General features: G+C 46.9%; 3 protein-coding genes across 16 annotated transcripts; 1 reads left to right on the top strand and 2 right to left on the bottom strand.

The window, feature by feature from the left end:
• Positions 1-1,584: 1,584 nt before the first annotated feature.
• THOC5 (THO complex subunit 5) lies at positions 1,585-33,804 on the bottom strand. Of its 8 annotated transcripts, none has more exons than XM_067700320.1 (23): positions 33,727-33,802; positions 32,922-32,996; positions 31,571-31,702; positions 28,831-28,974; positions 27,604-27,717; positions 27,358-27,455; positions 25,340-25,486; positions 23,605-23,719; positions 20,049-20,181; positions 19,293-19,325; positions 17,931-18,008; positions 17,224-17,264; positions 16,896-16,995; positions 16,109-16,245; positions 15,163-15,275; positions 11,435-11,536; positions 10,766-10,862; positions 10,136-10,250; positions 7,991-8,094; positions 7,759-7,846; positions 5,483-5,598; positions 4,620-4,810; positions 1,585-1,820 (listed from the first exon to the last, which is right to left on the bottom strand). In XM_067700320.1, exons 3-23 carry the CDS (start codon positions 31,664-31,666, stop codon positions 1,757-1,759), a joined length of 2,226 nt encoding a protein of 741 aa, XP_067556421.1. In that variant the 5' UTR covers positions 31,667-31,702; positions 32,922-32,996; positions 33,727-33,802; the 3' UTR covers positions 1,585-1,756. The 8 variants fall into 8 exon arrangements, with proteins under 8 accessions (XP_067556421.1, XP_067556423.1, XP_067556424.1 ...); XM_067700322.1 differs by having other exon boundaries at positions 33,711-33,787; XM_067700323.1 differs by having other exon boundaries at positions 32,922-33,034; positions 33,711-33,764.
• Positions 33,805-35,430: 1,626 nt separating this feature from the next.
• Positions 35,431-51,462, bottom strand: NIPSNAP1 (nipsnap homolog 1). Of its 4 annotated transcripts, XM_067700329.1 has the most exons (11): positions 51,326-51,462; positions 43,658-43,785; positions 43,413-43,458; positions 43,068-43,162; positions 39,865-39,935; positions 39,579-39,719; positions 39,244-39,275; positions 38,798-38,892; positions 37,407-37,490; positions 36,654-36,824; positions 35,431-35,766 (listed from the first exon to the last, which is right to left on the bottom strand). In XM_067700329.1, exons 1-10 carry the CDS (start codon positions 51,421-51,423, stop codon positions 36,685-36,687), a joined length of 930 nt encoding a protein of 309 aa, XP_067556430.1. In that variant the 5' UTR covers positions 51,424-51,462; the 3' UTR covers positions 35,431-35,766; positions 36,654-36,684. The 4 variants fall into 4 exon arrangements, with proteins under 4 accessions (XP_067556430.1, XP_067556431.1, XP_067556432.1 ...); XM_067700330.1 differs by lacking the exon at positions 36,654-36,824; XM_067700331.1 differs by lacking the exons at positions 38,798-38,892; positions 39,244-39,275.
• A 10,159-nt stretch (positions 51,463-61,621) lies between these two features.
• Positions 61,622-141,698, top strand: NF2 (NF2, moesin-ezrin-radixin like (MERLIN) tumor suppressor). 4 transcript variants are annotated; one of them, XM_067700311.1, is made up of 17 exons: positions 61,623-62,197; positions 87,380-87,505; positions 89,449-89,571; positions 91,539-91,622; positions 100,823-100,891; positions 101,735-101,817; positions 108,317-108,392; positions 110,781-110,915; positions 117,506-117,580; positions 119,115-119,228; positions 121,799-121,921; positions 122,584-122,801; positions 123,999-124,104; positions 124,578-124,705; positions 126,887-127,052; positions 128,448-128,492; positions 138,876-141,698. In XM_067700311.1, exons 1-16 carry the CDS (start codon positions 62,084-62,086, stop codon positions 128,481-128,483), a joined length of 1,776 nt encoding a protein of 591 aa, XP_067556412.1. In that variant the 5' UTR covers positions 61,623-62,083; the 3' UTR covers positions 128,484-128,492; positions 138,876-141,698. The 4 variants fall into 4 exon arrangements, with proteins under 4 accessions (XP_067556414.1, XP_067556412.1, XP_067556413.1 ...); XM_067700312.1 differs by having other exon boundaries at positions 128,448-128,507; XM_067700313.1 differs by lacking the exon at positions 138,876-141,698 and having other exon boundaries at positions 61,622-62,197; positions 126,887-127,059; positions 128,448-128,575.
• Positions 141,699-141,932: the final 234 nt, after the last annotated feature.

Below are 141,932 nucleotides of genomic sequence, written 5' to 3'. Positions count from 1 at the left end.
GCTTATCAGAGAATCAGCCCTCCTGCATTACCTGAGGAGTCACCAAGAAAAATGAGGAAAGTACAGCGACTTCCAAAAAGAGACTAGGGCAACATGCACCTGGGGAGCTCATTAAAAATATACCTCCCTGGCTCATCTTAGTTATCTGAGTCCAAATATTACAGTGGGGATGTGTGTTTCCAACCTACTCCCAGGGTAGGTGACTCTCACACACAATGAAGTTCAAGGACCTGAGGGCTGGAGAGTATCTAGGTCTAGAATTCAAAGGAATGATCCAGACTGAGGGGAAGGAAAGGCACAGGTGGTGGTGGTTATTTAACAACCCCCAGAGGTGCCATTCTTTCCTCACTGGTCTCAGGCTTCCACCTATAAAGTGCAGGGTCCTGGCAGGACTAGGAGTCTCTTAGTTCATTGTCAGATGTTTATAACAGCCACCAATCAGGAGAATTTGGCCATCAGAGACAGTGGAAAGAGTGAGGGGAAGGGGGAAAAAGAGCTTTTGCTTTTTGTGCTATGCGACTTTGGCTTCCCCGGCCACCTGCTAACAGCAGGGACTTAGCATAACAAATACCAAGATAATGAGGACCTGCCAAAGCAAGGTGAATTGTTCTCACTCTGCTTTTCTTGGCCACCTAGGGAAAGCCTATCCACACATGCTCTTTCACATTGTGCCTTGGCTCCCACCTGCCCATGCAGACTGCAAAGCCACCCCTTCTTCCCTAAGGAGACACAAAGGCCACATGGTCAGGTGACACTTTAATAGGCTAGAAATAGAAAACCTGTCTTTGGAGACTATCAAGAGCCACATGCTTTACATGTACCTGTCCAGTTTTCCCAGCACCACTTATTGAAGAGGCTGTCCTTTCTCCACTGTACATTCTTGCCCCTTTATCAAAGATAAGGTGACCATATGTGTGTGGGTTTATCTCTGGGCTTTCTATCCTGTTCCATTGATCTTTGTTTTTGTGCCAGTACCATACTGTCTTGATTACTGTAGCTTTGTAGTATAGTCTGAAGTCAGGAAGCCTGATTCCTCCAGCTCCGTTTTTCGTTCTCAAGATTGCTTTGGCTATTTGGGGTCTTTTGTGTTTCCATACAAATTGTGAAATTTTTTGTTCTAGTTCTCTGAAAAATGCCAGTGGTAGTTTGATAGGGATTGCATTGAATCTGTAGATTGCTTTGGGTAGTAGAGTCATTTTCACAATGTTGGTTCTTCCAATCCAAGAACATGGTATATCTCTCCATCTATTTGTATCACCTTTAATTTCTTTCATTAGTGTCTTATAATTTTCTGCATACAGGTCTTTTGTCTCCTTAGGTAGGTTTATTCCTAGATATTTTATTCTTTTTGTTGCAATGGTAAATGGGAGTGTTTTCTTGATTTCACTTTCAGATTTTTCATCATTAGTGTATAGGAATGCAGGAGATTTCTGTGCATTAATTTTGTATCCTACCAAACGTAAGATAGATAACTAGTGGGAAGCAGCCGCATAATAGCACAGGGAGATCCGCTCGGTGCTTTGTGACCGCCTGGAGGGGTGGGAGGGAGGGAGACGCAAGAGGGAAGAGATATGGGAACATATGTATATTTATAACTGATTCACTTTATTATAAAGCAGAACCTAACACCATTGTAAAGCAATTATACTCCAATAAAGATGTAAAAAAAAAAAAAAAAAGAGCCACATGTGCGCCAGAGCAGAAAGCAGAGGCGCAGCAGTTGGGTCTGGGGGGAAACAACAGGCTGAGTGGGAGGTCAGCGATGGCTGAAGAATCCTTGAGGATGGTTATATTTAAATGGCTTCATCCTGCTGGGGCCCCTAGAGAAACAGGAGAAGGGAGAATAGTGTTAATACTATACCCTTTGGGCTGATAAAATAAATTACAATTCATCCACACTAATAGGGACTACTATTAGCTGTTAAGGAAAAAAAAAAAGGAATGTTGTAAGAAAAGCAGACTGCAGAACAATATGAAAGGTGTGATGCACTTTTGAAAAAATGTCTTTATGTGCCTGCAAAGGCATGAACACAAACCTGGAAGGGCCCTCACTGACGATGTGCACTTTGGGGGACAGGGCCTGGGCATCTTCACTTTTTAGTGTTTTTACCAAACTGCTCACTGTTGTTTGTTATATTTAACAACAAACATGTTTTATTTCTATGATTAAAGAAAAACCATAAAATCCTCCTTTGCAGGGAGATTCCCATGCAGGTAGGAGTCTGGGTGTGAAAAGAATCTGTACAAAGTTCCTGCCAAGAGCCACGTGCTTTATACTCATTACTTCTCAGACGCTATTTCTATCATTTTATAGATTTTAAAGATGAAGAAACAGGCTTAGGGACGTAAACTGTCTGCCCAACATTATATGGTCAGAAAGCAGCACAGCACAAATTCAAAACCAGGTCTGATGCCAAAGCCTGCTGGCCACAGGCAGGCTGACAATCACAGCCAAAGCCTGGACCCTGAGAAGCTTAGGTGCTTCAGCTCCAATCCTGAGCCCCCCAAGCAAAACTTCACACAGGGTTCTTTTCCATACAACTCCACAGTGAATGGCATCCAGCTAAAGGGCCTCTCGTTTCTGCCTATGACTGACATTCAATGGTAACCAGGAGGTGACACCTTGGATCTTGGTCTGAGGGAGGGTGAGAGGCAGTGTGTGGTATGTGTGTGTGTAGGGGTGTGCAATCACTTACTTAAGGGAGGGCTTACTCTGCCTGCACTGTGCTTGGCACTTTGCATGCTCTGCCTGGTTTAATTTCATCCTCCCAACAACACCTGAAGTGGATGCCATTTTAGGGATGAGGAATCTGAATCTCAGAGGGGTTAAGTACAGACCCCAATCACATAGGCTGGAGCTGCAATTTGAACCTAGGCCTTTCTGGCCCCAAAGGCTTTGCTCTTTTTTTTTCGACCGTGCCGCACTGCATGTGGGATCTTAGTTCCCTGACCAGGGATCGAACCCGAGCCCCCTGCGTTGGAAGCACGGACTCTTAACCACTGGACCACCAGGGCAAGTCCCCCAAAGCCTCTGCTCCTAGCCATGACGTCATGTACCTCCCCAACATCAGAAGGGTGCAGTCATCCAGGTAAGTCTAGGCATACAGCTGATGGAGACCCCATAGCCTGAAGGTACCCAGCCACAGGCAGAGCCAGACCTTGCGTTTCCTGCGGCCCAGGCCAGCCCTTTGCAGCCCAGCCCCTTGGCCTGATCCCAGTGGTCAGCTGAATTCCAGGCCAAGAACCTCACATCCCACATCTCATCAGTCATGGAATTAACTGGATCTGAGTAGCCAAAGGAGCACCTTCCCAGAATGTCCTGCCAGAGGAGCTCAGCCTGGGAGACATACCAACCACTTCAGAAAATGGGTCCTTCGGGAACCATTAGATAACAGAATATAAACACTGGCTGTGTGAGAACTCCCACCCTGGAAATGTGCTACAGCAGGCTGGGAGCGGGGGTAAGAGCTGAGTTCTCACGCAGACACACCAAGGAAAGCAAGTCCTAGAAGGCACCAACATCTAGCCGCCAGCTCTGCCTGTCAGCAGCCACTCCGGGGCTGCAGCTGGTTATTATCAGCTAGCATGACAAACCAGGCCAGGTGGAGGTGCCAGACGGAGGTGGGAGGATGCTGGGACAGCTTCCAGGAGCTGAAGCTGGCTGTGTGAGAAGAAGGTAAGGGGCAGGTAAGGCACCTTTTAGACTGACAGAGAACAAAGGGATGTCCTGATTAGATACAGATGCTAGCCCTTCGCAGACATCATTCCTCCCCAACCCCTTGCCCAAAAGGGAAGGGATGCCTGAGCAGTGTGGACTCTATAGAGTTCTGAAACTGGCTCTAAGAACGCTAGTTAAGGAATGAAAGGGAAAGAAAGGACCCAACATCAAGGAGAAAGGAAAAGCAGCTAGCAGTGCCGTGCATGTAGACACGCTAAATACCAAGCTGTCAGGGCCTGCTGGCATTTTCTGAGCCTCCGCCTGTGCCAGGATCCATTCTGGAAGCTTTACATGAACTCTCTCTACTTCATCATGAGTTAGAAAGTAACACCTTTGGGAAAGGTTCAGAGCTGAGCTGAAGTGACTCTTCCAAAGTCACACAGCTGGTGAGCAGGAAAGCAGAGATCTGCACTTGTGTTTGTGTTACTTCAAAGCTAGTTCCTTCTGTGACGCCTGACTGCCTATAGCTGCGATCCCCCGAGATGTTTGAGTACCTTAGGAAGTATAGCAGACTCTGGGGACTGGTGGAATGCATAGAGTTTAAAAAGTTCATTTGGACCATGAAAAGCAAACCTACTGTTTTCCACAGAAAGTAGAGAAAGGAAAGTTCAGTCAAATCCTCTTGCTCACTTGGCGTGTGACCCACCTCTGGGGGGTGTGCATGATGAACAACTGGACCAGGCTGGTAGGATGGGGGCCACAGGGAAAGTTTTAGGAATAAGGGAGCAAGCTCTCCCCAGGAAATCTGGAAGCAGGATTTTAATTTCCACAGTGAATGGAGACTAGTGCACCGGGAAACGTGCGTGCCTTCCATGCCAGGCTCACCTCTGCCCCAGGTCCCTGTGAGAGGCAGGGCTGGAGGTCCCTGGACCCGGCACCCCCACCCCTCCCCTCACCTCACCTGAAAAGCCGCAGACACATTTTCTCCTGGGGAAATTCCTTGGGCCCCTCCACGCTGTCGTCGTGGCTCTCCGTCTCCAGGTAGACATCCAGCAGCACGCACAGGCGCTGCAGCTGGTTCGTCAAGAGCTGGTGGCCGGGCCAGGGGCCACACAGCTCCTTGTAGCACACATTGACTTCACTCTCCATGGCCTATGGGTGGGAAAACCAGAAACTAAGCACCACTTTCAGGCCAGCTGGGTCTGATGGTTTCACAAGAACTGCACCCAGGCCTCCACAGGAGCTGGGCCTCTGCAGATCAAGCCGGACCGACTTGTCCCGAGGCTCCCTCTCCTCAAGACAATGGGGTCTTCCTGATCCTGACTCGGAACTTTCCCTGCCTTGCACATCCATAGACAGAGACGAAGATGTGTAGAAGATGAATCTCAAGATGAGATCCAAATCAGGTGTTAGGGTTAAAAACGTGCTCCATGACTACTGAATCAAATCCACAGGTATAACAATAATTAACAGGTGCAATGATCTCGGACATCATCTCATTCCAGCACTTTCTGTGCATCTGAGTTTATTCTCATTTCCACAGAAGCCCAAACAACAACCTTTCACAGCAGGTATTTATATTACCCCTATTTCATAAATAGGGTGAACCTGTGGACCCCAAGCTAGATAAGGGGTTGGGTTGGGTCTGAGCTCTTTCTGCTACTATGTCATGCACCCTCCAGCAAACTCTACAAATCCCGGCAGACCCCTCTGCCCCGGGAATTGTGCCAGTGCCCAAGCCCTCAGCTGCGGCAGGTTCGGCCACTGCCCACCTCCCCAAGAAGGTTCTCCCTGCTCCTCCCACCACCCCCAGCAGGTCCTTACCCGAATATTGTCGTCGTTGTTGTTGGTTTTCTCCCCTTTCCAGTTCAGACAGAGCTGGAAAATGGGTGGGATGGAGGAGTAGCCGGGGTTCAGCACCACGGCAGCCTGGAGCTTAGCTGGGAAGGGATGGGAAAGGAGGAAAACTCAGTTCTGAGACCTGGCTTGTTAGCCGAGGCACGCTCCCCGCTGGACCCCTGAGGGGACACGAGCCACGACACGCCTCTGTGTCTCACATTAATCCAAGTGCTCAAAGCACATTCTGGTACTGACTTTTACTTTTGTTCTAGAATCTCCCAAGTGGAACTGCCAGGTTGCAGAAAGTGAGGTCCTGTGACTCTGGTCCCTCCAAGGACACAGAGCTGTGTGGACTCCCCAGAGTCTGGTCCACAATGAGTTTGCCCAAGAGTTCTATTTACTCCTTTGGCAGAAGTTTGTTTTCATTGGCATTTATTTGCCAGCAAGTTAAGGATTTTCCCATGTGAAGGTTTCCTGTTTTTCCTTTTCAACAATATTGGGTATTAACTGTTACATTAGTCAAATATATTTTTTCTATTCTGTTCTTTATCTTTATCTATTTTGTTATGTGCAGCTTTTTCATAGCTAACATTTAATGACTACCTACTGTTTTCCAAGCATTGTGCTAAGCCCTTTGCACACATTTTATTTCATCCTAATAACGATTCTGAGGTAGGTACCATTATTATCATCCCATTTTACATATAAAAAAACTGAGGCTCTGACAGAAACTTCCTTAAGATCATCAAGCAGCTGCAAAGCAGCAATGCTGAGTTTAATCAGAACTACCTGATGCCAAAGCTGTGTTCATAATCATTAAATGAAATATTTGCATTTTTTAACTTTTTCATTTTTTCTCTGGTGATAGCCTTTGCCTTTTTCAATAGGATGACATTTATCCTCTCCATCAATGGGCTAGGCATTTAGCCACTCCTTTTCATTATTTGTGGAGAAAAAAAGGAACTCTCTGACCCACCAGTAATTCAAATAAATAAGAGAACAAGAGAGTGTAGGTTAAAACAATTCTTCCCTGACAGTCACAACAACATTTATTAAAAAGTGACACTTTCCTGTTGTTTCTGCGGTAACAGTTTGCACATATTTCGGGGTTTATCTCTATTCACTAATTTTTGGTTTTTAACCCATACCATGTAACTGTTGTCCACTTATTCATTTAAATTTCACTCTTAATTTTTCAAATTCTATAATGCATCTAATGAAAATTTAAATGATCACATTCATTCCATGTACGAATCTAGAATACTTATCATCTTTCCAAGCTTTCTTCCGCTCAACCAGGAAGCAGAAATGATGTCCTCCAATGACCTCCCACCCTTGGGGCTTTGTAAATTTACTGGATGCATATTTTGTGCCCTTTCAAAATAGCACTCTGTTGTTTAGGGATGAGGTTAAAGTATTTTTTAAAAGGGGAGAGGATGGAAAGCAAATGCAAAATTCCAAATAGCAGTCACCTATCGTCAGGGTGAGAATGAAGTGGGATCAAGGAGCCTCAACTGTATCTGAAATTATTTAATTTCCTCAGAATATTTCTAAAAACATGCAAAGAAAAAAAAAGGAGAAGGGAAGAAATAGAGACAATTGAACATCAAAGAGTGCAAGCTTTCCTGACATGTCTCGTACTGTCTTGGAACTACAGACAACTTCCTCCGCCCGGTGGCCTCAGCACTGAGCCCCTGGGGTGGGATCCTGCAGGCTGTGCCAGACCTGCCAAGGCTGGGGCCGGATGACAGCACCACAGGCAGCATCAGGGTGGCTCCAGCAGGAAACCCTGGCCGATCAGATGCCAGGACAGCTGTGAGGTATCACAGCTCTCGATGCCTCCCAAGTGAGTGCAGGGACTGCAGAGGGAGGAGGGTCCTGCACTTCACATCCTGAGAGTGACAGCCCTTCCCTGAAGAGGGGGACGAGCAAGCATCTGATTCTAAAATGTAATGAAACAAAGGGGCTAAGAGCTCAGGCTCAGAGGTCAGACTGGGTTTGTAACTAAGCCCTACTTTCCTCATCTACAAAGCAGGAATATCACCAGCCCCAGGACTGTCCTAAGGATTAGCTGATAAACCACGGACATGACTGTTGCAGAACAAGTCCTGGCTGAATGCTGCCTCTCACAACTATGACTGTTTGCTAAGTCCCCACTACAGGATTCCAGGATCTTTCGCTTCCTTCGGGCAACTCCCAGGAGTGTTTTATTCTCAGCGGCTCCCCTTGCCTAGAGCAACTGTGATCAGCAGAGCAATTACCTGTGCCCCTTTCCACGAGTGCCATATAGTAGAGATTGGTGTCCCCAGCCAGTCCCGCCTCCATGATGTCTTTGGTAAAATGCAGTTCCTAGAAGTCACCAAGGACAAGGGGTGAACTGCTGGCTCCTCTAGTCAAATCACCTGCTCTTCTGGTGGAGGAGCAGGAGCTGAAAGGTGACGTGGGCCTGCAGTCCCCAGGACAGCAACAGTGGCCTGTCACCCCTCCACCTACCGTATAATCCTCATGGGGAATCGTCACCCACTTCACCAGGCGAGAGACAACCTTTGCAGGGAAGAGGTACTGGCAGTCACTGGTAACTGGCACAATGCCGTGTTCTAAAAGAGAGCAGGACAGGTGGTGTCACAGGTAGAAATCAGCTGGGTAACTAGCTGTGTAACTAGCATCTTCTGTAGGGCTCAGATGGCCCTGCCAACTGTCCAGGTACACTCGGTACTCAGGTGCCCAGGTCAACATGTGCCAGAAACGAAGGCACACCAACCTGACCTTTACCCAGTGCTTGTGCTTGAGGCCGGACCCAGCACCAGCATTCACAGCACTTTATCCTTAATGCAAATGATGGCCTGCCAAACAAAAAAACCCCCTGCAGCCAGAAACAGAGATGTACGGTGTCTCTGCAGCAGTGACTGTTAATTAGACCAAATAGCCAAGAGGGCTGTTCTCAGAGCTGACCTTGATGGAGAAAGGACTGAAGTGTTCTGTGTTGGTTCCTCTAAGGGAAAAGAGCAGGAGGACTGCTCCAGGGTGAATTCCTACTGGCGTTTCAATAAGCAAACGTGCCAACATGGTAAACGCTGTCCAGGATGACAATCACCCAACCCTGGGACAAAACAAACTAAGCAATGCTGATGGGGAGCAAGTAATGCTGCCCTGGAGAAAATAGGGTCCACGTGAGGCCTCCAGACGGGTCCTGGGAACTCAAAGCCTTTCCTGACAGTGGCTCTTTTAGATCAGAAAGATCTTAACCCTCACTCCTTACAAGTCCCTTGTACATGGTAGGCTCTTAGAAGTATTTACAGAATGAACAAATGAAAAGCCCCACATGGCCATCATCTTGGTCAAGGGCTCATCAGAATAACCTGGGACCTTATGGAAAACACAGGGGCTCAGCCCCACCCTGGAGGATGTCAGCTCAGGTGTCAGGGGAGGGATGAGGCGTGGATCCCTGGACAGCTGTATTCAAGTAAGCTGAGCGTAAGCTCCACAAAAGCAGGGCTCTGTCTTGTGCTCATGGCTCTTCTCCCAGCACTATTCTGGCTGCCTGGAATGAATTAGGTTCCTATTAAAACGCACATCAGGACTTCCCTGGTGGCACGGTGTTTAAGAATCCGCCTGCTGGGGCTTCCCTGGTGGTGCAGTGGTTGAGAATCCGCCTACCAGTGCAGGGGACATGGGTTCGAGCCCTGGTCTGGGAAGATCTCACATGCCGCGGAGCAACTAAGCCTGTGCACCACAACTACTGAGCCTGTGATCTAGAGCCCGCGAGCCACAACTACTGAGCTCGTGTGCCACAACTACTGAAGCCCGCATGCCTAGAGCCTGTGCTCCACAAGAGAAGGCACCGCAATGAGAAGCCTGCACACCGCAACAAAAGAGTAGCCCCTGCTCGCTGCAACGAGAGAAAGCCCGCGCGTGGCAACAAAGACCCAATGCAGCAAAAAATAACAAATAAATAAATAAAATAAAATAAATTTATATATATAAAAAAAAGAATCTGCCTGCCAATGCAGAGGACACGGGTTCGATCCCTAGTCTAGGAAGATCCCACATGCTGCAGAGGAACGAAGCCCGTGTGCCACAACTATTGAGCCTGTGCTCTAGAGTCCGCGAGCCACAACTACTGAAGCCTGTGAGCCACAACTACTGAAGCCTGCGTGCCTAGAGCCCGTGCTCTGCAACAAGAGAAGCCACTGCAATGAGAAGTCCGTGCACCCCAACGAAGAGTAGCTTCCGCTTGCCACAACTAGAGAAAGCCTGCACATAGCAACGAAGACCCAACACAGACCAAAATAAATAAATAATTAAAAATATATTTTTTTAAAATAAATAAAACGCACATCAAAGTCTGACGTGCACTGACCTAGCATGATGCTCCTGACCAATCTGCTAACCTGGGCCCCCAAAAGGCTTTGGGCTGAGACAGCCCTGGTGGCCCTGAGGAGAGCTCAGACCTCTGCTTGGCAGCCTACAGCTCTCCCCAGTGGCCCAGCTAACACCTCTGCTCAACAAGAGCCAGAAAGCCAGCCCGTTTTGATTTGTCATCAGGATTCAAGAAATCTGAGTGCAGGGCTCCGTTGTCTTTGTCCCTGTGTTGTCTGAGTGGCTCTCAGGTCACAGCCCTAACTAGCACCAGCTTACCCAGGGAGGCAAACTGCTTGTGGAGGGCCAAGCGGGACTGCACCCTGGTCTTCAGCAGTTTCATGGTGGTCTCCATGTGGCTGGCGCTCAGAGAGTGGTCAGTGATCACAGTGTGCTGTGGAGGACAGCGAGTGGCACACATGTTAGTAGCTCCCCATCCCTTCCTCCAGGCACCCCTCTCTCCTAGGACTTGCCTGCCCGTGGCAACCTGGACTACCCACGTCCTGAGATGCCTTCTGGGGACAGCAGGGTTTCCCTACTGTGACAGGCCAGAGGCTCAGTCCCAACAGGAACGATACAAGGTGCTGAGATCTTAAGAGGTCCCCTAGGGTTCATTTCTGGCACCTTCGTAAATAAGACCAAGGGGTAGCAGCGCCTGGAGCTGCACTGCACGCAGGGCAAGGATCCAAGTTACTTTGACCTAGAGGGCTAACAGGCTCATGGCAAAGGCAAAAGGTACCTAAACACTTGTAGGCCTTGGAAATTTTAGTATCCTGAGTGGAGGGAAGATAGATCATAGCCCAGAGGGATAGCATTCTGCTAGTTCAAAGTCCCAAAGCCCTTCTGGAGTCTGTATGGGACAAGAGGAATAGAGGTCCTCAGCCGAGGGGACCGGATCAGTAGACACACCTGGGGCTGCTCTTTGGGGAAGTGGAGGCCACCCATCTTCTGCACCCACAAATAGGGATGCCCTAAGTCAAGTACGTAGTCCCTCAAAGTCAGGATGCTGCAGATAAGAACACAGAATGAAATGATTCTATAAGTCATTTCTGCAGTGGTCCCCAGATATATCCCTCCTCCCACCTTCTCATCCCCCCAAAACAGAACGGTCCCACAGGCTCAGCTGCACCCACGGCCAGGCTGCCAGCAAAGCCTCTTAACTTCATCAGTTCCCTACTGTGAATTTCATCTCTCCTAGTCACTTTTCTCTTTTTCCCTTGGCAGCCTTCAACTCATTAGCAAATATCAATAAAAAGGCAGTACACTTGATCTCTTCATCAGTCCACCAATTTATAAAATATTTTTTAAACTTTAATCCTCAGAGAATTAAAATGTTAAATACATCTATTACCACGTTCCCAGAGTTTTGATCCTTCCACCCTTCCCCACCCTCCATGGCCTCATAAGCAGGAAAAGGCATGTGTTCCCTTCTCTGGACAGAGCACTCCCTCTTGCCCAGCCGCCTCCCCTGTCCCCTGGGAGGCCTCTGGCCCTAACAGGTCTCCAGCTTTGGGTTTGAGCCACAGGAGAAACTCAGAAGCAGAGAGGCTGGGAGAGGAGGAAATGCTGCTGACTCACCCAACTTTATCAAACTGATACTGATTGGCTGGATTTGGAGTTTTCTTTCCATGATCCCCAGGATACAAACAGCTCAGTACTGAGTCAGGAGACAGCAAGTCACTGGAAGAGGAAAAAGACTGCAGTGAGAACGCCGGCCAACCCATTGCTTCCACGCAGACGTGGGCATTTGGCGGTGGTAACGCCCCCTCTCACTGATGATCAAAGCCAGACCCTTTACATGCCTGAGGTCATCAGATAGTCATAACCCTATGAGGTAGGGAGTATCATCATTTCCATTCTACAGAGGAGAAGATCAAGGCTTTAAAAGATATGGCTTGTCCAAGATCACACTGCTATTAAGTGCTGGAGCCAGGATTTACTCTATTCCATCAAAGACAGTAATACTCTTAACCACCAATTTTTTAAGAAACCTATCCCTTCAAGAGTTACATGGTGACCAGAGCCTTTTCCTCAGGGGAGCAAAGCCCTGTGACACAATAGGAATAATCAGAATTTTCATAGGAGCAAAACAGATCCCTTCTACCCCAGAGAGATCCAGTGTGAAGCTTTGATATTGTGCTTATCTCACTTTTTACCAAATCTCATGCTATCACAGAAATAGGTCCCCTTTAAAATTCCCAGAAAAAGATATATCACATAGACTGGAGACAAGGTGACCTAGTGCTGTAAGCAGAGAGACACGGTGATGCCACAGCCACCTACTCACAATGGTTAAACATGTAATTAAACGTGACAATCAGAGAAGAGATGGGGAGAGAATGGAGTAATTTGATCACAAAGGTCAACGAGGTCCATTCTTTCCCTTCACCAAAGGGAGTTCCCCTTCGCCTTCCAGGGACAGCGTCAGGAGTGACTCAGGCGGAAACTGCTGCTCTGAGCCAGCAGGCCTCCAGGAACTTAGCACCGGGAGGGTGGCAGCTTCTGGCTCTGCCCTGCTCTCTCTCCTGACAGTGTCTCCCTGCACCTCCACAACCCCCAAGGGTCTCTGTCCCCTTCGCTGCTTCACACAGAGAACCGGCTAGAAAATGAATAATTGTCAGTCTTTTAGCCAATGTTTAGTGACTGTTACTAATATACAGAATCAGCCAAAATGAAACAGAACAGCTAAAAATGCACAAGATTAGGATTTTAAATTGATGAAACCTGATGGAAGAATCAAATCTTCTCGAGAAAATTTCCATCTGCAATATGTGGCTCAGGACAACTGAATTTGGTAAAAATAATGGCCATTAAAGAGAAGGCTATATACTCATAAAAATATGACTATTCAAAACACTATTCAATTACTCAAGTCTTTGTTATAAAGTTTTAAAAAAAGAGATTTTTAAAATCTTCGTAAAGTGGAAATGGAAAATAATTTAAAATAATTCAATGCCTTAATGAAAAACTGATTAATGAATTAAAGTGGCCTAATGGAGATCATTCTGGAAAACAATTTCTTGATGAAAATTCAGCAAGGTTCATATAATTCTGAATAAAATGTTTATAATAAAAACATGAATTTCCTAATGAATTAAGAGATCCTGGCATCAGTCGTCAATGTTGCTAACATCTCAAAAATAGAGACAGCCTGTGCCTCCTGATAAAATCATGCAACATCTCTGACACAGTGCTGCACACCCACCTCCCCCGCTAAAAATGGAATCTGATCAGGTCTCTAACTCTACCTACAATTTACAGGAAATACAGGGGGAGGGAGTAACACGTTCAATTGTACCGCAGGGATGCAATCATCAAAATGCAGCCTGGGGGAAACCTACAGAGCAAACAACCTACTTTCCTCAACAAATAAAAGATGGCAGGACATTCAGATGGGAAGACACCTGAAAGAAGCTTCATCCAACTGCAACACATGGATCTTAAAAAGATCCAGATTCAAAACCCAAACTGTAAGAACAAAACTAACAAAGAACACTTATAGGGAAATCTGAACTCTGACTAGATAATTGATATTAAGGAATTAGTGTCATACTGTGATTAAACTGAAATTTTTAAAAAGTATCCCTGTTTTAGTTGATAAATAAATAAAACCACACACCATGGTGTCTCCATGGGGCAAAAGCAGCCTTGAGCAAAGGCCTCTAGGCTGCGAGTCTGAAGTCTAGGCCCAGCACTTCCATAATTGGACATATGCCCCTGAACTCAGTTTCTCCATCTGTAAAATAGGGGGATGAGCTAGACAACACCTGAAGGCCCTTAAAGAGCTAATCCTGGCTTCAGGGTGGTGTTTCCTTTTGGGTTTCCTCCCCTTTGGGGACCAGGGCAATGACAGTAGTGTAGTACCATGGTACACAGGCCCAGCTGGCTTTGAATCATCACTCTCCATGCACTACCTGTGACCCTGGGGCAGCCTCTTAACTCTGCAGAGCCTCAGTTTCTTCACCTTGTAGAGTTACTGTGAGAATTAAATCTGATGATGACAAACAGCTGTCATTTACCAAGCATTTCACCTATGCTAAGCATTTTACCTGACTCACACAGGCACCCTGGGAGGGGATCTAATTAATGACCGGAGTGAGGAAACAGACTCAGAGGTCAGGTAATCTGGCTAAAGGTGCACACACAGCTGTGAGGGGAGACCCGGCACTCGCAGAGCTCGTAGCCAGTGTGCAGTCCTGCCCCTATCACGGTATGTGCAGTGCTCCGCAGGGGAGTGGGCTTCAGTGCACACTGGGGCCAGCCTGCAGCCCCGTGACTTAGCAGACAGGACATCTGAGAAGTGAGCAGGCAGAACGATCACGACAAAGAGCTCCACTGTGGCCAGGGCCATCATGGGGCCCTCGAGCTGCTCACTGGACCAGCACTGCAACTGGGTTCTCTGAAGAAGCCAGCCCTAGGCTCCCTCTGCTGGGGTGAGGTGGGAACAAGGTCAACTCCATCCAGAGTGCTCGGGGTGGTCCAGCAACACTCTCAAGCACAGGGACCAAGGATGCAGCCTGAAGGGGGTGTGGACTCTAAGTGCAGGGTTGAAAACCCAGGGGAAACGCCACCATCAGGCAGGCCTGGGAAGAGTTCCATCCCACCAGACCCACGTCTCCCTCACTGATCTTTCTACACCTGACGTGAGGACTCACTGGAAGCAGGTGGGGCAGGGTCGGGAGGTGTGCCAGGCCAGGTGAGCCTATTTCACCCCCAGGCCCTCTCGGTCCTCCTCCCTTCTTCCCACGCTGGCTGTGGAACAAGCAGCCACGGTCAGGGCCTTTCTGGGGATGCTCCACCTGTGGCTGCCACTACGTGCCTCTGCTCACCCTCCTCAAAACCCCCACAGGGACCCGCCAGTCTTCCTCCCACTACCCAGGTAAGGACAACCTGGGATTGAGCTGAGCTGCAAAGTGAAATCCCAGCACCTTGGGACAGAAAGAGACAAGAAAAAGAGAGGCCTAAATTTGTCAACCTGGTAAGGTCTGCCAAATCTCACTTTCACATTCACACTCTTTCCACTGGTGTAAAAGGTGGTGCCCTGCCCACTCAATTTACAACAGGCTGTAGTCACTTCTAGCATCTGCTGTGTAGTGAGAGGACTTCACCAATTCAAGTCAGTGAGTGCTTTCCAAATACCTGTGATGTACCAGGACTTCGGGGCTGTGTGGACGTGACAACAGAAGCCAGTGTGGCCATGAACTCCACTCAGAGCCAGATGAGGGAGGATCCGAGAGGAGCCCAGCACCAAGGCTGCCACCACACCCCCCTCCCACGCCCCACCCCCCGCAGCACCTGTCCAATACCCTGCACTGATGGGGGTGATCAGTTCTGTGGCAGTTGTCACTTTGGCTTTTACCGTCATGATGTTGAGGTTCATGAGGTAGTAGAAAGTCAGGTGCAGTACACTGTCATCTGGAGGGGAGGAGGAAAAGAAGACATCATTTATGAGTTAAACACTAGAAGAGCGTCAACAGTATTATAGAAAGCAAAGTCAACAAGACTTTTAAGATCTTTCACTATAAAAACAACTTGATGGCAACTTAACATTGAGTAAAAAAAGTCTCTACAAATTCTTTGCTACTACTCTCTCCAAGAGGTGGAGCTTCATTTCCCTCCCTTGAGTGTGGACTGGACTTAGAGACTCTGCTTCTAACTAACACAACATGGAAAGGAAGCGATCAAGGGATCACCAAGTGATATGGGTTAACATCACTATTAACGAGACGAATTGATACCTCCGACCCCTGATAAGACGTGACGGTGAACACTGCCATCTGTGGTATTCCTTCCCCAAAACCCACAACCTCAGTCTAATCAGGAGAAAACAACAGACAAGCCCAAATTGACAGCCTTTCTACATAATACATAAACCTCATCTCCCAAAGTGTCAAGGTCATGAAAGACAAGCAAAGACTGGAGGAGACTAATAGGCATGACGACTAAATGCAATGTGAGATCCTAGATTGGATCCTGGAAGAGAAAAAGGACACTGGTGGAAAAACCAGGGGAATGTGAATAAGTTTGGTAGTTAATAGTACTGTACCAATGAAATTGACACTGATTTTGATTACTGTGGTTAAGAAAGATGTTGATATTGGGGTGAAGAGCAGGTGTGAAATCTTTGTATCATCACTGAAACTCTTCTGAGTCTAAAATTATCTCAAAAATTTTTTTATAAAAAGGCAAAGAGAAGACAAGTGTGTAGAGTGTTTCCATTTATGTAAAAAATAAAAGGCGGGGCTTCCCTGGTGGCGCAGTGGTTGAGAGTCCGCCTGCCGATGCAGGGGACACCAGTTCGTGCCCCGGTCCGGGAAGATCCCACATGCCGTGGAGCGGCTGGGCCCGTGAGCCATGGCCGCTGAGCCTGCGCGTCCGGAGCCTGTGCTCTGCAACGGGAGATGCCACAACAGTGAGAGGCCCGCGTACCACCAAAAAAAATAAATAAATAAAAGGCGAAGGGGTTAAGTATAAACTTGTGTAAAAGCTTCTAAATGCATAGTTTATTTCTTGAAAATACATAGGAAACTGTCACAATGGTTGCCCTTGAAGGTAATGACCAGGACCAGGGTCTGGAAGTCTGGGGTGAGAAGGAAACTTACATCTGACTGCTAACTCTTATCCTGCTGGGATGCTTTACCATGTGCTCCTTTACCCATATGAAGCCAGTTTCAAAACCCACTGTCTCTGCAAAATACGAAGTTCTACTTATATTTATTAAATTAAGCAGGTTGGTCATATTACTCAAAGCCTGCATACTCTTGGCAACTTGTTCTGTGTATCTAACCTGTCAAGTTCAGAAAGAGGTGTAGTTCCATCAAGCATCCCTAATGTGTCTGATGTTTTTGCTATGTTTTCAAAGTTATGGCTTAGGAGGGGGGAAAAAATCAAACTCCATGAAGAACAACAAAGGAAAACAGAAATATGAAACCAGAATCTTTTCCTGGGTAAGGAGGCATCAGCTTGCTGGACCCCGCAGAGCGGCAGCTGGCTGCACTCCTAGGCGCTACAAGATCCCCCAGACCAAGGGGAGCCAGACCTTTGCACCTCAGGTCCAGCATGACGGACAGCGGGTGCCTCTTCAGCATCTCCTTGCGCTTGTCGTCCAGCTGAACTCCCAGTGTGGGTCGCCGGCGTTTCTGGACAAAGGAAAGGGTCGAGCCGGTAAGCACTGCTCACGGGAATCTCCCCCGTCCCCTTCTCCCTGCTGGCCAGGGCCTCACCACTGGGACCCGTGCTTCAGCTCTCCAGCTGCCAGGATCCCAGCTCCCTTTCTTTCAAACCTCTTTCTTCTGCTTCTAGGGAGGATGGCACCCGCCAACTAGTGGGCCCCTAGGGCAGCCGCTCGGCACTCCCCACACTCTCACCGTGGTCTGCTCCTCCTCAGCATCCGAGTCACTCTCGTCATCTGCAGCGACAGAGAGAAGGCAGCTCGAGGTGAGGGCTCCCAATTCTCCTGAGAGCACCTCAACCCAGGGCGCATAATAGGGCCCAGGCTTTTGTAAATGGGTTCCTTTAGAATAAATATTTGCTGCTTCTTATTCAGTATAGAAAACAGAGTGATGCAAGGAAAAGAAAAATGACTTATAATCCCATCACCCTGTTTTTTTTTCAGTGATTTTTAATGTCATCCTATGGACCACAAGCTCCTCCATTGGTGGTGGTGGTGGCAGTAATAACAGTAGTATAAACAACAATAACAGAAGCTCATATAATTTGAGGGGTTACTGTGTGCTGAGGATGATGCTAAGGGTTCTGCATGCATGACCTCATTTAATCCACATAATAATTCTACATGAGGTATTACTATCTTGTTTTGACAGGAGAGTAAACTGAGGCTCCGAAACGTTAAAGAACTTCCCTAGGATCAGTGAGCTGGTGAGAGGCAGGCTGAAATCCAAAGGCAGTGCTTTTCCCTGTCTACCCCGAGCACTAAGACATTAAAGCTAAGCTCCCTGCCACACAGAACCAGTACGGCTAATTACCAAAGGACCAGCACTGGCCCTGGGTGGTGACCTGGCATTCCTGGAACCAGCTACAGTAGACGTGGGGGAGGATCCTGACCACCACTTACCTTGGGAGTCCTCGGGAGGCTTGAACAGAGCCTTGGCCTCATCCACGCTGCCTTCAATCGCCACAGACAACGTCTTATCTAGGAGCAAGAAACAGCTTTCTGTGAAAGTTGCTGAGAGATGGAGCTAAGCTACACGACCAGGCCCGCCCTGGGGCTGCACTTCCTCTGCTTCTGTCACAGCTTCTTACTGACCGGGGCTGGAGGGCAAAAGTCCTTTCTCCAGATGAAGAGGAGCAAGGTGGGAAACCTAAGTTTCCCATCATTTTTTCCCATCATTTACTGAAAACAAGGAACCCAAAATGCAGATTCCTGGCCAAGCATCACCTGAGACTAGGGGTGAATGCTTCTCTTTTCAGGCTTACAACAAGGCACAGAAATCCAAATCGATGGCCTAAAGCCACACGGCACAATTCTACCAACTGTCTTAATGGTTCTCATCCAGAACCTGTAACTGTCCACATTCTGGAAACGACAGCTCTCCCCTCAGTTCTTATTCTCTGTTCTGCACTACACATAGCACCTGGCACCTGCCTGATACCACAACATTTAACTGGGAGGCAGCAGGACAGTGGGTAGGAACCTGGAACCTGCAGTCCAGTCCCGGCCTGAGTCTCTGCTCAACCAACTCCCAAACTTACAACCTGGAAAGTTATGTCACTGCTCTGAGCCTCAGTTTCTGCACCTATGAAACAGGGACTTGACAAATGGTGGCTGCCCAGTTGGGTTAGGAGGACTGAATTTTAATTATAAAATTACTTTTAAAAATTAATTTTCAATCCTCACAGCAATCCTATAGGAGCAATACTATTACTCTAGCCATTTACAGATGAGAAAATTAAGGCTCAAGGAAGTTAGATACAACAGCCAAGAGGTAAATAAGTTAGGATTCAAGACCAAGTCTATTCAACTTGAGCTTGGTATCTCAAACACAAAGCTAAGTGGCCTGCTCCCTGCACCAGGCCTGACACCTCAATGAGCAATGCCTGGGCCTGCCTCTGTGCAACTCCGTGGGTCTAGCGCTGAGAGATCAGATAGGCCATCACCCTTCCTTCTCCATTCAAAAGGGTATACAGAGACGCGGATAGTCACAGGAGCCTGAAAGGGTTTGTTCAAGTGCACAAAGAGGGATGACAAACTTCCCCCAAGTGGCGGGCCCTTGGGATATTCCTCAGTGGCTGACCACTGCTTATCTCTGACAACCCTCATGAACCATCACACCTCATCCCAAACAAGCTGGCTGCCCCCATTAACACTGGCAAATGCTAGACTGTTCTTTTGACTAGTTTATTCCTGGAATTTTACAGTAAAATGGGAATGGAAACAGGCTGGGTTTTAAACACAAAAGAAAAGAAAATTACTCACCCTGTCTAGGGGGCTGGGAGGATTTCATATGAGCTGATGATGAAAACAGGAGGGAGAAGAAAGGGGAGGGAGAGGATCAAAAGGACCAGGAAGACACAAGAAGAGAGACAGTAATGTGTTGATGCCCATGGCTGGGAGGAGAGGCATGCACTGGCGCAATGTGTGTCTGTCTGATGCAGTGGGGTGGGCGTAGGGAAGAAAACTTTAGGTGCTGGGTGAAAGCTTGCAGTAGGGCAAAAGGCAGGATCTCTAAAAGCTTCTCAAAATCCTAGTGGAGTCATGGGCTGCCTTCAAGCTTAATGAGGACACCTCCTCTCCTTCCGTAATTCACTGTTATGACATGCAGCCTGTTCCAGGGCTTGGTGAAAGCCTGAGACAGCTGGCTGGGACCTGTGTTCACCAAACCCTCTCTGTGAAGAGAGCAGGAGGCACTGATCCACCTGCCAAGTGTGCCTTGATGGGGTGAGTGCTTGGGAGGCCAGACAGGCTGCCTGGGCACTGAACACAACAGCCGACCACTCAGGCTCATCAAAGATTCAAAGCCATCCATTCTGAAATGCCCATCAGGTTAGTCCAGCCTCAGGCCAGCTGGTCAAAACAGCCATGCCGGGCAGTGCAGAGGGGAGGCAGCATCTATCACCTGACGGCTTCTGAGTAGGGCCAGGGAGCTTTCCTCAGCAGGAGGTGCTTCCAAATGACTCAATTGGCCACAGCTGCTGCTCCCACAGCCCCTCCCTGCCCAGCCCCCATACTCACCACAGGCTTGCCCATACGCAGTGGCCTGGACAAAGAGGACATAGAGGGGAGGTGGTAGGTGTCGGGCTGTCTCATACTGCTTGTGAGCTTGGTCGAAGGGCATAAACAGATACTCCTGCACCGGTAGGGAAGCCTGCGAGCAAGGAAGGAGGGATTTTGTTTTTCTTTTACAGGCACACACAGGAACATGTGGCTTCTTAGTTACTTAGTATACAGTTTTTTATTTATGAAAGTGATAGCAGCAATAAACAGTAAGAAAATGAACTTTAAAAAAAGATACCATTTCGTCTAGCATCAAGAAAACAACAAATATCTAAATGTCAAAAGTGTGTCAACCTCTACACAAACACCTGAGAAATGAAAGATCTAAATGAATGCAGATATATGCCATGTTAATGGCCTCCAAGGCTTAATACCACCCAGATGTCAATTCTCCCCAAAGTATCTATGGATTCAATGCAATCCAATCTAAATCCCAGCAGATGAAAATAGACTAGCTGATTCTAAAACTTATATGTAAATAAAAGAGGCCAAGAATAACAGAGATAATCCTGAAAAATTAAATTGGAGGACTTACATTATTGAGCATCAAGACTTCTGATACAGCTAGAGTAATCAGTGTGATATTGGTGCAGAGACAACTAGATCACGCACACACAAACCCAAACATATACAGATATCTGATTTATGACAAAAAAGGCACTGCAGAACAGTGGGGGAAAGAATGGTCTTTTCAATAAATGAATCAGCTGAATACCTATGTGGGGAAAGAATCTGACCTTCACCTCACACTATATACAAAATTCACTTCCAGGAAGACTATAGATTTCAATGTGGAAGGTTAAACAATAGGGCTCTATAAGAAAATACGAGAATATTTCCATGACCTTGGGACAGAGAAAGGAAAAGACTGATAACTGGATCATGTTAAAATTAAGAACATCTGCTCATTAAAGGATACTATTATGAAAGTGAAAAAGAAAGATATCTGCAGAAGACTCATCTCCAGAAAATATAAAGAATTCCGGGCAACCCAACAGAAAAATGAGCAAAAGACTTTAACAGGCCCTTCACAAATGAGGTACTCCAAAAGCCAGTTAGTATATAAAATGTGCTGTGCTCAACGTCACTGGTCCCCAGGGAAATGGAAATTTAAACCATAAAAGATACCCTCCAGAATGGCTATAATCAAGAAAAATGACAACATCAAGAGTTGACAAGGATGTGGAAAATTAGAACTTTCACATGGTGATGGTGGGAATTTCAAAAATCAGTACAATCACTTTAGAAAATTGTTTCACTGAATACCAAAACTAAATATACGCATAGCATACTATGATCCAACAATTTCATTCCTGGGTATATATTCAAAAGAAATGTGTACACATGTACACCAAAGGACACGTGTAAGAAGGCTCCTAGTGGCATTATTCGCAACAGCCCCAAACTGGAAACACCCCAAATCAAACACTAAACATCAATGAGAATAAATGAACTCCTGGTACTCACAACAACCTAGATAAATCTCACAAACTGTTGAATCAAAGAAGCCAGACACAGGGCTTCCCTGGTGGTGCAGTGGTTGAGAGTCAGCCTGCCGATGCAGGGGACACCGGTTTGTGCCCTGGTCTGGGAAGATCCCACATGCCGCGGAGCGGCTGGGCCCGTGAGCCATGGCCGCTGAGCCTGCGCGTCCGGAGCCTGTGCTCCGCAATGGGAGTGGCCACAACAGTGAGACCGCGTACCGCCAAAAAAAAGAAAAAAAAAAAAAAGAAGCCAGACACAAAAGAATATGTATTATATCATTCCATCTATTTAAGTTAAAAAACAGGCCAGGACTTCCCTGGTGGCACAGTGGTTAAGAATCCGCCTGCCAATGCAGGGGACATGGGTTCGAGCGCTGGTCTGGGAAGATCCCACATGCCGCGGAGAAACTAAGCCCATAGGCCACAACTACTGAGCCTGCACTCTAGAGCCCGTGAGCCACAACTACTGAGCCCGCATGCCACAACTACTGAAGCCCGTGTGCCTAGAGCCCGTGCTCCGCAACGAGCCACCACAATGAGAAGCCCGCACACCACAACAGAGTAGCCCCTGCTTGCTGCAACTAGAGAAAGCCCGCGCGCAGCAACGAAGACCCGTAGCAGTCAAAAAAACAAAACAAACAAACCAACAAAAACAGGCCAAGCTAACCTGTGATGTTAGAAGTCAAGATTAAAGGTTATGGGGTGGGGGGACAGTGACTGGGAGGGGAATAAAGTATCTTCTGGAAAATTGCTAATGTTCTTGATTTGGGTGATTACACAGATGTGTTCACAAATGTGTACACAGGGAATATCCACTGAACTGTGAGTATGCTTACGAGTTGTATGCTTTTCTTTATATAAAATTATTTTTTTTAAGTAGTATATGTACATTTTTTTTTAAAGTTGTATTCTAGTTTATAAGGCAAAAATTCCCAGTTCCCAACCACCAAAGGTAACTGTTAATGGTTTGGTGTGAAAACATACTTTTCTAAGCACATACATGACTTACACATATATACAGCCATTCGAATACTTTGTAAATGAAGGTATACAAATGGGATTATACATGTTCTACAACGTGCAGTTTTTGATTTCATAATTTAATAGATCTTTCTGTCCAGTTATTCTGTCAGTAACAGGATGCTCCATACTTCCATTATAGGTGTAAGACTGAACCACACAAGAATTTATTTAACCTGTACCCTATTTAGGAGCATTCAGTGTTTCCAGTTAACAGGAAAAATTGAAGTACAACCAAAATTTTTAGTTTCTGATTTTTGTCCCATATGAAGTGTTACTGAGCATATTTGTTAACTCTAATTCTATGCCTAGAGTTGAAGAGAAGAAATGTAGATCTTGCCAAATCCTACAAAAGTGAATTTTCAATTTCACTAGGGTCCTTTTACAAAGTTCCTCCATATTAGCCATTTACCCTGCTTTATAAAACTATATTTAGATCAAACTTGGCTTCACAAAGCAAACAAAAATCAGGTCACCCATATAGAAAGAAATTACATTTTACAGGTAAAGTGGGGACTTTTCCTCCTAAGGTACCTAACGGTTTTCAAATATGAGTAAAGTTCTTTTCAGAGCAAGTAGATTTGCTGAGCAGCTGGCCCCTGTGGTGCAGTCAGGGGGATCTAATAGACATCTGTGGAAGCATGCTTAGATACCTGGGGACTGTGGGCTGGCGGAGATCACGCAAGGTGTAAACTAAACTTACAGTTTGTGAAAGCGTTTTACCCGGAATAGGCGCTGGTGAAAAGAATACGCCGAGGTACGTGTGTGTATACGTTCCAGAGCGAATCCTGCTAGCAATTCCTCCACACAGGACACAACCTTATCACACCTGCTGTGGGCATGCAGACGGGACCATCCTTGCACTGTGCTCTAACACTGATTAGGGTAACAGACCCGACAAAACCCACAGGGTGATGTGGCTGCTGGTGGCCTCAGGTCAGCAATGTGCCACTGAGTGGTGAAGGCAAAGCAAAAGCCGAGGAGGTGGCAGGGTGTGGGGAGACCCTCACCTGCATGATGCTGTTGAGACGAGGCTGGAGGCTACTCAGGTACTCCTTCTTTACTTCAATCTCCTTAAGGATCTTCTCCTTGTTGGACAGGCACTCTCGGTACTTCTCCGCCAGCCTGTTGGGGGAAGACAGAGCACTGTCGCCTGATGCTCTCCAGGGACACCCCAACACACCTGTTCACTATCAGACTCTACCTAATGACAGCAGTCACGATTATCTGCTAATGTTTACCTAGCACTTACTATGTGCCAGGCACTTTGGAAAATGGTGTACAAGCATTATGGCATTTAATCCTTATAAAAACCCTGGAAGATAGGGACTTTTTTTTATCCCCGAAGGAGGAAACAAAGGCTCAGGGAGGTAGATAACTTGCCCAAGGTCATCCAGTAAGAGCAAGCACAGAGCTGGGCTCTGAACCCATGCCTGTCTGCTCCAAAGGCTGTGCCCATGACCACTGGTATCACCTACTGCTCCGTTTCTTGCCTCAGAGGCTAGACCCAGAACTTTCACAAATATATGGACTCAGCAGCTATAGGACACAAATGAGGCCCATGGACCTGAGTGGGGCAGAGTGGGGATAGATTCCAGACCAGAGCCACAGGAATGGAACACTTATGGCTTAGCCAAGGGCAAGTGATGTACTGGACAGGGGTGTGACAGGCCAGCCCCATCTGCTAAAAAACTGACACCAAGTCCCTAAGATCCAGACTCAGTACTTATTAAATTCATTATGTAGACCAAAGGCACAAAATATACTCAACAACAGAAAAAGGTAAGGAATTTAAAAACAGCAGCTTCTCTGACAGAAAACAGAACAAATGTGCCAACCAAAAGCCCTGGAACTCGTGTACAAACATGAAAGGGAAAAAGGTCACCATGATGGAAGGGATGCAACCATATAAAGTTCAGGATGGGGCTTCCCTGGTGGCGCAGTCGTTGGGAGTCCGCCTGCTGATGTTGGGGACATGGGTTCGTGCCCCGGTCTGGGAGGATCCCACGTGCCGTGGAGCGGCTGGGCCCGTGAGCCGTGGCCGCTGGGCCTGCCCGTCCGGAGCCTGTGCTCCGCAGCGGGAGAGGCCACAGCAGTGAGAGGCCCGCATACCGCAAAAAAAAAAAAAAAAAGTTCAGGATGAAAAAAATATACATACCATATTCTAAGGAAGATCTAGATTAAATTATACAGTATAGACATTCTACTTACGGTTAATAAATAAAAGCTCTTTATTAGTACAAAAAGTTTTATATGTAAAGGGGTGCCTCAAAGCATTATTTATAATACCAAAACAATGCAAACAACTTAAAGTCCAATTCAATATGGGAACAATTATGTGATTTACAATTTACCCTGGAATGTTGTACAACCTTCTAAAATAATGTTTGCACAGCTTTGCAATACCACACAAATATGCTTACAGGTGGGGGAAAAGGCAAAAAAAAAATCAGATTAATAATACAAAAGGTATTTAGGTCTTAGGCACTAAAATTTTAAAGAAAAGGTTACTCTTTCGCATAACGGCGTTAAGCAATTCCGACCCCACTTATGATGCAGTTCAGTTGGTCAAGTGTGAACTGCTAAGTGTGAATTAATCACAAAACGGGATTTGGTCTTAGAGACTATTCTGCTGGTTCCACAGTGCTTTGCTATCTGATCCTGGGTCAGGACAAAGCACTGTCCCTCATGGATAAAGGTCCGTGTCTGCACAGGTGAACAAGGGCAGGAAGGAGGAAACGCTACCTTTTCCGCTGCTCCAGCTCCCAGTCCAGACGTGCAAGGGTTTGCTGGTGAGGGTCTCCCATGGTGACTTCCACCTTGCTGATATCTGGAGGAGCCTCCTTATAAAACTCCTCTAAGCTGACCAGATCGATTTCTTCGTGCTTTGACCTGCAGTCAAAAACTCAATGTCAGGGCTTCCCTGGTGGCGCAGTGGTTGAGAGTCCGCCTGCCGATGCAGGGGACATGGTTTGTGCCCTGGTCCGGGAAGATCCCGCATGCCGCGGAGTGGCTACGCCCGTGAGCCATGGCCGCTGAGCCTGTACGTCCGGAGCCTGTGCTCCACGACGGGAGAGGCCACAACAGTAAGAGGCCCGTGTAGCGCAGAAAAAAAACCCCAAAAAACTCAATGTCAAGCTGCGGCCCTCAGAAACCCAAACTGTGGCTTAAACAGGCCCAGAGTTCCACCCCGTGTACGTCAACTCAGCCCTGGTCTACAGCTACCCAGGAACCTAGAATCCAGTCTTCTCAGCAAATGCTCATTAGCAGGTGTTTCAATGTGAAGAGAGGTAGTTGGTGACATGCCACAGGATCCTTATCCATGTTGCCCAACCTTTATATCCATGATTTAGCTGAAAACCTAAAAATACACTTATGAAATTTATAGACCTCTCCAAGCTGTGCAAGAGAGCTAAGAGCTTAAAGAATCAAATAAAAACACCATGGTCTAGGTCTAGACTGTCAGGTTGAAACCAAGAAATGCCATTTAACAGGAATAAACATAAGAGTCTACACTTAAGTTCAAATTATTAACTGCCTAAATATAGCATGGGGAAGATCCAACATAATATGACCAGATGTGACAAGATCTAGAGGCTCTAACTGTTGATGTACAGTGACACACAATAACTGAGATGGGGATTTTTATCTCCATTTTTCAAATGATAGAGGCTTCCATCAGTAAGCAGCTTGCCCAAGGTCACACAGCTAGGGAGAGGGAGAGCTGGGATTTGAACCCAGACTGTCTGATTCCAGGGCCCCTGATCCTTCCACATGGCCACCTGCCTCGCTACAGGGTTTGCTGGCTTTCATCTGAACAACGGTTACAGGTGGAGCATCCTATCTTTCTTCTTTTTAAATAGTACTATTTTTGAAACTTCTTGTAAGTCTTAAACTGAGAGTTTATTTCCTCCATGAACCCTTCTCCCAGGTTCCCCCAATGATAATATCTTATCTAAGCATAATACATTGTCAAAACTAGGAAACTGACAATTGTACAATACTATTAACTCAGGTACCTGATGTGGATTTCACTTCTATTAGTATTTAAATATTATTATGTGGATGGACTCGTGAAGCAGATAAAGAAACCTCTCAAAAATCAGCATACACCAGACCCAATGCCTAACGTGGTCCCCCTCATCCCAAGTTTATTACAAATAAAACCTGACTCCTTACAGTTTACACAAATAGATCTGACAAGGCAAGAACACGTTCCCTTCTCTTATTTTGTCTATTCCGTCCTCTTTCACATCTCTCAGCTTGGATTTGCCAAGGGGCATCACAGTTTAAGGACACTGACAAACTGTAGTTTTTTCACCTAAAGGCAGCTAGGCAGCAAGAAGTTCAGGTTCCAAATAATGAAATCCAGTTGCAAAAATGAATTGCTGGAACTTTAGAGAGGAAAGCTGGGCCAAAAGGTTAAAAAGATGTAATTGGAAGTGAGCTGCTCCCATACAACGTGCTCAGGAATCAAACAGGTAACGCAAAGGCTCTGCCTGCTGGGGAGAGACAACTGTTTTTCACCAGGTTCAGAGCACAAAACTCAAAAGGGTCAGACAGGCTTCTGAGGTTCTTTGTGCAGCCTGGAACTACTGCTTCCAATTCTCCCACTCAAAGTGATCTATTCAGCCTTCCCCCAGATCCTGTAGTCTCCAAGGGCATCTGACTTCTTTTTTAAAAAAATGGCTCATACTGAGCTATGTAGGAAAAAGCAGTTACCAACAGACCATCTTGCCAAAGCCCTGTGCTCCAACACTCACTTAAACTCCAGACATTTGGTGATCTCCTTCTGCAGGTGCATCACCTCATACAACAGGTTCTGGAGCTGCAGGTGATAGGCGTCCACTTTCTGCTTGGCCTGAAAGGAGGACAAGGTCAGAGGTGAGTGGGGCAAGTCGGGGTGGGGTGGGGCAAAGCAGAGCAGCAGCAAACTCAGAAAAGGGGTAAAGGAGATTAAAGATGGGATGAGAAGGAGGAAGAGGAGGGTTAAATCTCTCAGCTCCTACCTCATGAGTCTGATCTCTTCCTTTCTTCAACCTGATGTGGGCTAATCGGTTAAGCTTTTTTAGAGTCATGAAATGCACACAGCTCTGGATCTTCCGATCTTCGATCTCAATTGCCTACAGGCCAAAAAAACTGGTAAAGACCTTGACAACTGGAGCTGGCTCAGCTTCCTTCAGCCCCTCATTGCTCATCCTCATCCAGAGTCAAAAACAGACACTAGGGCTTCCCTGGTGGCGCAGTGGTTGAGAGTCCGCCTGTCGATGCAGGGGACATGGGTTCGTGCCCTGGTCTGGGAGGATTCCACATGCCACGGAGCGGCTGGGCCCGTGAGCCATGGCCACTGAGCCTGCACGTCCGGAGCAACGGGAGGGGCCACAACAGTGAGAGGCCCGCATACCGGGGGGAAAAAAAAAAACAGACACTGGAAGGAGCTCAGAACCATAAGAAGTGTCGGGGGAAATGGAAGAATGACTGTATAAGGGAATGCTTAAGGTTCCCAGGCATAAAAAACTAATTTCTACTTGGACCAAAGTAACAGGAATCAAAGATGGAGCAAAGGCAGCCAATGCAAACAACAGCTGTCTCTACACAATGTACACAGAGATCCTAACAACGACAACATCATGCCATACAACTTGACCTCTGTAAACAACATTACAGAATAATTTAAATGAAAATAGCAGAATTACAACTGTAAAACTTGACTACAGTAAAATAGATAGAATGTAATAATCTTAACAATATTGGCCAGTATAAGAACAAATAAGTGAGATTCCTGGAAAAATATGGATTGTTTTATTTTGAACTTACCCATTTAGTTTTCAGTCACACTGTTTTGCTTCTCTGCTCTGAAACCTTTTTTTTCATTTAATATTAATACTTTAATTTTTGGTCTCTGATTTATTTGTACATATCTAGCCTTATAATAGCAATGGTGATTGACATGTACCATAATTTCTCCACGCCCAGCACTTAATAAATATCATTTGGATGAATTATCAAATTACAGTTATGGAAAACATTAATTATCCTGTACTTTCATGACTGTAATTGATGACTGGGTGGTGATGTTACAATAAATTAATAGGCAGGTCTCTGGAGCCCTCAGGCTCTAACCCCATGATGATGGCAGGACATAAGACCAATATAAAGAAGGGCTCTGATAGGTGCGAAACAGGTCCATCCATGCAGACCCACCAGGTCCGTGTCCTCCCAGCCCCACTCCTTACCACATCCTTGCCTCCCCTGCTCTTCAGGTCCTGGATCTCCGCCATGAGCCTCTGCAACTCCTGGCACGTGTACTTGTACAGCTCATAGTCTCTGCCAGGGTCCCGCAGGTCCACCTCAGCCTCCTCGCTGTAGTATTTACCTTCCTGTGGAGGCAAGGATATAGGCCTTGGGTGGAGAGTAAAAGTCTCTCTGTTGGAACAGGGACACTTGGCTGAGATGAGTAACAGTGAAGCCCCAAATCAGGTCTCTAAAGGATCTGATCTGCAAATCAAATGTTTTTCTTTTTTTCAACATGGAAAAGAATTCCTCTTTTCCTCTTTCTGATTATAAAATGCATGCTTGGTGTCAGAGATTCAGAACATAGAGAGGAGTATCAAAAACAAAACGAAAACTTGCCTATAATCTCACCTCCCAGCCTGAAGTAACTCCATTGTTAGTACTGTGGATAAATACATTAAAAAAATAAATAAGGGCTTCCCTGGTGGCGCAGTGGTTAAGAGTCAGCCTGCCGATGCAGGGGACACGGGTTCGTGCCCCGGTCTGGGAGGATCCCACGTGCCGCGGAGCGGCTGGGCCCGTGAGCCATTGCCGCTGAGCCTGCGCATCCAGAGCCTGTGCTCCGCAACGGGAGAGGCCACAACAGTGAGAGGCCACAACAGTGAGAGGCCCACATACCGCAAAAAAATAAATAAAATAAAAAATATAAATAAATAAATAAAATAAAATGGGATATTGTTCATGCTATTTAGTGCAATTTCCCATCACAATAAATATAAATCTCCATCAAAATGGCTACATATAGATGAACCAGAATTCATTTAACCAAATTTCTACTGATGGGTGTTTAGACGGTCAAATCAAGCTTTAGCAGAAACTAAAATATCCTAATTGGTCTCCCAGACTTTGGCATAAACAAACACATCTCTTTAAGAGAGAGTCAGTTACAATTAAAAATATTGCATTGCATATTTGAAAGTTGCTAAAAGAGTGGATCTTAAAAGTTCTCATCACAAGAAAAAAATTTTTGTAACAACTATGTAACACGTTGGATGTTAACTAGACTTATTTCGGTGATCTTTTCACAAAATAAACAAATATCAACCATTATGTTGTACACCTGAAATTAATATAATGTTATATACCAATTATACCTCAATTTAATTTTTTTAAAAAAGAGTCAGAATCAATACCTCCCAAAGGATAAGGTTCTTCGTTAATTTTAATTTCCTAAATCTGAGGAAAGCATCATCTTCCATTTAAGTTGAAGCTGGTATGTTTCTCTATTCTAGTTAAAAAACAAACAAAAACCACAACCAACCAAAAAATCAAGTTAAGTCATACAATCTATGGACTGGGAGAAAATATTTGCAAGCGATGCGACCAACAAGGGCTTAATTTCCAAAATACACAAACAGCTCATACAACTCAATAACAAGAAACCAAACAACCCAATCAAAAAGTGGGCAGAAGAGTAAACAGACATTTCTCCAACGAAGACATACAGATGGCCAAGAAGCACATGAAAAGATGCTCCACATCACTAATTATTAGAGAAATGCAAATCAAAACTACAGTGAGGTACCACCTCATGCCAGTCAGAATGGCCATCATTAAAGTCTACAAATAAATGCTGGAGAGGGAGTAAAGAAAAGGGAACCTTCCTACACTGTTGGTGGGAACGTAAACTGGTGCACACTATGTAAAACAGTATGGAGGTTCCTCAAAAAACTAAAAATAGAGTTGCCATATGATCCAGCAATCCCATTCCTGGGCACATCCAAACAAAACTCTAATTAGAAATGATACATGCACCTCAACATTCATAGCAGCACTGTTCACAATAGCCAAGACATAGAAGCAACCTAACTGTCCATCGACAGATGAATGGATAAAGAAGATGTGGTGTATATACAGACAATGGAATACTACTCAGCCATAAGAAAGAATGAAATAATAGCATTTGCAGCAACATGGATGGACCTGGAGATTAGGTACAAAGTGAAGTCAGTCATAAAGAGAAAGACAAATATCATATGATACCACTTACATGTGGAATCTAAAATATGACACAAATGAACTTACTTACAAAACAGGTTCACAGACACAGAGAACAGATTTGTGGTTGCCAAGGGGAAGGATGGATTGGGAGTTTGGGATTAGCAGATGCAAACTATTATACATAGAATGGATAAACAACAAGGTTCTACTGCATTGCACAAGGAACTATATTCAAGATTCTGTAATAAACCATAATGGAGAAGAAAAAAATTGTTAAGTCATAAATTAGCTTGACAGATTCAAGGACAGAGAAACAGCAAAAGAAGAACCTGCTGACTACAACAGCACTCAGGCCTCAGAAGACGTTCTTTAGCTACATGGTTCTGGTACTGTCTCGGTAGCAGACCAGGGATGTCACATCTCCAAAGCCTTAGTGGCCGCTGCGGATGGACTGCCTTCTTCTGACCATCAGGAAAGCTGGAGACACACACCATACTAGAATGCATTCTCTGTTCAGGCACTAATCGTGTCTAGTACAGGCTTGTTGGTTCTTGGGATGCTGCAGCTAAATCTGATATGGATTCTCAGGTCTTGAAGAGCCAAGGGAATTCCAGGCACCTGGTCAAACAGAGGCCACCTGGGAGGTTACGCCTATGATCCTCGGCTGCTGCAAACCCACAGCCAGGTGCTTGGCCACGAGCTGCAATTTCTCAGCAGCACAGCAGCCCTGGCTGATCTCACCTGTTCAATGTCAGAACGATTACGCTTCCCTTCAGCTGGAGCTCCATCACTTCGGATCACTTTGGGCTTTCGTTTTTTGCTCGATTCCGATGACATGGTTGTTTGGTGAAGTCAGGAGGAAACAGCAGAGACCTGTTAAGAGGAGAAAGCTTCTGAGCTTTTCCAGAGTTGGAACTGGAGATTTTCCTAGAGTCAGAATACTGAAGTCTAACTAGCAGTTGTGCCCGCTTACACTCTTGGTAACTCAAGAAAAGTCATCAACCCTCCAAAGCCTCAATTTAATCCTCTGTAAAAAGCAGAATCATCCCTCAGACTGTTCAAAATGAACTCATCTTCCCCAACTCCACCTCCTTTAAAGGCACCACCACAACCCCACTGACCAAACTCCTCAGCCAGGCACATAAGCCCATTCTCAACACAACTGATTGATCATTGTGTGCTGGACCTTGATCTAAGCACTTCAAAGGTATGTTCTCATTTGGTTCTTATAACAAGGATCCTCTCAGATATGAACAAGCACCATTTTACAGGTGAGAACACTGAGGGTCAGGAAGGTGAATGACTTGCCCAAGGTCACACACCTAGTGTGCTAAAGCTAGGGTCCAACCCATGCCACAGCAGTGCTCCTGACAACTACGTTACTGTATCTTGTAGTGCTGCCACCATGTCATCTGGCGATGCCATCAACTCCCTGGTTGACGCGAAAATTTAAAAGAACAGAATAGGGACTTCCCTGGTGGCGCAGTGGTTAAGAATCCGCCTGCCAGTGCAGGGGACACGGGTTTGAGCCCTGGTCCAGGAAGATCCCACATGCCGCGCAGCAACTAAGCCCATGCACCACAGCTACTGAGCCTGAGCTCTAGAGCCCGCGAGCCACAACTACTGAGCCCACGTGCCACAACTACTGAAGCCTACACGCCTAGAGCCTACTCCACAACAAGAGAAGCCACGAAGAGTAGCCCCTGCTCACCGCAACTAGAGAAAGCCCGCGCACAGCAACGAAGACCCAACGCAGCCAAGAAAATAATAAAAATAAAATAAAATAGAAAATAAAAAATTTAAAAGAACAGAACATACATTCATGGGCCTCTAGCGTCACAAAGTATCCTCTCTCTGCTACCTCTACTGACTGTCACCAGCAGCCTCTGAGGTGGGCAGCACTAACCCCCCTACCCCAGTGAATCTGTCACCAACACTTATTGAGGGAGCCAATGCCTCAACAGAGTTGTGTCAGAGAAACCCTGGGCTGGAGTCTCCAGTCCTCTATTTCATGGCTGAGTCCTGCAACAAGTCACTTCACTTTTCTCTGCATCTACTTCCTTCCATATCAAATGAAAATAGCCATCCCTACCTCAGAGGTGGCTGTGGACATTAACGCAGGAGGCGCTCCACTGGGGCAGGTGATGAAGATGATCTGAGAGCAGGGCTTTAGATGGTACACAAGTGGTTAATAATGTTAAACACCTACGGAGAAAGTTAATCCCTTTCAATTCTTTTTAGAAACTTCTGATTGCTTCAAGAAGAACGTGTCATTTCCCTAGTTAGTCTTTAACACCTATGAATGACAACGTCCTTTTGTTAACAAAAGGATTCTATCTCAGACCCTTAGACAATGAAATCTAGCCACAATTATTAACGATAACCTTTACATATTAAATACATTAATTTTTATCACTACCTTCTGCATAGGACAAGTGAGAAAAGTTTTCTATTTATGGTAAAGATTTAAATTTTTCTTTTAAAGTAAATTTAAATTTTAAAAGTGACTCAATTAAAAGCCTTTAGTAAACAATCGTACAAGATAAGTTGATTTTTCACAGAGGGACCCGAAAAGCGTTAAGTGTGCGAAATCCTGACTTTGGCAAGACAGTAGACAGTGCCTGGCACACACAAGCGCATAATAAATGTGAGCTGATATCACCACCACCGTGGTGGTCGTTATCTAGAAGCTGCCCCATAAGGCCTGACGATGCTGCAGCCACCATTTTCCACAGGAGGAAACTGAGAGTGCGGCGCCGAGCGGCCGGGGTCCCCGGAGAATAAGGACGGAGAACCGGGTCAGACCCCAGCCCGGGGACGCCCTCGGGAGGTCCGCACACCAGTCCCAGCGCGCCCAGCCCCACCCCGGTCCTCTCCTCACCACACTGCACCCCGACCTGTCGCGGCCAGCGAGCCACTTCCCACAGCTCCCGCACCACAGAGAAGCGGAAGGAAGGAGTGGCCGACCGGAAGTGAGGCGTGGAGGCCGGAAGCGGAGCGCGAAGGGTCCCGACGCAGCCACCAAGCGGTGCGGGCGGCTGCTGGGCTGCAAGGGGTCTAGGAGCTGGTGGCACCTGGGTTGTCTGGGCGGGTCCCAGCCGGCCAACAGCCTCACGCTGCCCTCTGAAACCAGGAAACCGAAGTTGCAAGGGCAAAGACTATGTGCCTCGTTCATTCTTTCCCCAGCGCCTAAAGCTATGCCCAGCAACTAGTAGGTGCTCGGCCAAGTATTTGTTGAATGAATTTGTCGAGAGCCCAAGATAACCCAAGAATGTAGTAGTGCCATGATTTGGACACTTGTGAATTTGCTTCCATAACCTGGATTCTTAACCACTGTCATACTCACCCGAACATCCCACACTAGCAAGAGCAGCAAGTCAAGGTGGGCATTAATCCCATCTAACCCCGCCTCTTTCCCCCCACAAGTTCATCCCCATTTTAGGCCCGATTTGCCCTAGGACAGAGTCACAAATCTAACGCAGCATTTGACAGCTTCAAGTATTTTCTACCCCTGGTATGAATTGTACTGATGAGGTTCAGTAAATCCTACTCATCTGAAGATAGAAACACTGATGTCCTGAATCCCTGGTTATGCAGTGTATTTCCTTCTGCCGTAGAAGGAGGCCCTCCCCAAAAGTAGCTCAGGGAACGCAATAACCTCCAGTGGGGTAGATCAGCCAGGTGGACCGGCGAAGCTGGCCCTGCCTGGGGCACTTGCCAAATTTCCTTGCAGATGAAGAAAAGACACCATGGTTATAGTAAATATTTAACTGGTTCCATCAGTGACTCCACCACAAGTTTTCCTGAAACGGAGGCAGAATCAAGATACTCAGAAGTTCATGAGGTGTGGGGGTCACTGAGGAGGTCCCCAAAGTCACTGACCCCACTAAACACACCTGATGGCCCAGTGGAATGAGGGTTGGGCTGAGAGAATGTGAAGAGGGAGAAAAGGAATACGGGGTGAGGGAAATACGGGACCTAGTCCGTAGTTCTGCCTGCAGGAAGGCAATAGGGAGGGCAGAAGACACTCCCTGCACAGAAGGGCTGGAACAACTTGTTCAAGTTCTCAACCTCATTATGTGGGAAGAAAGAGATGCACCTCTCTCCAACTGTCTTGTATTAGGAACCCCTCCCCAAGTGGTCTTCTGTCATCTCTGTTCTATCTTCCCAATTCTGTATTCCAAATTCTTCAGTTCAAACCCAAGTTCTGAGTTCTAAGTTCTACCTTCTGGGTTCCTGTTCCATTCTGCTTCCCTCCCCCAGGTCCTTCCCAGCTCCCATCCCTTTTCCCAGCCTTTCTGGGTGGAATATGTGGATGTCCTGCTGACTTAGCTAACTTGAGGGTTTTCCCTTTTGCTTCTTGAGGAAGTTCTAGGCTTTTCTCCAGCAGAAGGGACTTGGCTCAGACTGTCCACCAAGTGGGTGGGCCAGTAGAGACCAGGGAATTCCTGAGAGCCTGGCCTGGTCTGACCTCCTCCCTTCCCACCCCACCTCTAACCAATGGACACACTACCTTTTGTACAACTTAAGCAAAGCTGAGGATTTCCATGGTGATGATTATGGACTGGTGGCCTTGAGATGAGGAATCTTAGGGGAAAATGTGAAAAGACACAGAAGGTTGCTGTTCTTCATTCAGAGAAATTAACAACTGCTTCCAGCAAGGGGAACGGGTGTGCGGGGAAGGTGGGAAGGGTCTGGACAGGGCTGCGAGTCCTCAGAACCCCATCATCCTTCAGCTCCCCCTTCTCTGAGCTGAGCACTACTCCCAGAGTCCACAGAGTCTGAGAGAAAACCAAGACATCAGGGCTGGGATCTCCTCTGTCCATGGCTACCCTGAGGGAGAGGTGGGAGGAGGTGGAGGCAGCGGCAGCATCACTGGAGAGGTGAGATCTTCAAAGGGATCATGATCCGAGACTCCATGTGTCGAACCAGGGGGACTGCAGAGAGAGAGGCAGAGGTCACGAGGGGGCTGAGGTGAGCCAACCGCCCAAAACTAGCCCCTGAAGGAGGAGGAGGCCTGGGATGCTGAGACAGGGAAACCCCACTGCTCTCCTGGAATGGCCCATGGAGAGCACCACATCTCCCAAACTGTGGGATATGAGGGGACTTAGGCTGTGATGAAAGGCAGCTTTTAAACTTTTTCATAATTGGGACTTCCCTGGTGGTGCAGTAGTTAAGAATCCGCCTGCCAATGCAGGCGACACGGGTTCGAGCCCTGGTCCGGGAAGATCCCACATGCCGTGGAGCAACTAAGCCCATGCGCCACTACTACTGAGCCTGCGTGCTGCAACTACTGAAGCCCACATGCCTAGAGCCTGTCCTCCACAACAAGAGAAGCCACCACAATAAGAAGCCCGCGCACCACAACAAAGAGTAGCCCGCGCTCGCCGCAACTAGAGAAAGCCTGCACGCAGCAACGAAGACCCAACACAGCCATAAATAAATAAATAAATAAATAAATTTATTTATTAAATTTTTTTCATAATTATGTATTTACTTCCTATGTATGTGAAAAAACAACCAGCATAGCTTAAAAGTGATTTCACAGATATTATCGCTTAGGACAAAGCTAGGTGAAGAACAAAGCAGGGGGATTTAAAGGAAGAGATCAAGAAAATAATTGTAGCAGAAGAAAATTGGCAGGACAAAAGCTGTGAGGGTGTCCTCAAGGGGCTAAAGTTTGAAAAACACTGATTTAGTTCAACTGACTCATTTTACAGGTGGGGACACTGCAGCTCAGAGTGGGTCACCCCAAGGTCACCCAGAAGGTCAGACTCTTTCCTCCTGCTCAGTGCAGTTAAACTTTACCATGCTTACAAATTACCTACAGTTCTCGTTCAAGTGCAGATCTTGATTCAGTGCGGGGAGGTAGGGGGTTGAGATTGGGCATTTCTAACAAGCTTCCAGGGGATGCTGACACTGTCATTTGGGACCACACTTGGAAGAGCGAGACTCCCGCTAACTCCTTCAGGAGATGCATTCTCCCACACACCAGCTGTTAAGTGTGGAAGCTCAGCTGTAAGTTCCTTAAGGGCAGGGCATTCTCTGCCTCCCAACTCCCGCCCACCACAGTCCCTGGTACACAGTGAGTGCTCACCCAGCACCTACTGACTCCAGGTGGTTCCCAGGGGTCCCTGCAAAGTGGCAAATGCTGTAGGCAAAAAACTTGCTCGAAAAAATTGACTGTGCGCCTCCTCTGCGCCAGAGTCTAGGCCAAGCACTTTTCATAAATTAGCTTCTCCAGCCCTCTGAGGGAGGCTTTCTCACCATTGCCACCTTACAGATTGAAAACAGCATCAGTGAGGTGAAGAACCAGGCCCAAGGTCACACTGTGTGCTCAACTACAACACTTCTCTGAGGCAGGGACCACCTGGCTGTGTTATTGTCCCTTAGGGCACTCACCCAGGACAGCCTGCATCCCGGGGAGCATGCCACCAGGACAGGAACCTACTAACTCATTGTCCTGAAAGTGAGTTCTCCATCACGAGAGGTAATCAAACAAGGTCAGATCTACTTGCAGAGGGGATTCCATCCTCAGATAGGGCTCTTGGCAGATGACCTCAGAGGAGGTGCTCACCTGTGTAGTAGACATTTTCGTCCCAGCCCCTCTTCCTCCAGGCAGCATTTCTGGTCTCCTCCCGAGACTGCAGGTCTTTATAGGCTGTGGGGGGAAGGCATAGGCTCATTCCTGAGGCACAGAGGATCTGAGCCTGTACCCAGCACAAGGCCCTCCTTCTGGTGCCCCAAACCCTGCCCTGCTGTCTCTTCCTCCCCGGATGCCTCCAACTGTTAGCAAACACTGTCTGCTTTGACAATCTCATCCAATCAGTACATTTCTTGTGTATTTCCAGCCCAGAACTCTCCCTTGAGCTCTAGACTCGATTATCCAGTGTTCACTTGACATTTCCACTCAGATGTGTCAGTGTCTCAAAGGTAACACTTCTAAGGACCAAAAGTACACTCCTGACTCTCCAACCTGCTCCTCCAAGGGTCTCAGTAAGCAATACAGAGCTGCTCAAACAGGAGTCTTGGTGTCCTGGGGTCCTCTCTCCCTCCCCCACCCCAGACAGACAATTCATCCACCAGTCCGATTGGTTCCACCTCCAGACCAAAGAATCTGTGGACTTCTCAGCATCCTCATTGTCACCACCTTAGGCCAGGCCACCATCCTCTCCCCCCTGAGCTACTATAACCATCTCCTGATGCCCCACATCCTCTCTCGCTCCCCTACAAAGTGCTCCCAACAAAGCACATGGCAGCCAGAGGAACCATTAGAACACAAATCAGGTCATTTCATGCTGCTTGAAACGCTGCAGCAGTCGCCCGCTGAAGTTAGAATAAATCCCAGGAATTCCCTGATGGTCCAGTGGTTAGGACTCTACACTTCCAGTGCAGGGGGATCAGGTTCGATCTCTGGTTGGGGAACTAAGATCCCTCAAGCCTCGCGGTGCAGCCAAAAAAAAAAAAAGGAGAAAAAGAAAAAGAATAAATCCCAACTCATCTCATCCCCATGGCCTGCAAGACCTAGTCTAACCTGGTCGATCCACATCTTCCCACTCTCTTCCCCACTCCCTCCACACAGGCCTCCTTTGCACTCCTCAAAACCCTGAAGGCCTTTCCCCGCCGCAGGGCCTTTGCACATGTTGTTCCCTCTACTTGGAATACCCTTCCCTGGCAATTCACAGCTGACTCCTCATCCTTTAGCTGAGCTTACATTTCACCTCCTTAGAGAGGCGTTCTAGTCTATCAAGCCAATGAAACTTCCCATATTTTTCTTCATTATTTCTCCCTCTCTCTTTATGATTTGTAATAATCTGAAATTATCTTTTTTGTTACTTTATGTCTGAGGTGGTATCTCCCTCTGCTGGAATGTAAGCTCCACAAGGGCCCTAATGTATTCGCATTGTTGACATGGACTGAGAGTAGAGAAAGGGGGCCACAGAGGGTCCTGGAGGGTCCCCAGCCTACCCCAGAGATGGTGCACAACGTATAGCTCTCCTATCTGCGAGAAGAAGCCGCCCACTGCCTCCTGGTTCTCCTGCCGGTACTTGATGGCCCGAGCCCTGGGGATGGCAGAAAAGTGTGGGGCAGAGGCCAGGGCCGGTGCAAAGGGCCCTCCGGGGTGTTCCCAGGCTGGTTTCTCAGTTACACATCAAGGGAGGAACCTGAGGTAGGGCCCTTGGCTCTCAGAAATGATCAGGGACCAGGGTGACGGAGGTGCAGCCGCTGGCTGGGTGTTCTACCACAGTGGTCTAGAGAATCCTCACCCCCCTGGTTGGATCATCACCATCTCCTGGAGATGGCATGGAGGATGACGGGTTCCCTGCTACAGGGCCCTGGGAAAGGTGGTCCACCAGGGGCCTTGATGGGGCAGGTGGGCAGGGTACCCCCAACTCCCCAGAACCACCACTCACCAGTTGTTCCCCCATTCGATCATGGTTCCCGGCTGAAAGAGAACCAGAGCAGAGGAGGCGAATGAGCCCCCTTCTGGTACTTCAAGCATCACTGTTGGGTGGGGATGGGAAACTGTCACGTTTCTGCAGCTCCTGGGGCCGCTTCACCTTATTCATGGGGCCCTGACTCACGCCTGGGTGTGCACGTGTGCACACATGCACACACACCTCTGTTCTGGGGCCAGAAGCCCCAATCTAGGTGCTGGGGCACCAGGCCCGCCCACCTCAGGGTACCAGGAAAGCAGCGCTGCTGCAGGAGGGGTGGGAGACAGGCGGGGAGCTGGCGGGGGAAGCACCTTGAGCTTGTACGTCCTCAGCTCGTAGATGTTGGGGCCGTCTCTAGGCTGTGGCTCGTTCCAGAAGCTGAACTCGAGGAGCAGCTGGTTCCTCCTGGACAGCAGCATCTGGCTCCGCTCCTTTCGGAACTCTAGGTACTCCTGCGGGCATGGTGGTTTGGGCACGGCAGCCAGGAAGTGCCCCGGCCCCATCGGTGTGTCCCACAGGGTGACGGAGGCAGCCCCCAGCACAGGGCTGAGCCAGAACCAGCATCTGGAGAGGTTTGCCGAGTGTATGCCAACATACCTTGTTGTTTTTGAGCTTGTTCATGCAGTCCATGAGGGCTGGGTAGCCACCTGAGAATCGCCACAGGTGCACTGTTGGGAGGCAGGGAGGACGGTACAGGTCAGGGGGCTGCGGGGACCCTGCCCTGCTTACCCCGAGGCTGGTTAGGTGTGTATGTAAAAGGGGAGGCTCCAGTCTGGTTCCCTATAGCACCAGGACTCTCTGAGTTCCCTCTGCCTTGGTGCGGGCAGCTCTAGGCAGGCGGAAGAGCCAGACACAAGACCCGGAGACCTAGGTTTGAGGTGCAGCTTTGCCAGGTGGCCTTTGACCCCTCTAGGACTCAATGTCCTCATCTTGAAAATGAGAATAACGCTCCCACCCAAACTTCTTTAAGTAGCAACAAGAGGATCAGACATGAACTTGTACCCTAGGAGCTGCGCATGTGTAAAGCAGACCACCAGGCCTGTGGGGGACAGGCTGGGCCAGAGGAAGGGGTAGGTCTGATGGGCAGAGATGGATGACTCCAAAACACTGAATTAAAGGAAAAAAGCTAAGGAACAGAACAGCATGTGAGGTACGGTACCACGTGTGTTTAGAGGGGGAAGAACATATCCAGAGATGCTGGTCTATGTACCACCTCTTGATGGAGAGCCATCGAGATTGTGACAGGAGATGCCCTTGGGGCAAAGAACTGAGGCCTGGGGTTCACAGGCAGGAGGGAGGCTTACTTTTCGTTGCAAACTCTTTGTACCGTTTGCATATTTTATCACCGTCTCTGTACTGGGTTAAATAGTGTCCTCCACCTCCACCCCCAAATTCATGCCAACCCAGAACCTCAGAATGTGACTTTATTTGAAATAGGGTCTTTCTAGTGGTAGTCAAGCTAAGATGAGGTCATATTGGGTTGGCCCTAACTTCAATGACTGATGTCCTTATAAGAAGAGGGAGACTTGGACACAGAGGGCAACACCACGTGAAGACAGACACCCAGGGAGAACACCACGTGACTAAGGAGGCAGAGATTGGAGCAATGCATCTGTGAGCCAAGGAGTGCCAAGGATTTCCGGCCACCACTAGAAGCTGGAAAAGGCAAGAAAAGATTCTCCCCTAGAGCCTTTGGAGGGAGCATGCCCCTACCGACACCTTGATTTCAGACTTCTGGACTCCAGAACTTGAGAGAATAGATTTCTGTTGTTTTAAGCCCACCAGTAGTTGGTACTTTTTACAGCAGCCCCAGGAAAACCCTGATACACCTTCCAGTAATAAAGAAACCTAGTCTGTGTGCAAGAGAAGGAACAGTCTTGTCATGCTTGGGAGCATGGCTGGGGCCAAGGGAGCAAGGTCCCTAAAAGGTCAATCGGGCAGGCTAAGGCTGAGAGCATTTGGCTGGCCAGTGGCTTGGCATTTCAGACTCTTGTTACTTATCCCCAGCTGGTCGCTCACCTGCCTTTTGACTCCATCTCTGCCTTGATTTTCCCATCTGCAAAATGGTCTGACCCTATGGTTTAAAGGCCTCTTTCCCAAGGGAAACAGCAAAAGTACTGTATGGATGGCAGTCTATTAAGACCAGGAATGCTAACCTGTGGAAGAGGCATTAGCCTAATTCTAGGGGCCAAGAGGTAAAAGTTACAAAGAGGGCATCCAAGGCCCATGAGAAGAAAGAATTTTCTAACAATGATAGTGGACGATGGATTGGAGGTTTTTTACAAAAAACCCGAATCTACAAATTCATTAAAATGTAGATTCCTGAGCCCTACTCCCAGGGGGTGGCTCAGTGGATCTGCTCCCCAGATGATTCTACATAGGGGACAACCCCTCAAGATACACAAAATACAGGGCATGCTTTAAAATTCACGCTCCCATTCCTCAAAGTTCATTTCTCAATTAACAGATACTTAGAAGAATCCAAGAAGTACTGCTGGAACTGATTAGGTTGTACCTAAAATGGGGAAACTGTAGGGGCTGGAACGGAAGACAGCTTTTCTCCTACCCCACTATTAATGTGTCAGTGACTGTTACTGAAACAGAATATATGATTAAGAGAATCTACCTAACTGCAGATCACAGATTTAAAAAACAAACAAACAAAACACATACAATTATCAGGGTAGTTGAAGGATGAGATAAGTTGGCTTGTGTGGTAGTGAGCTCCCCATAGCTGTGAGTGTTCAAGGGAAGCATAGAGGACCCTCTATCAAGGCTGCACCAGAGGAGCTCCCTGTGCTGTACGCAGTCTAATCAGCACTGTCCAAAAGGACTTCCTACTATGATGGAAAAGTTCTACAGCTGTGCCATCCAAGACGGTAGCCACGAGCCACATATTTCTATCAATGGGCACTTGAAATGTGGCTAGTGTGACTGAGGAACTGAATTTTTCATTTTATTTAACTTTACTCAATTTAAATTTAAGTAGCTACATGTGGTTAGTGGTTACTTTCCTGGACAGTGCAGATCTAAATGCCAAGGCCCCTGTAAGTGGCTGGGATGCTGTGAGTGAACCAAATGCATGTGTGGGTCCTCACAGCTGGTGCCAACTGAGGTGGGCATGTTGGGGTGGGATGGGGCATGCTTGGGGTACCGCTGGGAAGCTGTAAGGAACCAGCTCAGACAAGAGTCCCTTTTATTCCACAAATATGTACGGCATACCAGGGGTTCAGTGGTGAAGAAAGGCAGGGCCCCCGCCCGCTTGGAACTCACCACCTCCACGGGGAGACAGACAGAACAGGGCACATGATCAGGGCTGTGAAGAGGCAAGTCCTGGGGGCTGGGGAGCCAGGAGAGGTGCCTCACCCAGCTGGGGTGGAGGGAATCAGGGGAGGCTTCCAGGAGGAGGTGATGTCTACACCAAAATAAAAGGTGAGTAGAGGAGTGAGCCAAGTAGAGGAGGCAAAGGAGAAAGAATGCTTCAGGCTGACGAAACAGCATGAACAAGAGCGTGGAACTAGAGGGAAAAACTATCCATCTGAAGAACAGAAAAGAGTCCTGGGTGGGATCGTGCAGCGAGCAGCAGGACGTGGCGAGACAAGGCTTGACACTGGGCAGGGAAGGGCTCGAGAGCCTCGTGGGGCACCCCAAGGGCAGAGGGAGCCGCCACAGATGTTTGGGCAGGAGAGTGAGCTGACGGGAGCTGCACTTAGAAAGACCCCTCTGGGTGCCGCTGCAGAGGGAGTGGAGGGCAGCCACCTGGGCTGGGCAGCAGTGGCGCTGGGGGGTGGGCAGCTCACCTGCCTGGTCCTGTTCCCCGTACCATGTGTTCCAGTTGCCCACGAGTGAGCAGGGGTAATCCTCATCCAGGTGCAGCTTGGGCAGCACAGCCTCCCTGTGGGAGGGGCACAGAGAAGGGGGAGGGCTCACACCAGCCACCAGAGCCCCTGAGATGAGGCTTCCAACTCAGGCCCGCAAAGTTGGGCCTCAGTCTCCCCATCTCTAAGATGCAGAGGCTGCACGAGAGGATGTGTGGCTCTGAAATCTATACCCCCCTGGATTTCTGCATGGAGAACAGGGCTTGCATAGAGGTCCCCACCCAAGCAGGGACTGGGACACGAGGGTTAGGGTTAGGGTCAGCTCACGTCAGGCTGTTGTAGGCATCCAGATACTCGGGCTTCACATTGTGAACTGCAACAGAGGATAGAGAGCAGGAGGTGAAGCGAGGGGGAGCGGGGTGTCTGTGGGGAGCTGTGCTGGGGGTAGCCCCACAGGGTGTGGGCTTCCAGGACAGCTCGGGATGTCCCAGACCCTCTCAAGTCCCAGCCAGAGCCTTGCAGGCCCCCAGAGGCCCTGGGAGGGCGGGCTGGCCAACTCAGCAGCCACTCACACTGGATCTTGTAGAGGTTGCTGGTCTCCTTCTTGGACAGCAGGGTGGAGTGGGCGTCCTTCCGGGGATCCACCTTGTGTACGAACAGAGAACGGAACCAGCTGCCTTCATTGTCCTTGGAATAGAAGCTGCGGGACAGAGTTCAGGGGGGACCTGCTTACATCTGCTCGGACGCCTTGCTCCCCAATGCTAGTGACACACATTTCTGGGAATGAAGCCACGGAATCCCATGGCAGCTCCAGAAGATGTCATATCATTGGAGCCAGCTGAGCACAGCTGGTCCTTTCTACAGAGATCCTGGCTCCCCAGTTCGCTTCTTGAAGCTCTGTGGAGGCTCAGGAGGCCAGGAGAGGCAGCCCCACCTCCCGCCTCTCTCTCCAGCCTCCCTGCCTCCAATTCACCCCTTTCCAAGAGGTCGTCCACTTGGACCACACAACTGCATCCCTTGCCAAGAGGATCAACCCCGCACCCATCTTGCCTGATGTCCAAAGCCCATGACAGCCCAACCTACCTTGGCAGCCTCCCATCCTGTCCATCCCCAACCTGCGTATCCCGCTCTCCAGCTATGTTTCTCCCTGAACCAACCAGGCTCTTTCACTCTGTGCTTTCTTTGCAATTTCTGTCCCCTCTGACAAGAGGGCTGCACTCACCGTCCTCCCTGGTGCTCACACTACACCTGGCCTGTGCCCAATCCCAGCCCCACAAATGGAGAGCCCAAGACAAGCACACTTTGTCCTTGAGGAGGTCACAGTCTGCTGGGAGAAGTGGACCTTGGAACACAGTTACAGCCAGAGGTCTCTGGGAGAGCCCAGATGTGTTAGCCTGAACTTGGCCTCTGGAAGTCTGGGCTGGCTCTCCAGAGGAGGTGATCTGGCCAGTCTCCAAATCTCCAGGGCTGATTTGGCAGATAAAGGCAGGTAGAGGGGGTCAAAGGCATCACAAGGCAAGATTCATTCACTCATCCAGCCAACACTTAACTGACAAATATCTGCCCTGTGCACATTGCTGTGTTGCTGTGAGAATGAATGAATGAATGACGTGCCTTGTTCAGAGCAGGGGGACCAACCACCAGGTCCTGCCAGATCATAACTGCACTCCCCACACAAGGTCCCAGCAGGGGTGGGGATTACTTTTAGGCTGCCAAATGTGGTAAATCATCTTACTTAACAGCAGTGGTGCAGCTTGTAGCCAGGCCTGAAACACTAGCCTCCCGCTGGATGATTTCTAGCCAAGGAGCCTGGCAGTGGGGGCCCCATCAGCAAGTCCTCTCCTTTTTCAAGCCTCTTCTGTGGCTAGGATAAACGTTTTGTAAATCAAAGTATTGCTTTTTTCCAAAATATGGAGCAAGTACTGGGACTGATAAAATTTAAAAAGCATCTTAAAGTGGTGAAATATTTGTATAAGCATAGAGAAAGATAAGTAACAATCTGTCCCAGACTGCTTTTTGTTGCTTGGTTGGTTGGTTGGTTGGTTTTTGGCCACGCCAAGCAGCCTGCGGGATCCTAGTTCCCCGACCAGGGAATGATCCCGGGCCACAGCAGTGAAAGTGCCGAGTCCCAACCACTGAACTGCCCAGGAAATCCCAGTCCCAAACTGTTAATACTGCTTACCTGGGAGAGGGAAGAGGAAGATGGTTAAACTTTTCGTTATTCATTATAATTTTTTGTAAAGGTAAAAAAAAACTGTTTAAAGTATTTCCAAATTCATAGGCTTTCTATCATTTTGTGTGTATTTGCTTCATTAACAAAAAACAGACAGTTATCGTCAGATGGTCGATGTAGACTGTGAAAAATTTGGGACCAGAATAAGGGAGCCTCACTATGGCTAACGTTGGCTGAGGATATCCTCTGTGCCAGGGACCTGTGATCAGCTTAACGTGATCCCGCTGAATCTATGTAAGGATATCATAATGTTGATATTATTAATGCCCCCATTTTCAAGATGAGAAAGTAGAAGGTCGGAGGTGGGAGGGTTAAGACACTTGTCCCCAGGTCACATAGCAAATCAGGGACAGAGAGCTCAGGAAAGAACCCAGATCTCTTTCCTCTATAGTCAGCCCCACCTCAGATCTGGCACCAACCTGGGGAACTAGCATCAGGTAGATACTGTGAAGAACCAGGTGTTTTTAACAAAGCCACGGCAGAGGGACCTGACCTTTGGTCTGAATGTAGAGAGGCTGCTTCCGCTGGAAGGGGTGGTGACAGGGAGGGCAGCCACTCCTACTATTTGTCAACCAAGACCTTTGCTCCAGGACTGGGCTTTGAGTAATTTATTAACATCAGCACTGACCAAGATAAACAGCCAAGTGGCCAGCCCTGAAGAGACAGCCTGGGACCCCGGGGGCTGGGGAGTGAGCGGGTCCAGGAGCTCTGATGGGCTCCCATCTCCTCCCACCACTGTCTAATCTTTCCTGCCTCTGGGTCTCCGTTTCCCCACGTGTCAAAAGAGCAGGGTAGAGCAGCCTATCTCTAAGGATCTTTTCTACAAGTCCCAAGAATATCCCAGGGCAGGGTCTGAACTTGAAGCTAGCATCCGAGGGTTCACATTTTCAAGAGTTCAAATTTCACTTTCTCAATGAAATCACAACATTCTCCTGTCCCTGAACTCCCCAACTCTTCTCACCCTGCTCTCTATTTTTCTGTAGCTCCTTCTAACACGTTATAGAATGTTTTTGTTTATTATGTGCCTTGTTTATTGTCTCCCACTAGAAGCAGAGCCCCAGGAGGATAGGGAGCTTGTCTGTCTCGTGTATCCCTGCTGTATCCCCAGTGCCTGGAAAAGTGTTGGGGATGTGGCACATGCTCAGACCACGTTTGGGGAATGAGTGCAGGCGTGTGGGGGGACACGGGTGCATGAAAATGATGAAATCTGAGAGGTAAGAAAGGAGAGAAAGTGTGGACCTTGGCTCAGAGTGTGGACTCGGGACTCAGGGGCCCTTTCCATCCCCACCACCACCAGCAGAATTAGTGCTTAAGAACACAGGTTCTGGACAAATCCAGGACTAATCCCAGCCCAGCGTCATCTCTCTGAGACTCATTTACCTCATCCATAAAATAACAGCAATAGGATTGCCTTGTAGAGAATGGGGCAGACACGGCAGTGCAGCTAATATCACTCTTCCTACCTAACTTCCTAACTGAGCTCCTGCCTCCCATTCTTTCCCTTTTTTCCTAACCTGACCATCAATTTTGTAATGCACCATGGTTGTGATGCTATTCGTCCACTTGAAAATCTTCTATGGATCCCTACTGCCCATAAAACAAGGCTGGATGTCTCCACTTGGGATTCTAGCTCTAATCTATTTTGCCAAGCTTTCCAGAGTCAGTTCCCCTTTTTTTTTTTATTTTTAATTTTTATTTGTTTATTTTTTTGGCCGCCCCACGCAGCATGTGGGATCTTAGCTCCACGACCGACCGGGGACTGAACCCATGCCCCCAGCAGTGGAAGTGCAGAGTCTTAACCACTGGACTCCCGGAGAAGTCCCCAATTCCCTCTTAAATTTGGTGACCACAGAGCCAAGATTCCCTATCGTTAGCAACACCTGAGAACGTGTTAGAAGTTTTCAGACCCCATCCCAGACCTACTGCAACCAAAACTCTGGGGGTGGGCCTAGCAATCTGGGTTTTAACAAGCCTGCCAAGGGATTCTGATGCACACTCAGGCCCGAAAATCACTGCTCTAAGGCAGTCCCAACTTACTTTCTTTCCTTCTTTTCTTCATGTAATCTCAGTAAATCATCCCAGAAACACCAAAGAGTCTGGTATCTAAACTATATTAAGAATGTATTAAGGTGGGGCTTCCCTGGTGGTGCAGTATTAAGAACCCGCCTGCCAATGCAGAGGACACGGGTTCGAGCCCTGGTCCAGGAAGATTCCACATGCTGCGGAGCAACTAAGCCCGTGTGCCACAACTACTGAGCCTGTGCTCTAGAGCCTGAGAGCCACAACTACTGAGCCCTCATGCCACAACTACTGAAGTCTGCGCGCCTAGAGCCCAAGCTCTGCAACAAAGAGAAGCCACTGCAATAAGCCCTCGCACCGCAATGAAGAGCAGCCCCCCGCTCGCCGCGACTAGAGAAAGCCCGCGCGCAGCAATGAAGACCCAACGCAGCCAAAAAATAAAATAAATTAAATAAATTAAAAAAAGAAAAAGAAGAACACCCCTTAGGACTAGAAAAACCAGTTCAACCCTTTCCATAAACACATCTCTCCTGGGACTTCCCTGGAGGTCCAGTGGTTAAGACTCTGTGCTTCAGGGAGCTCAGCTGGGTGCTCTGTGATGACCTAGATGGGTGGGATGGCTGGGGGGCTGGAGGGGGGGCAGGGAGGGAGGTCCAAGAAGGAGGGGATATATGTATACATATAGCTGATTCACTTCACTGTACAGTAGAAACTAACACAATATTGTAAAGCAATTATACTCCAATTTAAAAAAAAAAAAAAAAGACTGTGCTTCCACTGCAGGGGGCACAGGTTAGATCCCTGGTCAGGGGAACTAAAATCCCACATGTGGGGCTCGGCCAAAAAAAAAACCTCTCCTATTTCGCCCTCAGCCCCTCCATCATTTTCATGTGAATATGTCTCGTCTCCCCAGCCACACTGGAAGCCCAGAGCTATGTCTCGTCTCCCCAGCCACACCGGAAGCCCAGAGCTGACGGTGTCCACCCCTCAAGGTATCAGCACAATGCTTTTAGCATGGGAGTTGCTCAGTAAATATCTGTCCCAGATGAGAACTTCTGAGACACATTTGCACTCTCAATAGGGATCAACGATCTGGTGCCTCACCACATGAAAATGCTCTGGAATGTTCTAGATTGATATGCTAGGAAGTTTGGCTCTGTGCACATTCCTGAAACACTCTTCTGTTTTGAGTTGGCTGAAAGGGGCCACAGGACTTTCCTGGTGGCGCACTGGTTAAGAATCTGCCTGCCAATGCAGGGGACACTGGTTTGATCCCTGGTCTAAGAAGATCCCACATGCCGCGGAGCAATTAAGCCTGTGCGCCACAACTACTAAGCCTGTGAGCCACAACTACTGAGCTCACGTGCCACAACTACTGAGGTCCACGTGCCTAGAGCTCGTGCTCCACAACAAGAGAAGCCACGGCAATAAGAAGCCCATGCACCACAATGAAGAGTAGCCCCTGCTTGCCACAACTAGAGAGGGCCCACACGCAGCAACGAAGACCCAACACAGCCAAAAATAAATAAATTAATTAATTAATTTAAAAAAAAAAGAATCCACCTGCCAATGCAGGGGACACGGGTTTGAGCCTTGGTCCGGGAAGATTCCACATGCCGCGGAGCAACTAAGTCTGTGTACCACAACTACTGAGCCCGCGTGCCACAACTACTGAAGCCCATGTGCCCTAGAGCCTGTGCGCCGCAACTACTGAGCCCACCTGCTGCAACTACCGAAGCCCGTGTGCCTAGAGCCTGTGCTCCACAACAAGAGGAGACATGGTAATGAGAAGTCCACGCACTGCAACGAAGAGCAGCCCCCGCTCGCCACAACTAGAGAAAGCCAGTGCGTAGCAACGAAGACCCAATGCAGCCAAAAATAATAAATTAAAAAAAAAAGGGGCCACATTTCTGCTTATTGTTCCTGAAGTGTGTCTTTAGAAGACAAACTGGAAGAACTAAAGTTCTGTTAACGAGAGCATTACTGATGCAGCGGTAGCAACTGCTGTGTACTGAGCACTTTCTATGTGCTGAGAACAGATCCTCACAATATGTTCTTGAGAAAAATGAGGCTCAAAAACAAAATAGAGAAAAATGAGGCTCAGAGATGTACCAGGCCTTATTCGAGAACAATTACTCAATGGCCAAGAGGATTCCAATCCAGGTCTATCCGATTTCAAAGCCCACACGGTGTCTATACCCCAGTGGCCCCCAAAGCTCAGAGGCCAGAGGGCCCCTCTAGTGACTCCAGAGAGATACGGGGCAGATGGAGGGTCGGCAGGATTCCCAGGTATCCAAGGTGGGATCAGGGAGTAAGTAACTTTGAAGCAGTCCTTTAGGGACTTGATAAGTATTAATCCAAGTACCTGCACAGCAATCCTACGAAAAACACCAGGCAGGGATCTCCATTCCCACTTTACAGAGAAGGAAACCAAGGATCCCAGAGGTTCAGTGCCCCATCCAAGGTTAAGGAGTGGATAAGGGAGGAGCAGCAGGCTGCCTTAATGTCCCATGCTCCTTTTGTGGCCTCTGGCTATTCGCCACACAAATGGCTTTACCACCAACCAATTTTGTAACCCTGGGGCAGTGTGGTCCCACCCACAGCTTCCATTTCCTTATCTGGAAAACAAGGGGCTCACAGGAGGTGATCTCCCCAAAGCCCCTTCAGCCCTGACATCTTCGGGGCTCATGAAGAAATTGCTTGAGACACAGGTTTGGGCAAGGGGCAACATTTGCAGCAAATTCATCAGCGGCTGGGTACGTCGCACACATGGCCTTGTTAATCCTCAACAACTCTATGAAATACATCCTACTTTATCACCCCCATTTTACAGATTAGGAATCTGAGACTTCAAGAGGCCAAATGACTCATGCAAGGTCACCCCACTGAAAAAGGCTGAGTTAGATGTGCTGGTGCCCGGCAAACTCTAGGTAGGCTCTCTCCATGTTATCAGCTTTCTCCCCAATTACTGGGCAGTCAGGTTGGGGGCACATACCTGGCTCCTCTTTCCCAGCCTCCCCTGACCCCCACTGCACAGCACTCTAGATCATCTCACAGCAAAGCCTAACAGAACTCAGCAGCTTCATGCCTGCGCTGCTGGGCAGCACAGACCCCTCCTTTCCACAGGTGGGGGGACAGGTGTCCTCACTTCTTTGGCCAATGTTCTTGAGCATACACTGTTGTGAGCCCTGTGCCAGGGGCTGGGGAAACAGAAATATGAGGTGATGCTCTAGTGGCAGGGACAGGCAAGTGTGTACAGGGTGGTAAGAGCAGAGATGGGGGAAGTATAGGGTACTAGAAACGGAGTCAGGGAGGCCCAGCCCTGCCTCAGCCCAGAGCAGGGACCAAACAAAAGCCCAGGCCCAGCCCATGGCCCAGCCAGCCTCCCTCTCCCAGGAGGCCACCAGTTGTGGTGCAAAGAGCACAGGGGTGTCAGGAGGCCTGGGTCCAGACCCAGTGCCGCCACAGGATGGCAGGGGGAGTGACCTTGGGCAACTCACATCCTTTCTCAGGCCTCCTTTGCCCCACTTCTACTGTTCAGGGTTGGGGAGCAAAGGATCTGTGCAGCCACGGCCTTTAGGGATCTCCCATTTGCTCCCCATATCTCTTACCCCCAGAACTTCCGGAAGGAGGTGCTGCCTCTCCTCGAAGCCCCCAGGGGGACTATCTCACAATCACCGCAAAGGCCTGGGAAGGGGCCACTCCTCCTGCCCTCTGACAGCTCCCACTCCCCAGGACCCAGGACCCGCCCCTCTCATTCACCCTACCCTTCATTCTTAGCCCAGAGCCAGGCACCCAACAGGACAAAGACCCTGCGCATACCTTTCCCACCTCCCCCGTTCTTTGACCAGACCTCCTCCCCATGGCTCCACTTCTAACCACTAGATTACAAGCCCGAGTCTCTGCCCATCCCCCAAGCCCAGACCCTGGCCCCCACGCGTGCACCCCCCACGCGCGCCGCCCCCGCCTGGCCCGGCCCGGCTCATACCGCGCTGCAGCCACAGCCGCAACGTCCCGGCCCCCGGGCCCCGGGCGCCCCAGCAGCCGCCGAGCCGCCGCAGAGATGCTGCACAAACGCGGAGCCATGTTGGAGCGCTGCTGATTGGAGGAAGGCCCCGCCCCCGAACCCGGCGGCGGAGGCGGAACGTGAGTAAGCCCCGCCCCACCTGGTAGCCCGCCCCTTCTCCACCCAGACTGGTGGGTGTAGTCCCTGTGCGTTCAGCAACTTAGATGCTGGGCAGAAGTCCGGATTCTTGTCCTCTGAGCCTCTGCAACCCTGCTGCAGACTTGTTCTGTGACCTGGAGCAAACCCTCTGCCTACTCTGGGCCTCGGTGTCCACCCCGGTAAAATGGGAGCATTGAACAATAATACCAGGGGTTCTTAACGGGGCACTCAAGGATGAGCGGCAGAGGGCGAGTAAGCCCCCTGAAATCGTATACAGTTATGTGCGCCTGTGCGTTCCTGGGCGGGGGTGGGGTGGGGTGGGGGCGGCACAGGTAGCGTTTATCACATTATGAAAGGAAAACCCCGTAACGATTTAAGACAGATGGACAAGGCTCTGGGTTGCAGGGACACTTTCTCTCTATCATCTCCTTTTCCCTTTCCATCCGCGCCTACCATCGCTGCCTGGGCCTCCTGGGGCCCCATGCCCTTCTCCTGCTCTGCCCAGGTCTTGTGCCTCACTTCCAAACTAGTCTCCTCTCGGCCCACAATCCCCCAGGTCACAGACCTTAGCAGGAGCAGAGGGCCTGCAGACCCCACAGGGGGGCCCAGGAGCCTAATAACTTCCAGAGAGACTGTATGTGTAAAAGAATGTCCACCCGCTGAGGCTGACACTAACGGTCAGCGTGGTGTGCCTGGGGTGGAGGAGTGAGGACAGGCTTTGATTTTGTGATTCCTTCAGCAAATACTGAGTCCACGTGGCTAGGCCATGTGGTTAACTCTGAGACACCAAAGGCGGCCAGAACAACAATCCCCCAGCCCTCTTGGAACTTAAGGCCTGGCCAGGGAGACAAAATCAAACTGGTACTAACCTCCTGGGCAGAGGCCTTAGGCCTACCCCTCCCCTCCCCTCTCCTGCCTGACATACTAAATATTTACTGAATAAGTGAAAAATATACACAAAAATATTTTTTGCCAACTGTGATAGAGGCTATGAAGAAGTATGTGAAGCTATGAGGACTTATAATGGGGAGCGGGAAAGAGAAAATTCGAGGTCCTATATAGACTTTGAGGGTCAATGATAACTTCTATAAGGAAGTGAGGCTTGAACTATGATTTTTTTTTCTTGTGTTTTCTAAAGTTGCTACAATGAACATGTATTCTTTGCATGATTTATTTTAAAAGGATACTGTATATCATCATGATAAATAAAAACCGAAATCAACTGTTATACACAGGCAGAACCATCAAAATAAATGCAAAAGTATTTGCAACAGATACTGCAACAGATAACAGTATCGCCGGTACCTTGTAGCTAAGGCAGAGGGCCATGAGCCTGGAGCCTGCTCTCTGTGTTAACAAAGAAGACACAGCTGGGCCCAGTTGCTCCTTGGGTTTATCAGAGGGACAAAAAGAGTGAGCTCCTCATTCTGGAAGTCAGCATGATTGGAGGGTTCCCAGACACAGCCACTCAGGAAAAGCCCTGATGGGTAGATGGAGGTGTAGCAAGTAACGTGTCACTGGTGTCATGCTGTGGAGGAACCAGGTGTGGCAGGCGTGTAGAGGTGGGTGTGACCATCTTGATCGGGCCTCACAGGTGGCCTGATTTTAGACCTAAGCTTTAAAGGCTAAGCAGGGAGAGTCAGCCAGAAGGGAGCAGGGCAAGGAGAGCCTCAGGCAGAGGAGGCAATATGTGCACAGTACGCGAAAGGGCCCCCAGGAAGGAAGAGGTTTGGATTGTTCAGCACCATCGAATGTCATCAGAGGGTGGAGATGATGTGAAGGCATCTCTCTCAGTACAAGGAATACTTTCCTAACAATGGAGTGGGCAGCCTTGGTGACCTGTCACTGGATTGTGCCAACAGAGGCTGCACAGCAACTTATTGGCCATGTGGTGTAGGGCATTTGGCAATCGAGCCACAGGAAGCCAGGACCCCTGGCTTCCAAGCCAGGACAGGGAAGGGCTGGCCCTCCTGGTCTAGGGTGAGAGTCCTCACCAAATTCTTGGTGTTTCTGGCCACTTCTGCTGGAGAAAACAAGGGAGGGCTGACCTGCAGCCTCCTCACACTGGTCTAGGCATTTCTAAGATGGTCTTCCCATCTCCCCCTATTCGAGTGGGATAGGAGGCTCAAACTAGGTCCTCCGGGAGCATGGTCTCACCCCTGACCAGGAGAGATGGGAGATGAGTCTCCATACCCAGGCCATGTGAACCAGTGCGGCTGGCTCACTGGAAATTCAGCTTCGAGATCTCCACCCCCACCCCAGCTAGGGTGATCAGCTCATTCCAGTTTACCCCAGACGTTCCCAGTTTGGGCACTAGATGTCCCCTATCCCAGGAAACCCCTCTATCCTGGGCAAACTGGGATGTATGGTTATCCTAATTGTGGCCCTTTCCCTCTCCCTGGGACACACATCAACTCCACCCCAGAATCGTTTCCTTGCTTAACTAACCCCATTTACCCTGCTTGAAGTGGCAGGGCAGGGGGGCTGTCTTTATGGCACTCAGTGTCATGCAATGCTCGTTAACTGAGCAGCTGGTATGAATAGGTCCCTGCCCCATGGACCATGCATTCTGGGCAGTAACCAGATGGATGTTGGATGACAATTCTGCAAATAAGGAGTTATATAATTAGACCATTTCCAATTACTGCAGAATAAATTACCCCCAAATTTAGCAGCTTGAAACAATAAACATTTATGATCTCACACGGTTCCAAATGGGTCAGGAATTCAGGAATGAGTGATTAGCTGGGCTGTTTCTGGCTCAGGGTCTCCCACAATTTTGCAGTCAAGATATTGTCTTGGGCTGTGGTCATCTGAAGGCCTGACGGAGGCTGTGGGATCTGCTTCCAAAGTGGGCCACTCACACACCTGACAAGTCAGTACTGGTTGTTGGCCAGGTGCCTCAGTTCCTTGCCACGTGTGCTTCTCCAGATGCTGCTTGGGTGTCTTCACCCCATGGCAGGTGGCTTCCCCGAGCGCGAGTGATCCAAGAGAGAGTAAGGTGGAAACGTCAAGGACTTTTTTTTTTTTTTTTAAATTCGGCCAGGCCATGCAGCATGTGGGATCTTAGTTCCACCGAACAGGGATCAAACCTGTGCCCCCTGCAGTGGAAGCGTGGAGTCGTAACCACTGGACCGCCAGGGAAGCCCCCCAAGGACTTTTATGAATTGGCCTTGGAAATCACACTCTGTCATTTCTGAATATCCCATTGGTTACACCTGTCAGCCCTGCTCAGTGTGGGAGGGGACATTACAAGGGTGTGAATATCTACACGCAAGACTCCTGGAGGCTGGCTACCACAATTATGTTCTGCACTAGGCCCAACTTAATTATTGGGATTGGACTCAGCTCTTCAAGCCATCTTCTACGAGCAGGACTCCCCAGCATCATTGTCTTCTGTTCTAGGATCTCCCCTTCCCCTTCTTCTCTGAGGTCCCTTTCTGCTCACCACTGAGTCTGTGACATCTCTTTCTCCTGAACCTGTTCATCCTCCCCTCTCTGCAGGGAGCTGACCCATTTCTTCTTCTCCCTCCCTTGTTTCCCAAAGATGCCCTCATGGAATCTACCTTCATAACTCATTGCCAAGATCTACTGCCCAATCTGTGAAGTGAAATGAGAGGAGCAGGGACAAAGATAGATGGGCAGAGCCAGGCGAAGAGGAGCAGGCAGGTTCATAAGTGTAAAATATGGACAAACCTGCCATCATCTATTCCCTGGGACAAATAGATCATCACCAAATGGGCTGCAGAAGAGCAAAGAGACAAATTATCCAGCTGTGGCAGTGTCACCTGCTCCTTATTGATGGGCTCTTATGCTCGGGCCCAACTGCTCTCTGAGAATTGCATCCTCCAGTTCCTATGAGACCCCGAACAGGAGTGACAGGAAAGACAAGAAAGCTTTTATGTCTCGGCTGGGGCATGAGCCGCACTGCCAAGTTCCAGCTTTTCTGTAGTATGCATCATATACGTATATGAATTTTGTGACTTTGACACAGTGCCACATAAAAACATGATCAAAGTGCCACCCCATGTGTAAACTGGAAATCATACAAATGCCAGAGAAAGAGAACATTTTAACCGGTTAAATACTGAACGATTTCACAGCTGTTGGGTTGGAACAAATTATAAATTGTGTTTACGCTGATGCCACAAGGCGGCGCCACTACAGCCGGAAAACGACCACATTCTGTGTCACTATGGAGCAAATCACACAGTTGTTAGCATGCTTTGGACTCCAGCAACTGCCTCTTTGTGACTACTGAGCTGTTATTTTGCCACTCACTGTCATTATAAACAACTTTAAAAAGCTATAACAACGTCATTCAACAACATCGTTCACGAAGTAGAGAGGTCAATGCTGAAAACCACGCCCCCAAATCAGTACTTCGGAGCGGCTATTGGACGTGATAGAACACCGTGAATAAGATTGAACCACCTCCGTGACAGGCGGTGCAGAAAATTTGGGAGAGTGCCAGCGGATAGAGATAACGCAGCAAAGACACGAAGCAGCATCAAAAGCAAAGATATGGTAAGATGGTTATAGATTTACGAGCTGTGCGAGCGCGTTTCATCGCCTCCTTCACATTCATTCCTATGGGGAAACATGGGTCTTGGTATGCAACGTTTTGAATCCTGTGAAGTTTGCAGAAGGCATCCTTCCTGAAAAAAATGGGACTTCCCTGGACCTACCCAGATATCCTGGTAGAAATATGGCTCCTGGAGCCCACTGCTCGAAGGGGAATGTTGTAGGTTGAATTGTGTCCTGTGAAATAATAGAAAATCTTTATGTGGTCTCTGACCCCAGTTCCTGGCACCTGAGCTCCTAAAACTCTTGTAATTTCCTAAGTGATAAAAGCACCAGGAGCCCTGTGTATTCAAATTATTTGGTCTTTGATCCTGGTTCCTAACACAGAGCTCCTAAATCCCTTGGAATTTCCGGGGTGATGGGAGCATCTTTTGCTCTAATGAGGCAATGTTTGATGGGCTCCTGGACCGGGGGCTGGTTACTAGAAAGATTAAACCATCATTAGAAGCCTGGAGCTTTTAGCACCAGCCCCCATCCTCCTGGAAGGGAAGAAAGGCTAGAGGTTGAGTTGATGATGGATCATGCCTACATGAGGAAGCTTCCATAAAAATCCCAAAAGTATGGGGTTCAGAGAGTTTCCAGGTTGGTGAACACATGCATGTGCTTGGAAGGTGGTGCACCCCAATTCCATGGGAACAGAAGTTCCTGCTCCCTGGACCACTGCAAACCTCATCCTACGTGTCTCTTCATCTGGCTGTTCATCTGTACCCTTTATTAAATAAAAAACCGGTTAACCTAAGTGTTTCCTTGAGTTCTACAAGCCATTCTAGCAAATTATCAAACCTAAGGAGGAGGTCACAGGATCCCTGATTTATAACCAGTCCTCCAGAAGTTTAGATTACAACCTGGAATTCTGATTGGCGTCTGAAGCCAGGGGCGAGGGTGGGGGGCAGTCTCGTGGGACTGAGCCCTTAACCTGTGGGGTCTGTACTAACTCTAGTTAGTGTCAGAATTGGATTAAATTATACGACATGCAGCTGGTGTCCCAGAGAATTGCTTAGTGTGGAAAACCCATGCATCTGGTGTCAGAAGTATTGTGGGTATGAGAGTAAAGGAGAAACACAGGAGTGTTTTTCTCATATATGTCCCCTAAAAATGATATTGAAGTCCTAAGCCCAGCACCTCAGAATGTGACATTATTTGGAAATAGGGTCTTTACAGAGGTCATCAAGTTATAATGAAGTCATTAGGGTGGGCTCTAGCCCAGCCTGACTGGTGTCCTTATAAAAAGGGGAAACAGACACATAGACAGCCATGCACAGAGGGAAGAGGATGTGAAGAGACACAGGGAGAACACCATGGGAAAACTGGAGCGATGCAGCCACAAGCCAGAGAACATCTGGAGATTCCAGAAGCTACAAGAGTCAAGGAAAAGATCCTCCCCTACAGGTTACAGAAGGAGCAGGGCCCTGCTGACACCTTGATCTCAGACTTCTAGCCTCCAGAGCTGTGAGACAATACATTTCTGTTGTTCTGGGCCACCCAGTTTGTGTGATTTTGCTACAGCAGCCTTGGAAACTAATACAGAATGTCAGCTTGAGACTCAAAATTATCTGCCACAGTAAGGAGCACAGAAAAAGCAGAAAATTGGGCTTCCCTGGTGGTACAGTGGTTGAGAATCTGCCTGCTGATGCAGGGGACACGGGTTCGAGCCCTGGTCTGGGAGGATCCCACATGCCGCGGAGCAACTAGGCCCGTGAGCCACAACTACTGAGCCTGCGCGTCTGGAGCCTGTGTTTCGCAACAAGAGAGGCCACGATAGTGAGAGGCCCGCACACCGCGATGAAGTGGGCCCCGCTTGCCACAACTAGAGAAAGCCCTTGTACAGAAATGAAGACCCAACACAGCCAAAATAAATAAATTAATTAATAAACTCCTACCCCCAACATCTTCAAAAAAAGAAAAGAAAGAAAAAGAAATAGCAGAAAATTTCGAATTAGGCATGAGCATGAATTTTAGGCCAGAAAACAGTCATTTTTCAGTGCCTGCTGTAGACAAGGCCCCTTGCAACCTGCAGCATGCTGTCCTTGGAAGGCCATGGGCCCGGGTTAGAGACCTGGGTTTGGGATCCAGGCTGTATCTCTATTAGGCTGTGTGGTCTTTGGCCAGTAACTTAGCTTTGGGTGTCTCTGTTTTCTTAACTGTCAAATGAGTATAATAATCTACTTAATCATGAGAATTAAATGCAAATGCATGCATATGAAAATGAGCACCAGTTAAAGTTCTATCTATATGTGCTCTTAGGCTTTGGTATTTGCAATCCCATTTCCTATTCTCCCCATTTTAAGTGATGATGAAACGGAGGTCCAGAAATGGTTTAAAAAAAAAAAACTTTTTTAGGTTACACAGCACCTTAGAGTGCTCAATAAATATTAATTCCTATTTAAGAGTGACTCTTAAACATGTCATATCATGTATTATTATGCCCATTTTTACAGATGAGGTAACTGAGGCTCAGAGAAGCTAAGTTATGCCCAAGGTCACAGAAAAGTAGAAATTCCTACTCAGATCTGCCTGCTTCCAACACTGCAGGTGACAGTCTGGGCAAATTCAATAATCTTCAGTCCTGGGCCTGAAGGGAAGAGGGTGAGCACCAGTGATTTCCTAAGGCCTTGTAGGTTCTTTTTTTTTTTTAAAAAGTATTTATTTATTTATTTATGGCTGCGTCGAGTCTTAGTTGTGGCACGCGGGCTCCAGAGCTCATGGGCTCTCTAGTTGCAGCACCTGGGCTTAGTTGTTCTGTGGCATGTGGGATCTTAGTTCCCCGACCAGGGATTGAACCCATGTTCCCTGCTTCGGAAGGTGGATTCTTAACCACTGGACCACCAGGGAAGTCCCAGGCTATTCAGGTAGGAGCTGTTATCTGCAACCACTTTCATCCAGGCTCAGTGCTTCAGGATAGTGCCTTGGAGCATCCTAGCTATGGCCTCAGGGGAATTCCCTTGCAGTCCAGTGGTTAGGACTCCTTCACTGCCGAGGCCTGGGTTCAATCCCTGGTCGGGAACTAAGATCCAGCAAGCTGCTGGTGTGGCCTTAAAAAATAAATAAATAGATAAAAAAGGCTATGGCCTCAGAAGTCTTAGGTACCAGGTCACACATCCTCATCTTCCCATAGAGGGGAGAGGGGCACACCCTGGTTGTGACAACCAAAAAAAAAAAACAGAAAAAAACTCCAGACATTGCCAAATGCCCCCCTGGAGGGAAAGGATGTCACTTGGAGAAACTCTGATCTTCTGGAAGAATGAAGAAACAAAATATATCAGGTGAGATCTGGATTAAAACAGTCCTATATGCAAATTGCAACTCTACCAATTATGATTTTGGGTAAATTACTTCATTTCAGCCTTATCCAGTTTCCCCATGTATAAACAAGGAATATATACCTACCAAATAGGGTTTTGATAAAGATCAGAAGAAGCATGCCAGGCACTTTGCAGAGTATATGGTAAGCACTTAATATATGGCAGCTATTAACATTGTTCCCATAGTTGAGACTGTAAGTATTTCCTCATGTCCTTCACTTATTCATGTAACAAATATTCAGTAACTGGTGTCTGTGTGCCAGGTCTTCCTTAGTAAGCCCTATCTGAATTTTTCTTTCTCAAAACCTTATCTGGTATGTACTATTACCATTTCTATTTATTCTGTGTGAACAGCATTTTTAATGCCAGCATAATATTCCATCATGTCTATTTTGATTCTTGGCCCTGGCCTCCTTTCTGAGGTCCAGACCCATACATCTACCTGGATGTCCCCCAGGAATGTTAACAGCATGTTTGGCCAATTAGCCCAGTGCCTAGCACCTAGCAAGCCCTCCATAAAAATGAGCTATTACTGGCCATCAGTGTCATTTTTAGCCCCTGCTGATCCACCTCCTCTTGCTACTCCTCAGTGGGTTCTCAGAGTCACTTATTTTCTGTCAGCAGTCTTGGCCCTGGGTTAAAGCCCTGATTTGTTGTCCCTGTGGGGAGCCCATAGGAGAATCCAGCCTGGTTTTCCCACCTGCAGGGAAGAACTGAAGCAATGAAAATAGACACTCCCACGCTAATCAGAGTGCCCTAAACAACCAGTTTGGTGGGGAGAATTTGCTAGCAGTAGGCAAGACATAAAGTTCCCCCAGGGCAGCCTGGCAGCCTTGCTGAGTGTGCCAGCAAATGATTCCTGGGGCCTGGCTGGTGCTTCGCAGGCACCGCCGGGGCCCACGGAGAAGAGCTAATTTATGCTATTAGTATAGTTACATCAACAGTGTCTGCTGAGTGTTCCAAAACTGTATTTCATGGTCTTGGGGCCAGAACAGGGAGGAGCAATTTAGAAGCCACCACCAGGGAAGCAGAGCAGAGTAGAGGTAATATCAACAGCCTCTGGGTGAGATAGGCCTGGGTTTGAGTTCCAGCTTTGCCCCTCACTAGTTGGGTGATAGCCAGCTCTGTCATGCTGAGCTTCTATTTCTTCACCTGTAGGGTTGGGGTGATGCTAATGATAGTTATTCGTGGAATGCTTCTTGATCAACCATTCAGGTATTCAACCATTAAGAGTTATTCAAAAATAGGATTTTTTTTTTAATACACAAAGTTATACTTCCCCACCTCTCACACACACACACACACATCCATATAACCCTTGATGACATTAAAAAAATAAACAGTACACGTATATGATCCGAAATAAATTGGAAATCACACAGTATAAAATGAAAAATGCTTTTTTTTTGGTCCGGGCAGTGGCTTGCGGGATCTTAATTCCCCGACCAGGTATTGAACCCGGGCCCTCCGCTGTAAAAGTGCGGAGTCCTAACCACTGGACCGCCAGGGAATTCCCCCAAAATACTTTCATTTAAAAAAAAAATCTACAAAAAGAGCAACTTCATAGGATTCAACCTAATATGACCAGCCACCGTTCTAAAGCTTTATAGTCCTCAACAAGCCCATGACGTAGGAACAATTATTACCCTCTCCCTCGGTAATAATAAGAATTTCTTCTAAAGAGAAGAAGGACTTGGGGGGAAAGTGCCGGCTACCTAAACGGCCTCCACAAGTGATTTGAAAGTTTGAGAAACAGAGATCAGCACATGTAATTAATTAAGCGCTAAACAGGACTATCCGCCTGGTGTCCGAAACACGATCCCCTGGGGGTCCACACGCGGCGCAGACTTGGTCCGAAGGGCAATCCCTCGCGGTACCAGGGGTGACCCGTCTCTCTCGCCCCGGCACGACCCTCTACGTGTTTTCCCGGGAAAGGCGAGCCGGGCTCCGCCACCTCAACCAGTCTTGCTAGAGTAGGCTTAATCCCTGCGAACAAAAGCATTCGGAGAGACTGCCGCCTCAGCCACTCAACGCCGAGCCCCGGCCGGCGCCTCCAATTAGATCCGAACTTCCAATTGGTGAAGTGTTGTTGAAGAAGGTGGGACAGAGCGGGAAAGTTCCTCCTCCCTCGGGGTTCTCAGCCAACCGCGGCGTCGGGGCGGCAGCCGCCGAGTTAGGTTGCACCGCGTGTAGTGATCTAGGGGGCCCGAGGGCGGGGCGGGGAGCAGGCCGGGGGCTGCGGGGAGGGGACGCTTCCCGCGGGCACGCGGAGTGAAGACGGTGACAGCCACGCGCGCACGTGCGTGCCCGGCTGCAGCGCGGCCCCGACACCTCCCTCGGCGGCTGAGAAGCGCGCGGGGTCTGGGCCTCCGGCGTCTAGGGGCCCCGTCCCCGGGCGTCACCAGCGTCCCCGGCCCGAGTCCCGGAGAGCCGGGCCGTGCCCGCCCCGTCGGTCCCCGATCGCGATCCCTTCCCGTGGCCGTCAGAGTTCGCCCCCCAACTCCCATTTCGGTTCCCGGGGCAGGGTCCTCGCGGTCCATGCTGGCCGCTGGGGGCCCGCGCCGCTCAGCCAGCTCCCGGGCCGGCCGGCCGGCCACCATGGTGGCCCTGAGGCCTGTGAGGCTCCTCCAGGGAGGCTAAAAGGTCCAGAGCGCAGGCCTCGGGGCGCGAGGGTCCCGAACCTGAGCCCCGCGCCATGGCCGGGGCCATCGCTTCCCGAATGAGCTTCAGCTCGCTCAAGAGGAAGCAGCCCAAGACGTTCACAGTGCGGATCGTCACCATGGACGCGGAGATGGAGTTCAATTGCGAGGTAACTGGCTGCAACGGGCTGCGGCGAAGGGGAGCGCGGCGGGATCCGGCCGGGTGCTGGTCCGGCACCGACGCGGACGCCCTTGCCGCGGTGACAGTGGAAGTGGAAGCTTCAGGATTCTGTTTATATCAGCTCTGGGCAGAGATAGAGTCAACCAGAACTGGAAGGGGCCATCTAGGCCCAAATCCTCATGTTAAAGATAATCGCTGCTTTTTTTCAATGGGGCTTTCGGGTTTGGAAGCACTTCCTGAAGGTTTTCATTCATTGTTACTGCAAGAGTCTGAAAGCATTCGTGGTAGCGAATTCTAGTTTTCAGTGTCACGCTTAAGCTCCAGCTCTATAGAGTTTAAACTTTATTAGATAATATTATGTACCCCAGATATTATAAGTTGCATCTCGTTTTATTGGAAAGTCTATAGTACTTGTTTCCCTTTTTCACAGCTTAAATTTTCTGGGAAAAAACAAAACAAAACTTTGAGGAAAGAGACGGTGTCTTAAACTTTCCATACAGTTTCTATCATGATGGTAACAGTTATCATTTATTGAATACTTCCTAAATGCCAGATATTTATACACTTAATTCTCAAAACAACTCAATGAGGTAGGTACCCCAAACCATATATCTAGTAAATGGCGAAGGGGGGGTTTTGATTCAAGATCTTAGCCAATACAGTACTGCCTCTCAAGTAGTTTAAGTCCTTGCTACTCAAAGTGTGGCCTGTGGACCAGCAGCATTGGCAGCAGTAACCTAAGTCAGGGGTTGGCAAACTTTTTCTGTAAAGGCCCACATGGTAAATATTTTCAGCTTTGCCGGCTTTAGGGTCTCAGTTGCAACTACTCAACTGAGCTCTACCATGGTAGCACAAAAGCAGCCTTAGACAGGATCAACTTCCAGCATGACAGGGTGAGGAACTCCACTGACCTGGTTCCCTGTAAACTGGTAAAACATTAAAAAAAAAAAAAATTTAAACCCTCTGGAAATTGTCCTAAGGGCAAACATCCAGTGAAGAAACAGCTACTCAAGAAAATCTATGATAATTCGGTAAGAAAGGCAAGAGTTTGTGGTATTTGTTTTTGTTTTGGCCGAGAGGCATAAGGGATCTTAGTTCCCTGACCGGGGATCAAACCCATGGCCCCCTACAGTGGAAGCATGGAGTCTTAACCACTGGACTGCCAGCGAAGTCCCAAGAGTTTGTGGTATTTGAAGCAAGACCACTACTACCGTCCCTGCTCCCAGCTCTCAACAACGGCTGCAACCCAGTACACTGGGCTCCCTCTTCCCCTAGCTCCCAGTCAGACAGCTTTCTTCCCAGGAGGAGCATGACTTTAGGGCTTCTCCTGCCCAAGGCTACTTGCTGCTGAGGCTAAATCCTGGTTGAGTGAAGCTGAAAGATGGGGCTTCCTTCCTTCACCCAGCTCCTACTTATGGAATGGAAGCTGTACTCTGGGCATGGCCCACCGAGAGTACTGGGGTCCCATTTGCTCTATCCCCACCCTCAGTTTGTGAGATGGTGGTACCAGCCAGGAGAGGCAAACTGAGAAGACCTCAGGCTAGTGTGTCTCCCCCTCCCCACTTCTATCAAGAGCTCAGAGATTTTGCCTGGAGGGAGAAGCAGGCTCCTAATCTCTTCCCAGAAAGTAGTGACTTCATTTGCAGTAGAGTGTGGAGAAATTTATGCCTAAGGGTGCTTTCAAGAACTGTGGAGGTTTTAGTGAAAGGCAATTGGGAGGAGATTTGTGGATTTAATAAAGATACAGCCTAGACTGTAAGCCAGCTAGTTTGCAGGAGAGAATAAGACAGCTGGGAAGATCCCTCCTGGGGTCAGGACAAATATCAAACACTAATCTCAAAAGAGCCACCTTTTGATTGGATTACTTTATAGAACAAGTTATGCCCCAGAGCATTGTTGAAAATAATAGAATAATATACCACAATTAGTGGAGTTTAACAGTTGGGTGTGACCAGGGAAAGAGAGGGAGAGTCCTACTAAGACCACTGTCATCTTGGGTGACTTTGGGCAAATCCAAAGATATGTCTTCCTGAGGAGCAACATCATAGACCTCAACACTGTGACAGGGGAAATAGATTTCAGTAAAACAGTCCAGCCAGTCACTAAACAAATAAACAAGCAAATAACAGTAACCAGCCCAGTTGGGTGGGGGGGACCACTCCCTAGAGTAGCTGTAAGTATGTTCACAGAACTAAAAGAAAGCATGATTAAGAAGGAAGGTATAATGACATTTTTGCATCAACTAGATAGTATCAGTAAAGCGATATGAATTATAAAAAGAACCAAATTAAAATCCTGGAATTGGGGCTTCCCGGGTGGCACAGTGGTTAAGAATCCGCCTGCCAATGCAGGGGACATGGGTTCAAGCCCTGGTCTGGGAAGATCCCACATGCCATGGAGCAACTAAGCCCGTGTGCCACAACTCCTGAAGCCCGGGTGCTTAGAGCCCATGCTCTGCAACAAGAGGAGCCACTGCAATGAGAAGCCTGCACACCACAACAAAGAGTAGCCCCCGCTCACCACAACTAGAGAAAGCCCGTGCACAGCAACAAAGACCCAACGCAGCCAAAATAATAAAATAAATTAAATAAATTAATTTAAAAAATTCTGGAATTAGAAAATACAATGACTGAAATAAAAAATTCACTAGAGGGGCTCAAGGTAGATTCCAACAGGCAGAAGAAATAATTAGTATACTTGATGATAGATTGATAGAGATTATGTAAGGTGAAGAGTAGAGAGAAAAAGAATGAAGAAAAATGTACAGAACCTCAGAGAAATGTGAGGATCATTCAGTGCACCAACATGTGTAATGGGACTACCAGAGGAGAGGAGAGAGAAAAAATATTCCAAAAAAATTGGCTGAAACTTCCTAAATTAATTGAAAAACAATAACCTGTATATTCAGGAAGCTCAATGAACTCCAGGGAGGATAAACACAAAGAGATTCACAGACACATCATAGTAAAAATGCTGAAAGTCGGACAGGGAGAAAATCTGGAAAGCAACAAGAGAAAAATGACTTGACACTTATAAGGGAACCCCAATAAGATTAACAGCTAAGTTCTCAGCAGAAGCTGTGGAGGCCAGAGGCAGTGGGATAACATTCAAAGTGCTCAAAAGAAACTTGTCAACTAGGAAACCTATCTCCAACATAGCTGGATATAAATGAAAAGGACATTTCAAAAACAAAGTTAAATAAAGAATTTCCCAGATAAACAAAAACAGAGACTTTGTTGTTTAAAGACCCACCTTACAAGAAATATTAAAGGAAGCTTTTCAGGCCTAAAGCAAGTGACCCCAGATAGTAATTCAAATCCGCGTGAAAAAAATCAAAGAGCACCAGTAAATGTAATAACATAATTATAAAAGACAGTATAAATGTATATTTTCCTCCTTTTAACTGATTTAAAATGCAATTATATAAAATAATTTGTATATAATATACAATAATATTTGTATATACTATATTGTTGGGCCTATAACATGGAAACGTAATATATGTTTAATAGGTGTGCCAATAACAGTACAAAGGAGGTGGGTGAAAACCAAGCTGTAATAGGCTAAGGAAATGATTACAGATGGTAAAGTAATAACTACAACAATATATTGCTGGGTTTGTAACTTTAATAGATATAGTATACAATAATTATAATACTATAAAAAAGGGGGAAGGGAACAGAACTATGTAGAATAACATTTCTATATAATCGCTGCAGTTAAGCTAGTATAAATCTGAAGCTGATTCTTTTTTTAAATATATATATATATTTTTAAAATTTGTTTAATTATTTACTTTTTGGCTGCATTTGATTTTCATTGCTGCGCGCGGGCTTTCTCTACTTGCAGCGAGCGGGGGCTGCTCTTTGTTAAGGTGCGCGGGCTTCTCATTGCAGTGGCTTCTCTTGTTGTGGAGCACGGGATCTAGGCATGCAGGCTTCAGTAGTTGCGGCACGTGGGCTCAGTAGTTGTGGCTTGCGGGCTCTAGAGCGCAGGCTCAGTAGTTGTGGTGCATGGGCTTAGTTGCTCCACGGCATGTGGGATCTACCGGGACCAGGGCTTGAACCCATGTCCCCTGCATTGGCAGGCGGATTCTTAACCACTGCGCCACCAGGGAAGTCCAATATATATATATTTTTGGTGTGAACCATTTTTAAAGTTTTTATTGAGTTTGTTACAATTTTGCTTCTGTTTTTTGGCCCCAAAGCGTGTGGGATCTTAGCTCCCCAACCAGGGGTTGAACCTGCATTGGAAGGCGAAGTCTTAACCACTGGACTGCCAGGGAAGTCCCTCTGAAGCTGATTCTGATAAGTCAGGATTATGTGGTTAAACCCTAGAATAACCACTTTAAAAAAAAAAATCTTTAAAAATACAGTGGAAAAATAAATAAATAAATAGTGGAAAAACTATTAAAGAAATTTAAATGCTTCATTAGAAACTATTCACTTAATGCAAATCAAATAGTAAAGGAGGAATAGAGAATTTAAAAAGACAAGAAAAACATAGAAAACAAAAAATAAAATGGCAGTTGTATCCCAAATAATTAAATAACTTAAATGAAGTGGACAAATTCCTAAAATGAAACCAGCTACCAAAAGTGACTCAAGAAGAAAGAGTAAATTAGCAATAAAAATACTACTCACAGTAAAAAACCCATGTGCTACCCACTAGTGGCCCAGGTGGCTTCACCACTGAATTCTACCAAACATTTCAAGATCAATAAATACCAATTCTTCACAAACGTTTCCAAAAAACTAGAAGAGGAGGGACCACGTCCCAGCTCATTTTATGAGACCATCATTATCCTGATACTGAAATAAGACAAAGATAACACAAGAAAACTAGAGATCAATATCTCTTATGAGTATGGAAGCCACAATCCTTAACAAAAATATTAGGAATCCAGCAACATATTAAAAAAACTATACTCCATAACCAAGTGAGATTTATCCCAGAAATGCAAGGTTGGTTTAACATCCAAAAATCAATTAATGTAATATATAATATCAATAGAACAAAAAGCAGAAATTACAGGATTATCTCAATCGATGCAGAAAAAGCACTTGACAAAGTGCAACAGCATTTCATGATAAAAGCACCCAACAAAATAGGAATAGAAGGGAGCAGCCCAATATCACACTTAATGGTGAAAGACTGGATGTTTACTCTTTAAGATCAGGAATAAGACAAGGATGTCCCCTCTCACCACTTCTATTCAACATTGTACTGCTGGTTCTAGCCAGGACAATTAGGCAAGACATGAAATAAAAGGCATCTATATTGGAAAGGAAGAAGTAAACCTATGTCTGTTTACACATAATATTATTTTGTATACAGATATTTAAATTATTTATTTAACATCTTTATTGGAGTATAATTGCTTTACAATGGTGTGTTAAGTTTCTGCTGTATAACAAAGTGAATCAGCTATACATATACATACATCCCCATATCTCCTCCCTCTTGCATCTCCCTCCCACCCTCCCTATCCCATCCCTTTAGGTGGACACAAAGCACTCTTCTCACTAGCTATCTATTTTACATTTGGTAGTGTATATATGTCCATGCCACTCTCTCACTTCGTCCCAGCTTACCCTTCCCGCTCCCCGTGTCCTCAAGGCCATTCTCTACATCTGCATCTTTTTTTTTTTTTTTTTTTTTTTTGCGGTACGCGGGCCTCTCACTGTTGTGGCCTCTCCCGTTGTGGAGCACAGGCTCCGGACGCACAGGCTCAGTGGCATGGCTCACGGGCCCAGCCGCTCCGCGGCATGTGGGATCTTCCCAGACCGGGGCACAAACCCGTGTCCGCTGCTTTGGCAGGCGGACTCTCAACCACTGTGCCACCAGGGAAGCCCTACATCTGAATCTTTATTCCTGTCCTGCCACTAGGTTCTTCAGAACCTTTTCTTTTTAGATTCCATATATATGTGTTAGCATATGGTATTTGTTTTTCTCTTTCTGACTTACTTCACTCTGTTTGACAGTCTCTAGGTTCATCCACCTCGCCACAAATAACTCAGTTTCACTTCTTTTTATGGCTGAGTAATATTCCATTGTATATATGTGCCACATCTTCTTTATCCATTCATCTGTCGATGGATACTTAGGTGGCTTCCATGTCCTGGCTATTGTAAATAGAGCTGCAGTGAACACTGTGGTACATAACTCTTTTTGAATTATGGTTTTCTCAGGTTATATGCCCAATAGTGGGATTGCTGGGTCGTATGGTAGTTCTATTTGTAGTTTTGTAAGGAACCTCCATACTGTTCTCCATAGTGGCTGTATCAATTTACATTCCCACCAACAGTGCAAGAGGGTTCCCTTTTCTCCACACCCTCTCTAGCATTTATTGTAGATTTTTTGATTATGGCCATTCTAACTGGTGTGAGGTGATACCTTATTGTAGTTTTGATTTGCATTTCTCTAATGATTAGTGTTGTTGAGCACGCTTTCATGTGTTTGTTGGCAATCTGTATATCTTTTTCGGAGAAATGTCAATTTAGGTCCTCTGCCCATTTTTGGATTGGGTTGTTTGCTTTTTTCATATTGAGCTGCATGAGCTGCTTGGAGTTTAATCCTTTGTCAGTTGCTTCATTTGCAAATATTTTCTACCATTCTGAGGGTTGTCTTTTCGTCCTATTTATGTTTTCCTTTGCTGTGCAAAAGCTTTTAAGTTTCATTAGGTCCCATTTGTTTATTTTTGGTTTTATTTCCATTTCTCTAGGGGGTGGGTCAAAAAGGATCTTGCCATGACTTATGTCATGAGTGTTCTTCCTATGTTTTCCTCTAAGAGTTTTATACTGTCTGGCCTTACATTTAGGTCATTAATCCATTTTGAGTTTATTTTTGTGTATGGTGTTAGGGAGTGTTCTAATTTCATTCTTTTACATGTAGCTGTCCAGTTTTCCCAGCACCACTTATTGAAGAGGCTGTCTTTTCTCCATTCTATATTCTTGCCTCCTTTATCAAAGATAAGGTGACCATATGTGCGTGGGTTTATCTCTGGGCTTTCTATCCTGTTCCATTGATCTATATTTCTGTTTTTGTGCTAGGACCATATTGTCTTGATTACTGTAGCTTTGTAGTATAGTCTGAAGTCAGAGAGTCTGAATCCTCCAGCTCCATTTTTCTTTCTCAAGATTGCTTTGGCTATTTGGGGTCGTTTGTGTTTCCATACACATTGTGAAATTTTTTGTTCTAGTTCTGTGGAAAAGGCCAGTGGTAGTTTGATAGGGCTTGCATTGAATCTGTAGATTGCTTTGGGTAGTAGAGTCATTTTCACAATGTTCATTCTTCCAATCCAAGAGCATGGTATATCTCTCCATCTGTTTGTATCATCTTTAATTTCTTTCATCAGTGTCTTATAGTTTGCTGCATACAGGTCTTTTGTCGCCTTAGGTAGGTTCATTCCTAGGTATTTTATTCTTTTTGTTGCAGTGGTAAATGGGAGTGTTTACTTAATTTCTCTTTCAGATTTTTCATCATTAGTGTATAGGAATGCAAAAGATTTCTGTGCATTAATTTTGTATTCTGCCACTCTAACAAATTCATTGATTAGCTCTAGTAGTTTTCTGGTAGTATCTTTAGGATTCTCTATGTATAGTATCATGTCATCTGCAAACAGTGACTGTTTTACTTCTTCTTTTCCGATTTGGATTCCTTTTATTTCATTTTCTTCTCTGATTGCTGTGGCTAAAACTTCCAAAACTATGTTGAATAATAGTGGTGAGAGTCGGCAGCCTTGTCTTGTTCCTGATCTTAGAGGAAATGGTTTCAGTTTTTCACCATTGGGAACGATATTGGCTGTGGGTTTGTCATATATGGCCTTCATTATGTTGAGGTAAGTTCCCTCTATGCCTACTTTCTGGAGTGTTTTTTTCATAAATGGGTGTTGAATTTTGTTGAAAGCTTTTTCTGCATCTTTGAGATGATCATATGGTTTTTCTCCTTCAATTTGTTAATATGGTTTTTCACATTGATTGATTTGCTTATGTTGAAGAGTCCTTGCATTCCAGGAATAAACCCCACTTGATCATGTTGTATGATCCTTTTAATGTGCTGTTGGATTCTGTTTGCTAGTATTTTGTTGAGGATTTTTACATCTATGTTCATCAGTGATATTGGCCTGTAGTTTTCTTTTTTTGCGGCATCTTTGTCTGATTTTGGTATCATGGTGATGGCCTCGTAGAATGAGTTTGGGAGTGTTCCTGCCTCTGCTATATTTTGGAAGAGTTTGAGAAGGATAGGTTTTAGCTCTTCTCTAAATGTTTGATAGAATTAGTCTATGAAGCCATCTGTTCCTGGGCTTTTGTTTGTTGGAAGATTTTTAATCACAGTTTCAATTTCAGTGCTTGTGATTGGGTGTTTATATTTTCTATTTCTTCCTCATTAAGTCTCGGAAGGTTGTGCTTTTCTAAGAATTTGTCCGTTTCTTCCAGGTTGTCCATTTTATTGGCATATAGTTGCTGTAGGAATCTCTCATGATCCTTTGTATTTCTGCAGTGTCAGTTGTTACTTCTCCTTTTTCATTTCTAATTCTATTGATTTGAGTCTTCTCGCTTTTTTTCTTGATGAATCTGGCTAATGGTCTATCAATTTTGTTTATCTTCTCAAAGAACCAGCTTTTAGTTTTATTGATCTTTGCTATTGTTTCCTTCATTTCTTTTTCATTTATTTCTGATCTGATCTTTATGATTTCTTTCCTTCTGCTAACTTTGGGGTTTTTTTGTTCTTCTTTCTCTAATTGCTTTAGGTGTAAGGTTTTTGTTTCTTGTATTGCTCTAAACTTCCCTCTTAGAACTGCTTTTGTTGCATCCCATAGGTTTTGGGTCTTTGTGTTTGTTTGTTTGTTTTTAAATTTGTTTATTTAGTTACTTATTTTGTCTGTGTTGGGTCTTTGTTGCAGTGCACGGGCTTTCTCTAGTTGCGGTGAGTGGGGGCTACTCTTCATTTTGGTGCACGGGCTTCTCACTGAAATGACGTCTCTTGTTGCGGAGAATGGGCTCTAGGCACACGGGCTTCAGTAGTTGTGGCTCGCAGGCTCTAGAGCCCGGACTCAGTAGTTGTGGCACACAGGCTTAGTTGCTCCACGGCATGTGGGATCTTCCCGGACCAAGACTTGAACCCGTGTCCCCTGCATTGGCAGGTGGATTTTTAACCACTGTGCCACCAGGGAAGTCCAGGTCGTTGTGTTTTTATTGTCATTTGTTTCTAAGTATTTTTTGATTTCCTCTTTGATTTCTTCAGTGATCTCTTGGTTATTTAGTAGTGTATTGTTTAGCCTCCATGTGTTTGTAGTTTTTACAGATTTTTTCCTGTAATTGATATCTAGTCTCATAGCGTTGTGGTCGGAAAAAATACTTGATATGATTTCAGTTTCCTTAAATTTACCAAGGCTTGATTTGTGATTCAGGGTGTGATCCATCTTGGAGAATGTTCCATGACCACTTGAGACAGAAGTGTAATCTGCTGTTTTTGGATGGAATGTCCTATAAATATCAGTTAAGTCAATCTTGTTTAATGTATTGTTTAAAGCTTGTGTTTCCTTATCACTTATCTGTCTGGATGATCTGTGCATTGGTGTAAGTGAGGTGTTAAAGTCCCCCACTATTATTGTGTTACTGTCGATTTCCTCTTTTATAGCTGTTAGTAGTTGCTTTATGTATTGAGGTGCTCCTATGTTGGGTGCATATATACTTGTAATTGTTATATCTTCTTCTTGGATTGATCCCTTGATCATTATGTAGTGTCCTTCCTTGTCTCTTGTAACATTCTTTATTTTAAAGTCTATTTTATCTGATATGAGTATTGCTGCTCCAGCTTTCTTTTGATTTCCATTTGCATGGAATATCTTTTTCCATCCCCTCCCTTTCAGTCTGTATGTGTCCCTAGGTCTGAAGTGGGTCTCTTGTAGACAGTATATATATGGGTCTTGTTTTTGTATCCATTCATCAAGCCTGTGTCTTTTGGTTGGAGCATTTAATCCAGTCACATTTAAGGTAATTAGCGATATGTATGTCCCTATTACCATTTTCTTAATTGTTATGGGTTTGTTTTTGTAGGCCCTTTTCTTCTCTTGTGTTTCCCACTTAGAGAAGTTCCTTTAGCATTTGTTGTAGAGCTGGTTTGGTGGTAGTGAATTCTCTTAGCTTTTGCTTGTCTGTAAAGCTTTTGATTTCCCCATCAAATCTGAATGAGATCCTTGCCAGGTAGAGTAATCTTGGTTGTAGGTTCTTCCCTTTCATCATTTTAAATATATTGGAAATACCATTTTACCATAATGAGAGCCAACCAGTTGTATGACTAGAATCAAAAAGACATATAGGGACTTCCCTGGTGGCACAGTGGTTAAGAATTTGCCTGCCAGTGCAGGTGACACAGGTTCGAACCCTGGTCCGGGAAGATCCCACATGCCGTTGAGTGACTAAGCCCATGTGCCACACCTACGGAGGCTTTGCTCTAGAGCCCGCAAGCCACAACTACTGAGCCCACGTGCTACAAGTACTGAAGCCCGCTCACCTAGAGCCCATGCTCTGCAACAAGAGAAGCCACCGCAATAAGAAGCCGTACACCACAACGAAGAATAGCCCCTGCTCACCGCAACTAGAGAAAGCCCGTGAGCAGCAACGAAGACCCAATGCAGCCAAAAGTAAATAAATTAAATAAATTTAAAAAAGAAAAAAAGACATATAGTAACAAGTGTTGGTGAGAATATGAAAAAATTGGAATCCTCATATACCGCTGGTGGTGATGTAAAATGGTGCAGCGACTTTGGAAGAGTCTGGCAGTTCCTTAAACAGTTGAACATAGAGTTACCATATGGTCCAGCAATTTTACTTGTAGGTATCTACTCAAAAGTGAAAACATGTCTATAGAGAAGCTTGTACATGAATGTTTATAGCAGCATTATTCGTAAAAGCCAAAAGGTGGAACAACCCAAATGTCCATCAGATGATGGATGGATAAACAAAATGTGGTCTGTGTGTACAATGAGATATTATTTAGCAATAAAAAGGAAGGAGGTAACAATACATGCTACAACATGGATGAACCTTGAAAACATTATAAGTGGAAGAAACAAGTTACAAAAGATCATATATTATTTCATTCATATACAAGTCTATTATAGGGATATCTATAATGAAAGTAGATTTGTGGTTGCTTAGGGCTGGGAAATTAGGTGCGGGGATGGGGCGCTATAGCTAAAGAGTACGAGGTTTCTTTTTAAGGTGATGAAAATGTTCTAAACTTGACTCTGATGGCTGCACAACTCGGTGACTATGCTAAAAACCATTTACCTGTACACTTTAAATAGGTGAATTTTAAGGTATGTGAATTATACCTCAGTAGAGCTGTTTTTTAAAAAGCAGACTTTGATAAAAGTAAAAAATAATAGACATGACTTTGTTCCAATAAAACTTGCTTTATGGACATTGAAATTTGAATTTCATGTAATTTTCACAAGTGAGGAAATGTTATTAAAATTTTTTCCCTGGCAGTCCAGTGGTTAGGACTGCATGCTTTCACTGCCGAGGGCCTGGGTTCAATCCCTGGTCGGGGAACTACAATCCCACAAGCCACACAGCATGGCCAAAGAATAAAATAAAATTAAAAAATTTTTAAACTTAAAAAAAGTTTTCTTCAATCATTTAAAAATGTAAAACTCATTCTTAGTTCTCAAACTGCAGTGGGTTGGACTTGTCTTGTGGACCACAGTTTACTGACCCCTGATCAAAGTTACTATTTGATACATGTTGTGAGAGACTGACCCACAGGGAAAGGAATTTTTTGTGACATTGTTCGGCCATAATTTTGCAATGAAAAACTCTTAGTTTTTCTTCTTTAAACAGACCCCAGACCCAAAGAGGATGGACACTATTATCAGCAATGTCGGGATTTCTCAACCTTGGCACTATTGACATTTTGGCTGGAGGGTTCTTTGTGGTGGGGACTGTCCTGTGAACTGTAGGATGTGTAGCAGCATCTCTGGCCTCCACCCATTGGATTACAGGAGCACCTCCTACCTTGCCCCAGTTGTGACAACTGAAAAATGTCTTCAGACACCGTCAACTGTCCCTGAAGGCAAAACACCCTCCTCTTCCCTCCACCCTATCCTCCACCACATTGAGAACCAGTGGAAGGAATAATAGTAGTGATATTCAGAGAGACAGACTGTTACAACATACAGCCTGTCAAGCTTTAATGTACACATAAATGACCTGAAGATCTTGGTAAAATGCAGATTCTGATTCTGTAGTTCTGTGGTTGACTGAGAATTCTGCATTTCTAACAAATTCTCGAGTGATGCCAATGCTACTGGTCCAGGGACCACACTAAAGTAGCAAAGCATTAGTAGTAGTTAAAAAGTAGTAGTAGAGGGCCTCCCTGGTGGCGCAGTGGTTAAGAATCTGCATGCCAATGCAGGGGACACAGGTTCGAGCCCTGGTCCGGGAAGATCCCACATGCCACGGAGCAACTAAGCCCATGAGCCACAAGTACTGAGCCTGCGCTCTAGAGCCCGCAAGCCACAGCTACTGAGCCCGTGTGCCACAACTACTGAAGCCCGCATGCCTAGAGCCCATGCTTCACAACCAGAGAAGCCACTGTGATGAGAAGCCTGTGCACTGCAACAAAGAGTAGCCCCCGCTCAGTGCAACTAGAGAAAGCCCGCGCGCAGAAACGAAGACCCAACGCAGCCAAAAATAAAATAAATAAATTTATAGAAATAAAAAAGGTAGTAGTAGAAAGTGCACAGGCTTTGAAATAAGACAGACCTGGGCTTGAATTCCAGCTAAACTACTTAAAGCTTGGATAAGATACTCAAGCTCTCTGAACCTCAGTATGCACATCAGTAAAATGGAACTACTATTACTGACCCTGCAAGGTTGTTCTAAGGACTCATGGAATGCTTAGTGCTGGGCAGAAAGGAAGGGACTATAGTCAGCCTAAAGCAGGAGGCTTGGGTCACCATGGGCACTGACTGCCCTGTTGTGATTTGTCCAGCCATCGTATCTCATCAAACCTCAAATTTCCAGTGAAAATACCTCTTTGTAAACCATGTTCAAATATTCTGTCGAAAGAAATGGTAGTTTGATTTATGATGATGGAGAGAACTCTGAGAAGCCACTAGTCTTGCTCTCCTGCTCTATTTTTATGTTGTACATTAACTGAGCAAGATGCTAATGCGAGAAGATGCTAATGCAAAGATGCATTTTGAAGAAAAGAGAGATGGTACTTGAGGAATGCTTGGTTTTATTGAGGTCAAATGTAGGTGGCTTTCTAAGAAGGACTCAAATTCAGAACCAGTGGTAGTTAACATACGAATCATGTTAATGATGCTAATCATTTCAGACTGCAGAGATAGGGGGAAACATCTCTTTCTTGCACCACTTACTGCATTGCATAATTGGCTTGATGCTGTGGAGGATTTTTCCACTTGAAAGATTTGATAGTTGTCATTTTGAGAAAGCAGATGCTGAATGTAATTTGCCAGGAGGCTAAACGGTTTTGTTACTTCTTTTCTAGGTAGGAATTTTACTCTGATAATTCAATCTATCAGTAAGAAGAGCCAAATATGAAAAATTTCTCGAACTTGAGTTGTGAGAGATCCTAATACCATCTTATATCAAAACCAAAGCCTCCTTCTCCTGTTTGTTGGCATCCCAATCATTTTCACATACCCAAGCACAATTATGATTGGATTAAATACCAACATTACAGATCATTCCAGCATACAAGTGGACATACAGTGGTCCATAACGGGCGAAACTTTCAAAAGGAGAAGGCAGAACAACTCTGGTGATTTCAGTAAGATGTTAAATCCTAGACACCCCAAGATTGAGGCAAATGATTCCCTTCCAGGATGTAAACTCCAGGAGGGAGTTCAAACTGGTGTTTGAACCCTGGCTTCTCCGTGGAGCTCTTCTGTGACCTTGGGCAAATCTCTTTTTTCTCCCAGGCCTCAGTTTTTCCACTGTAAAACAGGGGGAAGAACTTGATTTCAAAGGCTCTCAGCTTCGCATCCTATTTTAGGTGATCTGGGCAGAAGAAGCTCATTGTGCAACTTTCTGTTTCATATTTCCTCCTTAGGTAGGAAGTCATTTCAGGGTTTGAGCATGTAGGTATGAGAAAATCTGCTAGAGGACAGAACAAATATTGCTTAGGGAAAAGAGCCAGCATCCTGATGGGGTAAGTTGGCTTAGGTGGAAGGAAGACTCACCACTGCCCCCGTCTCCCTGATGGATCTTAGACTTACCTCTCTAAACCTAAATACTATTATTCTAAATGAGAATAATAGTATTCGAGGTAGACCTTTACAGGCACTTAGCCCAGGGCCCGACCATAGTAAGCACTTGGTAAACATTAGCTTCATATCATGAGTTGGGAGTGTGAGAATAAAGAGGAAAGGTCTCATGCTAGAGGCACTGTAAATTTTCTCCTTTAATCATCTCCTTCATTTTCTTTGAATCTTCTTCAGATTATCCATGGCTTTGTAATTATAGACCCTCTAGACTCCACAATTAGTCTAAATATAGTGAGCTTTACCTTATGCCATATACTTAAGGATCTTCTTTGTAATATGCTCTATAAATGGTCTCTATTTAGCTTGATGTCCACTGTGATAGCAGGATTCTTTTCTGATTTCTGCCATGCTTCATTATTCTCGATTCCTTTGTCCCCCATGTGTCATTTTGAAATTTTTCTCTTTTGTTTTTGATGACTTCTCCAATTATTCATGCTAGTTTTGCATTCTTCTCCAAGAACATTTTTGGTGCTTGTTTATTCTTAATTTCAGAAGTTAAAAAAACATTTGTGGTCTTAAAAACCCAGAATTGAGTTTTCTCAGAGCTGGTAATCATTTTAGCCAGCTGATGACGAGGCTTCTCTGGTTTGTGACAGGATGATGTGTTCCATCCTCCTGTCTGTGCTTTGTCTGATTTAGATTCTAAGTCCACATGTTTTAGTACTTTTTAAAAAAATTTTTTAAATTTTTGGCTGCGTTGGGTCTTCGTTGCTGCGCGTGGCTTTCTCTAGTTGTGGCGAGCAGGGGCTACTCTTCATTGTGGCGCGCGGGCTTCTCATTACAGTGGCTTCTCTTGTTGTGGAGCGCAGGCTCTAGGTGCACAGGCTTCAGTAGTTGTGGCTCTCAGGTTCTAGAGCGCAGAGCTCAGTAGTTGTGGCTCACGGGCTTCGTTGCTCCGCGGCATGTGGGATCTTCCAGGCCCAGGGCTCGAACCCATGTCTCCTGCATTGGCAGGCGGACTTAACCACTGCGCCAACAGGGAAGCCCGCTTTAGTACATTTTTGTCAAGCAAAAATTTATTACCAATTTAGTGCTGATCTCGGGAAATCTTCAGTCACCTGTGCTGAGTTGAGGCACTTGTCCTAGTTCAGGAATCACTGCGACACCACTAGGTGGGGTCAGAGCACATCATTTCTAAAGGAATTGGCCTTTTTCCTCTCCTTTTTTTGAAGTACTTTTAAATATAAATTACAATTTTCACAGAGTCCAGGGCAGGAGGAGTTAATCCACTGGGTAACACTTAGTCATGGGTGGTGTTTCAGAGTCTGTTCATTTTACTTCATGTTTAGGCATTTGAAATTGAGCTTTGTGCTGCCAGCACTGAATTTACTATTGTTTCCTATTCATAGCTCTCTGCAGAATTCTTATTCTCAGTGTTTGAAACATTTTTTTTAACATCTTTATTGGAGTATAATTGCTTTACTATGGCGTGTTAGTTTCTGCTTTATAACAGGGAATCAGTTATACATATACATATGTTCCCATGTCTCTTCCCTCTTGCGTCTCCCTCCCTCCCACCCTCCCTATCCCACCCCTCTAGGTGGTCACAAACCACCTAGCTGATCTCCCTGTGCTATGCGGCTACTTCCCACTAGCTATCTATTTTACATTTGGTAGTGTATATATGTCCATGCCACTCTCTCACTTTGTCACAGCTTACCCTTCCCCCTCCCCATATCCTCAAGTCCATGCTCTAGTAGGAAACATTTGTAATCATTGGTAATTGCTGAATATCAACAGCATGCTTGGTGCTAAAAAACTTGTATTTTTCATTAGCATGACAATCACCATTTTTGTTGCATTAGAGTTCATTATTGTAAGTCAACTCCTGATTATTAGTAGTAAGGAACATGATTGCAGTGGCAGTACCTGCGTAAGGGAAAGTAGAAAGCACACAGAAATTAAGTGTTAAGGGTCATTGACATCCCCCAAAACGATTTTAAGATATAGAATGGGATGTTAAAGGATTAAAAGAAAATGGTTATAGCAGTGAAAAATACTCCACGGTTTATACAAAACCATCTCAAGCTCGTAGACTCAGAGGGTATTAATCCTGCAAGCCCACTTGATGAGTGTGGAAGCTGAGACCCAGAGAGGTTAAGCGACTTTCCCAACACAGCGGGTTTGGGTGTTTCACAGCTATTTGACAAGGCCATGATTGCCCTCATGTTGTGAGTTAAATTCCAAAGATAGAGATTGTCTTCTTTACTTTGGAGGAATTGCATTGCTTTTATAGCATATAACTATTGTTTCTTTTTGCTTTGTCATCTGTCAGCTGACTGTCAAAGCTTCAAGCCTCTCATCTTTTTTCACAGCATTATAAAATTTGGGCCTTGCATGGGGGCACAATTGATTGACAGGTGAAGAAACTGAAGCGCAGTTGAGCTGTGTGGCTCACCCAAGGTTGTGCGTGGTGGACAGGGGAGTTTAGGATGCAGATCCCCTCTCTGGGCTCACGGCCGCTGCTAGAACCTGTCTCCGCTAAAGCAGGCAATGTGCCAGGAGCTGCAAACATAAGAACTTTTCTCCCCCCAAAAAATCTATAATCCATTTTGTTTTGAAAGACTTCTCAGAGTTTAAAACCTCTGTTTTGTGGCTTGCCGAGGCGCTGTGATCTGTTTCTTACTGGTCTCTTGTTCTGTGGAAATTTTTCTTGGTTGGCTTTTTGAGATTTAGATTTCCTTGCCAAGGTATTTTTAGAGAGTGGAGATCAGTATGTGTCCCCAAAGGGGGCGGGTATATACCTTCAGGCCCAATTATGCAATTAGAATTTTAATGAGGAGTGTCATAAATTCTTGCTTCATTGCAATCATTACCTAGAAGACTGTTCTACTCAGAAGGCTCAGCTTAGGTATCATCATCATTATCATCAACATCATCAGCCAACCACAAGCATTTGTGAAGTGGCCACAGATTATACAGCACTTGTGTGGGTCCTGGGAGACTTAGAGAGAGAGAAAGAGGAAAGGAGAAGGGGAGAGAGAGAGAGAGAGTGTGAGTGTGTGTGTGTGTGTGTGTGTGTGTGTGTGTGTGTGTGTGTGTGTGTGTGTGTTAGCCCTTGTCTTCAAGGAATTTATGATCTGCAGAATTGCAGGAAGGACAGGAATCTTGGGCAGAGACAGACACCTCATTTTTCCGTGTATGTAAAGTACATACTAACTCACATATCTGGTATTGTATGCGTGGGAGGGAGACAGTGGTGAGATAAAGAAGGAATCTTAGAAAGGTCTGGTTGTGGGTAACTAGAGGCATGTAGGTTTGCTGACCAGGGAGGGCAGAGGCTGCCTTGTAACAAGGCAGAGCAGTTGGTTGGAGGAGAGAGGAAGTAATTGGTGGAGGGCCTTGAAACCAATGATTTAAATAGATTCAGCATACTAACAGCGATGATTGGAGGGCTGGGAGAGGAAAATTACTTGCTGTGGTTGATTATGGCAGAAACTGACAGGGCAAGATTGGAATTGAGTTTTTTGTTTTGTTTTGTTTTGTTTTGTTTTTGCAAAAAGGAGGTTTCAGGTTTGTGAGATTTTGTGCAGATCGAGATAAGGGATTTGGGGGTCGTGATTGGTAGAGCAAAGAGACGAGTCTCTTTTTTTGGCTAAAATCTTGTTTCTATTTGGAGGGTCTCCTTTTCCCTCAGAAATAATGGCTGATTAGGAGTGGTGTGTGTGTCCTTAACCACGACAGGAAACACAGACATGAGACACAGAACCTGCTTCCATGGTATGAGTCGGGGAGGGTCGGTTTTACACCCCCATTTACTGCACTCTTTTATCCTCTTTGATTAACTGGAATAGATTTTAATGGGACTCATTATTCACTACTGCACAGCAAAATCATTTTTATAACTCTTTCCATTGTGTTTATCTTGTAAATGGAGGTGTTTGGCATCTGTTTTTTCAAAACAGACCAATAAAAATTGTATTTAGGTTTGGATCCAGCACATCAGCATCTTAAATTCTCAACTCTTCTCTGAAATCAGTTCTCGTAGGGCAGCCACGACTGCAAAAGTCAATTAGGGGTGAACGTGGAGAGGGGAGATCACAGCCCTCCTTGCTCTTGCGTTCCCGAAATCACGGTAAACACGCTACATGTGTCCTGAGCCCGGGGAGGTACGGTCCCTTCTATTGCTCTGTCTGTAAGGGAGCTAACCTTTCAATAGTTTTTATGGAAAATGCTGGGGCAACTTGTGAACTAATTAGAAGAAACCCTGATAAGTGAATGCCGGGTCTGTCCGTCGGTTCTCTTTCCTCTTCTGTGGAGTAGACAGCCAGTCAAATAGCATCTCTTGTGTGGCTGATAATCCTGTCCCCCGACATCTATGAAATGGGATGTCACTTCTCTGCTAGCTTCTCCAGGTCTGAGTCTTCTCTGTAAAGCTGAAGTTTCTCTGGGGCTTCTGATTCTCAGGCATTTCACACATGGCAGCCACATTCGATTCTCTGCACGGCCCAGAGAAAGCAGTGCGAGAAATGCAATGCGAAGGCTGCCAAAGCCAAAAAAACAAGTGGTAGTTTTAGAGTTGTGAGTCTAAACCTGGCCTGTTGTAAGAAGATGTCTCAGACGTTATTCAAAATGCTTCCCCGGTTAATAGACCCTGATTGGTCCTGTAGGTTATTGGTGCCAGTTGCTTCCAACAACAGAAAAGTGCTGCATTCCAGCTACGTTCCTGCTGCAGAGCCTAAGTGCTTAGTGCTATTTCCTTAAAACATTTGAGGTTGATAAATGACAAGCACTTCACTCTGGGTAAAGCTCGTAAATCCAGCCCCTACAAAAGATAACAAGCTGACAGCACTTAGTCCTGTTTATAAAGTTCATACACATCCATCTGTGATAGAGGCATGGGATGGATCTGGGAAATAGCACCGCAGCCCGTTAAAGTAATGCAAGAACACAGCCACGATGCAAGACGCGCCGTGCGCCCAGACTCCCTGCCATTTGCCCTGAGCTTCAAGGGCATCTGGAGGCCGAGGCCCACAGAGCTGGAGCCCACAGGCCATGGAGTCCGACTCCTTCCTGCAAATCTCCTTTCTCCCTCCCTCCACCGCTCCTTTTCTGCCTGCAAGATGAGCCCCTGCCTCGTCGCCTCCCTCCCTTCACTGGGCTGAGCAGAGGCGGGGGTGAGGGGGTATGTGGAGCAGTGGAACACTTGCCCCAGGGCGGAAGAGATGAGTTCAGGTGAACATTTCATCAGCACCAGGGACTGTTCTCTTTTTGGCAATCTGTTCGGGAAAAATGACAAACCCTCCAAAAAGGCCTGTAAGTAGCATAAGTGCAAAGCCTGAATGGCTTATGTGCTAGCAGGTATCAGAAGAGAAAATATTTTAATAAAAAAAGAAACACGAGACTCATCCCACTGGTCGTGGCTCCTTAGAGACGTGGCAGGTATTGTTCAGGGGGGCCTGGCTGCTCAGAGCAGGGACTGAACGACCCAGGCCCTGAGTGGCTGTGGTGGGTGCAAGCTGTCACACGCGTGGGGCTGAAGCCATGTACACAGTACCGCACTGAACATTCAGTACTGCAGATAGGACAGTCACGCTGCTTGTCAGATACCAGAAGAACGCAAAGAGCGTTCCTTCACTTGACAACAGCCTGGACCCAAGCGGCAGACATGCTGTTCCCTCCGGCTGGAGTGACCTCTCTTCCTTCAGCCCCTTCACCAGAGGACCAGCTGCTGCCTGGCTTTTGAGACCCAGCTCAGACGGCATCTCCCCAGGGAAGCCACTCACAGACCCCCAGGCCCGAGCTGCGTTCCCTCAGTCCTCTGTTCTGTGAGCATTTGCCAGGTTGCACTTTCCTTATCCGTTCACCTGTCTTCCCCATCAGCTGTGAATAGGGACAGCGTCTTGTCCCAGATTCATCATTCATCTCTGGGGCCAAGCGCAGTGACTAGGATGTAGTGGGTGCTCAATAAATGTTTGTCAAGTGAGTGATGGCTCGGTTAGCACGATGAGAATTGATGGTGCCCTTTCTGATCTGCCATCCATCATGCGTGGAGTGGAACACAACTGGAGGCTTTAAACGATGCCCCTTGAGAATATAAGAAGAGGCGGGGTTAGAATGAGTAATCACCACCTTTTATTGAGTATTTACTGTGGCACCTTCTTAGGCTTTTCAAATGTATCAGTGCACTTAATCCTGAGATCAATCTGCTAAAACAGGTTCTGTTTATTATCCCTGTTGCAAAGCACAGGGAAGTTCAATAACTTGCCCAAGGTCACACAGCGGCAGCACTGAGATTCATACCGATGTTAGATAACCACTGTTTCTCTCTGCCTTTTAGACTGGTTCCTGGAAGGAATTAAGCCCTAATCTTCGGAAGCATCCATCTTATGTAATGATTTAGCTTCTCTCCTGTACATCTAGAATGGTACGAGTTATGTTCCATCCTAGGGAAAAAGGAGAAAACAGCCACTCAGACAGCTTTCTGTGGTTCACACGACAGGTCAGAGTTAGGAGACAAAGAATTGGTTTTATTTTTAATTTTTTTTGGCCATGCCATATGGCTTTTGGGATCTTAGTTCCCCAACCGTGCCCCCTGCAGTGGAAGCATGGAGTCCTAACCACTGGACTGCCAGAGAATTCCCAAGAATTGATTTTAGATGGTAGTTGAAAGTACAGCAAGTGTTCCCCAGCCTCTGTTCTCCAGCCAAACTGAACTACAATACTGTCATTTCCTACAAGAACCATCTAGACCTCTAGACCTTCGCATATGCTCTTCCCTCTGCCTGTAACACACTTGCCTGCTCTCTCTTCCTTCCCCAAGGCTGGTCTTCACTTGGCTTCTCTTTCCCACCAGTTCAGATGCCATTGCCCACCCGTTCAAGAGAGAGGGTCCCTCCAGTCCCTGATGTCCCTGTTGTGGCACTGGGTGCTATAGTGCTGACCACCACACCCGGAGCTGATTTGTGTGTGGGGCGAGGGGAATGATTATCTGTTTCTGACAGGTTCACACCCTGGGCCTGTTGTCTTCTGTCCCCCATTTATCCCCTGCACCTCGGCTGGTGCTCGGACACAGCGTGTGTTCACTAAATGTTTGTCGAAGGAGTGGACGAATGGGGGTTCATTTTGCTTTACACTTTTGAGCCTCAGGTTTTGAAGTGGTCAAGTCTGTTCTGTCGCACAGCCATCGTTTGCCACGTCTTGTGTGTGCACACTCGGCGGGTGCTGTGGGGAGTAGAGAGATGACCGGCGTTGCTCTTGTTCTGAGGTGCCTACGATCTAGGGAGATGCTTAGGTGGTCACATCACCTTCCCACATCAGCACAGCGCAGTGGACCAGTGATAGAACTGGAGGTGGGTGTGCTCATGCTCTTGCGAGTCAGCAGCACCAAGGAAGGCCCATTGCAACCCAAGACCTCCCATCCTCAGGGTGTCCCAAGAACCACCAGGAGTAACTGTGACCGGTGGTTCCTGTTTGTGAAGAAGTAGAAACCCAAATTAGGAAGACTAAGCAAGCCTCATACATTTGGGGAAGGCATGTTGAAAAGTGCACCCTCATGTAGGTAACAACACATTGGAGGTTAGATTTAGCCCAAGAGAAAAACTTAATGACTAAAAACTAGAACACTTTATTTTGTAAATAGAGCTAAGACTTAAAATCAGGTGTATTTAGGACATCTCTACTTGGTTTCCTCAGGCACCCTATCTTGCTTTGTCTAGAACTTAATTACTCATCTGTTTCCCTCAAAACTTGCTGCTCCTGCTTCTCCTGTCTTCCATCCCTCCTCTACTGGAACCACCTGATGCTCAAGCCAGGAATTCAGATGTTTCTCTTGATGCTTTTCTAGTTCTCAGGCTTTCTCTCCTTCGCACTGCCTTCATCAAGGTGGGAGTTGGCCTCCCTTCTGCCCTGCTTGATTCCAGGCTCCTTTCCTCCAACCTGTTGTTAGTGCACATTCTAGAATGCAGGTCTGATCCCATCATTCCTCTGTCTCTGGGTATATGGAGAGTCCTGGTCCATCCCCACCAGACCCACTGAGTTCAGGCTGTCTGTTTCACCTCTGCCAGATGACATGCAGTTCCCTGTAGAGATCATGACGTTTGTCTGTTTTTAGACTTATTTCCTTTTCTCCTTTAACTAATTCTCCCTTGTTCTTTAAAGCTTTTTCCAACCTGGGTCGTTACTTGAGTCTTCGGCAGGGAACATTCTTCCAGAATTTCACATCCTCAGTGTCTAATATTGCTGGGCACATAGGATGTGCTGTGTAATGCTTGCTGAAAGATTAGCTGAGAGGATGGGGAGTTCCCTGGTGGCCTAGTGGTTAGGATTCCAGGCTTTCACTGCTGTGGACAGTGTTCAATCCCTGGTCGGGGAACTGAGGTCCCACAGGCTTCGAGGTGCAGCCAAAAAAAGGATTAGATGAGAGGAAGCAGAGGCTTTAATTCACATTGAGCTGTAAAGGAGCAATAAATACCGGGCTCTTCTGAAAATGGGTTTTGTTTTAGGGTGGGAGAAGAGTGTTAAGATACCAGTTACTTACTGGAAAAGGTGGCTGGGGAGTGCTGGAGGAGAGCAAGATGAAAGGAACCCCACAGAGCAGAAAAAGAGGCGATCTGGGGGGTTGCCTACCTTAGACCACCAAGAAGAAGGCCAGTTGTCTGCTGTAGCAGGCTGCCAAAGAATGTTTCCTTATACAAAAATGGGACAGGTCTACTGTGGGTAATTAATTACTCAGACTCATTTCCAATTTGACACCCTACAATTCTTAAAGTTGAAAATATAAGCCAGGCATTCTGAATCGGTGTGAAAAAATTTACCCTCTCTTCACTTTATTGCAAGCTCCACAGTAGCAAAGACATTGTCTCTGCATTCAACAGAGATAATTTTGCATTTTAGAAACAAGGAAGTAGAAAACTGCATTAATACGAGATTATGTTTGAGAATTTAAGCTCCCAAATCAGGAAATCCACTCACCATTTTCTTGGTAGCTCTCGTTTAGATGTACCACACACCCACTTGCAGACAGCCCCTCGTGCCAGAGCCCGCCCTGCCAGAGCCCGCCCTGCGGTGGCCGTGAGTTATGGCGGATTGGGGATCATTACCTTGATCTTCTTGGCCCTTGGGTATTTCACTTCTCCAAGTTAATGTGTGCTCTTAAGTGTTACATTATCTTGTAGCAAAGTAGTCATTTATAATTTATATACTATGTACTGGCTTAAAATAGAAACAAGAGGATAATCAGCATCCTGAAGCTCCTAGTTTTCCAAAATAACATTTCTTCAGTGAAGTCCGCCCGTAGGAATTAAAACCTACCGTGAATTAAAAAACCCTTTGTCCCAGTGTCAGACTGGGACACAGGTGTGCCAACAAGCATTATTAAGCCTTACAAAAGGGGAAGATCATCTTTTTAAAATAAAACATTTTATTTTATTTTACTCAAAATAATTTCTAAAGAACTCAACCTTTGTAGTGTTGCAGGGGCCCCACTGAAGTCACAGAGAGGGGACGGGGGCAGGGCTAGAGCGTCTTTTGGAGAAGGACAAAAGCTAGTCCATATCTCCACCCTGCGTCTGCTGCAGTTTCGGTGTGCTTCCATCTAGGCTGCTTCTTTGCTTTTGGACTTCGAATATACACACGGAGAAGGATGGGCTTTCCTGTTGAGTTCCTCGTAGGGAACACGCCGTCCATTCACATATATTAAAAATAGAAGGCCTGCTTGAAAAATCCTCTAGAATCAGGTTTTAGCAAACACCAATCAGATTTTAGAGGTCTAACTTATTTTTTTTCCTTCTTGCTTTTATAAGAAGTCTCTGAACCCTGAACTTCCCCAGTTCCTTTTCATTGTGCATCTTCAGCGTGCCGGGACCTTGGGTGGAAATTTCTAATGAGAGCAGGAGAAGGACAGACGCCCCTGCAGTCAGGTGGTCTTCCTCTTCCGATGTCTGGTGACCTCGTATTTAAATCCACCATCTGTGCCCACCATCTCCGTGATGTGTCTTGTGCTCATCCCTGTACGCAGGTGTCCATTTGAATGTCCACCTGATACTTGGGGGCCACTGACTGGGGTCGAGGCCAGCAGCCGCTATGGGTGGCTGCATCACGGGTGGCAACATTTACTAAGCTCCTGGGTATTTTCTTCCCCTATTATGATATTGAACCTGCTTTTCTGGCCACAAGATTGAAGAGCTGAGAAATGGGCTTAGCAGCCATTGCTTCAGGTCCTTTTGAAAATGAGGCTACGGGATTAGCACACTACAGTATATTCCTGTCTGTTTGTCCCCTGGGTTTCGATACAAGAGTTTGGAGTTGCTGCATGTGGCTGTGGGTGGACACCTCCTCTTTGGCCTTGGTTACACATCATGATGGGGAGAGACCCGTGATTGGACTGGCTGGTCTCTAGTGGTTCTTTTTCCCCATGATTTGTGACGTCAGTTACAACTTCGTACCCTATGTTGCGTTTTAAAAAAAAATCAAGTAAAACTAGTCTTTACATTTTAAAAAGCTAGCCTTTTATAAAAGGGCAGAGTCATGATTAAAAAGAAAATCAACAAGAAAATCTTGAGGAAACGAATGTCTCTAGAAGCTAACCTTGGGTTAATGGGAGAAGCTTGACTCTTAAATGTGGACGTTATTTACCAGCTTTCCTAAATTGGCAGCTTTGGGCATATTAAGATCTGTAAGGAACTGTCCAAGGGAGGTATTGTGTATGCTTTGCAGTGATTAAGCCATTAAGCTCTAATTATTATTTTCCCACTCATGGTTTTGTGTAGGAAGGTTTACAATTATTTAGGAATTCTGTGCTCCTCAGCCATCTTAGCGTCATCCCTACCTTTCAGAACCTGAGGTCGGGGGAGCAGAGAAAAGGTTTTCCTGTGAGCAGATTACCACTTGGGCTCAGCTGTCTTCCCCTGTTGGTTTGTTCCCTTGCAGATGAAGTGGAAGGGGAAGGACCTGTTTGACTTGGTGTGCCGGACCCTGGGGCTTCGGGAAACCTGGTTCTTTGGCCTGCAGTATACAATCAAGGACACCGTGGCCTGGCTCAAGATGGACAAGAAGGTGGGCCCAGACCCTGATGACACCAGTGGGGCTGGCATGAGCTCTAGATTTCCCCTGAGCATGTGTCTAGCTTATTGCTCATCATGGGGCATTATGGGTACACAGCAGAGAGAGGGGCGGGTTGCGGAGGAAGTTATACGGGACAGGATGCGGGCCTAGGGAGACCCCGCCCCTGTTCCTCACCGGCTACCCCGGGGCCTGCAGAACCGCCCAGGACTGACCAGCTGCCATCCCTGGCTTCTTCCTTCTTGTCACTGGGTGTCACCTGATTGCTTCAGGCTTAATGCCATTCTGTTGACTGAGCCATGAGTCAGGCTTCGTGGATAGAAATTACTATTGTATTATCGTTTTGGGTTTTTTTCCCACAGTTTATGTCTTTGAAAGATTTTCTTGGGGCTCCTGTTCTTTAGGGAATGTTTTAGAGTATTTTTGAGAAACACCATGGCCCAACTCAATTTATTCATTAACATGATCTAAGGAATAAAGAGTGCCCTGGTTCCCGCGGTGAAGGAAGAATGTCTATTTTGTTCTCATGATATTCTGGGGCTTCTGAGGCCTGGTGTACAAGTCTGGACTCCCAGCAGTTCTAATGTGGCTTAGAAATGGATATTGCCTCGGGGAACTGCCCTCTGCGTGGGTTCTTATGTGCTCACAGAGACGCTGTCACCTACTTACCTGCCAACCTATCCATGAAGACGCTGAGAGCAGGGCCATATGTTTTAGTCAGTGACTCCTAAAAGACCCCTGAATCTCTGAGTAAGTCAGTGTCTCATTTTTACCCCCAATTACCCCCTGCAATTGCCTACCTCATTCTATTATCTACTACTTTGCATGATAAACAGTGAAAGCCTCCCGTCTTCTACCAGTTTGACTCTAAACTCAGGCGTTCAAATTGTGTTTACATATGTACGCAGTAATCTGAATCTTCACGTTGGGGTCCCTGCTGGTTATAAATTTCACATGGTAATTCCCAACGATCATGAATGTCCAAGTGCTGCCATGCCAGCAAGAGCGTCCTAGATCAGGTTTATTTTGAATCTCTTGGGCACCACGACCAGGAATTTGGGCAGGAGCCTGGAGAGTTATCTACCAAAGACAGCAAAACCTTCAGTATCATTTTGTGACTCTCGGCAAAGTAAATTTGAAATCGTACCTGAGTGTTGGCCAAATGGATATTAGATTGGGGGCCTCAGGAGCCGTGGAGCCTGCTGCTCAAAGGAAATAAATTATGACACATGTTAATGGAGCCTTGTAGCCTGTCACATGGCATGTTTATGTCCTGAGATGAAATTCATTCTGGAGAGCAGATGGCCCAAGCTTTCCAGTGGGTGGATGAAATTGTTAGAATATTAAAGGCAGAGTGGTTTACTGGCTGTGCTCAAGTATTTCGTGGGGCATCTCTAGAGGTTCCTTGAAACAAAGGGTTGCCATGATGGACGTGTTTTACTTTTGTTGCTCAGTTAATGTTTAGATGCTTTCACAAATATTTAGTTCATCATCTCTAAGCTCCATTCCAGTATGGACCTAAATGTTGTAGGTAGTCAGCAAGACAAAAGAGTAAAGGAAGATTCCACTACTTGAGAAAATTAAAAAACCTTCAGCCTACCGTAAAGGATAGTGCCCAAGGCCTTTGAGTTATAAATTTCTAGTTTTTAGCTATCTCTGTGGCCTTGAAAACATTTGTGCCTGAATCATCTTAGCTCCACTCACCAGTTGGGGATATTGATTAATTTGATTAATTCACCATGTGAAGTGAATGTTACCTCCTGTTATAGATGGCTTTGTGAATGCTTCAAACTGTAGAATCACAACCTTTGGGAAATGTGATAAATTTAGAAGGGAGAAAAATGTTTATACACTCCCTGCAGAAGGTCCTTTGATGGTGGCCTGGGAGGGAGAGGGGCGAAACTAGCTTGTTTTTCTTTTGCTCTGTAATTCTGCAGGTGCTGGATCATGACGTTTCAAAGGAAGAGCCAGTCACCTTTCACTTCCTGGCCAAATTTTATCCTGAGAATGCCGAGGAGGAGCTGGTTCAGGAGATCACGCAACATTTATTCTTCTTGCAGGTACCCCTTTCCATGCTACGCCCCTGATCTTGAGAGAACCGCCCCCAGGGGTAGCCGCAGAGGCAGCCTGGGCCAACCCCTCAGATTTGACCACAAATGCCTCCACATTGTGAAAATGTTCTCCCTCTGGAAAGCCAGTCCCTTTGGTTCTATAATGAAAAACAGTCTTCAGGACAGAACTGTACTTGAGTGATGATAATTGGCATCAAATGAAATTGCAAAAGTATAATGGTGAAAGAACACATACAAGTAGCTCCCTAACTAGAAACATCTCTGAAGATGGCTCCTCACTAACTTCGAAGTACTCAATAGTTGCCCAGGAAGTCTAAAAAGAGAGTCTTGCAAAGAGTAGTTCTTCCAGAAATTTAAAATCTGTTCTCATGAAGGCAGGACTTCAGAACTCCAGTGACACTTGGTAAATCCCACACACGTGGTACTTCAAACATCATGTTTCATGCCACTCTTTGTCTATATTGCCTTATTTTCCACCTATTCCCTCATTAGACTGTAAGCCCCTTTAAGGCAAGGCTCGTTGAGTGCACGGTGGGCACCCCGTAAGTAATTGTTCCACCGAATTGAAGAAATTAGGAGATCCATAATTATAGGTTCAAAGACAGCTAGTTGACCATCTAGAGGTGCAGCTAGGGGGACTGGTGTGAGGATGAGAACCTTGTCAGTTTTGCTTGTGTTCCTACTGCTCGCTCAGAGCACTTTCCGAGTTTCACGGTTAGTTATGGTGCTTGGCGCTGGAACGGCTGGTGTGTCCACCATCAGTGACGGAAAAGACCCTAGCAGGGCGTTAATTACATGATTGCCCAGACGTACACATATAGCCTGGCCTCCTATAATTAGTTTGAGCCTCAGATTATTGCATTAAGTAAATATTAAGTTAAATGTAATAACCCCCTCCAATAATTTCTCTTGCACAAAAAAGTTTGCCAAAAAAAGTGTGTGTGTTTGTATATCCCCTCTCCAATATTTTCATGTCAAAGGGAAGCCCGTTTAGTTTTTCTGTAGTGCAGCTTAAAACCGAAGGATTAGAAAGTTGCCCTGCTTTGAATGAAACCACAAAATGACCTCCTAGGCCCCAGAATGTCCTAGCCATATAGAGATGGCTTTCTTGTAAGCAGTGCCCATTCTCCATTTGACTTTGGCTTAATTTCCCCTCCTACTGAAATGTTGGAGCGCTTTCATGGCTGAGCAAGGCAAAATTTACTACTTTTATGAATCTGGTGACTGCTGACGTCTGTGAAAGAGAGCTGGCTTTCCCGTTGTGTTTATTTCAGCATGCCTTCACTTCAGGAGGCTGTCTTGCCTCTATGTCTGGAACATCACCCACCGTACCAGTCTAAGAAATTAAATGCAATGAGATATGTTAATTCAACATTATGGCTTAAGAATTATATTTCCCGGACCTCAAGTGGACTTAAAGGTTAATTGATCAAACTTTATTGCTTCCTTTTTCCTTAGAGCAGGCATATTGAAAGTGATGGGTTTTTTTCCTGCAGTCATAACTCAGTGGCCTCGCTGACTTTGGTCTTGTGTTAAGACTTAAAAGCAGACTCCATTTCCTCTGATTCTGCGTGTGCTCAGCTGGGGCCGAGGCTGCAATCACCACCAGAGCCGCTCCTGACATTTCCCGAGTTCACAGCTCTCCTCCGTCACAACCCAGATGTCAGTCTCTTTTTTTAACTATGAAGATTGTTTTTCCTCTTTGGCATTTGATCACGAACAGAAGAGATTAAGGGTTTTTTTCTGTGTAGCCATCTTACCAATAACTTCTCGGGGACCGGGCTCCCAACCTGTCGGCAGCGGTAAAAAGAAAAAATCGTTCCCTTTGTCAGAAAATCATTAGCAGGCTGGGTTGACAGGCCTCATTAGAACACGCTGCAGTGTCTTGCTGTGACCAGCCTGCACGGCTCCTGTCCACACACACGGTATCATGTCTCCCCTGTTGCCCCTTTCAGGTAAAGAAGCAGATTTTAGATGAAAAGATCTACTGCCCTCCCGAGGCTTCTGTGCTCCTGGCTTCTTATGCCGTCCAGGCCAAGGTAGGCTCAAAGAAGAAAAATGCATTCTTCCTGGGCATTAATGCATGTCACAGGATCACACTAGTCATCTGTTTCTTTGGATCTTCTAGGCTTCAGAGACTTTCCCCAGAAAGTGGGGTGCTGTGGCACTTGTGGACTTGGGGGACCACTCTCACTGTTCCACTGCTGTATCATCTTGTGATAGTGTCTGTGTGTGTATAAACGATAAGTGTACAGCTTGATGAATTATCTGTGTAATCTCACTGTGCACACATGGTTAATTATATTCACCCGGCCAACCTCTCTTTTTATTAACTAGGAAGAATGAGGTTATCGTCTCCAGTTTTGGTCAAACATGGCCTTGGGGTCAGAAAGGCCCAGGTCCTCATTGCAAACTCATCTTCTGAGGACCAGCGGCCCTATGCCTCGGGACCATGTCACACCTGTCACACTCGGGACATGTCAGGACATGTCACACTGTCCTGCTTCATCCACCTGGATGGACGTGCTGGCTGTGCTTACGGTCGGGTACTGCAGGCTCTCGGCCCCACCAAGCCCAGCTGAGCTGTCTGGTGACCTGAGAGTCTTTCACAGAGAAATCGCTGCAGACTGGGAGTGGTGGGAGAGGGAGACCACTGGTCTTGTGCTTCTGTCCTCTCTGTTTTTATAAGATGCGCTACAGGGTCTGCCCAGGGTGCTTCATGCCCGTCAGATTTCCGACTTCAATCACATGCCACTTTCTCCTGATCCCTCTGCTTATTACCTTTCACTGCAGCATAAGATGACCTCAGAATTGGGACACCTGGGTTACTTTTGTGATTTTGCATAATCTTTTCAGTTATTATTTTCCTTTTTAGTTAGAGGTATCCATAAAGCCATTTCCCTGAAATTTTAGAGAAATTAATAAGACCCTCAACGTCTTAGCCCACTTTTTGGGGTAGCTTAAGATAATCTCAAAACTGGCCTGTCATTTGGAGGAGAAAAGGGTCTGTATGTGCTCGTCACACTAACAGAAGCATCAGGGTCATTTGATGACTCGTCTAATATTTGCTGAGTATTCACTGGCCTGAGGGGAGGTTGTTGACTCTGTCACTGATACAGACACAAGGTGAGTATCTGCCCTCAGTGATTTGCCCAAGGTCATTTGGGCAATCTTGGGTAAAGCTAAGGGCAGAATTCATGGCTTTGGGATTGCATTTTGTGCCTCCCCTATTCCATTATCCTGACAAATGAGTAATTGAGAAAACAGAAAAGTGGGCCTTGATTCAACTAAAACATATGCTTCCTTTTATGCTTTGATTAAGAATATTAATAACAGGAAAAATGTGTCCTTTCAATCAGTATCGCCCTGACAGTGATGAAGCAGTTGTCACTTTCATTAAATCTGAGCACTTCCTGGCCCGGAACTGAGCTTCTCTCTAGCACGCCTTCTCCCCGGCTGAGAGGAGGCCCAGGTTCTCAAAGATACTACCTCTCTCTGAAGGGGTAGCCTTTAGTCTCAAAGGCTACATTTTCTTTGCATAAATTTTGGGCCACAAATTCAAAGGCCACCTGTAGAAAAAAAATAACTTTTCAGGGAACCAGCAGATGTTTGCTTAAACAGATTTCACTGTAGGAAAGCCCTCCTAATTTGGATCCTGCTAATTTAGAGATGAAAGTGATTCACAGACAGCATATGGGGTTCATATGGAGGAGCGTGCTTTAACTGTTTTTCCCGGTGTAAATTGTCAGGAACATACAAATAAAGGTAATCTATGGCTTCAAGTCTGCATTTGGGAAACTAAGGATTATTATAACATGCTTCCAGTTTCTAGGACAGCTGTTAATATTAATAGGGTGCCTCTGATTACAATATTGATCAGATCTGACACGCCTGTAGCGTTTTACAGTTTTACAAAGTGTTATAACCTGAATATTTCTTGCAATACTCAATGGAGTCTCTTCTGTAAGCCAAAGAATTTAAGGCTCAGAAAGGACTAATAATTTGTCTGAAGTCACAGTATTTGATGTTAATTTTTTTTTTTTAATAAATTTATTTATTTTTGGCTGCGTTGGGTCTTAGTTGCTGTGCACGGGCTTTTCTCTAGTTGCAGCGAGCAGGGGCTACTCTTCATTGTGGTGCACGGGCTTTTCATTACGGTGGCTTCTCTTGTTGCAGAGCACAGGCTCTAGGTGCGCAGGCTTCAGTAGTTGTGGCCCGTGGGCTCTAGAGCGCAGGCTCAGTAGTTGTGGTGCACGGGCTTAGTTGCTCTGCGGCATGTGGGATTTTCCCAGACCAGGGCTCAAACCCGTGTCCCCTGCATTGGCAGGCGGATTCTCAACCACTGCGCCACCAGGGAAGCCCGATATAAATCCTTTTTTAAATGGAGTTTGTAGCCCACTTCTTAATGGACAGGATTTGAAGCAGAATGGAGCTGGAGAATGGAGCAGGGGTGAGAACCCTAGTGTCTGGATTGCATAATTTAGCACTTGCTCTTGCCCTCACTGTGAGAGGGGTCTCTGAGTACGACACACTACCTTTCACTAAATTCCAGGTTCATTTATATGGTCACATCAGTACAAACTTTTCAGTAAATCATCCTGGTTCCTTCCATTATATTCCATTTCTTTTCTTCCACAACCTTTCTGAGACAGATAGGAAATGTAAAAGTGTGGTGGGGAAAGTGAATTGAGCTCATTAACACATGGGATGTAATTACTCACAAATGTATTCATTACAGTATTTCAGCTGTTCAACTGATATAGACAGTTCATTCCAAAGCATAAAGAAACAATTACCCTTAAAGCATAAATACAGATATTAATCACATGGTTCAGTTAACAAGAACCATATTTCTTAGTAGGAGTTTAGGTTTTTGTTTTGTTTTTTTTTTTTTTTGCGGTACGCAGGCCTCTCACGGTTGTGGCCTCTCCCGTTGCGGAGCACAGGCTCCGGACGCGCAGGCCCAGCGGCCATGGCTCACAGGCCCAGCCGCTCTGCGGCATGTGGGATCTTCCCGGACTGGGGCACGAACCCACATCCCCTGCATCGGCAGGCGGACTCTCAACCACTGTGCCACCAGGGAAGCCCATTTAGGTTATTTTTGAATCAGAAATATAGGCTGGTTTTTTTGGCCCAGTCATGTGACACACCAAACCATCTTGCAATGTCTTAAGCCACCTGTTGGATTTTATATTGACAATTTGGTGTTTGAAATGTGTTCTTATTAAAAATGACTTTGGGAAAGAATGGTATGTAATTCCCCAATCTTGCAGGGCTGGCCAGCAGATTCCTAGTGTTCAGAGAGAGAAAAGACTGGTGGGAGAGGAGGCTTGTTGTTTCCTAGTGCTCTTTGATGCTAGTTAGGGGCAGAGTGCCAAAAGGCAACTAAGAAGTTGGGTATATGTAAAGTATAGGTAGAGTGGCAAGAGTTGAGGCTGGAGAGGTCTGCTGGGGTTCAGATCATAAAGGGTCTTAACTTTATCCTGTGGGGGATGCAGAGCCAGTGAAGGGTTTATATTTTAGACAGATCCTTTGGTGGCTGTGTGAAGGACAGATTGGAGTAAACCAGTTTGGAAACAGGGAGACCTGTTAGAAGGCTGTGGTGGTCATCTGGCTGAGACTGTGGGGTTCCCAACTTGGGCAGTGGTCAGTTGGATGGGAGGAGACTAACTTTAAAATAATCCAGGGGAAAAAATACCCAGGAGGTAAAAGTTGATATAAATGGTACTATCCTCTGCATATTCCCCTTTCTGGGGGGCTTATCCTTTTGCAAATGGGTATTTTCTCTCACTCAATGTCAATTTTGATATGTATTGTGTTGTACTTGTCGATGTAGCTCATTGATTCTAACTGCTGTATGGTAGCCATTGATGAATAAGCCTAATTTATTTTTCTATCCTCCTGAGGAGGAGGTAGGTTTAGTTTCTGCTGTTTCCCTATTATAAGCAGTGCTTTACTGAGAACTCTTTTATATGCTTCCTTGTGTACCTGTGCAAAAGCTTTTTCCCCTTAAGGTAGATTTCTAGAAGTAGAATTGCAGATATATCCCTGAATATAAAGAACTCTAAGGTTTCTAAGAAAAAAGCAGAAAAATGGGAGCAAAGGATACAAATAACAAGCAATTTATAGAGTATGAGAAAAATCTGCAACTACAAAAAGATGCTCAATCTTATTAGTAATCAAGAAAAAGAAGAATTAAAGCAACAATAAGGAAACATTTCAAACCCATGAGATTGACAAGGATTAATATAGGATGGATAAAGAACAAGGTCCTACTGTATAGCACAGGGAACTACATTCAATATCCTATGACAAACCATCATGGAAAAGAATATGAAAAAGAATATACATATATGTATAACTGAGTCACTTTGCTGTACAGAGAAAATTGACACAACATTGTAAATCAACCTCAATTGAAAAAAAAAAAAAAAGTAAAATAAATAAATAAATTGAATAGAAGCTCTGAGCTCATTTCCATGCAGGAATAGACTGAATTGGCATAAGCTCTGTGGGGTGATGGGTATGGTAGGGGCCTGTCAGTGAGGAGACACCCCCTCCCCGAGTCCCCGAAATTCCACTCCTAGGCCGCCACTCTAGAGGAAATCCTGCATAGCGCACCCTTTTCACTTAAAACTGTCAGAAGAGAGTTCTTAAAGTACTCAGTTTTTTAAACTATTGAACTGTATTTCATAGAACAGAGGGGCTGTGGTTTATTTAAATATCTTTTTTTGTTGTTTTGTTTTTGTTTTCTTTTTTTAAATTGAAGTATGGTTAATTTACAATGTTGTGTTGGTTTCAAGTGTCCAGCAAAGTGATTCAGTTATACATGTATGTATATATTCTTTTTCAGATTCTTTTCCGTTATAGGTTATTATAAGATATTGAGTATAGTTCCCTGTGCTATACAGTAGTTCCTTGTTGTTTATTTAAATATATCTTTATTGGTAGATACTTAGGCTTGTTTTTCTTTCTATTACTTGTCTATTTAAATGGGTGTAGTGAACATCCTTGAGTACGCCTGTTGGGGCACATACGAACAACATTTGTCTATGATAAATATCAAGAAGTGGCATAAATGGGTTGAAGGATAGGAACATTTAAAGTTTAGATAATGCTAAGTGAAAGAAGCAGACAGGAAAGGCCACATATTGTATGATTCCATTTGTATGAAATGTCCAGATGAGGCAAATTCATGGAGACAGAAGGTAGGTTGAGTGGTTGTCAGGGGACAGGAGGAGGAAATTAGGACTTACTGCTAATGGGTAAGGGATTTCTTTTTGAGGTGATGGAAATATTCTGGAATTAGACAGTGGTGATGGTTGTACAACATTTTGAAAGTACTAAAAACCACTGAATTATATGCTTAAAATTGTGAATTTTATTATGTAAATTTTATCTAAAAAAATTTAAACAGTTATGACCAAATTGCTCTCCAAAAGTTCCTAATTTAACTTCTACCAATAGTGGTGAGAATATCTGTTTTTCCATATCCTCATCAACAGTGGTTGCTATCAGCCTTTTAAATTTTTGCTAATTTGACAAAAAAGTAGATTTTTTTAAAGTTTTCATTTCCTTGATTACCACTGGGGCATCATTTTCATAGACTTATTGGCCATTTGTATTTCTTTCCTCTGTGAATCAAGTGTTTATGACTTGCCTGTTTTTTCCACTTTATTGTTTGTCTTTTTCTAATTCAGTTATAGGACCTATATATTATGGATATTAATCTTTTATCTTTTTTTACATGTCAGTCCTTTTCGTGTTTTGAGTGACTTTTGGAATGACTTCACCAACTTAATATACACATGTTCTTCTATATTTTATTCTGGTATTTTTATGGATTTTCATTTATAGGTTTAAGTCTTTAATCCATCTGGAATTTAGTGACTGGTGTGCGGTTGGGATCTAACTGTTTATTCTATATATGTATTGATTAGACCTTTATGTTTCATGAAATCCTATTCAGAGCATTTGGTCTAATTTTTCGTACATATAAGCAGAGGAAAGTATTTGTCTCTGTTTAAGAAGTGACTCTGAGAGTCCTTTAAAAGGTGAACTCCCTTCTTGAATTTAAATTCAATTGGTTTATATCAGGGGTGGATCCAGGTTTTGTGGGCCCTGAAGCTTATATAATTTAGGGTGTTCTTTTAATGCAAGAACACCAAATTATTAATATAAAATTAGGTACAGGCCCATGCAGGTGCAGAGACCTGAAACCCAAGCCTCATTAGCTTCCCAGCAAATTCACTCCTGCTTATGTTATTGGGATGCCTCTGTACATAAAATGAGGAGGAACAGCCATCTCCATCCATGGAGTGGTCTGAATTTCTTTTATATTCACCAGCCACCACAACTTGAGGATTTTCTTCTTCTTTTGTTTTTTAAAAAGACATTTAAGGGCTTCCCTGGTGGCACAGTGGTTGAGAGTCCGCCTGCCGATGCAGGGGGACACGGGTTCGTGCCCCGGTCCGGGAAGATCCCACATGCCGCGGAGCGGCTGGGCCCGTGAGCTGTGGCCGCTGAGCCTGCGCGTCCAGAGCCTGTGCTCCGCAGCGGGAGAGGCCACAACAGTGAGAGGCCCGCGTACCGCAAAAAAAAAAAAAAAAAAAGACATTTAAGAGCAGGCACATACCTCAAGGTGGCTTTAATGTTATAAGTGGAATTAGTCCAGTGGAGAAGTTCCTTCAGCAGTGTCTTTGCCACCTCCCCAGTGCTCAGATGTAGCATTTGATCAGTGGAGTAGCTGGGAGCTCAGTATGACAATGTGGATCATTAATCTTGCAAGCCTTTGGAGCCTGAATTTACAGCTTTCATTTTGCATATCTGCTTGCAAAAGCACTAGAGTTTGGTCAGCACTGTTGAGAGGTTTGCAAGTACAACTCACAGGGCTTTCTTTATCATCCTCCCCCTTTAAGAATCTGACAGGCAAAGAGTAACCAGTATCATCATAAATAACGTAGCTGATGACAGTGATACCTGACTCATTATGAGCTGGGCACCATGCAAAATGCTTACCTGACTGTCTTCATCCTCGTCACCCCCCAGGAGGCAGGCACTGTTCTGACCCTTGCTTTCCAGATGGGGAAGCTGAGGTTTAGAGAGAGGGTGCCTGACTCGGGGCCTCAGGGGATGCTCCAGAGCCCGCCCGCCCCCCGCCCCCCCCCCCCCCCCCCCCCCCGCTTCAAAATCCTCCAAGACAAATGCTCTCGTTTGACAAATTAGGAAACAGACTTGGAGAGTTGACATGACCTGAGTTTTTAATCTTTTGACATCAGGTTGTATTGAATGCTGTGTGTTAATCATAGTTTTAAAATTTTTATGGGTCGGGACTTCCCTGGTGGTCCAGTGGTTAAGACTCCACGATCCCAATGCAGGGGGCAAGGGTTTGATCCCTGGTTAGGGAACTAAGATCCTGCATGCCTTATGGTGCAGCCAAAAAAATTAAAAAAAAAAAAAATTTCTGGGTATTTCATTTAATCCCCACAAGAATCCTATAAGATAAATACTGTTGTTATTCCCATTTTACATATGAGAAAACAGACACAAAATTTCTAAGGTCACAGCTAATAAGTGAAGGAGCTGGAATTGAACTTTAAGCAGCCTGCCTCCCATACCCCCTCCCCCCCAATTTCAGGCTCTTACCTGTACTCTCCGCAGAGAGTACTGTTAAAGCTCATACAGTTCCTGACTTATTACACCCCCCTGGCCTTTCAGAGATCCAGAGAAACCAGTTTCCTTCATTTTTTTTTTTTTTTAAATTTTTTTGGCCACACCGAACAGCATGCGGGAGCTTAGTTCCCCAACCAGGAATCAAACCCATGCCCCCTGCATTGAAAGCGTGTTGTCTTAACCACTGGACCACCAGGGAAGTCCCTCCTTCCAGTTTTTTAAATGAAGAAATGCATAGACAGGGTTAAGTATTTAAGTTTGACCAGTTAATTTTTTAAACTGAAAAAGCAATGCACTACAATTCTGTTATTTGCAAGGTAATTATGAGGTTCATAAGAGATATTAATCCTCGGGGCTTTTATAGAAGGGTAGTATGGGAAAAAGTCATGATTTACAGTTGATGATGAACATCTCTTCAGTCTCATGAGTGTCTGTTGGAAAACTCACCAGAAATCTAATTTAAGGTTCTTTGGGAATGAGGGTAGGCCATGTCCTCACCTAATTTGGTGGGATGTAGAGCCAACAGCCTTGTGCCAGACCTTTCTTTTGTTTTTCCAATGTTGGTGGCAAAAAGGATAAATGTTTATAGAAGATAATACTAAAATACTGAGCTTTGCTGTTTTGGGTCAAAAGAAAAGCCACTGAATGCTGATTGACAAGAGATAGGCTTTGATCGTCTATATATTTTATGGTTAGTTTCTTTTAAAAAATTCCTTCAATTCTGATTATTTCCTGATCAGACTCACTTTCTAGGAAAGGGGTATTTGTTTGTTTGTTTGTTTTTTTATAAATTTATCCATTCTATTTATTTTTGGCTGTGTTGGGTCTTCATTGCTGCACGCAGGCCCTCCCTAGTTGCAGCGAGGTGCGCAGTTTCTCATTGTGGTGACCTTCCCGCTGCAGAGCAGGGAGGGGTATTTGTTTTGAAATCAGAAAATAAACTTCAAGTTATTGTCCCTGGTGAGTACATTAAAATGCAGGCCCCAGAGTGATTTGCTCTGCAGCTTCAGGAAAATCTGTTAACATTTTACTCATTTCTTTGTCTGTACGATAGAAATGACAGTGTTGACATCAGATTTTTCCAAAGCATTTTTCAGAGCCTTGATTGAAAGGTATTAAAAATATTGCTGGCATTATCCCCAGCTCCCACCTATCAGTTGGCTCCAATTACCAGCCACTTAGAAGCATTTATAGGTAAGACTCTTATCACTGGTTGCTAATCACAACTTACACAGTTATGTTTTGTTATCTCCTTTCAAAAGCTGTTTTGGTAGTGACGGCTTCCTTCAGGAGTTAGAAAACTTGGCCACATTTCTCTACAAATGTCACATTCTTATTAGCATGTCACCCATCCATCCCTTATGGGATTATGCGACTCTGTTCACAGATATAATCAGTTTTGTATTTTCATCCAAGGATAACAAATTAGCAAGGTTGCAATCTTGACTTGTCATCAGAATTAAATTGCTCCCTGGAGCTGGGAGGGACAGAGGCTGAGTCGACCTGTTCAGAAACGCAGTTGTCTTTAGAATCTCAATCCCACGCTCTCCTTTTCCTCTCCTTCCAGTATGGTGACTACGACCCCTCTGTTCACAAGCGGGGATTTTTGGCCCAAGAGGAATTGCTTCCAAAAAGGGTAAGAAGTCAAATTCCCTGTTTGGGAAGACATAACCAAAGGACCGGAAGGAATATTGGACGTAGGTGGCAAGAACATTTTTATAAATGTTTTGTAATCAATCTCGAATAATGATCTCTGTTAAGAACATTAAAAAGCAAAGGTTCGTGGGATTCATTTGGGGTTGCCAGGACAGGCATGGCCTGCGGATGGTCCTTTCTTTAAAGGTGGGGGAGCTCAGTGATTCCTAGGGAGGGGCGTGGAGCAGCCTGAGTTCAGCCTGGGGAAATGAGCTGTTTGCAGCTGCGCAGGCGGGGTGGATAGGGATGAGTGGGGGGGGGGGGGGCATTGTAGCTTTTAATCCTTGGTGGTGTTCGTCTTGTTCATTAGCCTCAGAAGCAGTCCTTCCCTCCCTTTTGCTGCTTCTGATTTTATAGCTCCGCTCCCCTGTCATGTGTGATAAAGGTCTGCTCCTCACCTTCCCCTGACTTTACCTGCTCCTCTGATGATTTCTGCAGAGGCAAAGGCAGCAGCACGTACAGCCTGGCCCGCGGCTGGCCCGAAATTAGTGAGCTCTGCTCCTGAGCAAGGTCCTCCCCCTGGGCTCTATGGCCCAGGAAAGAGGGGTGCTGCCAGGCGAGGGGAGCCCCGCGGCCTGAGAAATGGTGCAGCTTTCCGAGTTGTGACTCAGGTTGAACGGTGCTTATTTACACGCCCACCTCTGCATGTGACTGGCTCCCTGTATGTGGCTTTTTAAAAATAGCTTTGCTGTTTTGTAAAAATGATGCATAATTATAAAAACACCAAACAATACCAGAACTTTCTTTGTGTGTGGGTTTTTTATTTTGCTCTCTTTTTTGCTAGGTAATAAATCTGTATCAAATGACTCCAGAAATGTGGGAGGAAAGAATCACAGCCTGGTACGCAGAGCACCGAGGCCGAGCCAGGTGAGGCTGCTTCATCACTGATTTATATTACCTTATGGGCCTTTTTTTCTTTCTTAAGGAACTACAAAACTGGGATGTGTTTGTTGAACAAAATGCAGTACCGAAGTATACAGAAGAAAAAGGGAGAGCTGGCAGCAGTGCTGGTCTTCGGTATTGTGTGTGTCCTTCTTCTGGTGCGTGGGGGCGTGGGTACTTACTGCCTGTCAGGATGTACAGACCTACTGCATTCAGTGCTAATTTATGTTCATTTTAAGAATTCTACTGAGTCCCTCCCATCAGGAAGCGTGCACAAACCTCTTAGATAGCCTCATCCACCAGAGGGCAGACAGCAGAAGCATGAAGAACTACAATTCTGCAGCCTGTGGAAGGAAAACCACATTCACAGAAAGATAGACAAAATGAAAAGGCAGAGGACTATGTACCAGATGAAGGAAAAACATAAAACCCCAGAAAAACAACTAAATGAAGTGGAGATAGGCAACTTTCCAGAAAAAGAATTCACAATAATTATAGTGAAGATGATCCAGGACCTCAGAAAAAGAATGGAGGCAAAGATCAAGAAGATGCAAGAAATGTTTAACAAAGACCTAGAAGAATTAAAGAACAAACACCTAGATGAATTAAAGGACAAACAAAGAGAGATGAAGAATACAATAACTGAAATGAAAAATATACTAGAAGGAATCAATAGCAGAATAACTGAGGCAGAAGAATGGATAAGTGACCTGGAAGACAGAATGGTGGAATTCACTGCCGTGGAACAGAATAAAGAAAAAAGAATGAAAAAAAATGAAGACAAGGCTTCCCTGGTGGTGCAGTGGTTAAGAATCCACCTGCCAATGCAGGCAGGGGACATGGGTTCGAGCCCTGGTCTGGGAAGATCCCACATGCCGCAGAGCAACTAAGCCCATGCACCACAGCTACTGAGCCTGTGCTCTAGAGCCCATGAGCCACAACTACTGAAGGCCGTGCTCTGCAACAAGAGAAGCCATAGCAATGAGAAGCCCGCGCACCGCAACGAAGAGTAGCCCCCGCTCACTGCAACTAGAGAAAGCCCATGTGCAGCAACAAAGACCCAATGCAGCCAAAAGCAAATAAATAAAATAAATAGAAAGAAAGAAATGAAGACAGCCTAAGAGACCTCTGGGACAATATTAAACGCAACAACATTCGCATTATAGGGATCCCAGAAGGAGAAGAGAGAGCAAAAGGACCCGAGAAAATATTTGAAGAGATTATAGTTGAAAACTTCCCTAATATGGGAAAGGAAATAGCCACTCAAGTTGAGGAAGCGCAGAGTCCCGGGCAGGATAAACCCAAGGAGAAACATGCCAAGACACATAGTAATCAAATTGTCAAAAATTAAAGACAAAATTATTGAAAGCAACAAGGGAAAAATGACAAATAACATACAAGGGAACTCCCATAAGGTTAACAGCTGATTTCTCAGCAGAAACTCTACAAGCCAGAAGGGAGTAGCACAATATATTTAAAATGATGAAAGGGAAGAACCTACAACCAAGATTACTCTACCCGGCAAGGATCTCGTTCAGATTTGACGGAGAAATCAAAAGCTTTACAGACAAGCAAAAGCTAAGAGAATTCAGTACCACCAAACCAGCTCTACGACAAATGCTAAAGGAACTTCTCTAAGTGGGAAACACAAGAGAAGAAAAGGACCTACAAAAACAAACCCATAACAATTAAGAAAATGGTAATAGGGACATACATATCGATAATTACCTTAAATGTGACTGGATTAAATGCTCCAACCTAAAGACACAGGCTTGCTGAATGGATACAAAAACAAGACCTATATATATACTGTCTACAAGAGGCCCACTTCAGACCTAGGGACACATACAGACTGAAAGGGAGGGGATGGGAAAGGATATTCCATGCAAATGGAAATCAAAAGAAAGCTGGAGTAGCAATACTCATATCAGATAAAATAGACTTTAAAATAAAGAATGTTACAAGAGACAAGGAAGGACATAATGATCAAGGGATCGATCCAAGAAGAAGATATAACAATTACAAATATATATGCACCCAACATAGGAGTACCTCAATACATAAGGTAACTACTAACGGCTATAAAAGAGGAAATCGACAGTAACACAATAATAGTGGGGGACTTTAACACCTCACTTACACCAATGGACAGATCATCCAGACAGAAAAGTAATAAGGAAACACAAGCTTTAAATGAGATAAGTAATAAGGAAACACAAGCTTTAAATGACACAATAGACCAGATAGATTTAATTGATATTTATAGGACATTCCATCCAAAAACAGCAGATTACACTTTCTTCTCAAGTGCGCTTGGAACATTCTCCAGGATAGATCACATCTTGGGTCACAAATCAAGCCTTGGTAAATTTAAGAAAATTGAAATCATATCGAGCATCTTTTCTGACCAGCGCTATGAGATTGCAGGATACAAAATTAATGCACAGAAATCTCTTGCATTCCTATACACTAATGATGAAAAATCTGAAAGAGAAATTAGGAAACACTCCCATTTACCATTGCAACAAAAAGAATAAAATATCTAGGAATAAACCTACCTAGAGAGACAAAAGACCTCTATGCAGAAAACTATAAGACACTGGTGAAAGCAATTAAAGATGATACAAACAGATGGAGAGATATACCATGTTCTTGGACTGGAAGAATCAATACTGTGAAAATGACTATACTACCCAAAGCAATCTACAGTTTCAATTCAATCCCTATGAAATTACCACTGGCATTTTTTACAGAACTAGAACAAAAAATCTTAAAATTTGTATGGAGACACAAAATACCCTGAATAGCCAAAGCAGTCTTGAGGGAAAAAAAATGGAGTTGGAGGAATGAGACTCCCTGACTTCAGACTGTACTACAAAGGTACAGTAATCAAGACAATATGGTACTGGCACAAAAACATAAATATAGATCAATGGAACAGGATAGAAAGCCCAGAGATAAACCCACGCACCTATGGTCAACTAATCTATGACAAAGGAGGCAAGGATATACAATGGGGAAAAGACAGTTTCTTCAATAAGTGGTGCTGGGAAAACTGGACAGCTACATGTAAAAGAATGAAATTAGAACACTCCCTAACACCATACACAAAAATAAACTCAAAATGGATTAGAGACCTAAATGTAAGACCGGACACCGTAAAACTCTTAGAGGAAAACATAGGAAGAACACTCTTTGACATCAAGATATTTTTGATCCGCCTCCTAGAGTAATGGAAATAAAAACAAAAATAAACAAATGGGACCTAATGAAACTTAAAAGCTTTTGCCAAGAAAAGGAAACTACAAACAAGACAAAAAGACAACCCTCAGAATGGGAGAAAGTATTTGCAAACGAATCAACGGACAAAGGATTAATCTCAAATATATAAACAGCTCATGCAGCTCAATATTAAAAAAAAAAAAACAACCCAATCAAAAAAGGGGCAGAAGGCCTAAATAGACATTTCTCCAAAGAAAACATACAGATAGCCAAGAGGCACATGAAAAGCTGCTCAACATCACTAATTATTAGAGAAATGCAAATCAAAACTACAATGAGGTATCACCTCACACCAGTTAGAATGGGCATCATCAGAAAATCTATAAACAACAAATGCTGGAGAGGGTGTGGAGGAAAGGGAACCCTCTTGCACTGCTGGTGGGAATGTAAATTGATACAGCCACTATGGAGAACAGTATGGAGGTTCCTTAAAAAACTAAAAATAGAATTACCGTATGACCCAGCAATCCCACTACTGGGCATATACCCAGACAAAACCATCATTCAAAAAGACACATGCAGGGACTTCCCTGGTGGCTCAGTGGTTAAGAATCTGCCTGCCCATGCAGGGGACATGGGTTCAATCCCTGGTCCAGGAAGAGCCCACATGCCGCAGAGCAACTAAGCCCGTGCGCCACAACTACTGAGCCCACGTGCCACAACTACTGAAGCCTGTGCGCCTAGAGCCCATGCCCCGCAACAAGAGAAGCCACCCTAATGAGAAGCCTGTGCACTGCAACGAAGAGTAGCCTCCGCTCACTGCAACTAGAGAAAGCCCGCATGCAGCAAGGAGGACCCAACGCAGCCAAAAAATAAAATAAATAAATATTTTTTTTAAAAAAAGACACATGCACCCCAGTGTTCATTGCAGCACTATTTACAATAGCCAGGTCATGGAAGCAACCTAAATGCCCATCAACAGATGAATGGATAAAGAAGATGTGGTACATATATACAATGGAATACTCAGTCATAAAAAGGAACGAAATTGGGTCATTTGTAGAGACCTGGATGGATCTAGAGACTGTCATACAGAGTGAAGTAAGTCAGAAAGAGAAAAACAATTATCATATATTAACGCATATATGTGGAACCTAGAAGAATGGTACAGATGAACCAGTTTGCAGGGCAGAAACAGAGACACAGATGTAGAGAAAAAATGTATGGACACCAAGGGGGGAAAGTGGTGGGGGCATGGTGGTGGGATGAATTGGGAGATTGGGATTGACATACATTCACTAATATGTATAAAATAACTAATAAGAATGTGCTGTATAAAAAAATAAAATTCAAAAAAAAAGTTCTATTATATGCATATCCCATAGCTTTTGCATCCATTCCTCTATTGATGGTATTTGGAGTAGCTATAGGTCTTTCACTTTTACAGAATGTTCTGCAGTGTACAATCTGATATCATTATATAATTGTATGAGTAGTTCTGAGGATAGATCCTTTAGAGGAGCTGCTGAAGCAAAGGATGTGAGCATTTCGCGTCTTGACAGGTGCCTCCAAATTGCCCTCTGAAAAGGTTGTACCTATTTACAAGCCCATCGGCTGTGTGTGAAAGTCTTCCCCCCCCATTCTCTCCCCAACACTGGTTTTTAACCAATCTAATTTTTGTGATCTAAAAGATGAAATTTTGTATCTTAAATATTAATTAGCATTTCCCCAATCACTTTAGGAATTGATCATCTTTTCATTAGCCTTTAGTATTTTTTTTCTCTTCTTCAAATCAACTTCCTATCACATGTTGTTGTTGTTGTTGTTGTTGTTTTTTGCGGTACGCGGGCCTCTCACTGTGTGGCCTCTCCCGTTGCGGAGCACAGGCTCCGGACGCGCAGGCTCAGCGGCCATGGCTCCTGGGCCCAGCCGCTCTGCGGCATGTGGGATCTTCCTGGACCGGGGCATGAACCCGCGTCCCCTGCATCGACAGGCGGACTCTCAACCACTGCGCCACCAGGGAAGCCCACATGTTGTTTTTAACTCTTAAAAAAGTATACCGAAAAGTGGACAAGTCGTAAATATACCACTTGATGGATTCTTATAAAGTGAAAACACCAGGTAACACGAGGTGACAAGAAAGCACGTGCCCCCGATCACTCCTTCCCAGAGGTAACCACTCTTCTGAATCCAACTCCATGGATTAGTGTTGCCTGTTTTAAACATTGTATAAGTGCAATCAGACAGTTTCTGTTATTTGTGCCTCACTTCTTTTATGCAGCATGATATTGTGAGATTTCGGTTTGTGGCTTGTAACGGTGGTTTTTTCCATTTTTGTTGCTGTGTAGAATCCCGCTGTATTCATAGACCACACATTATTTATCCATTCCACTATTGATGGACATTTAGGTTGTCCCATTGTCTCCTGGTTTTTGCTGTTACAAATAACATCAAACAATTTTCCAAAGCAATTGTATCAATTTACCTCAACAACGTGTGTGATTTCAAGTTTCTCCACCTGCTTGCCACTGCTTATCCTCTCAGGTTGAATTTTTTAAATTCATTTGAGACCATATTGAGATGGGAGAGAGGGAAGAAGGCAAGGTCATAGGGAGAATTGAGTTAAGATATTTCAACACTGTACCTATCTGGGAGTTTTCTGCAAGTCATTGCTACTTCAAGAGCTTCCTTTAAGTCTGACTCACAACTTAGAAGTGGGTGAGCTGGCTTGGGTTTGACAGCCTGGATAGCTCTTGCCCTAACCTCTAGCAACATCCAAAGGATTAAAATCAGGAAGGTGCCTTAACCTCCAATAACACCCAAAGGAATAAAATCAGAAAGGCAGCTCTCAGGTAGCTTGCAGAGAGAGATACATCATTACCAAAACCTTCTAGGTGAAGAAAGTACGCAATTAGATAAAGCAACAGCTTACGTAAAGTTCGAACATACAAATCCATTTGAGGGAGCAGATGTACTATGTGCTTTTCTTGAATTACTCAAGCCGGGTGTCACTATTTACCAAGGGTAAAGCGTGAAATTGAAGCCAAGAGACACTAATGAATCGATTCCCTTGTTTTCATGGGGACGGGAAATTCTGCTTCACCTCTGTGTGGTGTGGTTAACAGACTTGGGATCGGGCAGAGCTTGGCTGGTAGCTGCCTGGCTCGCGTCTTCCCACAGTTTCGAAGCTCAGCTCGGTGTGCGCCGCCCTCCAGATTTCTCATTTCCGTGCCAGTGACGGTGTCTTTCATTCTCCTCGCAGGGACGAAGCTGAAATGGAATATTTGAAGATAGCTCAGGACCTGGAGATGTACGGTGTGAACTACTTTTCAATCCGGGTGTGTAGAAGCCTCTGCGAGTTCCCTGTGTGTGGGTGGAGACTGAATGAGGGCAGACTGTTAAAACGGGTCCCTCCCCATCCCAGGGCGGTATTCAACAGTTCAGGGGAAGAGGAAGGGGAGGGTCTAAGAGCCTCGTTTTCTATATTGGGACTTAAATTAGATCCTAGGTGATTACGTATCAGTGGAGCCCGTGAGGGCCTGGTCCTGTCTGGGCAGAAACCTGTCTGAATGCTCTGGTGTAACATTTGAGTATCTCTGGCTCTGTGAGATCCGGGTCCACAGGGAACACCTGTAAATACTTTCTTCCCCCAGGACACAAGGAGAATAAAGCTGCTTTTACAGATTACTGATTTGTTTGGGTGGGGACTCTCCCTGGCAGGCTAATTGATTTTCTATGCAGACCATTAACAGTCTGCTGTCCTCTGGGAACCCGCTGCTCCTGCACCGGAGAAGCGTTTGTTTTCAGCCCCTGTCCGGCCTTTCAAGCATCTTTCTCCTGAGGCTCTGCTGCTGGTCGCAGCTCCTCCCAAAGGAGTTCATGCGATTTGCTGAAGTATTTCATTCCCGGTTCCAAACTGTAGATGAGTAGACAGTAAAACAGCCATCATTATAGTTAAGGCTTGCTTTCCTTTTCAGGGTTTCCATAAATTTTGTATTAAATTTAGGTAAATTGAAACACATGTAAAATATCCTAGGGATAGCTTTCTACTTTGTTTTCTAAATACGTATTTTTAATGGATCATTTGCATAAAATAAGGCACGCTGACAAATTATGTCATTTTTGTATAGTATACAAATGCCTAAAAGATTTTCCCTAATAACGCCAAAGGTTGTTTTCTAAAGTTTTATTAATTTGTATTTGCTAATTGTTTGGTTTCTTTAAGGTCAGACTCATTTGACACATTTCTGTGGTTTTGTCCATATGACTCCTCTTGCTCCACCACCTACATTCTAGAAAACTAGTATTTTATAACCTTTCAAAACCAGCTTCTTATGAGGGAATATTTCTACAGCAGACTAAATTATACTATTTTGTGCGTGTGTGTCTTGTATTGCGTGATAGATGAGGCTAATGGATATTTTAGTGTCTTTGTGTTAAAGTTCCCGAAATTTCACCATCACCTAAGGAAGACGTGTGCTTAAAACAATTTGAAAGGGGCTGCTTGAGTCCCCACTTCTCTGTTTATTCTCTAGAACAGTTGGAGCCTCATGATAGGAGGCAGAGGGTGCAATCCATTTTTTTAAAAAACTTAAGCTAGAAACATAATGAAACGTCTTGTTTTCCAAAACGTACTATAGATTTTTAAAGCACAAAGCCTCACTTGTGTTAACACAGTGGTTTTAAGAGCCCTGCAGATGAGCAGACGACTCTCCCTCCTGGTTTGGTGATCACATCTGACTTCAGGTGTTAGCTCAAGTAAAAGATGTATCTCAGAGTGCTCACTCCTCCTCCTGACGCCTGCTGTTAGCCTTGTACTTCTCATCACAGTCCCGGCACCTTCTCGGTTTGCAGACCTTTTTTCCTGCCCTGGAGTCTTGGGTCCGTTTCCTTGTTGTCAGCAAGGGGTCAGGTGTGGGGAGATTCCCCCCACTGCCGTATGAGGACCAGACTGCAGCACAGGGCGATGGGCCTGCAGCCCGAAGAGGTGGCTTCCAGGTGCACACTGGTCAGTGATATGGGGGCCCAGGGCGCTTGCCCTATGGGTGCCCTGGCTGCTGGCCGGACTGCCATCAGAGTTACAGCCTGTGTACAGTCTATCAATTAAAGTTTTACACAGCTTTATTGGGGTACAATTTATATATAATTCATTTTGATGTATTTTTCCGATATTTTGTAGTAAAAAGTTTCCAACATGCAGGGAAGTTGGAAGACTTTTACAGTGCATACCTATGTATACCCACAGCCTGGATTCTACAGTTAACACTTTATACTTGCTTTATCACATTGAAACTACATTTTAATGTAAAATAAGGCCATCTGATCCCAGCATTTAGAGTTTTCTTTCTGGTAGTACAATAACCTTTTCTTTTAATATAAGAGGTGTTTAATCCTACAAGTTTTTATTCTACATCTATGATAAGCCAGTTATTTAATTAGCGGTAACAGTGTTTCGATTACCTCTACTTTAGCCATCGAGCCAGTGACAGGAGCCCCCAGTGATCCTTCCGTGGGACACATGAGTAACAAGAATGGTATCATTTTGCCTCCACCTGCCCCAGTTCAGGAAGCTGGAGGCCCCCTGCGTTCTAAGACAACAGTGACTTCTGTTGGGACCTGTTGAAACTTGTCACATGTAACGGTCTATGCCAGGTTCTTCGGGAAGTTGAATAAAATCTTGAGCCTCAGCTGGAGGTGACGGTGGCTGTTCTTTGTCAAATCTACAGAATAAAAAGGGCACAGAGCTGCTGCTCGGAGTGGATGCTTTGGGGCTTCACATTTATGACCCTGAGAACAGGCTGACCCCCAAGATCTCCTTCCCGTGGAACGAAATCCGAAACATCTCGTACAGCGACAAGGAGGTAGGACCTGTCTGCACTGTAGATGCCCTGGCGGCCCAGCAGGTTTTTCCCCATCTCTCCTCCTTCTGGAGCAGCCCCAGCCAGACCGCTCCTTGTTAGCAGCAAGATCCTTTAATTCCCAGGCTTTGGGTTTTTGCTTGTTGATCTTTATAGTATTTACAGAACAGTACTGGCATCCTATTTTCAAACAGCATCACTAAACCCCTCTGCTGACTAATGAGAGGCTGGGAAGCTCAACTGTCAGGACTAAAACCTGGAGAACAGTAAACAAACCAGAAAGTAACCCTTTCTTATTACTTGGCTTTCTATTTCTGGTGAGAATTCTCTTTGTTTTTTTATTTTTAAATAAATTTATTTATTTTATTTATTTTTATTTTTGGCTGTGTGGGTCTTAGTTGCTGTGCGTGGGCTTTCTCTAGTTGCGGCGAGAGGGGGCTACTGTTGGTTGTGGTGCGCAGGCTTCTCATTGTGGTGGCTTCTCCTGTTGCGGAGCACGGACTCTAGGCACGCGGGCTTCAGTAGTTGTGGCACGTGGGCTCAGTAGTTGTGGCTTGCTGACTCCAGAGTGCAGGCCCAGTAGCTGTGGCACACGGGCTTAGTTGCTCTGCGGCATGTGGGATCTTCCCAGACCAGGGATCAAACCCGTGTCCCCTGTATTGGCAGGCAGATTCTTAACTGCGCCACCAGGGAAGCCCCTCTCTTTATATTTTAAATGCGGTGTATATTAAACCCTCTCTCTGTGTCCAGTGCTTGATTCATGCGGTGCAGAGATATGGCTATACACACACACACACACCTCTCCATAACATGTATATGAATGTATATGTATTTTTTATATATATATATATATATATATATATATATATATATAAAATACATAATGTATACATATCAGCAGTGATATAAAGGATATCAGGCCAACTTGCTTACAAGAATTAAAGAAAAATTAAGTTTGAATAACTCAAATGAGCACTCTAACTTAGAATTCAAATATTACTACATAGGATTGTGACTTTTCCCTAATGCTGTAATCCTATATTTATTCATTCTTTGTTAATTTTTTTTTTTTTAAACATCTTTATTGGAGCATAATTGCTTTACAATGGTATGTTAGTTTCAGCTTCACAACAAAATGAATCAGTTATATATATACATATGTTCCCATATCTCTTCCCGCTTGCGTCACCCTCCCTCCCACCCTCCCTATCCCACCCCTCCAGGCGGTCACACAGCACCGAGCTGATCTCCCTGTGCTATGCGGCTGCTTCCCACTAGCTATCTACCTTACGTTTGGTAGTGTATACATGTCCATGCCTCTTTATTGCTTTGTCACCGTTTACCCTTCCCCCTCCCCATAGCCTCAAGTCCATTCTCTAGTAAGTCTGTGTCTTTATTCCTGTTTCACCCCTAGGTTTTTCATGACATTATTTTTTTCTTAAATTCCATATATATGTGTTAGCATACGGTATTTGTCTCTCTCTTTCTGACTTACTTCACTCTGTATGACAGACTCTAGGTCTATCCACCTCATTACAAATAGCTCAATTTCGTCTCTTTTTATGGCTGAGTAATACTCCATTGTATATATGTGCCACATCTTCTTTATCCATTCATCCGATGATGGACACTTAGGTTGTTTCCATCTCTGGGCTATTGTAAATAGAGCTGCAATGAACATTTTGGTACATGACTCTTTTTGAATTATGGTTTTCTCAGGGTATATGCCCAGTAGTGGGATTGCTGGGTCATATGGTAGTTCTATTTGTAGCTTTTTAAGGAACCTCCATACTGTTCTCCACAGTGGCTGTATCAATTTACATTCCCACCAACAGTGTAAGAGGGTTCCCTTTTCTCCACACCCTCTCCAGCATTTATTGTTTCTAGATTTTTTGATGATGGCCATTCTGACTGGTGTGAGATGATATCTCATTGTAGTTTTGATTTGCATTTCTCTAATGATTAGTGATGTTGAGCATTCTTTCATGTGTTTGTTGGCACTCTGTATATCTTCTTTGGAGAAATGTCTATTTAGGTCTTCTGCCCATTTTTGGATTGGGTTGTTTGTTCTTTTGTTATTAAGCTGCATGAGCTGCTTATAAATTTTGGAGATTAATCCTTTGTCAGTTGCTTCATTTGCAAATATTTTCTCCCATTCTGAGGGTTGTCTTTTGGTCTTCTTTATGGTTTCCTTTGCTGCGCAAAAGCTTTTAAGTTTCATTAGGTCCCATTTGTTTACTTTTGTTTTTATTTCCATTTCTCTAGGAGGTGGGTCAAAAAGGATCTTGCTGTGATTTATGTCATAGAGTGTTCTGCCTATGTTTTCCTCTAAGAGTTTGATAGTTTCTGGCCTTACATTTAGGTCTTTAATCCATTTTGAGCTTATTTTTGTGTATGGTGTTAGGGAGTGATCTAATCTCATACTTTTACATGTAGCTGTCCAGTTTTCCCAGCACCACTTATTGAATAGGCTGTCCTTTCTCCACTGTACATTTCTGCCTCCTTTGTCAAAGATAAGGTGACCATATGTGCGTGGGTTTATCTCTGGGCTTTCTATCCTGTTCCATTGATCTATATTTCTGTTTTTGTGCCAGTACCATACTGTCTTGATTACTGTAGCTTTGTAGTATAGTCTGAAGTCAGGAAGCCTGATTCCTCCAGCTCCATTTTTCGTTCTCAAAATTGCTTTGGCTATTCGGGGTCTTTTGTGTTTCCATACAAATTGTGAGATTTTTTGTTCTAGTTCTGTGAAAAATGCCACTTTGTTAATTTTTTAAATTAATTTTTATTGGAGTATAGTTGCTTTACAATGTTGTGTTAGTTTCTGCTGCACAGCAAAGTGAATCAGTTAAACATATACATATATCCACTCTTTTTTAGATTCTTTTCCCATATAGGTCATTACAGAGTATTGAGTAGAGTTCCCTGTGCTATACAGTAGGTTCTTATTAGTTATCTATTTTATATATAGTAGTGTGGATATGTCAGTCCCAATCTCCCAATTTATCCCCTCCCCCACGCTTTCCCCTTTGGTAGCCACATTCATTGTTAAGTTTAAGAGAGTTTTTGAGCATCTCCTTTGTGTTAGGTTTTGTGGGAGAAACAAAGATGTAGAGAATGCAGTCTCAGCCCTCAGGGAAGTTATAGTCAAGTAGTGACTCAACTGCCGTGATACATAACCTCAGTGTGAGCGGCTGGTGACAGAGGTGGTGATGATATGGTGCTTTTCCACCTGCCAGCAGCTTTGCCCTGGCTCTGATTCAGTTTTCACAAGAACACTGCTGTGAGAGTAGGGGCTGTGTTCTGGTTGCTCTGTGTCACCTCAGGAAGCAGAGATGCAGAGGGATCAGGTGACCTGTGTCTGGTGAGAGGAATAGCAGAAGCCACATCCCCCGAGTTTCCAGAGAAGCACAGAGGACGGGCCCTGAGACTCTGCACCAGGCTGAGGAAGGCAGGCCCGGGCGTGGACTGAGTAACAGAGACGGCCCACGTGGCTGCCTGCAGAGCCCCCACCCCGTGCAGGTTTCCTGCTTTCTCTTTCCTCGTGTAGCAACTAGAGGAAAGGAGCACCAGGCCCCTGGTTGCCAGTATGTGGTTGAGATCCACTCGGCCATGCTTGATGAGACAGATTGAGCTTCTTAATTCAAAACATTTTGGCTTCTCAGATTTTTGTAAGTAATCCAGGAGATGAGCATTTAGGTATTTCTTTTTTAAAGCACTTAAACTGAAAGTTCTACGTGACTTAAAGCAGTAGGTGTGCTGGTAGTTTTTCATCTCCTAATTTCATAAAGTCTATTTACTGCACATCCACAACTTTGCGTGCTAAAGGCTCCCAAAACACTCATCCTTCACGGAAGCCAAGCAGTGAAGTCTCCCCTAGTGCGATGGCTCGACACAGTAAACTAATATTCCGTCTCCCGGGGCAAGGCGCCCCCGAGTTCCGTCAGGTCACTAACTCGCACAGTGCAAGGGCCCCAAGCTGGCTTGACATGATGAGAAGTAGTCTTGGTCATTATATACAACAACCATGCTGTCACAACAGAAGTGCTGGTTTATTTTAAGTGAGCCATTGATTCTGTGTGCATGCCCCGGCATGGCACAGAGCCTGTGGTTTCCCCACTCCTTGAGGTTTCCCACTGACAGCTCTGGGCTTTGATAGCAGGGCCAAAAATAAGCTCACGAAATTCATAAATAGCAGCCTACACAAGAGCAATACTGCTTCTAAGTTCACTTGACCAAAAGCGAAACAAAGGACCGTTTTTCTGTCCTCTGTGTGCTAACCCCTTGTTGGACAATACAGCATGTGAAAGAAATACCCAAGAATAGATCTTCCTAAACGACTTCATCTGCTTAGCAAGTCTTTCTTGGGAGTGGATATTCATGTTTAAAGTGCATCTCTGTCTATGACATAAATCACAGCAAGATCCTTTCTGACCCACCTCCTAGAGAAATGGAAATAAAAACAAAAATAAACAAATGGGACCTAATGAAACTTAAAAGCTTTTGCACAGCAAAGGAAAACATAAGACGAAAAGACAACCCTCAGAATGGGAGAAAATATTTGCAAATGAAGCAACTGACAAAGGATTTAATCTCCAAAATTTACAAGCAGCTCAATATCAAAAAAACAAACAACCCAATCCAAAAATGGGCAGAAGACCTAAATAGACATTTCTCCAAAGAAGATATACAGTGCCAACAAACACATGAAAGGATGCTCAACATCACTAGTCATTAGAGAAATGCAAATCAAAACTACAATGAGGTATCACCTCACACCAGTTAGAATGGTCATCATCAAAAAGTCTACAAACAATAAATGCTGGAGAGGGCGTGGAGAAAAGGGAACCCTCTTGCACTGTTGGTGGGAATGTAAATTGATACAGCCACTATGAAGAACAGTATGGAGGTTCCTTAAAAAACTAAAAATAGAACTACCATACGACCCAGCAATCCCACTACTGGGCATATACTCTGAGAAAACCATAATTCAAAAAGAGTCATGTGCCACAATGTTCATTGCAGCTGTATTTACAATAGCCAGGACATAGAAGCAACCTAAGTGTCCATCGACAGATGAATGGATAAAGAAGATGTGGCACATATATACAATGCAATATTACTCAGCCATAAAAAGAAACGAAATTGAGTTATTTGTAGTGTGGTGGATGGACCTAGAGTCTGTCATACAGAGTGAAGTAAGTCAGAAAGAGAGAGACAAATACCGTATGCTAACACATATATATGGAATCTAAAAAAGAAAAAAAAAAGGTTCTGAAGAACCTAGGGGCAGGACAGGAATAAAGATGCAGACGTAAAGAATGGACTTGAGGACACGGGGAGGGGGAAGGGTAAGCTGGGACGAAGTGAGAGAGTGGCATGGACATATATACACTACCAAATGTAAAATAGATAGCTAGTGGGAAGCAGCCGCATAGCACAGGGAGATCAGCTCGGTGCTTTGTGACCACCTAGAGGGGTGGGAGGGAGACGCAAGAGGGAGGAGATATGGGGATATATGTATATGTATAGCTGATTCACTTTGTTATACAGCAGAAACTAACACACCATTGTAAAGCAATTATACTCCAATAAAGATGTTAAAAATAAAAAAATAAAAGAAAGAAATAAAGTGCATCTTTGAAATCTAGGATGTGTCCGGTCTCATCAGGAATGAATGAGAACAACAGTTGCCGTTTTTTCTTTATATTCGACCCTGCCTGGTAGTCTGGCCCTGGGTTCTCCTACTAAGCTACCCACCCTCCCACCCGCCCATCCATAGCATTCCTCTTTCTCTCCCCTTTGATTTTTGTAGTATTTTCCTTTTCTACTGCAGTCCATTCTTTGTCACTCTTTAACCGTATTCTTTCTATTAACAGTTTTCTTCAAACCATCCCCATGTTTGGAAATCTGGGGTGACACCCTGTATGCTGTCACATCAAATCTAAGCCCTTCTGACTGCCCATCCCCAGCCCACCTCACCAGCCCCGACTCCTGCCTTCCTCTCAGTCTAAACCCATGGTTTTATCTTAGTCATCAAAGAGTTAATAATGACACACACACACACACACACACACACACGCGCGTGCATTAACACTGCTCATTTCCCCATCTCTGCCTTATTCCTATTGCTTGCCCTGTCCAGAATGCCCCTCCATCCTACCTTTTAGCTTCTCTGTCATATTCTTTGTCTAAGACCAGCTTATGTCCATACTACCCTGAGGATTTGTGACTTGTGCCACCCAATGAGGCACTAACACGTGATGTAATCTCTTGAGTAGTTGACTCTTGTTGGTCTAGTTCCAGCCAGGTGGTGAGCCTCCTGTAGGCAGGGCCGCCTCTGCGGCGGCCCTCCCAGTGTTGGCCTCAAAGTTGGGCCTGTCAAGGGTTTGTATTTCAGATTTCCAAGCCTAAGATGGTGCCGAGAACCCAGCTTCCAGGATCCTGAACTTCCTGGGCACCATGAAGCCAGGACAAGGCATGGCCTCGTGCTGGAACTTTGCTAGGGGGGTTGCTGCTTTTGTGGAATTTCCCAGTTGGTGGCAATGTTCTAGGCTATCAGACTGAAACTGTTTTCTGCTTTTTCCTTTCAGTTTACTATTAAGCCATTGGATAAGAAAATTGATGTCTTCAAATTTAACTCCTCAAAGCTTCGTGTTAATAAGCTGGTAAGTTGAGATCCTGGTTTTTGTTACAGACTGTAGTTTTTCTGTGAAATTGAAAGCCGTTTTTGAACCAGTATCAGAGTGACATGTTGTGAGGTGTAGAATGATAACTCACTTGGTACGTGCTTCTCTGATCAGCCTTGAAAGATTTCTCTTTAGCGTAACCTAAAGAGTCAAACGTACATTTTGTGATGAGGAATTTCTAAAAGTTATTTTTATTGAAGTACTTTATACATATGAAAGAATATGTATAATGTATACATGGGGTATAAAGAACAACAGAAATAAACAGCTACCTACGCACCACCAAGCTTTAAGAAACAGCACACCCCCAACACTGTGGAACCGCCCTTGCATTAGCACCCTGCTGTCCCCCCTCTCCCCAAAGGTGACCACCATTCTCAGCTGTGTGCTTAATATCCCCCTGCTTTTCATCAGAACTTTAGTTCGTATACGGCAAGTTATGTATGTTTTTGAAATTTATGCATGTGCTGTCAACTGTGTTCTTCTGTCACATGCCTTTTTTACACATTATTTTTTGAGATTTATCTACGTTGATGCTCAAAGATATGGTTTGCGCATGGGCAATTGCTTCCGTGGAGTCTAGAGAGTGTCTTCACATAGCCCTGCATGTGGTATATGTCCAAATTCAAGGTTATGTCACGTTGTTTTCCAAAGAAGGTGAATTAATGTACAGATCCAACAACCCTGGGTGAGACTTCCTTTTGCCTTATATCCTATATCCTCAGCAATTGTGTTATTAGCCTTTAAAAATTTTTGCCAATCTTGTGCATTTAAAATGGTATCTTCAGTGTCATATTAATTTGCATCTTTACTAATGAGGTTGAATATCTTTTTGTATATTTATTGGCCAGTCTCATTGTCTCTTTTGTCAAACTTGTTTCTTGTCTTTTGGCTGTTTTTCTTTTGGGTTGTTTGTTTTCTTTATTGGTTATCTCTTCTTCCACTTTGTGTCTTATTTTTCCTCTTGCTTTTTATGTCTTAACAAATTTTAATGTAGATAAACGTATACATCTTTTCCTTAACTATTTGCGCTTTTTGTGTCTTGCTTGACATCTTTCCTTATCCTGTGACCATCAAGATATTCTTCTATGTTCTCTTCTAAGAATTTCCATGGCTTGATCTTTGCACTTAAGGCATTAATTCCTCTGGAGTCGAGTTCTGCATGTGGTGGAGGTGGGGGAATCCAACTTACTTTTTTCCCACGAATGACTTGTCGTCCCAGCCCTGCCTGTTGAACAAGCTTAGCCGTCATCTTCCCTGGTCTGCGGAGCCATGCCCTGACTCCGCAGAGTGAGGGGCATCAGAAGACAAGCTAAATGGCACCCCTTCCTCTCTTCACTGTGATTGTCTCCAGAGCTGAGGCCTGGAGGCCACAGGGAGGACGTTGGTGTTTCCCTCCATACCTTCTCTCAGGTTCCCCACAAGAGCCCTTGGACCAAGATGCTGTAGCTGCTGTGCTGTCTCAGTGGAGTCAACGTGTGGGTATAACATTTCTCCTGCTTTCGTTGCACAGATTCTCCAGCTGTGTATCGGGAACCACGACCTGTTTATGAGGAGGAGGAAGGCTGATTCTTTGGAAGTTCAGCAGATGAAAGCTCAGGCCAGGGAGGAGAAGGCCAGAAAGCAGGTGAGCAGGTGAACTGCCGTTGTCTCCTGGTGGTGGTCTCGGCCGGGAGGTAAGGAGTGGTCATGGGCTCACAGGAGTCCTTTGAGCACGGATCTGCCTACTCTTATTTTATTCCTGTTGGGTCTTTTTGGCTGATGAGTAAATGATGGTGGGATGTCAGCTCTGGAAATGAGGAATAAACTCTAACAGCATATCTCAAAGACACATCCCTAGTTATTTCTGCAGTGAATTGAGTGAAGTGTGATTAATGCACGTTGTGGGCAGAGATAGCCAAGCCCACATGTATCCACCCACCTATCCACCCATCCATCCATCCATCCATCCATTCATCCATCGTCCATGCAGCTAAGCTTTCATTCTTTCTGCCTGCCTGTCTCCTGTGCCCAGACTTCTCCTTTTCTAATTAGATGGTGATGGAATGTAGGGCAGCATCTCTGCGCCCACTGCTGGAATTAGACTCCGGCCGCGCTTCCCCATTGCAGGTCAGCCCAGGCGGCACATCGCCCACAGCGAGAGGTGCCAGGAGCACGTTATCAGCAGTCTGGACGATCTGCATCATTGTTTTCTACTCTTAGACCTTTTTGACTCACCGCAATCCGCACAGCTAATCTGAGCCCCGCTGCTGAGAAATATCAATCATGGCTTTGGATGAACTACTAGACAGAGTAGCAGCAGCTGCAATCGGCTGCCCTTAGGACTTGCAGGCTTGGAGGGGTAATAATTAGTCTGTGTGCAGCTCTCTAATTTGGGTCCTCCGACGAAGCTGGCTCCCGGCCCTGAGGTTTAGAATGAAATGCCCAGTGTGATCCATTGTGCTCTCGGCTCCGTCTCTGTGCTCTCGGCTCTGTCTCTTTGCTCTCTGAGATGGCAGGCCACAGATGTACTCTTCGGGATGCTTTGGGGTGGGGTGGGGGGCAGTGGAATGGATTTTGCTGGACAAAGAAATGCTCCTGGGCTAGCACAGGGTCATAGTGGCAACTTCAAGAAGAGCCCTCTCTGACCTCTTTGTCAGCAGAGGAAAGCTTAGAAGTGAGAGATCTGATCACGGCAAGGAGTGTGTAAGCCTCCAGGCTGGCAGAGAGTAGCTTGAACACACCCCTGGACCTGCACTGCCTGTAGGATGGCAGATGCACGTTCCTGGCATCTGGCAACCACAGGTCAGGGGCTCCATGGCCCAGCAGTACAGACATTGACCTTGGAGCCAGATGTGAAACTTAGTATGTGACCCTAGTGATTGACTTACCTTCCAGATCTCGGTTTTCTTATCTGTCAAGTGGAGCTAAGTATCTCTCTTCTGTGTCTCAGATCAGAGGACACACTGTACCTGAAGGTCTTTGTGAGCTGAAACCGCTTTGCGAACAGGAGGTCCCTTATGATTGGGGTGGAGGTCTCAGGGAGGGTGCAATGCTGAGAGCAGAAGGGGGTTGTAGACTTTTTTCAAGTGGAGGATAATGGGGATCTAGTCATCCACCTAATGGGAATTGTAATATGATGGAAATTAGAGAACAAATCGGCCAAGCTTTTCATTGACCTGCAAGAGGAAAACTGGAGAAAAATTTACTGTATTTTATTGCTTGTCTTTGCATTATTCCTTTGAGGCCCAATGCGTTTTTTTGACTTACTATTTAGAAAAAGCAGCAATCTTAAAAATCTTGTGTTTGGGAGAAGATTGAAGCAAGAAGTAAGTAATTAAATGTGCTTTAATTATTTAAGGAAGAAAATAGTGCAGTGGTCACTTCTGGCTCCTGCTTTCTGAACTCAGCTAGAGCCCTAGGATCACAGAGAATAGCACTTGTCCTCTGCTTGTTCCCCTTATTAAGCTCGGCATGTGGCCCAATTAATACAGTGATCCGGAAGGCAAGGGAGGCGGCAGCAGCTTAGTGCTGGTGCCGTAAGGATCAGGGCCGCGTCCTCACTCCTCCCCCCCGTGCTCCCTCCTGTCACAGGCCTGGCTCAGGAGTTGCTTTCGCTTGAGGCTGTGGGGGGTCTGTGCTTGGCTGCCGCCGCCTCCTGCTGTGAAATACGATGTGTGAGCTATTGATGCATCACACGGATGATTCCATCTTCTCCGAGGGTCAGAGGCAAGAGTGGAGCTACTGTTGATGAGATTAGAGGTGTGGGATGGGTCCGTGTGGATAAGAAGTGTCACGGTGGCTCACGGTGGTGGAGAGGGACACGTGGTCTATCTCTGGAGCTGCCCCTTGGGGAGAAGGAGCCTGCATTGTGTCCTGTCAGCTGCAGGGCAGAGCCACTGGGGTCTCAGGCACGTTGGCCAGGTAGCTGTTTCCGTACCCAGCGTGTACGGATGCGCCCGTACATCCAGGTGGAGACTGGCTCCGTGTTCTGCTGTTTGTTCATTTACAACTAGATGATTTTTCAAGGAGCACGGCTTTCCACTCTAGAGCTGGTTTAGAAGGATGGAGGGTGGTGGACAAGGAGAACGACACTGGTACCTAAAGTCCAGGGAAGAAAAGGGTCCCCAGAGGGGAGACCCTGGGCACTGGCTGTCCTCAGATCTGTGGCACAGCAGGTCATGGGCCCTGTGACCAGCGGCCGCTCATTCCCCCTAGATGGAGAGGCAGCGCCTCGCTCGAGAGAAGCAGATGAGGGAGGAGGCTGAACGCACGAGGGACGAACTGGAGAGGAGGCTGCTGCAGATGAAGGAAGAGGCGACGATGGCCAACGAAGCCCTGGTGACTTCCAAGGGGCTGGGTCCTGGGAGGCTACTCGGACTCCCTCTGGTTCTGGAGTTAGGCCCCCAAGGACCACAGATTAGGCACATTTACTTTGACATTTTGGCTTAAAATTATTGTCTTCCTCTCCGCCTGTGTTTCCAGGAGCAGATTTAGATTGAGTTCAACCTCCAAGTGCAGGCAGACTCCACTCACTGTGGGTCACCTTTCCCGCAGGGTGTCTCAGCCTTGGCCTGCCCCACCTCGGGGCCAGGTCATCCCCTGGTGGGGGCCATCCTGTGTGTTGAGGGCTGGTTGGCCGTGTCCCTGGCCTCTGCCCACTAGATTCCCCTATTTGTGACAATCAAAAATGTCTCTAGACATTGTGATGCGTCCCCAGAGGGCACAGTCTCCCGTGCTTTTGAAGCACTTATTTAAAGAGAAAGGACAGAGTTAAGTTGGGTTTCTCCCTCATAAAGTGTAGCCTCAGCTCAAGTGGTCCCCATGGAGGGACCCTGAAGGGCCTTCTGAGAAGTTGAAGGGTGTGGCTTGGGGACACTCAGTGGCAGGGCCCCAAGGAGTCCAAGACCTTGGTCCTTGCTGACCTGAGTGTCTGAGGCCTGATCGGGGCGGGATGACAGGCACAGGGCTCCTGTTCCCGCTGAGCACGCTCTTTTCTCCAGATGCGGTCCGAGGAGACAGCCGACCTGTTGGCCGAAAAGGCCCAAATCACTGAGGAGGAGGCAAAGCTCCTGGCACAGAAGGCGGCAGAGGCGGAACAGGAGATGCAGCGCATCAAGGCCACGGCCATCCGGACGGAGGAAGAGAAGCGCCTTATGGAGCAGAAGGTGCTGGAGGCCGAAGTGCTGGCGCTGAAGATGGCTGAGGAGTCCGAGAGGAGGTCAGCATGGGGGCGGGGAGGCCCTGCGCTGGGGCAGAGCCTGCGGGCAGCTGCTGACCCGCCTCCCGGGCAGGGGCAGAGGCTCCTTCCCGCACAGGCCGGTGGGGCTGGAGCTGGACGGGCGCAGGAACCTAGTTCTCCTGTCCAGTGGACTCTGGTCGGGCTGTGCCTTTGCGATGAGCCCCCGTCTCTGTGATGCTCGTGTTTGCAGGAAGACCATCGAGCTTGTCCACAGGCTGCTGTTAGCTGAGGAGACGTGAGGAGGCTCTTCTGACATTTACAGAATGTGCTTCTTTTCCCTTTTGGTTTGAGGGGTGTGTGGGGAGACAGCAGCTATTCACCTTTAACGCTTCCCTGAAGGTGGGAGGGGAGGGCAGGGTGCCCTGGCTCACAACCAGGTCGAAGGATGGGACTGTAGTCTGTGCTTTTCAAAGACAATTGGAGGCTCTGGGCTGTGCTGGTTCCGCAGCCGTCAGACAGCCCTGGCTCATTCCTCGCGGCACTCGGTCTGTGGGTTTAGAACACCTGAATTTGGCTTTTCACTGCCAGGGTGCAGTCGCTACAGTTTCCTCTCCATTCTTTGCGTGTCATTCTGGGAATACGGTTCCACGTTTCCTGCCCTGCCCCAGGCTCCTTTCTTTCCATGTGCGGTCACTTCCCCGTGAATGATGTGTGTTGGGCTGGGTCCCCTGGGTCCAGTGTCCTGACGAGGCACGAGGCCCTCAGCGACGTACTTATCTTCCTGCCCGAGGAGGTTGTTTCACTTGGGGGTCGTGAAGAATCAGTTCTTTCACATCCTGCCCTTTGTGATCCAGTATGACACCTTTGCCCAGCCCACTCTCACCCAGAAAGAAGCAGAGGAAGCTTCTAGCCCCTCCCCCGATTTCCCTCCCCCTCCCCCGTTGCAAAGGTTCATCCTTGACTCTTCTGGCCACCTGCTTCACTGCTCTCCCAGTTTTGATTTAAACTGGAAATCAATTGAAATGAACAATACCTGGGAATGTTGTTCCTGCTTCGGAAGTTCTGATTTCATGTAAATCCTCCCCCACCCCCCAACCCCCGTGCTTGTTTGCCTGGTCTGGTGCCACCCTCAGGGTTAATCCAGCTCCCTCCTCTCCAGGGGTCAAGGGGGAAGAGGGGTCTCTTTCCTCCTCCTGTCATCTTCTGTGGAGCTGAGGGCCCCTTCTCTCCTTGCAGGGCCAAGGAGGCAGATCAGCTGAAGCAGGACCTGCAGGAAGCCCGCGAGGCAGAGCGAAGAGCCAAGCAGAAGCTCCTGGAAATCACCACCAAGCCCACATACCCGGTGAGCCTGGGGCTGCCAGCCGCGCTGCTTCTCACCTCGTAGCGGTCCCTTCCCTCCCAGCCCTCCAGTTCCCCTGGTGGGGCCTTCAGGGCGACTGTTAAGCAAATGCATGGTGGAGCGAATGGTGCAGAATGTTCTAGGGCCTTGAAAGAGAGATGGGACGTAGGGAGGTGACTTGGTTTAAGCAAAGTAACAGAGGTGGGAAGCAAAGTGGTCCAAGGGGTAATAAATGATACCATTGATGATCTTATAGGGCAGATGGTGGGAGAAGTAGATTGGGGCCGTATTTTAGATGACCCTCTGATCTGGGAGGAGAAAGTCCTCAAAACAAATCTAACTGCCTCACTCTCTGCTTCAGGGGTGGGCACGCTGGGTCCAGAGCCTTTGTGGCCTCTGGAGGGGTGGGTGGTTGACGCAGCAGTGCCCTCGGTTCTTGTGGAACCGAACCTCCTAATCAGATTTCTCCTTCGTAGCCTATGAACCCACTCCCAGGCCCACTGCCTCCTGACATACCAAGCTTCAACCTCATTGGTGACAGCCTGTCTTTCGACTTCAAGGATACTGACATGAAGCGGCTTTCCATGGAGATAGAGAAAGAAAAGTACGGAGCCCCCTCCCCTCCCCTGTGCCCCGCGTGGGCAGCCTGGCACTAACTCCTACAAAGGTTTGTTCTGTCCTCACCCACTGGGAGAGGAATTTCCTAATTGGAAATGAAGGGCGACAGACCAGCATTCATCTTCCAGGATAAAAATGACACTTGATTGGTGATCCGGAGTTTGTAGTGACTCCAGAGCTCACCTGAAGTCTAGGACTGGCTGTCAGAGGTCTCCAAGCCAGTCAGACCGCTGTTCACGTGGTGGTCCATGGTGGTCGTGTTCTAACCTGGTGATGCGACATGTTTCCTAGTTGTGTTCTCTGGCGGCTGAGCTCTGTGGCGGGTCCCATGTCTAGAACAAGGGCGAGAGAGAAGAAACTCCAGCTCAAGGCTGAGGAGGGCTAACGGCTGGGGCTACAGTCATCTTGAGCAGCCCTGCTGCGGGATCTGCACTTTGAGCCCAGCGTGCCCTGAGCTGTCTTCCTCCTTCACTTTATGGTCAGGGGACGTGGCTCTGAGATGGAAGGGAGCCCCACTGCAGAGGGCACCTAACCGAGGTCCCCTAATCAGGGCCGTCGGTAAATCGGCCATCTGTGCCATGGCTGGGCAGGGAAATGTCACAGTAGCTGCCAGGCACGAGGTGCCTGGGTGACAGGGTCCTTTATCTTTTATCTCATTTCGTTCCCACCAACTGACTTCAAAGGTAGGTTTAGTGTTCCCATTTATAAATGAGAACCCAGATTTAGAGCATTTAAGGAGCTCACCCAGCACCCCACAGCTGATGAGGGACAGATCCGGGGTTCAGCGCTTCGTCCGTCTGACTTTGCGGCCCATGTGCTTTCACCTTGTCTGGTGTCCTCAGGTAACCCTCTCCGTGTCCAGCACGGGCAGCCACAGGCCGGGCAGTAAGGCTCTCTGGGCTCATGTCCTGAGGATAGAGGGACCCAGCGTCTCTGTCTGTGGCACCCGCAGCCCCTCCACCCGTGGTGGAGTTCCCTCTGCCCTTCACTGTTTTCTAGGCGTGCTCAGCAGTACACGGTTGTGTGACTGTTTCCTAGGCGTGCTCAGCAGTACGTGGTTGTGTGACTGTTTCCTAGGCGTGCTCAGCAGTACGTGGTTGTGTGACTGTTTTCTAGGCGTGCTCAGCAGTACGTGGTTGTGTGACTGTTTTCTAGGCGTGCTCAGCAGTATGTGGTTGTGTGACTGTTTCCTAGGCGTGCTCAGCAGTACACGGTTGTGTGACTGTTTCCTAGGCGTGCTCAGCAGTACATGGTTGTGTGACTGTTTCTTAGGCGTGCTCAGCCGTACATGGTTGTGTGACTGTTTCCTAGGCGTGCTCAGCAGTACACGGTTGTGTGACTGTTTTCTAGGCGTGCTCAGCAGTACGTGGTTGTGTGACTGTTTTCTGGGCGTGCTCAGCAGTACACGGTTGTGTGATGACTGTTTTCTAGGCGTGCTCAGCTGTACACGGTTGTGTGATCAGGGTGAGGCTGCTTACTGCTTTTTCACAGTTCATGTTTTCTTACTCATTACCTGTGCGCACCAGGCACCACCCGTGCGTGGGAATCACTGCAGAAGGTCCCTTGTGTCTGTGCTACCCAGTTTGCCTGGCTGTGCCCGTGTAGCTGGACACCCTGAGGATGGCTTCCTTCATAGATAACCATGTGTGCTTGCAGGTGGTGGTGGGCATCTTTCTATTCCTGGTGTTTGCTGAGTGAGCTTCTGTCATCTTTAGGAGATTATGTCCCAAAACAAGTAGGGATGTGGCCATGGCCTATCAGAAGAGGTCACTAGAATGGAATTACTTCTCCGAGAAGGGCTGAGACAAGATTGTTTTGGATGCCAGGAGGCTTGTTTCTTGTGTTGTTTTCTGTGTAGAACTAAAAACTATCTGTTATCCATTACAACTGGTATGAGAGTTTACTGAGGCTTTCCTACACTTCCTTCTGTTTAATCCCGACCACAGCCCTGTGATCGTTATCCCTATCTTATGGATGAGGAAACAGATGCAGAGCAGTTTAGTGACTGGCCCAAGCTCCCATGGCCCGCGAGTGGCCAAGCAGAGATGTGAACCCCAGGCTCAGACCCTGGGTCCCAGGCCAAGCAGCGTGTGGGTCTGGAGCCTCTCGGCCACGGTGCGCCTCACTGTTTGCCAGACCCCATGATACTCTGTCCTCTCTCTGGCAGAGTGGAGTATATGGAGAAGAGCAAGCACCTGCAGGAGCAGCTCAACGAACTCAAGACAGAGATCGAGGCCTTGAAACTCAAAGAGAGGGAGACGGCCTTAGATATTCTGCACAACGAGAACTCTGATCAGGGCGGCACCAGCAGCAAACACAATACCATTAAAAAGGTACCGAGTCTCTTGTCTTTTGCTGATTAGGGCAGTTGTTAATGAAATGTGAGGTTGGCATCTGGTTTCCTCAGTAGCCGAGTCATTAGACTGTTGTCATTTTTTATATGTACCTAGTTGAGGAAATTTTTTGACTCACGCCAGAAAGGGAATTTAATCTGCCAGTGTCTGTGAATCCATTGACTCGATGGAAGGGGAGCTTGTGTTAAAAGCTCTGATGAAATGAATCACGGTTACAGGACAGGTTTTGATCCATCATTTAGCAGTAAAGCAATTCTGTCTTTTAAGCCGAGGGGAGTTCTGCCCAGGGAGCTGCCTTACTTAATGAGAAAGCAAAATGAAAGGGAGGCTGTTGAGAATGGCCTCTCCCTCTCGTCTTTTTGCGTTTTTAAGTGGCAAGGACTGTAAAATTCTGTTCTTGATTTAGAAACCAAATTCTGAATTTTTAACTTTTTTCAGACTTGAAAGGGAGTATCTAGAAGAACCTTAATGTTTTAAGAGATGAGACTTCATTTATGTTGCTAACAGTTTCATGTCTTTCTCCACGGATATTTTGAGCTTTCAGCATTTTGGAGGAAGTTAAATTCCATACTAACTATCAGCCCAAGAGTGTACATCTCTTACGCTGGGCAAAGCGGAAAGGTCCTCTCCTGCCAGGTGATGTCAGCTCCTGTCTCTTCCCCCAGGACCAGGCTAACACCCGTAAAATGGGGGTCAGTAAGACAAGGCTCTTCATTGAGTTTAGATGGTGATAGTTAGATGTGTTTCACTTTGTACGCTTTAGCGTAGTCTTTAAATTGATCTCCCAGTTTGAGAACTGTCTGTTTTCAAGAGATCTGTATCTACCTGCCATCGTTGAGGGGTACAGTCGGGAGCCCTGAATCCTCCCTCTTGACTCCGGTTAGTATTGGCACCGAGTAGAGAATTCCTTTTAATAGCGTGACCTGGAGGGAGAGACCTTTCCACAATCCACGTTCTTCTTTCCTCCAGCTTCTGTAACTTACCGGGTTTCCCTTCCAAACCAAATTCTGAAACAGTTAGCAAAGGGGAGCTGGAGCGAAGCTTCAGCCAGTGAGCAGAGAGAAAGAAGGATGACTGGGCCAGTGAGCCAGTTGGGCCTCACAGGAGCTGCCTCGGACCCCTCCCTGACCCACTCTTCCCCCGGGCGCCGGGCACAGGCTCATCTTTGCCACTGCTTCCATGAGCCGGGCCCTCGACCACAGGGCCCTGGGGTGCTGAAAGCTGGGGAGACCCGTTTCCAAGCCATAAAAACACACAAATGAAGTGACTTGTCACAATTCAGGCCTGTCTGAGCATTTTGCAAATGGCACGTGTGGCATTGTTGATATCACAGGGTATGTTTTTGTTTTTCTTCATTTTATTTTGCTGGTTTAGCCTCAAGCCCAAGGCAGAAGACCTATCTGCATTTGAGCCCTCAAAGTAGGTTATTCCCAGGTACTCTGTATGTGGTGATGGGACTGACCTCTGTGATACTAACCCCTGCATGAGCTTGCCTGTCTCTGTCCCCGGGCCGTGCCGAGCCCTCCCGAGGGCAGGTGGCGCCCGGGGACTGGCCGCAGCATGCTTCGAGTCTGAGAGCAGGCATCCGCCCTGTGGGGCCAGAACAGCCTCCAGGGTCCAGAAGGCTGCCTCGTTCTGAAGAGCATGTCCTGGGGCTGTAGGACCAGCCGTCCTTCATCTTGTGTCGTTGTCGGGCTGGGGAAGGTCATGGCTTCTTGTCCGGTCAGGTCTGTCTAAAGTCCTTTGTCTTGGTGGCGTACTCCTTAGATAAATAACCCTAGCATGGAAACGGGGTCAATTTGGGTGTTCTTAAGACTGGTGCCTTTAAAACGAGATCAAGACCTTTCATATGGTGACAGCCTCTGAAGACCCGCAGTCATACCTGGCGGCTTCTGGTCGTGGGATGAAGGGGCTGCCCGTGTTCCCTCATTTTCCTCTAGAGCCTCCCTTTCTGTACACATCTATTCTCTTTTCGAGTACAGCAAACCAATAACACAGGGGTCGATATGCAGTCAGGCTAAGCGGACTCTGTTCGCCGGCACACTAACGGCCACCTCTGCCTGAGCTTCTCCGCAGTCTGGGGCACGGTCGCAGTCGGCGTGAATTCATGTCGGGACAGAGAAATCTGGGCACCCAGCAGACGGGTAGTCAGTACTCGTGGAGTGAATTAATTGAATAATTGCTGCTTTCCTTCTGCAACAGTTCATTATTCTCCCAACAGGCCTAGGCAGTGGAGAGAATTTATTACGCGCAATAATAACATCCTGCCTCTGCTCCTCGCCTGCTCCCCAGTAGTACCCCCGCCAGCAAGCCCACCCACACCTGACAGTCACATGGGATGTGTCCTTTGGTGTCCTCACCGTGCTTTCTGCTCCTAGAATAAAATAAGCCCATTGGAAGCTCTGTGCGAAACAGTGCGATCTGGCATAGGATAGGTCCTATTTGTGGTTGCTATTAAAGTCCCAGATGGATCTCATTAGAAGATGGATTCGATCTGTCAGTGGTTCCAGGAACCCATGGCGTGAACCACAATTTGCGTGTGACACTTCTGTTTAGCAGGCTCCTGTTTCTTCAGCTTTCATACCGCACGCTGGCGCTGAACACGCCAGCACCAAGCGGCGCATGCTCCACGCCGGGCAGGTGTGAAGAGCACGGAGTGGGCGGGCCGGGTGGCCCCTCTGCTCAAGGGATCACCCCGTGGTACCCAGAGGACCCCGGGGCGGCTCCACGGTGGCTTCCTGGACCCCGTGGCAAGCACAGGGGCATGCAGGAAGTCCCTTTTTGTCTTAGTCTGTGCTGTCAGATATTCTCTGCATGTGACCGTCCTGTTCTACCTTGATATGATTTCATCTCTCTTCTTTCTGTAATGATTCAGAACGCTTAACTTCTTCAGGGACCCAGTTCTGACCGTCAGTTCTCACTGAGCTGTGATTATAGACAAATGATATTTGATTTGTAGTCAAATGTGTACCGCTCCTAGGACATGCACAGAAGCCTTTTTTTTTTCTTTTTATTTAGTGTCTTGATGTGAACTTGTTTTCAAAGTATTCTGCCAAGCTCCAGTTAATCAAGAATTCTGATTAATCAAGGATTAATAAAATGGAGTTGGCTCTTAAGACAGCTGGACTTAGTATCACCAGATTAAATAGTGGCAGCTTTTGCTACACGTGAAGTTGGATGCACTTTCCACTTTCTCGACTTTGGTGGTCCCTGTGGCCAGTGACCAAGCCTGACAGCCAGTCACCTGCTGTGCTGGGGCGGCTCTGGCCTTGTGCCTGCTGTGGTCTGGGCTGAAGTGAGCCTAGCTGATGAGAAATACCACGGCGGGCTTTGAAGTGTGGGCGCCTAGAATGTCAAGGGCACAGCTCCATCTAGAAAGTCCGGGATGAGAAATGCAGACCGGTGGTGAACTGGAGAGTGTCCATTGTCCTGAAACTTGTCATTAATCTTGGTTCAAACCAGCCTGCATTGATTTTTGTTTTGTTTTTCATGTCTTTTGATCATACATTTCTTCAAGGAAAGACTGGTTCTGCTACCTCCCGTGATCCGGGTGTACTCCTCCCCGTTGCTGTCTGTCCTCTCCTGCCTCACCTCGAGGCTGGTGTCTGACCCTGACTCATCAGGACCCTCCAGGGCTGGTGACTCTTAAGCTAATTACAAGGGTTTACCCACGGGTTACATGGGAATGCTGAGAGGCAGTCCAGTTTTCTTCACCAGGGTTGCCGCTGCTCTGCCACTCACTATCTCTAAAGTTCTTACCTTCTGTTAAGGGTCAGTGTCCTCACCTGTAAAAAGGGAATAAACAGTTCGTCCCCCCCCAGGATTGTTATGAGAATTTAGTGAGTTCACTGTAAGGACTCAGCGAGTGCTTAAAATTATATAAAGAAACAAATCTGCTTGTGAGCCTGGGCCGAGGGACGTACCACAGTTACGTGCACAACTTGTGACACGCGTATACAGTAAGTGTTTTAGTTTCCGTGTGTTTAGAGGTAAAAACTTTTAAAACTCCAGAATGAACTCCGCTGACTGTACTATCTGATTTGGATTTGCAAGGCTGTATTTTTCTCCTCCTGCTAATCTTTTTTTTTTTTTTTTTTTTTTTGCGGTACGCGGGCCTCTCACTGTTGTGGCCTCCCCCATTGCGGAGCACAGGCTCCGGACGCGCAGGCTCAGCAGCCATGGCTCACGGGCTCAGCCGCTCCGCGGCATGTGGGATCTTCCCGGTCCGGGGCACGAACCCGTGTCCCCTGCATCGGCAGGCGGACTCTAAACCACTGCGCCATCAGGGAAGCCCTCCTCCTGCTAATCTTAACTCCACATTTCAATTTTCTCCCAATCGATAATCAGTACAACTGGTTTGGCATTTGCATCTGAGTCCCAAGCGGTGCTAGTGATCAGAAGCTGCCTTTGGGAATGTAGATTTGTGGCATTCTCGGGGGGAGTGACCATGACATGTATTCCTGGACTCTGGGTCTTGTGAGCGAGGGTGTGGGGTCTGGCAGTGAGGCTGGGGGAGGGGGACATGGTGTCTTGGGCTTGAACCTCTTGCCTTCAGAGCCACTGCACTGATGAAGTGAGTGGTGGCCAGGTGTGACTTAGCTGGGCAGCACATTCTGGAGGTGACAACACGTTCGCACCCTTCATCCCCTCTCAAGGGACAGCTTCACTCCCCAATTCTGGGCTGGTATGAGCGCCAGGAAACTTGTCTTTGTTTTTTGTGCCCGTGGTCTCTGAAGAAGCACAGGATTTCAAAGGCAGTCGACAAATGAGAAATCCTGTGGGTCATAGAGCTTAGAAAGCTTATTTTTTTCGTAAATGGTGTGAACCATCGAGGTCTAGCTGTGGCTTCCGCTGGTGGAGGAGCAGGAATGAGGAGCCTCGACATTTATCTGAAGCTCCAGCCGCCTCTCTCAGATCGGGAAGACATAAAAGTTCAATGTCATCTTCAATTTGCATGGACTCCCTTTGGAGATGCAGGGCTGGCCGAGTCAAGTGGAGCACTTAAAACACCAGGGAAGTGACAAATCACAGGGCGAGGGTGAAGAAGCGTGAAAGGCGTCTCCCACAGTTAAAGCAACCAGTCAGGCCTCCCTTGTGACCTCCATCAGCATTGCCTGCCTGGACGGGGGCAGCTCCACAGGCTGCGCTGCCCGTGTGGTGAACACATTCAGCACCCCCAGACCCCGCTCAGGGACCCACAGGGCTCTGCCTGCTTCGGAAACCCTGTGATGTCTGGTGGAGCGTCCCCTGCCTTGGCTCCCTGGCTCCAGAACTTTCCCTTTGTGAGAACAGGGCAGATGTGGTGGGGGGAGGGTGGAGAAGAAAGGGGAGCAGGAGTGGAGTGGGGAGCAGGGGTCAGCAGAGGCACCAGGTGTGGATGAAGAACACAGGAGCGAGGGCACTGGCTCCGTGGGAAGCTCGGGGGAGGCGTCGCAGGCATGGGCTGGTGTCGGGGCACCCTCCTCCTGGACGTGAAGCCTGGGCTCATCCCTGAAGGTCACTCCCTCCTCACGCAGACTGAATGTCCACGCGCCTCTTAACTGTCGAGCGCTTCCAGTTTTCTTGCTTGTTCCTGGTAGCTCCCTAGGTAGAAGATTCTACCAGCCTCTTTGCCAAAAGACCACGATCCAGTCCCTCCCTTTGGTCGGTGGGCTTTACCTGGTCAAGCAGTTGCCCTTTGGGAGGCGTTGAGGAGTGTGCAAAACCTGCCTCGCCCTTCTAGGGTATTTTACCACCATTTGGAAGTGTCTGAGGACATTAGTGGGCCTTATTGGATGCAGTAAGACATCTCATTTGGTCCCTCAGCACTGAAGATACGTTTCAGTGCAGCATTCCTCCAGCACCTGATTTGTCACTGCAACAGCGGGAGGGAAGAGTCGGGATGCAAACTCATTCTGCAGGCTCGAGGTTCTATTCTTATGATCCTTGCTGTGATTTCCCTTCTGATATTGGCAATTTGAAATGACATCGGTCTTTCTGCCCCATTTCCCGAAGGTGCTCGTTCAGAGTGCTCTGTGCCCATCAGTTAGCCTCCCCCTGCCCAGCGAGGTGAATCAGGCCGATTCGTCCATTTTCCAGGTGGAGGAATGAAGTGAGGACCTGCCAGCATCACACGGGCAGCTTGAGACATGGGCAGATACCGGTTTCCAGGCATCATCCTGCCACTTTAAGTCTCTAAAGGATTAGTAAACCAAAGGCACCCTCTGGGTTTTCCCAGGCATATTTCTCTCTAGAGCAGATACAGTAGCTGATACCAAACTGGATTTGTTAATTGTGGTGGACTCGGCCCTTCATCCTACCTCTGCTTAGGGATAAGTGTGTGGACAGCTCTCTCCCCGTGCACATCACCAGATGGTATTTGGGTACAAGCTGTCAACTAGCAAGACAACTGAATAGCTTAATCTGACCCGTTTATAGCAGCCATCCCCCTTCACCGGCCCTGCCCCCTCAGCTTTGATTTGGAAGGGGAATGTTTATCACACCCCAAACCAGAGATTATGTTGGAATTTGCTGCTGCTGGATTTGGCTGTCACCTTCCTGCTCCTGGTGGAGAATCTGCCTGTCCTTTTGTATCTGCGCCCTCCCCCGCTCCTTCGTTCTCAATATGTAGTGGTTGAGAGGAAGTGTAACATGATTTTAGGGCTTGCATTTCAATTCCACTGCATTTTTATGGGACAAGCAGAGTCTCAGCGCCTAGAGTTATTAGGTTAGTATCTAAAATGGGTTCAGCGTTGTGGGTCTTTTTGTTTAAAATGAATTAGACGCTCCCCCACCCCTTCTTCTCTTTTCCCCCTGGGGATGAGTGGATTGAGGTGAGGCCCCCAGAGACTGGTTGGAGGAATCCTGGAGCTCTGGTTAGTTTTCTTCTCCCAGTTTAATTGTAGAGCTTCTTCTCTCTCATCATTGATAGCCGAAGTGGCTCTGTGTCCCACCCACCCCCTTTTGCTTTAGGAACAAGATTATCACAGTGCGGCCTTGTGAATCAATTTCTCTGTGCTGATGAAAGTGTAATTCATTCTTAATCAAACAGCCTTGCTGCTGCAGGCTCTGTGCCGGAATACATTTAGTTATTCTGTCTTCACTTTGGGAAGCAATCCCTCTCAAAAGGACTTTTGGAGGAGAGCTGGAAGGAGGGAGCTGGCAGCCAGCCTGGGGCTGTGGTTTTCCAGCAGGGGGCACTCCTGGGAGTGAGGCCGGAGGAGCTTCGTAGCTGGAAGCCTTCACTGCAGAGCAGGCCAGGAAGGATCGGCAAGCCTGGTGCTGGTCTTGGTGCTTCCAGGCTTGCTGTCTCTACACCCTGGGGCCCTCTCTCAGGGGCAAGCCAGGTCCTTGTATCTAGACGGGCTGCCTGAAACCCTCGCCCAGTGAGTGGGAGCCCGTGAGTCTGCATATTGTTTGCATGCCCGGGTTCAGGAGAGGCTGCCGGGTACCAAGTCCTTCCCTAGGGTTGGAGGAACCAGCCTCCTGTCTTTTTAAGGAGACAGAAGTGTCTCCCGAATCTGATTCATTAGCTGGTGGAGGTGTCTGTTCGGTGATACTGCACACAGCTCGGGTGGTGTGAAGAGGTCTCGCCCTGCCAGAAGGCTCCCCGTCCTGCCCTTGCACAGCCTGGTGGCCGTCACAAACAACGGGCAGTGTGATGGGGAGGTGGCTGTGGGGGAACTCTGCCAGGCTGTGTCTATCAAGGCTGGGCAGGAAGAAGGGGCCAGGCCACAGGTGGGCCAGAGCGCCCCCAAGACAAAAACCACACCATACAGATATGCAGCCGAGAAAGAAGAGGAAGTTTGTCTCCTCAGAATGGAGCTGGATTAGTGACAGACTTGAACAGCCGGTTCAGTCAAGAGAGAACTTAATTCCTCCTGTATTATTCACACGGCGGATTTTAATCAGATGTGAGGAGACAGCTGCAAGAGAGAAGCGGGTCAGTCCCGTGCCTGGTGAGGAAACTTCATGTTCTTTTGTCATCTTCAGGGAACTGGTGAGAGGAACGTGGGGTGCAGAGCTCCCGGAGGGGCTGGATGCGGCCGCCAGGACTCCCTGGCCGCCTCTGTCTGGACCCAGGGGGAGTTTTGGACGGTGCGGGGCAGACGTGGCCACCAGTCATGCTCGGGCAGAACTCTACCCGCGTGTCCTCAGAAGGATTCAGAGAAGGTGGACCAGACTTGACAGGTCCCAGAATGAGGCAGCCACTGTCCAAGAGGCCCTGCTTGTCTGTCTGCGTAATGAGGCCTTTCTGCTTCACCACCTGCTGGAATTCGGAGTCCGCCCAGCATGGCAGCGTGGTCGTAGAGCCACGTTCTGTGCACCTGGGGGGTCCCCCATGGCACCGCCCCAGTCCTGGAGGTGCTGCCCCCCAAGCAGTGGGTCTGGGGTGATGACAGGTGTTGCTGGATCACCAACAATGCGGATGCGGATCATCTCTGTGGTCCCTTTGCCACGCTGTGTGGAGAGCCAGGCCCGTCCCTGAGCAGGAAGGTGTACCGAATGCTGACGTGGCTTGTACACCTTGGGGTAGGAGAGGGTAGCGGGAATCCAGGATGCTTGTGAGCCGATTTCCAGGAGTCTACGAAGACGACCTGCAGAGGCCGTTCCCTTTTTGAAGGGCTAGCTTTGTGCTGTTTCCTCTAAGCCTTCCCCTCCTCCTTTACGGATACCTCCTGCCTGAGGCTACACGGTAAATGTGACAGTGAGCTTTCTAGAAAGAGCAGGTGGTAAGGGATCCCACTGGTGAGGGGAGGGCTGGGGTGTGGGGCGGAGCCGGGCCGGGAGCGCAGCTGGCAGTGCCTGAGGGGGAACCTCCCTGCCCCTGGGCTTGAGTCCCCATGTGGAAGAAAGAAGCCCAGGCTTCTCCCCACAGACCGTCCTCACTGCCCAGCTCCCCGGCCTGTGCTCCAGCATGAGCAGGTCCTGATGCCTGAGATGAGGGACGCTGTGGAGGTAGGGCAGGCAGAGGAAGGGTTCCAGCCGCGCCAGTCAGCTCGTGCGGGATTATCCTCTGATGACGGGCTTCCTGTTGGAATTGGAACCACCACAAACTGTACAGAAAGGGTGAAAGGCGGGGGCGGGGCAGCCAGGTCTGCCTGTGGGCCGAGGTGGGACGCTCCAGTGCCCTCGGTGGCAGCAGCCACGTCCGCCACCTCCGTCCGGTGGCTCTGCCCATCCCTCCAACAGCCTGGAGACCATGGTACTGTCTTCTTGCCGAGGCTGCGCGTCCAGGGAGCTCTCCTGCTTCTGCACGGCCAGCGTTCGATCTCGCACCACACCTCTCCTTGGGCTGGGGTGCGACTGCTGCTCTTGTGAGATAGGAGGTCAGTGCGGGCTGGGATCCAGGGCAGTGTGTTGCCCACTCGAAGAGGCCTTTGCCTCCCAATAAGCACACGCTCAAGTGACTGGAGTCTGGCGCTGCCAGAGCTGCCAAAACCCTCCACTGGCACCTCGAGGGGATAGCCAGCACGCAGCTCCGGTAGGAGGATCCAGGAATTCTTGGAACCATCATTGTACAAACGGGCAGGAGGCTCTCGGAAGCCCCCACAGCCCGGGCTCCGTGCCTGGGGAAGAGGCCAGGCCTCTTGGGGGCATCTGCTCTCCCTGCCTCAGAGGCTGTGAACCCTGCCTTCGCCCTCACCCCTCCAAATCTGCCCTCTGCCCTGCTCCCCCTGGAAAGAGAGGAGTCGGAGCTGGGGGAGGGGCGATGTGACACTGCTGTTAGTAACACCAGCTGTAGCGTTTCACCACGCGCCAGGCACGGCACCGAGCGCTCTGTAGAGTTTCTGTCCCTCCGCACGTCACCCTGCGAGGCAGGGGCTGCCACCACCCCTGCTTCTCGGTGGGAACTGGGGCCAGACGGAGTCAGTGACCTGCCCAGGACCACCCAGCCGCCCAGATGGGCTTTGGGTTGGTCAGTCTGGCCGTGCCTGTGAGTGACTCAGTGTATGGAAGGAAGGGCTGCGGCAGAGGCCCCGTCCCCTGCAGGTCCCCTGTACCGTGAGGAGCCGGCCTGAGGTCTCCCCGGGAGTGTGGGAGGAACCCAAGTGGAGACACGGGGTTTCACACCTTTTGATTCACTTTCCCCCAAGAGCCTTTTTGTCCCGGTGGCTCTCTGGCTGTCTTTCTTTCTTCCCCAGTTACCATCCTTGTTCCCATTATCACAGAGCACGTAACTCCCGGCCCGTCTCCTCTGCTTGTGTTTAGGGAGAAACCCATCCTTCTAGAGGGAGTTCCTTTTCAGCAAAGAAATGAAAGGTTTCTCCACTCCCGTTGGAGCTGGGCTTTCCAAAGGGTTTCTGAAATTGGTTCCACTGAAAAAAAGAGCTCAGATGTCTCCTTGCATTTAGCTTGTTAGTCAGGAACTTCAAGGCCAAAAGATTTGGCAGGATTTAAAGAGCTGGCTCTCAAGCTGTCTCATTTTGAGTGTACTGATGCTGCGTGTCTTTGATGGTGAAGTGGTTGGTTTGGAGTCTTCTTCCCCCACCCTGTGGAGAGCCAAGCTCTCTTTGGATTCAGGGACTGCCAGAGGTCGAGGGAATGGGCCAGACCATCTAGCCTGGCCCCATGGTTTAACTCCAGAGAAAAGCGGCTCAGAGAGGTCAAGGGTGTCCACTGAGGCTACACAGCGAGGTGGTGACGGAGAATTAGCGTCTGGGCCTTCTCAGCCCCAGGTGGAATTCTCAACTTTCCCCTGCATCTCACCATTTCGTTATCGTTATCACCTACATCTCATTCACTCAACAAACTGAGCTTCTGCTATGTGCAAAGCACTAAGCTAAGTGGTTTGAGGGTATGAAGATGAACAGTACGCACTCTGTGTCCCCCCTCCCTGAAGACACTCCTTAGCAAAATCCCAGAGCTGGGTATGGGGCACACAGTCTCACCCAAGTAACTGATTTCAGGAGTAGAGCAGGAAGCAGGGCACTGGGGGTGCGCCCATGCCAGATGCTTCTGTTTGGGGAGATCCTGGGAAGGGACCTCCCGAGTTGGGGGATTGGGGTTTGGCAGCCCGGGAGGTCGCAAACCCTAGTTAGTGCTTTATCTGCCAATCAGAGAGCTCCACCGCCGATCCTCCCTCTCCCTTCCACGTCTTCTCAAGCTCAGGACAGCATTCCTGGGAAGGCCTCACAGTTTCTGCCCAGAGGACCGCCCCATGTGCTGCGCCCTCCCTGCCTAAACCAGCCCTACCTGGAAAGCCAGTTGCCTCCCAGTTTGTGGATGGAAACCCCCTCTCAGCTGCCAGGTCACGGGCAAGTCTGCTTTGGGGCCACCTGGGGAGCCAGGAGTGGAAAGGATGAGCTCTTCCTCACCTGACACAGGCCTGCCCTGCCCGAGGCCATGTCTCCTTGCCTGAGCAGCGTGCCCAGGGCATGAGGACTGAGACACTTGCATTGCTGAGCTGGCCCTCGAGCCCTGGAGCGGATGAGCACCCAGGCTGGGACCAGCACGGACAGCACAACAAGAGGCATCGTTAGAGACTCCTTTGTAGACGGGGATGTGAGAATCTATTAAAATGCCCAGGGTTCCCCTGCCCTCTGTGAAAAGGCGACATTGATGACATTTTCCTGCTGACATGCTTCTGCCCACCAGCCATCCCTCCTGGCACGTCCTCATTTGTCACCTCCTAATTTGAGTTCCTGGGCAAATCTGGAAACTTACTTGGGATTGACCACGAGCTTCTTGAACATCTACTTGAACCGTCTTCCCTTTCACTCCCAGCCACCTTTGAGTTTAGTCCGGGAGGCAGGAGGGCATCCTGTCGTGAAAGAGCTGAAAGCCAGCCCCCCTTTCACTTTCTTCTCTGCTTCCTTGCAGCTCACCCTGCAGAGCGCCAAGTCCCGAGTGGCCTTCTTTGAAGAGCTCTAGCAGGTGACCCAGCCACCCGAGGATTGGCCACTTCTGCTTGCAGCACCGATGGGATGGGCCTGACACCGAGGGAGCCATCCGTGGGCGGGCTGGATGGGGGCTTCCTTGGAGCTCTGGAGCTTTTCCTGGCTGATCGGAGAGCCCAGCCCCCTTCACGTGCAATTGCCTTGAACTATGACCCTGCAGAAGTATCTCTCTTGGGGTTCTAGTTCTCCTGACCTGAGTCTTTAAATTTTTTTGAGTATTTGCCTTTCCTTATCTAATGTGGGATTCCGTGCTTCCTTCGTCCAAAGCACCCTGGGGTGTGTGTCTTACTGTCCACTGCTGACCTCCCAGCCCTGTCTGGGAAGTGGCTGTAGGAAGTGAAGTACACAGGCCCCCTGGAGACCGGAAGGCTGGTGGCATTCCCCCCCACCCCCAGGGTTCCAGAAAATTCATCTCCTTCACTGGTGAGGAACTGGCATGGGAAGAAGTGTGGCCGCCCAAGCCCAGGCCCACAGCAACCTGCCTGCTACACGTCATTGGAGAGCGAGCCAGGCGATGGGTCCTCGGCCTAGGCACCCCTGAGGTAGCCCTCTGGCTGCCAGCTGGTGGGGAATGGGAAAGGCAGCTGTGCCTGGGGGAAGACCCGGCAGAAGCTGTGATGAAGGGCTGGCTGCCAGCAGAGGGCCTGGGAGGCCAGCAGAGCCGTGTAGGAACCTGCACCCTACAACACACTCGCTGCCTTTCTTCTGCCACCTCAGACCAGGGTCCAGGAGGCAGGCGGGGCCCTCTGCAACCGTAGCCTCTCTCGCACGTGGCAGGCGGGGTGGGGGGGGCTCCCCATCACTCTAGTCAGCACCTGGCAGCCCAGCCATGACCGGGGTCTCTGTAGGGCTCTGAGGCCCCGACACCCAGTTCCACTGGCCCCAGTCTGCCTCGTTGATCTGAATGGTCTTTCCTCCCGGCCACACGCCAGCAAGGCTCTCCCCCCCGTGGCTGTACCTGGGCCTGCTTGGCTGTTGCCCTCGTCTCCTTGAGAGCCCTTCGCCTTATGTTCTCCCCTGGGCCATGTGAGGGAGGGGATGCAGGTGACCCCTCACAGTCAGTGCTCTGCACCTGCCGACACACGACCCCCGGCCATGCCGGGTGGCAGCAGGTCACAAAGCCACCCCATGGCCCATACTCACTCCTTGGTTTGGGGCCGCTTTCCTGCCCTTTCTTGCTCCATGGCTGGTGGTGCTGCTGTGACCCGCCAGGCCATTCACATCCTTCCGATGAGGCTGCTGTGCAGAGCCGGGGATAAGTGCTAACCAGTGAAAAGAAGTGTATTAAATGAAGGCGTGGGAGGGCCTGGAGATTTCCTGAGGGCAGAGGTGGCTTCTGGCAATCCTGTGTGGTTTTGAGAAACTGAGAAGCTCGCAGAGATCCTGCCAAATTCCGTGGTCAAGCTGACCTAGTGGTGTCCTGGGCTTGCCGCCACCTTCTTGGGTCACCTTGCACGGTGTAAGCCAGCCCTATGTGTCCCCCCAGCCCCTCAGGACATGCAGGGTGGGACTCCGAATCTGGACACTAAGCATGAATGGCTGTAGCTGGAAGGTTCCCTTGTGTCTCTCTGTCCCTCCGAGGCCTCTTCCCCTGAGACACGGTCCCCGGCGGGGCTCCTCCGGCCGCGTTTGTAATGTAAGGTCTGACAGTTGTGAGGCTGTTTCCTCAGGCTCACCACCCATCCCTAACCTGCACAGTTAGTCTGTAACAGTGGCTGTGGGCACAGAGCATGGTGGTCATTCATAAAAATGTTGTCAGGCTTTGTTTTTTTATTATTTAACTGCTGTGTGTATGTCTGAAGTTTGGGAAATGCCGAGCCATGCAGCCACAGGGGAGCCGGCTGGGATCTGAGCTGTGGAGGGAGCAGACTCTGGAGGGCCGGCAGAGCCTGGCTCCAGCAGGGACAAGGCAGCTCTCCTTGGGGACGAGAGCTGGCAGGTACCTCCCAGAGATGAACAGGCGGAGAGGATGGCGGCCCTCAGAAATATCTTGAGCCCCAGTGGAAGAAGGAATGAAAGCAGAGCTTGGTTTTCAGGGCGTGTGCCAATGGCCGAGGTGACTGTGTGATTTGTAAGTGAATGAGCTTAGGTCTTATTAAGTAAGGAAGCCCCCGACCTCCATTGAGAGCAGGGCCCTGCCCGGATTGTTTCCTTTGAAGTGCTCCTGATGGTCCTTGGGCAGAAGCACCGTGCTGGTAACACTCAGCGAGGCTGCGCTGGCAGCCCCTGGCGGGTCCACGCAGGGCACCTCGTTGATCTGATTTAGGCTCCACCTCAGCCCCAGCGGCTCTGTCCTGTGCTGTCCTCACAGTTATTTGCGCACCCACCGGGCCCTGCTGGACAGCACCCCGCGGCACTACTTAACGCTTCCTGAGTGATCGCGTTCTGTAGTCTTGGGGACAGGTTTCTCTCTCCCTTTCTTTTCTCTTTCAAATCAAAACCGCAAGTCCTGAGGGTAACAACCTGCGACTGGCTAAGCTTCGCCTGCTGGCAGGACTGGGGCCTGCAGGCCCCTGGAGCGGGCGGCCTTGGCAGGGAGATGGCCTCTCCCAGCCTCGCCGGGGCCAGGCTGGCCCCTCTGGGCTTCCAGGGAAGCTCCATCCACCCGTTTTCAAAGACTTCAAAACCATCCTTCTTCCTATGGGGCCTCCTGTCAGGGCCACACCAGGGAAGGCTATTTTCTATTCTGGGGGGTTGTTGTAATTTAAATGATTGTTTTAATAAAAATTCTAAGTTGTAAAAAGTTCGTCTTGGGCTCCCTCAGTTTGCTCGTTGCTCTGGCCATTGAAGTGGTGACTGGGGCTGGGGGGTGGCGGCTCCCTGATGTCTGGGACCTCAGCTCCAGCCCCACGTCTTTGGTGGTGAAAGGGTCCCCTTTTCCAGGCTGACGACAGCACCGCGACTGTGCCTTCACCAGGACACCCCTCGTGCTTCCCGTGAGGCAGGCCCTGTACTGGGTCCCAGTCTCTCCATGTCCTTC

Source organism: Pseudorca crassidens, chromosome 12 (genome assembly GCF_039906515.1).
Source record: "Pseudorca crassidens isolate mPseCra1 chromosome 12, mPseCra1.hap1, whole genome shotgun sequence".
In the NCBI taxonomy this organism is placed as follows: domain Eukaryota; kingdom Metazoa; phylum Chordata; class Mammalia; order Artiodactyla; family Delphinidae; genus Pseudorca; species Pseudorca crassidens.
The sequence above is the reverse complement of the archived record's forward strand: the minus strand, read 5'-3'. Positions and strand labels throughout refer to the sequence as shown.

Coding starts and splice junctions, on each gene's coding strand:
- THOC5 (XM_067700320.1), bottom strand. CDS start 31,666: ATGTCATCGGAATCGAGCAAAAAACGAAAGCCCAAAGTGATCCGAAGT. Junction 16,246..16,895: donor GCTGGACCTGAGGTGCAAAG/GTCTGGCTCCCC, acceptor CTCCCGTTGCAG/AGCACAGGCTCCGGACGCGC. Junction 11,537..15,162: donor ATCACCCCCATCAGTGCAGG/GTATTGGACAGG, acceptor TTCCTCTTCCAG/TGACTTGCTGTCTCCTGACT.
- NIPSNAP1 (XM_067700329.1), bottom strand. CDS start 51,423: ATGGCTCCGCGTTTGTGCAGCATCTCTGCGGCGGCTCGGCGGCTGCTG. Junction 39,720..39,864: donor ACAAGCTCAAAAACAACAAG/GTATGTTGGCAT, acceptor CCATGCCCGCAG/GAGTACCTAGAGTTCCGAAA. Junction 39,276..39,578: donor TGAGGACGTACAAGCTCAAG/GTGCTTCCCCCG, acceptor GTTCTCTTTCAG/CCGGGAACCATGATCGAATG.
- NF2 (XM_067700313.1), top strand. CDS start 62,084: ATGGCCGGGGCCATCGCTTCCCGAATGAGCTTCAGCTCGCTCAAGAGG. Junction 108,393..110,780: donor TGAACTACTTTTCAATCCGG/GTGTGTAGAAGC, acceptor TCAAATCTACAG/AATAAAAAGGGCACAGAGCT. Junction 110,916..117,505: donor TCTCGTACAGCGACAAGGAG/GTAGGACCTGTC, acceptor TTTTCCTTTCAG/TTTACTATTAAGCCATTGGA.